The 144,179-nt window shown below is 46.1% G+C and overlaps 2 protein-coding genes across 8 annotated transcripts; one reads left to right on the top strand and one right to left on the bottom strand.

The window, feature by feature from the left end:
- The first annotated feature begins 13,469 nt into the window (after positions 1-13,469).
- ECRG4 (ECRG4 augurin precursor) lies at positions 13,470-24,147 on the top strand. Of its 4 annotated transcripts, none has more exons than XM_058534359.1 (4): positions 13,470-13,727; positions 18,395-18,442; positions 20,270-20,427; positions 23,778-24,147. In XM_058534359.1, exons 1-4 carry the CDS (start codon positions 13,646-13,648, stop codon positions 23,937-23,939), a joined length of 450 nt encoding a protein of 149 aa, XP_058390342.1. In that variant the 5' UTR covers positions 13,470-13,645; the 3' UTR covers positions 23,940-24,147. The 4 variants fall into 4 exon arrangements, with proteins under 4 accessions (XP_058390342.1, XP_058390343.1, XP_058390344.1 ...); XM_058534360.1 differs by lacking the exon at positions 13,470-13,727 and adding an exon at positions 13,837-14,353; XM_058534361.1 differs by lacking the exon at positions 13,470-13,727 and adding an exon at positions 14,738-14,911.
- A 14,157-nt stretch (positions 24,148-38,304) lies between these two features.
- Positions 38,305-135,092, bottom strand: UXS1 (UDP-glucuronate decarboxylase 1). 4 transcript variants are annotated; one of them, XM_058534355.1, is made up of 15 exons: positions 134,975-135,092; positions 108,238-108,265; positions 106,871-106,934; positions 105,642-105,685; positions 100,051-100,111; positions 88,905-89,085; positions 71,615-71,719; positions 68,404-68,463; positions 65,230-65,351; positions 56,606-56,725; positions 50,170-50,213; positions 46,266-46,326; positions 43,799-43,856; positions 41,751-41,854; positions 38,305-38,947 (listed from the first exon to the last, which is right to left on the bottom strand). In XM_058534355.1, exons 1-15 carry the CDS (start codon positions 135,066-135,068, stop codon positions 38,816-38,818), a joined length of 1,278 nt encoding a protein of 425 aa, XP_058390338.1. In that variant the 5' UTR covers positions 135,069-135,092; the 3' UTR covers positions 38,305-38,815. The 4 variants fall into 4 exon arrangements, with proteins under 4 accessions (XP_058390338.1, XP_058390339.1, XP_058390340.1 ...); XM_058534356.1 differs by having other exon boundaries at positions 106,871-106,919; XM_058534357.1 differs by lacking the exon at positions 134,975-135,092 and adding an exon at positions 134,075-134,311.
- Positions 135,093-144,179: the final 9,087 nt, after the last annotated feature.

The following is a 144,179-nucleotide window of genomic DNA, read 5'->3' as shown; positions in this document are numbered from 1 at the left end:
AAGTGCATTAATGTTAAAGTTATACAAAGACCCCAGCCATTCAACGAGGAGCCTTGTTGCTTCTTATTAACGGAAATGGATTCTCTTACTTTACCCCATCATATTCCAGCATTGTTGGCTGTACGTATTCAGAGTATCTGAACCCTCCCGATGCCAGCCTCTATGGGTATAAGACAGGAAATGCAAAGTGGTTTTGGCCCAAGCATAAAAATGTGAACTATAACAGAGAATGCTCTGTGGGAAGGCCACTCTAATTTTTACACTGTTTCAGGCTAGGTGTGGAATTGTGAGTAGCCTGTCTCTGCAGAAAGTGTGGTCACTTTTGGTCTTAAGTGTCAAAGTCCTATTGAACTAATTAAAGCAAGGACATGAATTTATTGGAAAGATTGTGGTGTGTCTTACAGGCTCAGGAAGTTCATGGACCCGGCAGAATCTACCCCATGAGATCTGTAGGGCGCCTATGTCTCCTCCGTGTTCCTTCTCCACAACTTCATTCTTCTTCCTTCCTGCAGACTGCTTTCTCAGCATGATGGCTGACACAGCTACCAACAGTTCCTGGGCTTCCCCTGGCACAGCTTTGGCCACATTGAGACATGCTGCCCCTGACACAGGTCCAAGTGTCCCAGGGAAAGGACTTAGATCAGCTGTCCATCTCCGAGGTCAACCAAGTGAGGCCTGAGAGCAGGTCACCTAAGAGTGGGACACACATGTTTGGAACAGGGGAAGAAAATTCTTGATAGAAGCAGATAGAAAGGGGAATACTAGTGGGCGAGTGCTGGGCAGACAAGATGACTCTTCACTACCTGGGCAAGGTGGGCATTTGTCCTAGTCTGGGCCATGAATCCACATCCGGTTGGTCACAGACTTTCTATGGTCTTTTATCAATATCATTTTAATAAGGTCATCATTTAATTGCTTTAAAACAAAAACAGCAAGCAATGTTCTAACCCATCTACAACTTTCTCCAGTCATGGAAAGAGAAACAGTATTTTGTGGGCTTGGTTATGTGGTTTCCCACCACCTTCCAAAGCAAAGACGTGGTAAGATGCATAATGAAACTAGATGGTATATTTGTTGAGGGCAGGGAGTGTGTTCTGTTCGTCTTGGATGCCCCAGCCTGTGTTAGAGCAGTGCCTTGCGCACACAGGCACTCTCTAAGTGCTTACTAAACTAAATTTTTGGAAAAAAATGTTCTACCAAGATTGAGAGCAAGAAATAATAAATAACCGGCATGGACCCAGTGTCGATGGTAGAAATGTGAACAAGCGGTTAAACACTGGAATTAACAAAGTACCACCATAAAGTAATGGCCTGGAGTTCACTCTGCTGAGGGACCAGAGCGCCTAGACAGGCAGGGGCCTGTTAGCATCTCTCGTGGGGTCTGGTCACTGAAAGACTTTCTATGCGAGTCCAGAAGCCGCGAGCATGCCCAGTGGCCTGGGCAGCAGCAGGAGGCTGGAATGTGTTTGTGGTTTGACTTGCTGTGTGTCTCTTGGAACTTTACTGCATTCCTTCGGTTTGGAGTTCTCATGGCTTTACATTAAACTGCACATTATCACAAAAAATAATTTTAAAATGTACCAAGATTGCTACAAAGGTATGATGTTACTCTTATGCCAAAATTTACCATATCCTGGAAACTATAAGTGCCTGTTATGTGTGTTGTATAGTTCCACACGTGTAAGAATACCTCATCAGTACTGAGACGTGGCGTTCTGCACTTGGCTGAGTCACCCCTGGAGACTTTCCCCTCTGCGTCTAGCCCGCCCCGCTCCGTGTCCCTCCACAGCACCCGTGCAAGCCCCCGTCCTCCACTCTTCTGCTAACACTTTCCCTCTGTTGCTTTTCTTTCCTCCTGGGCTTATTACTCCCTCTTTTCTCTACAGGTTTTCTCAAACTTTCTCCTGCCTCTCTTCCCTGCTCTTCTTCTTTGTATCTGCTTCCCAGGACTCTGCCTCATGGGTGTCCCTCAGGGGCCCTGAGCTGAGGCATTGCTGAGCTCTGCGGTGACACTCAGGTTAGAAAAGGATGCTTTTTGGGCTGCCTATTTCTGCATAACCAACCACCCAAACGTGGCGGTGTCAACGATGACAACATGGGGTTATTTCTCACAATTTCCGTGAGCAGGCGGCTCAGCAAGGCGATTCTGCTGCTGGTCTGCCCTGGACTCAGTCATGGGGCTGCATTCATCTGGGCGCTTAGCTGGAGCAGACACATCCACTCTGCCTCTACCCAAATGGGCCCTCTCTGGCAGGGCAGCCAGACTTCTTCCACGGCAGCTGACTTCCAAGAGAGAAGAGAGGGACACTGCCAGTTCTCTTAAGGCCTGGGCTGCACTGTGTTCTTATTGATAGAGGTTGGCAAACTTCTTCTGTAGTGGACCCGCTAGTCCGTGTGTTAGCTTTGAGGGCCAGATGTCTCTGTCGCAATTACTCAACCCTGCCATTGTAGCGTGAAAGTAGCCATAGACAATACTGTACATAAATGAAGGAACCTGGCTGTGCTCCAATAAAACTTTATTTACAGAAACAGGCAGTGGGCCGGATTTGACCTGCCGGCCGTAGTTTGTTAATCCAAGCCATTGGTCACAACGGTCCCAAGGCCAGCCCAGATTTAAAGGGAGGAATGGCATGCACATACAGGAAGGAGAGGACCCAATGGTGACCATCTCGGAGACCAGCCAGCACAGTGTAGGCCCAGGGTCTCAAGGGCAAGTTGGTGAAGGGCAGAAAGGTTGGCAGAGCCCATCACGACAATGAAGGATAAGCACATGTTTAGAAACTTGCTGCGTTCATGAAGACAGTGTTGGGATAGAGGGAGAGCTGGCTTTTCGGCTTCTACAGTAGCTTAGCTCTGAGGAAAGGAAAGGCACCTCCACAGAGCCAACATCTGCAGGGGCAGCATCTGCCAGCGAGTCAGGACCTGTGGGCCTCGCGGCTCATCACACTCTTAAAACGTCCAGAGAACGCCTTTCACCTGCCCACGGTGTGCTGCTGGTGATGGTGGCATTCTTTTTCTTTCTACAGCAATCAAAACCAAGAAGACCGAAACGCAAGTGTTCTCCTCTTCTGTATTCCTTTATGAATTTATATCAGTATTGCTAACATTAGTGGAGCCAGTCATATTGAAGGAGAAGGTGGAGGAAAGGAGCATACAAACAGGAAATGCAAAATGTGACCTGCTGTGGCTGCCCTGGGCCCGGAGCAGGGGTGCTGTAGTTGGTGGGGCATGGAAGACGGTGAGTCCTTGAAACACAGAATACTTTGTGCCTGTCTTTCTGTCCTAGGCGTGCAGTAAAGTAGACAGTAGTGAAGAGGCAAGGGTTGGCTCTATAAACCATAGTTAACATCTAAAGAGCAGGGGTTAGTGTTGGTGATAGAACATTCACAGAGGGTGGGGACGGGTGCTCACCAGGAGACATGAGGCCTCTGTTAACAGGGCTATCAGTTCAGCCCGACAACAACCCTGGAGTGAAATCAGGACCCTCCTGGGGGCCATGCCCAGTAATCCTCAGAGGAAAATCCCAGGAGGTAAACCGGGAAGGCCACAGAGAATGGGGAAGAAAGGAAGTCATCCTGAAAGGGCAGCCTGATATGGCCTCAGGGGTATCAGCCAGACTAGAACTGGCAAAGGAGGAGCTGGCTGATGCAAATGACAGAGCTAAGAAGGGTATGTTAGGCTCGTGGGTTGTGGGAGAGGCTGACCCCAGAAAGCGCTGATAGATAAGAGATAACGGGCAGCAGCCCAACTAGGGAAGAACTTTCTACTGATTCCAGTAATGGGAACGGCTTCTCCATGAGCGGTGAGTCCCTGAGAGCAGAAGTATTCTCGCAGAGGGATGGGTGGACTTCTGCACTCAGGAGGCTTAACCACAGGACTTGTAAGAGCTCATTAGGCTCACTCACTTTCCTTCCAGGAGTTGATGCTCTTTTCTGTGAAATGGCTCCCCGCTAAACCGTGAGCCCCTGGAAGGCAGGGACTCCCGGCTTTTGTGTTCCTAGTGCCTCTGCACTTTTCACTGTTCACCACACACCCTTCACATCTGGTGAAGGAACAGATGGCCTCCCACATCCTCATTATCACTGTGGAGGTTAAGAAATGTAGCTAAAAACACACCGCCATACAACCCACCATTGCCTGCCAGGGATTTACCGAAAAGAAACAAAAACACGTCCACACAAAGACGTGTACGAAAATGTTCATAGCAGCTCTATTTCTAAGGGCCAAAACATGGAAACAACACAAATATACACCAACTGGTGAAGAGATGCATACATATATTATGTTATATCCACACAATGCAATCATCAACAAAACTCTCTAATAAAAAGGAACAGACTACTGATGACACACAACAGCACAAAGCAAAAACCATCGTGCTAAGTGCAAGAAGCCAGACATGAAAGAGTGTGGACTGTATGATTCCATTTATATAAAATTCCAGAAAACGCAAAGCTATAGTGGTAGAAAGCAGGTCAGTGGTTGCCAGAGGCCAGAGGGCAGGGAGAGGGGAATGACTACAAAAGGGGAGGAGGGAACATTTGGGGTGATGGAAATACTCTGTGTCATGATTGTATGGTGGTTATGCATCTGCATATATTTGTCAAACTCTTTGAATTACATACTTTAAATATGTGCAGTTTATCGTACTTCAACTATACCTCAATAAAGTCATTAGAGAATATAGATGTTATTAGACTGAGTTTTCAGGCTTGAGACAGTTAGGAAAAGTAGGAAAAAATTATAGTTAAGTTAACTCAGCAGATTGCACGACAGGCAGCGGGGCTCCAATAAGTTCTTCATGGCTTGGGGCGCAGGGCTATATTTTCAGTGACTGGCGCCCAGGACCTATCTGGACAGAAGGAAGAAGGATAACTGTGCTCACCCACCGTGGTCGCGGGGGCCCGTCACGTGGCTGTGCCCTGTGACTGCTGTCACCCTGGCCTGGGGGCAGGAGCTCCCCTGCTCTCCAGACCCTCAAAGGAGAGACAGGACTAATGGAAAGGGCCACTGGGGAGCCAGGCTGCGTGGCGCAGCGGTTAAGTGCACGCACTCCGCAGCTGGCGGCCCGGGTTCGGATCCCGGGCGCTCACCGACGCACCGCTTCTCCGGCCATGCTGAGACCGCGTCCCACATACAGCAACTAGAAGGATGTGCAGCTATGACATACAACTATCTACTGGGGCTTTGGGGGGAAAAAAAGGAGGAGGATTGGCAATAGATGTTAGCTCAGAGCCGGTCTTCCTCAGCAAAAAGAGGAGGATTAGCACGGATGTTAGCTCAGGGCTGATCTTCCTCACACACACACAAAAAAAGAAAGAAAAGGCCACTGGGAACCACCCCTCTGACAAACCTTCCACCCCTAGACCTGGAGCCTCTCCAGCAACCAGGGCTGCTCCACCCAGTCCTGCACCTCCGGGCAGCTCTCCAGGTGAGGTTCTCCGGGGAGGCGGTCAACAATGACTCAGGAGTATGAAGGGTCTGAAAAATGGCTTAAAAAGACGTGCCCACCCCCAACCCCCGCAACACACACACACGGGGGAGAAAAAATAGAGTGAAGACGAAATCTCACAAAGCAAATACCTAAACTATTTCAACTGATATGCCAAGATGATAGGAACGGCATTTGTAACCATCAAAGGAGAAAGGAAATTTCCTGCGTAATATCTCAGGTGAGACAAGATTCTTGAGCAGAATCTGAAGATGAAGAGACAGGTTTTGGCAGAGAGGAATGACCTCACCCCTGAACCACGAGTTTGAAATAATGAGCTCCACGTGAAGGTGCTTTATAAACTATCAATCACTTATATAAACCTTCTGCATTCTTATTCCTAACAGCTGAGAAATCTAATTACAGTCTGCAGCTCCTTGTCACTTGAATGTTTCTGTACGGCCTTCCCAACCAGGTCCCCCCCTGAGAGCCAGAGGGGACCTCACCTTTGTCGTGGACAGCGTCCAGCAGTCTCTGGGGAATCCAAGGATGTGAAGGACCAGAGGAATGTAAGAGCACTGGGCCCGGGTCAGAAAATCGAGACGCTGGTGAAAACCGCTGATGGGTAATTCACAACCTTGGACCCCAGGTTCCTTATCTGTAAAATGGAGGTGCTATTCCTGCTCATGCTGCAGGACATGGGGGGCATCAAACTGGAAATCATAAAGTACCGGTTAAGCGACAGGCTTTCCATGACCTGGGTAGCCGTTTGTACCTAACAGTTGCCTGTACCACCAGGGAGTGGGGAAAACGCCTGTGGGTGATGTTGCCATTTTCCCCCTCTGTGAACAGAGGCTATTTTACTGTGATTACCTTATAAAAACTATTTTTATTTAAACAGAGCGTCTTGGTGATACAATGCCTTAACAGAAGGTGTGCATCTCTGACGTTGGGAGGGGAGCTCCCTGCTGAGGAGGGCTAGGCTGAACTACATTTCCCTCTGTATTTACACGGCTAGCTTAAAATTCTGTGCTTGGGAATGAACAGCATAAATAGATAATGAACAACACCAATAAAAAAGGAAATTAACAACAACAACAACAACAGTCTGGGGGAGCTCTGTGGATTGTGTGGGTGTGGTCTGTACTTGACTGTTGACACTCTAATTATTTGGGCCCAAATAGAACTCAGTGGGGCTCTGTCAACGATGCTCCACGGTCCACAGGAGCAACGCCACTACAAGCTCCCTGTCCGCCTCTTCGAGATCCCAGATACCTGTCAAAGTGGGGGGACTGTTGGAGTCCTTCACACAGCAAGAACTCACCAGGTGCCACTGGCGCCTGTCGGCTCCTTTGGCTCCATCCGCCCCATCTGTGCCGACAGTAGCTTGGCCTTGCCCAGTGCTGGCTGGTGAGAGTGTGGCCTGTGTACCTCAGGACCTGCTCCGCCAGCAGGCCCCTGGTGCTGGTACCTGTCACCTCTGGAGCTGCCGGCTCCCGCTAGAAAACCTGCTAGAAAACCATAGGTGGTTGAGCTGCTGTTCTGGGTTTTGAATTAAGAACCCACTGTGGTCCTCCGCCCCACAGGGCAAAGGAATTCAGGAAATGTGCGTGCAGGGTTGTTCTAACGTGGGGAGCTGCGGTCCCCTCAACCGTAGCAGTCTGGTCTGTGTCTTGGGGGTCTTCTCAGCTTTCAGGATCTTTTTGGTTAAAATGCTACAAATTCAAGGAATGAAGAGACTGGAAACTGGCCTCACTCAACATCTTAATCTGTTTTAATAACATTATCTATTTCACCAGAGGCCCCTTAGGGACATGAAGGCCATTTCTTCAAGACTCTGGCTGTCTCCAGGCCCCCTAGCCGGGGATGTATGCCCACTCACACTAAGGGCCACATGTGTCTGTGGGGTCCTGGGCACAGCACTAAGGGGCCACGTGTGTCTGTCTGTGGGGTCCTGGACACAGCACTAACGGGCCACGTGTGTCTGTGGGGTCCTGGGCACAGCACTAAGGGGCCACGTGTGTCTGTGGGGTCCTGGACACAGCACTAATGGGCCACGTGTGTCTGTGGGGTCCTGGACACAGCACTAAGGGGCCACGTGTGTCTGTGGGGTCCTGCGCACAGCACTAAGGGGCTACGTGTGTCTGTGGGGTCCTGGGCACAGCACTAAGGGGCCATGTGAGTCTGCGGGGTCCTGGGCACAGCACTAAGGGTCACACCTGCCTGCAGAGCCCTGGGCACCTCTCAGGAGCCCTGCTCACGGAGGCTTTCAGGGAGCCAGAGCTGTGCATAATAAGGACTTTGTGCCTCTCACTATTTTTTTAGACTGAAAGGAAACTTTCCTGCTTTCCCCGCCTTTGGCTTCAGTTAGTTATTTGAAATGGCAAAAGTTATTAAAATTCCAACATGGATATGTGCTTAACAAACAGAAAAGGACTTTTGAGGACCCACCACTGTGCATGAAAATTAACCCAGTGATTGCCAGTCCTGAGGTGTAGACAGTTTCCACAGCTGGCATTTGGCAGGGTTTTCCCTCTGCAGTGGTCCTTCCTTATTCCTATGACCAGGCTGCTGCTATGAGCTCTTGTTACGTCTCACGTATACTTTTCTAATATCAAACTTAAAGTAAAAAACAGACATGCGGAGTGATCTTATTTATACAAAATCTGTGTAACCACAGATTCACTTTTAGATGGCAACATTTATTCATTCATCAAATATTTACTGAGTATTTGGTCCTATGGCGTAATGAAAAAAGAGAACAAACAAACTGAAGAGCTCAAGAGCTTAAAATCCGATGGAGAAAAGAGAAATAAGTACACAAAGAAATTCAAGGCAAATTGGGGAAACGTTCGAGGAGAACATAAGGATTGCAGGAATGCAAAAGGAAGTACTCTCCTGACCCGAAAGAGGGAAGCAGGAGAGGCCTCTTGGAGGAGGTGGCATCTGAACTTGGCCTTGAAACATCGGTGAGTGTGGTGGATTAAAGATGGTCACAAATTCTTTGACATTCTCCCATCCAGAAATGGGATCTTTGTCCTTCCCCTTGACCGCCAGCGGGTTCTGTGTCTGCTTCAATCAATAGAATACATTGCCATCGATTTGTGTCGATTTCCAGGCCAAGACCCTAAAGTCCTGGCAGCTTCTTCTTCTTGTTGTTTGGAACAGCTGATCTTGGAATACTTTCTGGGAGCCCTGAGCCTCCCTGTAGGACCTACCCTGAGACCCTCCCACCTAAGAGGCCACATGTAAGCACTCCAGTTGACAATCTCAGCTGACCCCAGCCTTTCCAGCTAACCCCCTACGGCACCAGACTGCCAGCAGACTTCTCTGGGCCTCTCCAGTGCAGCCCATCTGCCAGCTGAGCACTGTGGAGGGAGCTCCAGAGCACCGTGTGGGACAGAAGAACGCCCAGCTGAGGCCTGCAGTGACAGGCAACTGGGACAGCAGGGCTTTGACTAGCAGAGAGGAGGGCCCGCTGGCATCCCAGAGAGTGGAGTGTTGTGGGCGAAGCCATGAGGCTGCGGAGGTACGGAGAATATAGTCAAGAGTCGGGTTTGGTGGAAATTGGGGAGCCTGCAGGAAGTATAAGGGAAAAAATAACTATTATACATATTTAAGGGCTAAATAGAGAGTCTGCAGGTCATGTGTATATTGTATATTCCATAGCCAATAGAACGCCACTAAGATTCTACATTTTTTTAGCTTTTTCTTATGAAAATTTGTAAATACACACAGAGAATAGTATAATGATCCTCTGTACACTTCAATTGGAGCTCAAGCAATGTATAAGGGTCTCCTGGCAAAAGAATTATCAATATTTGCCAGTCCTTTTTCCTGAAATATTTTAAGGCAAATCCCAAACATCATATCATTTTACTCATAAATATTCCGGTTTGCAGTTCTAACAGATAAGGGCTTAAAAATGGAACTGTAAAACCATTTTTACACCTAAAAAAATTAACAATCTTAATATGAAACCCAGTCCATGATCAAATTTTCCTTATCAAATGTCCCTTATTGTTGCCTTATTCTTGGTTTGTTGGAGTCAGAGTCAAGCTGGGTCCAACACTGCACTCTGAGGCCTCTTGTAATCAGAGGCAGTTCCACGCCAGACCCTGCCCTCTTTCTCACGGTATTTGTCCTATAGAACACCCCCAGTGTGCATTAGGCTCATGGCACCCTCACCGGGTCTGTCACTTAGCCTGCTCTTCTAGCACCGTATTTCCTGAACTAGAAGTGAGAGAGAGAGGGCCACTTAGGTCTGTAGCATTGTGAGGTGGGGGCGCCATGTCAGGGCTGTATTTGAGAAGGTCTATCTGATAATGTATGATAATGATGTGTGGGGTGGACTGGAACTCATCCAAAAGGAAGGTTCCTGAGTGCCGGGACTAGGCTGGAGGGTGAGGAGGGGAAGGCACACACAGTGTCACACAGGTGTCAGAGCACTGTGAATGCAGCGGCGTTTTGGTAAGGAACACCACTCCTAGCATTTATTGGGGGCTTACTGCATCCCAGGCTCTGCACATGTGGTCTCTGATCTCAACGTGCTAGGAAGTATTTCCTCCATTTTACAGAAGCAGGCCTAGACAGGACACGTGGTTTACTTACATGGTTAGTACATAACACAGAAAGAACTGGAAGCCAAAGTCTGTATGCTTAGCTACTATGGCAAATCGCAGAAATGGAGCCCCTGGGGGCTGCTATGGTAAATGGGGGAGAAAATGTACATTGTGGGGTGAGTGAGGCCAGGCAAAGACCAAGGAAATTCGGTGAGTTTAGTGGAGAGCCAAGGGAGCTGAGGGTCTCAGGGTGCACTCAGCACTGCTTACATCAGCAGCCCCTAGAAACTTCTTTTTTTAAAAAATGCAGACTTGGGCCCCACCCAAGACTGACTAGATCAGAATTCCAGGGAGTGTGGCCCAGGAATGTGCATTACCAAACACTTGAGGATTTTTAGACTAAGAGAAACACTGGAATGAAGAATGCTTTAGCAGAGCCAGAAAGAAGAGCTGTGCACTTGAGGGGGATGATGAATTTAAGTAAACAGGGACAAAGGGACTTTTCACAGTGCTTCCTGTGTAGTTAGTGTTTTATGAGCAAACCTTGTTGAACAAATAAACAAATGGAAAGGAACTTAGATATCAAGGGCTGACAGAGCGTCTGCAGCCAGAGCATCTGAGTTTAGCAGCCCCTGTGAAGGCAGAGTGAGTGGCCCCTGCTACCTACCACTCATTGCTTACTACCTTATGGGCAACATGGGACTCACGTCACACCTTTGAACCTCTTACTGAAAGAAGTGACAGTAATGGCCATGGGTGCCTGATCAAAGTAGCCTTTCCTCCCCGGCCTCCTCTACAGTTGAACACTTCCATGTTTATGTGAGAGAGAAAGATACCAGGGAAAACAGTGTGGAGATGTCTCAAAAAATGAAAAATAGAAATACCATATGATCCAGCTAATCTACTTCTGGGTATTTGTCCACAGAATATGAAAACACTAATTTGAAAAGATCTATGCACCCCTATGTTCATTGCAGCATTATTCACAATAGCCAAGACTTGGATACACCCCAGGTGCCCATCAACAGATGAAGGCATAAAGAAGATGTGGTATGTATATACGATGGAATACCACTCAGCCATAAAAAAGACAAAATTGTGCCATTTGCAACAACATGGATGGACCTTGAAGGTATTATGCTAAGTGAAATAACTCAGTAGAGAAAGGCAAACACCATATGATTTCACTCATATGTGGAAGATAAACAAACATACGGACAAAGAGAACAGATTAGTGTTTACCAGAGGGGAAGAGGGTGGATAGAGGGCAAAAGGGGTAAAAGGGCACATATGTGCAGTGATGGATAAAAACTAGACTATTGGTGGTAAACACGATGCAGTCTATGCAGAGCTGAAATATAATAATGTACATCTGAAATTTACACAATGTTGTAAATCAATACGACCTCAATAAAATAACTTTTAAAAAATCCCTGCTGAGTAAAAATCCAAGTAGCGCAAGACTCAGCATGGAGGGAAACGGACGAAAATGAGATGGGTAGACGCTCTGTGCCGGTCTAGTGGGGGTGATAAAGTGTTACTCACAACATGTAAGGCAGACAAGGATACTACAGCCAAAGACATTTCAATATCGTCTAGGTGAAAATGTCCGGCGAGCATTTTGAGAAATAGATATTGATACAGGATTGAACTGAATTGAACTGGATTAAATTGACACTATCATGAATCTTACGCTTTTAACACTTCTTGTTATTAACTAGTGTCCCTATTGGTAACCATAAGTCTTTATGTTATGAGGTTTTTTCTCTTTGAGAAAATGAAAATAAAATATCAATGAAATGTTTTTAAAAGAGGATTGCTTCACACTAGACTATTATGTTCCGTGTCATATGGTGGGGAGGGACGGGGGGGGACGTGCGCCCCTAGAGCGCTGATAACGCGGTTTCTTCATCATCGTGTTGTATACTGGATCTCCGCACTTTTCTGTATTCTGTTGCATTCCAATAAAAACTGTACATGAGGAGGCTGTCTCTATTAATGGCAGAGATGGAGAATTGTGTCATTATTTAGGATGTGTGATGCGCCACGTATCTGGGAACTGTAGAAGCTCCTGGAAACCACTCTTGTTTTGTAAAGCGGGTAGGCATTCAGGGAGACATCGAAGCCCTGTGTAGTTACCAAATGGATCCTTTACAGCAAACGGCCATCACTTGTATCTTCTTGGTTAGAAAGTGCAGACTTAGCTTCAAAAAGAAGACTCACCCTCAGTATACTCTGCTGGCCACTCTTCTCACTGCCCTTCCTGTGGAGGCGGCTGCTGCTCCCCGCCCTGGATGTGGACTGGAGCGGCTTGAGGCGGCCGGCAACTGAGCTCACCTCCATCCTTTCCCTGGGCAGAGGAATCAGGGCCTAATCCTCAGGAAATGTTTTTCTCACCTTATTGGCAATTATTTCAAAACACTTTTCTGCAGGATATTTGATTTGTCTTACCAATTCTACATTAAAACAGTAATCAGGTTTGTTTTTTTTTAATATAGGCTTATAAAAAGTTAGGATTCAATATTTACTTTGTCTTCAAATCCTACAACTGTATGAGCTGATTAAAGCAGATCTTTTTCTCCTCGGAATCTTTGAATCAACAAAAAAATAGAATTGCCACTCTGCGTTTTCAACAGTAAAGGGGAAGGGATGGGTGGGAGGGCGGGAAACGTAGGCCTCCTTCCAAAAGATGGAGAGGGAACCCATCCGGGAGGTGGCTTCTGTCCTTCTGCTGCGTGAACGCAGTTACCAGCCCTGAGTGAGGAGAGGGAATTGCAGTGTCGTATTAGAAGCAGATCCTGTTGGCGTTTTGGGGGAAGGGGGATGATCTCCACAAGCTAAGCGAGAGATTATGATTAGTATCTTTCATGTATGTTCTAAACCAATCCAAACAGAACACTGGTTTTCTATTTGCTTTGGTTTTCTTCCTAATAGTAAACTTCTTGTCCTTGGGCAAAAGTAAATATGTTGCTTTTCTTAGTTGCTTTTTTTCATCCTACCCCCTACTGCACAGTTTCCCCAAGGGTTTATAACCATTTCCCTACAATCACTGATGTACAACACCGTGTTCCAGCTTCTCTCCGGCCCCTTGGGACCCTGTGCAGCTCCAGTCCTTGTGATTCCCTCGGACCCTCTTCACTGTTTCTTCAGCCGCCACCATCTGCCTGTGCCCGCTCAGCAGGAACACACTTCCTTCTCCCTGTCTGTTGGAGAAATCCAACTGCCTTACTTGGAGAGCTAATTATATGGTGAGACAGTAAGCACTTACCCCCGGAAGGTATAAAAAGTGAGAAACCAGATGAAGAAAAGAGGTCATCAGCTGAGTTCAGAGCAGATCTTAGAAGTCAGCCCCTAAAGTTAATTTCAATCGCTAGGCATGTCCTAGATGCGGCGGCGAAGATTAATGAGGTGACCCGCTCCAGGTCGGTTGGGACAAGTCCGTCTCAGTTGTCCTTCACCGCACCACACTGCCTTTCAGAGTCCTCTGTACTTGCCCAGGCCTGGTCCTGGGACGGCACTGGGCCTCGCTTTAGTATCGCCGAAGCGCGCGTGGGGTACGGAGAGCACAGCGCGGCGCATTTGTTCTGCGGACACCTACAGAGCTCACCGCCCCTCATATGAAAGGCTTTTCTGTTGGAGTAGTTGGGGTAAGATGTTTTCCTGGACTGCAGCTCTGAACCCAGACTGTGGAGTCTTTCAAAATACCACAAAACACAACGCTGCCAAAGGCATCTGTAAGTGCTGCGTCGGAATTAAGGAAATTCCAAAGGCCACATTATAAGCCAACGCAGGAGCAAGGCCCTGCGAGGGGAGGGAGCGCGATGGGGAGGCAGGGAGGTATTAGCGCCGAGTGCGAGGAGAACAGCGGGGCAGTAGGCCAGCGAGGCTAGGGCAGGGGGAGAGGCCGAGAGACCCGAGCTGGGATCGGGCGGTCCATCTCCCCCATTCCTTCCCGTGGCCTGGAGCCTTTTCTCTCCTGGTGCCTCCAGCCCCTCTCTGGACTCGCTTGTCCTCGCCGGCCGCGCTGCGCCCGGCCCCCGGCGGTCCTCGGTGGCCCCAGCATCGCTAGCATCCGTGGCCTTGGCATTTCGGAGCAGCGCTCCGTGGAGCTTAGCGCGGCCGCTTGGCCCGTGGCCCGTTGGCTCGGCGCCCGCCCGGCGGTCCCGCCCCGGCAGGGACGCAGGGAGCACCCGCCCGCCGGCGCCCCTCTCTCCCGCGCCCAGTCCTCCCGCGCAGCGGCTCGCGGTGCGCGCGTTTCCCTCCTGCCCACCCGGTGCAGCCATGGCCGCCTCCTCTGCGCGGCCCGCCGTCCTGGCCATGAGCGCACTGGCGCTGCTCCTGCTGCTGTGCCTGGGCCCAGGTAAGTGGGGAGATGCCGGGGCGCTGGGGAGGGAGATCGGTGACAGGTTGGGGGCGTAGGGACCCATCCCGAGCCCGGGCAAGGGCCAAGGGGTGATAGGGCTCTTGGGCTTTGCACTTGCGCGAGTGGAAAGTGGCGCGCTTGGGCAGGCAGACTTGAGTACCCGGGTCAAGGGCAGGGTCTCAGGTATGCGTGATAACCTGGGGAAAGAATGAGGGCTGAAGGTCCGAGGGAGGGGCAAGAAGTGTTTCAGGCCTAAGAAAGAGGCAACGGGATCATGGGAGCTTTACACGGTGCTGCCCTCCGGGACTGAGGAAGCCAGAAGGCAGCTTCACTGAGAATCGCGTCCAGGCAGTTCTCTTCTAGGCACTTCCCAGCTGGGCCAAGCTCCTGCAAAGCTGGAGCAGGCCTCACATCCCAGATAGGGGAGACGCTCTTGAAGGAGAAATGCTTAACCTTGTCTGCTTCATGGAGCCCTCAGAGAAGCGGTTGAAAATCCCGGGTTTGTTCCCTATGAAATGTGCACGTTCACACGCACACCCGAAATGAAGCAGTTTGGTGAGTGTGCAGACCCCCCTTAAGAAGGGCCATCTGAGAGAGTGTGTTTTGTCCTGACAGTACTACCTTCCGCGTGTTTGATCCTTTCTGGTTCGCTAGTGGCCTCGCGCATGCATGAGCGCCTTTGAGGCTCACAACTCTGAGAGGCAGGTGTTGGGACCCCAGATCTACTGCTCAGGGTACTGGGGCTGGAAGGCGTGAGGCGACTTGCCCAAGTCCCTGAGACAGGTGCTTTCCCACGACAAAGCAGCTGGGCGCTGTCTAAGGGAAATGGAAGACTCTCTCGACGGCTCAGCTTCTGTATTTTGCTTATTCAAAACAGGTATGGCAAACCGAACTCCTGGTGGAGGGAAGGGAGGAGGCAGCAGTGGGAGCCCTGAGGTTGGAGCCCCGGGGCCGCTAGAACAGCAGGGTACCCGCTCCGCAGAGGAGGATTACCGTCGTCCTAAATTACAACCCCAGTGCGGCTGACCAGTACTCTCCCGTTACACGGTTTATCTGCCTCTCCCTTTGTTCCTCCCGTGTTAAGAAGCACATCCGAATGAAGCGAGTGAGCATTGGCTATAAGCCATTCCTTTAAAATACACGACTTGTATTTTATTTCGGTCATACCAAGGATGTAGGGATAGGAGTCAGTTAAAATATTATCACGACTGAGTTGCAATGTGAAAGTTCTTATGATGTAAAATGAAGATCTTGATATCTGTAGAAAGTCCCAAGGGTGGCTCTTTATGACACTCAAAAACATTTAATGGAGAAGATGATCATTGCCCCTTCTTGATCAATTTATTAATAGCACCTTCAAAGGGGCATCCTCCAATTCTGAATCTGCTGAGAGATCTAATGCCAGGTAAGCAGATTTGATAAATTCAGGAGTGCCTATTATTGCAGCTCAGACATAGTGACTGGTGATGTTGGGGTCAAAAAATCCATACTACGGCAAAAGAATCGCAGCTATTCATTTGTTCTTTATTCCTGTCTTCAAACCAATTTAGCTTGGTATCCAATTATATGTATTAATATTTATAGTTCAATGTGTAGTAATCGGCACAGTGGCAACATCAATCATTCATAATTTAGGACTTCTCCATGCTTTTCAGTTGTATAGCTGAATTTGGCGAGGCTTTCGTTTCTGGAGTCGTAGTGACACACATTTGCAAAAGCCTAAACCCGATGTCTATTTCAACATCAGGCCACGTTCTGCTCATTAACTATTAAGCGCTTTTCAGAAGGCAGACATACAGAGGAGCAATACTTTGTTCTATATGTGCCAGCTCGTGAGGTATTAGAGATCGACAAATGTTAAGATATTAATGAACGCTAATACTAGTGCCAAGGAACGTGGTATCTGTCTGCTTTGGCAAATGTAGTCATAGATTTCTTCACTGACTCTTGAGGTTGGAAGGGAAGTACAGCCTTTAAGAGTGGTCCCACCCCATCTGATTAATACTCCCCTCCACCGTAGCCTCGTCAGGTGCTCATCTCCACTTACTTCGGCTCAGACGCTTCTAGCAGCTCTTGATGGGGAACCTCTTGGTACGACTTATTTCCTCTTTGGGTGGCCGCGCAGGGTTGGAAACGTTATGTCATGCCCTAATCTATGGCCCGGGGGCAATTTAGAGCCTTAGCTCTCCTCCCAGAAGCTTCATTTCTGTAGGTTAAACATCTAAATTCCTTTAATTTTTTCTCATATAACACATATTTGGGTCCTTTGCTCCCTGGGTTTTTTCTCTGACCACAACTCAAGTTTTCTGTGACTTTCTGAAAGTAAGATGTAATCTGAACCAAATAGTAGAGGGGTGGTCTGCTCAGAGGAGTGACGGAACAGAGGAGACAATTAATTCCTTTCTGCAAGATGCTATCCTTTTATTAATGCAGCCTAGCATTGCAATTGTTTTTTAAACAACCACACCACTGTAGCCTGACATGAGCACAGACAGTGAAAACTACTAAATTCTCTGATAGGCTGCTGCACACTCTGCTAATACCATAGCCCACTGTCCTACAGACACCCAGCCCTCCTACGGAAGACGGAGAGCAACACCACTTGTGGCCACCAGTCCTTCAGGGTGGTCCCTAGAGATTCTTCCCAAACCAGGTTCCCTGGCTGGCACACCTGTTCTAAAGGCAGTCGCACTCAAATTCAAACGCCTATAGGGGGCTACTAGGTGAAGTGGCTGTTTATGGACCATGGGGTGTGCTGAGTGCCTTGGGCCCAGAGGCATTCAAATTCAAGTTATGTAAACACTGGGCATGCTGATAAAATGCACTTGCAGGTAAAGTTCAGCTGTGGGCAACCAGTTTGTGACCTTTGGCTACGAATGTGTTTTTTTTCCTCCTGCTACATAGTAAATTCTTTAGGCAGAGGTTCTTAGTCTTATTTGGGTCCCAGACACTTTTGAAGGTCTGGCAAAAGCTATGGGTCCTATTCCCAGAAAACTGTATCTTTGCAGATGCAAATACAGGCCTTAGGCCTGTCCATGGATAGGGAGGTTAAGGATCTGCCTGGGAAGGTGGGCACCACCACCTCAGGGGGCGTCTCCATCCTGGAGCCAGACTGCAGCTCCTTAGACCTGAGGATGCTCTGCTCACTAGTTATGAGGCCGGGCTTTTTTCCCGGGGGCTTTGGCTCCCCCTTCACGGGACAGGCCTTAAGCCTGCACGCAGCACTTAAGCGTCAGAGGCTTCCATAGGTCCTCAAACCAGCACGCCAGGCAGAGGGGGGTGTTCTTTCAAGCCAGACATGTTATTTTCTATTAAAATGATTGGGCTGATTGGAAACACTTTGAGAACTGAATAGAAATAACAGCAAATGGTAGAAATAATGCCTGATTATAAGATGATCAGGGCAAGCTATAACACTGGGCTGACGTTTTAGAGAACTAAGGTATGTTCCTTGGCTGTGGCAGCAAAACTCCCATTTCTGCCTGCCTCTGTCCTCACATGGCTGCCTTCTCTGCATCCTCTCCTCTGCTTATAAGGACACGTCATTGGGTTTAGAGCCCACCCTAAATCGATACGATACCACCTGAGATCCTTAACTAATTACATCTGTAAAGACCCTATTTCCAAATAAGTTCACATTGAGAGGTTCCGGGTGGATATGAATTTTGGGGGGGACACTATTCAAGCCACTATATCATGAAAAGTGAAAATCCGCAGCAAGGTGCTGATGACAGATGGCTGGCCCTCATACTAAGACATAAGGGCTGAAAGAATTGTGTCACTTTTCCTGGAGAATAGCTCAAATTGTAATGTCCTTGGTCAGCCATGGTCATTGTCACCAGTTTTAGCCATGGGCAGCCTGCGTTGTTTTTCGTGCACAACAGAGAATGCAACAAGCATTAAATACTGAAATACTACCAAGTTGCCAAATCAAGATGTGGGCATGCAGGGATTTTTTTTCCAGCTCTGATTTTTGTGCTTGAGAAATTAACGGGCACAGTGCAACTCTGAGACCGATTTCTGTTTTCATTCCTTTAGGTGGCATAAGTGGAAATAAACTCAAGCTGATGCTTCAAAAACGGGAAGGTAAATATCCCCCCAATGGATAAGGGTTGCATTCTTGACTGAAATGAAATGGCAGTGTTGAATGTGCTCACTGGAGTCTTGTATTTGGAAAATCAGAAGTATTTACTGCTTAAAAGGTTAGCAGATCGGAAGGGCTTGTTCTGTGTGTATGTAGTGTGGTATTTCATTAGATAAATATTATTGCCATTAAATGTTTGAAGGTTGTTTTTCTGAAAGCTGCCAGTGTGGACTCAAAAATAAAAGGAACAGGGGCCGGCCCGGTGGCGCAAGCGGTTAGGTGCGTGCGCTCCGCTGCGGCGGCCCGGGGTTCGCTGGTTCGGATCCCGGGCGCGCACCGACGCACTGCTTGGTAAGCCATGCTGTGGCGGCGTCCCATATAAAGTGGAGGAAGATGGGCACGGATGTTAGCCCAGGGCCGTCTTCCTCAGCAAAAAAAGAGGAGGATTGGCGGATGTTAGCTCAGGGCTGATCTCCTCACAAAAAAAAAAATAAAAAAAAAAATAAAAAAAAATAAAAGGAACAGTGCTACAGTGTTAATTGAATGCTGTTTATTTTAGAATGGTGATACCCTTTAGAAAACGGATCTAAATTTAGAGCATATCCTTTACAGCACATAAACCTCAATTGGTGTGGTGTGCACAGTATTGTTGGGGTACTCTATATCCAGTTAACTACTGGGGGGAGGGTTAAGCAGAAAAACCTGCTACTGACACCTGTTGTGAAAAATACTCCTAAGATTAATGTGGTAGATAGCAGCAAAATGTAGAAATAGAACAGTCTGGGAGCCACACAGTATGAGTTCTGGGCCCACTGTAATCGGATCAATGGGACCAGTTGTGTGGTCTCGTGAAAGCCCTTTTCCCTCTGGGAACATTCATCTTCACCTGTAAAATTAAGAAGTTACCGATCCCTCACGAGGAAGTGTGACCATATTTCTGATGTGAACATTTAATCACTTGTTCTTGCCCCCTGGTGAATGGGGGATTCTGGAAGGCTGAAGTCTGCTCCTCAACATGGGGCCCCCCTGGGGCTTATTCACATACTTCCCAGTTGGCCCCTCAGAAATCCCCCACAGGGATTGTGTGCTGAGCAGTCCAGTGTCACAGATGAGGAGACGGAGGCTCAAAGCCGGACAGCAGGGGCCAGCCCAGTGGCACGGCTGCTCTCCGAGCACATCCTGCAGAAGTAGTGCCTTTTACACGGTGCAGACCACCACGGAAAGGCGTTAGAGGAAGCTGCGTTAAAGCAGGGTAGGTACCTGTCGAGACCCAGTCAAATCGCCAGTGATCAGACAGGGAGGCCCAGTGAGTGGCCCAAGGTGGCACTGTGTGTTCCCGCCACCTGCTGGGGGAACTGGCCATCCCACTGGGCTGGGCCTGGTCTCGGCGCGCTCAGGGCTCGTGGTTCCAGTTCCTTTCCCTCGCTGGTCTCCTACGCAAGCACAGCGCTCTCCTGTTTGCGTATGCAGTCAATACACACCAGTGTGGCACTCGACGTCCAGTTGTTCTCTGAATGCAGAGCCCAAGGGGTGAGCCACGAGCCCCTGGGCATGGGGAGTGGCTGCAGAGGCTGAGCTGAGCTTCGTTTCTACGTGCCCTGGAAGGTGAAGGTGAGCCCCTGGGCTTTTGTGTGGCTCTACCCAAACAGGAGAGCTTACCAACGAGGAGCGTGAAGACCGGTGATGAGGGGCCGTGTAGGAATGAAGTTGAGAGTAAAACCATCCTAGGCATGGTGGGATTGGGGGAGTGGGATATATGATAGTGATTCACCCCAATAAGAAAAGAAATCATTCTTTGTACTTTGGGGGTGGGGAATTAATCATTTCAGCACCTGCTCCAACTAAGACTAAAGTGGCTGTGGACGAGAGCAAAGCTAAGGAATTCTTGAGCAGCCTGAAGCGCCAGAAACGGCAGCTCTGGGACCGGACTCGGCCGGAGGTCCAACAGTGGTACCAGCAGTTCCTCTACATGGGCTTCGATGAAGCGGTGGGTATGCATTCCTGCCGGAGGCCTGGCTTCCTGCAGAGCAGTGTGGTGGGGACAGAGGCACGGCGGGGGGAAATAGGGCTCCGGAAGTATGAGCCCCCATTCCATGCCAAGTGCTACCCAGGCACTGGATCATATTACCATTGGTATAAAGACATCAGCTGGAATTTTCTGTCACACCGCGGTCAAATGAGAATCTGTCCCAACATGTTTGGGAAGCAGAATTCCAGAGAAGTCACTGCCCAGAATGGCTGGGACTTAGATTCATTGAGAATCTGATTCTCCTAGGAAGTCTTTTAACTTATCTGTACAGTTTTGCCTGGGTGTCCTTAAAATAACTCATAACCTCCCAAAAAACATTTTCGGTTTTACCTCAAAAAATGTCAGAAACAACAAGATTGGTGCAAAGACCCATGAGGATAATGGAAAGAGATGAAAAGTGACTTTTAAAGAGAGACGGGTCTTTGCCGATGCTTGTGGGAAAATTTGTCAATGCATTTGCAGGAAAAGTGGTTCAGTTCATGTGTCCAGGTGGCGTGAGTGGTCGTATTCACCGCATTAAGGAAAGAGAATGTTCATAATCACAGACCCCCAACTGAGGAAGAGGTCCAGGTGAGACAGCAGCAAAGTTCAGGTCGTTGATTCTGCTGCACGGAAGTAAGTCTGCAGAGTGACAGCAGGGCTGGGAGAAGCGCCGAATGTCAGCCTGGGCATGGAGAACACTCCGCCTGCCAGCCCAGCCAGGAGCAGATGAAGGGCAGCATCTCCAAATGGGCAGCTGGAAGTGTTTCTCCAAGCAGGCCCCGGATTCATACTGCAAATACAGGGGGTATACAGTGTACTGCAGCAGGTGAAAACAAATTAAACTCTTTAGAGACATCATTGTTAATGGCTACATAAAATGCAGTCAGGTAGCTGGATCAGCATTTCCTTCCCATTCCCAACATTGGACTTATTGGTGGTTCCCTAATTATCTTTTGACTACTCAAATATAATTTTTTCACTGTGCAAATAGCTAAACACTTAGAGGATTCTAGTACTTACATGAATTAACACTCACAACAACCCAGAAGGCAGCTATGTACTATTACTTGCATCTCTGTGTGTGGTTTGCTCCTTACTTAGGAGTACATTCTGCCCAGTGGAGTTACTGGGGCAAAAGGTAGAATCACATTTGAGGGTCTTTAAGTTTGGTCAAATTGCATATTCCCATAAGTTGTGTATGAGAGCACCAATTTTCTCACATCTTCAGCAGCATCTGATATTCTCATTGAAAACTTGAAACAAAATAAGTTTACTTATTTGATAGATGAAAATGCTGTATCATCTTTTAGTAATTTGCTTTTCTTTGATTACCAGTATTTGCAGTTCATGGAAATGGGGTATTAAGAGTTTAACATGGGGAAATGGCTAAATAAGGACTGACGACAAAACCAGAGTAAAGGTGAGGATCAAACAAGATTATAATAACTAAATATGCCTAGAAAAGACTAGAAGGAAATACATCAAAATGTCACTAGTGGTCATCTTTGGCAATGGCAATATGATGCCCCTTTTTCTTTGTCTGCCTCCCACATATATAAATTTTTTAAATGAGTGTGCATTATTTCTGTAGTCATGAAACATTTAAAAAAGCTATTGAAAAAATATATTTTAAGCCAAAACCTCAAACAAGATTATAAAATGAGAAAAACCAAGGAACAAGATTACTTCATTATGGGAAAATTCGCAGTATTGCAAGAAAAGCAAGTGTTCTCCTTTTCAAGGCAGAGGCTGAGGGAGGGCTCAGAAGATGCTGGAGCCCCCAGGCCAAGCACATGGAGATGAGGAGTTGGTTGTGCTCTTCAGCATGGCACAGTTTGGGCCACTGCTCACCCAGAGTGGACTGCCACAGAGAAGACTGTTGCGGGCAAGGCCGGGGGCCCCAGCCTCACGGAGTTCTCCATCTCAGTGTTCACTGGCAGTCTTATCAAAATAAAAGTAGACTCCTGAGACCCAACCACCAGGAAATTCGATCCAGGAGGTGTGAAGTGGTGCCTGAGAATCTGCATTTTACAGCATCCCTAGAGACTGGGATGCAAGGGTGCACTAGCCGACTTCGAGAATAATTGGCCCCAAAGCCCAAACTTTCATACAGGCTCCAGCCTCCCCAGGCCACCTTTCTCTGCTCTTGCCTTTTTGCCCTCACACTAAGTCTCTCACCAAGTCCTGAGCATCGACACATGCGGGTCCCAATCCAATTCATCCTGCACCTTCACCATCACCAACGCAAAATTAGTCTCTCCTTTAAAAAATGGATTAGGGCCGGCTCGGTGGTGTAGTGGTTAAGTTCACATCCTCCGCCTCAGCGCCCTAGGGTTCGTGGGTTCGGATCCCAGGCGTGGACCTACACACCGCTCATCAAGCCATGTTGTGGTAGCGTCCCACATACAAAATAGAGGAAGATGGACACAGGTGTTAGGGCCAACTTTCCTCAACAAAAAGAGGAAGATTGGCAACAGATGTTGGCTCAGGGCCAATCTTCCTCACCCCCCCCCCCCCCCCAAAAAAAAAAGATTCATAGCAAAAACCAGTTGCCCAAGTTGTGAACTTGAACGTCTTTCCACATTTCTCACTCATCTTCAGCCCTTCTCCTTTCCTTTTAGTTTTATTAACTGCAACTGTCTATTTTCGTGTGTCTCAGGAGCTGTAGGCTTCTTGAAGGCAGGGACTCTGTCTTAGTTGTTGTAGGGGGCATTCCAGTGCCCAGCACAGGGCCCGACATGTTATGCCCATTTAATGTGTTTGTGGAATGAGTAAGTGTACCTGGGCATGCTCTCACCAACACCACAGGTATAAAAGTCACCTTCAGGAGTATCCCAAATACCCTGGCCCGTGGCGGTAATATGCCAGTGCAGTGGATGATTTAACTCAGCCAACATTTATTAAGCATCTACTGTGTGCACTGAAGTGGGCCAGGCACAGGAACGGGACGGGACGAGGAGGCAGAGTCTGCCACAATGAGACATATGGTGCCTGGGGTCGGGCCAAGTTGTTTCTGTATTTGGCAGGTTGTTTTATCTACCAAAAAAGGGGAAAATGTTTACGTCTAGGGTATATTTAGAACTCATATGACAGAAGTCTTCATGGCTATGAGTGTGTAGTGCTTTGGGGAAAATAGTTGCATCAGTATTCGTTAGCTGGCCGTGTTGACCTCTGAGCACAGGAATACTCTAACTCAGAGTTATTCTTAGCATAAGCGTTGTTAATCATTGAAGAAAAACCACCACAGAGAAAAGCCAGAGGCCAGCTGTGGTCTGGGGGGGGCGTCCTTAAGTCCAGTCTCTATAGTCGTCTCTCTTTTCCTCCAGAAATTTGAAGATGATGTCACCTATTGGCTGAACAGAGATCGGAATGGACACGACTACTACGACGATTACCACCAGCATCACTATGATGAAGATGCTGCGATCGGTCCCCGGAGCCCCCAAAGCTTCAGGCACGGGGCCAGCGTCAACTACGACGACTACTAACCGTTAGGGACCACGCGGTGTACAAGGAACCTCTTCGTCATGCCGTGCGCCATTTGGTTTCCGTTGTGCTTTATTTCAGCAGTTCTTTTCTACCCACTTTCTGTGACCAGAAAGGAAGTTAAAACAATATAAATGCCTTTTGATATTTCATGCAAGTGCCTAAAAATGCATTTCATTTAAAAACAGAAATAAAAGCATTTTGTTAAAAAGAAAAGTCTCTGATTCATTAGGATGAAAATTAAACTGGTGACGGTTTTCATTCCCTGATGTTTCTGAAGTTGAAGTGTCATCTGTAAGGCACCTCTGCATTCTCATCCGGAGTGGGAGCTTCCGAGAATCCTCACCAGCACCCCGTGCAGACCCTGGGGCTGAGCCAGGGGTTTTCAGGTTGTTAAAACCCAGTCCACAATAAATGCAAGATACAAAACCGGCAAGAAAACTTACTTGAAAATTATTTAAGTTTCCAGAACTAGGCTTTCTGGGTTCCAGCCCTGGAGCTAGAGCTGTTTAATGTGATCGTCCAGGAAACGAAGGGTAATAGAGAAAACCCTGACGTCTGGTTGATTTCAGAGGCTCACTTATCTTAAAAAACTAAATCTTGTCCAATGAATTCAAGAAAGATTTAAGAATATACTTCACATCATATTTAAACCAGCTGAGAGGATGGAAGAAAGAGAAGAGCGGTGTTGGGGTGGGGAGAGCGGGGCGGAAGAAGGGGGGAAGCAGAAGGGGAGGTGAGCAAAGGATCCAGTGTCACTGAGGGGCGGGAGTGTGGTCGCAGCCTGCGCGATGCCTGCAGAGCTGCAGAGGGGTGGGAGGGACCACTCACAATGGCTCTTACACTTTTCTAGGTCACAGACCCCTCTGACAGCCTAACGGAAGCTCTTTTGTTCTTTCTCAGGAAAATGATACATAATTTTGCATATAGTCTCTGAAACACATCCCCATGCACAAACTGTAGGTTAACAGAAAAACCCTGGGCTCAGTAGGAAGTACTGGCTTCAGCAGGGCAGCGTTTATGTATAATCATAACATCTGCATATAAAGGTAATTTCCTATCTTCCTTTGGAATCTTTGCAACTTTTAAAAATTTGTGGTAAAATATACATAAAATTTACCATTTTAACAATTTTTAGGTATACAGTTCAGTGGCATTAAGTATGTGCACACTGTTGGTGCAACCATCACCAACATCCACCTCCAGGATGTTTTCATCCTCCCAAACTGAACCCCATACCCATCAAACACTAACCTCCCCGTCTTCCTTCCCCAGTCCCTGGCAACCACCATGCTACTTTCTGTTTCTATGAATTTGACTTCTCTAGGGACCTCATATATGTGGGATCATTACAGTATTTGGCCTTCTGTGTTTGGCTTATCTCACTTAGCATAACGTCCTCAAGGTTCATCCATGTTGTAGCAAGTGTCAGAATTCCTTCCTTTTTAAGGCTGAATAATATTCCATTGCATGTTTACACCACATTTTATTTATCCATTCATCCATCCATGTACACTCGAGTTGCTTCCACCTTTTGGCTATTGTGCATAATGCTGCTATGAACATGGGTGTGCAAAACTCTCTTCATGTCCCTACCTTCAATTTTTGGGGGTCTATACCCCGAAGTAGAATTACTGGATCACATAGTGATTCTGTTTAAATTTTTGAGGAACCCTCATACATGTTTTCCATAGTGGCTGCACTATTTTACCTTCCCACCTTTAAAACGTTTTAATTTTTTTTTTTGCTGAGGAAGATTCACCCTGAGCTAACATCTGTGCCAGTCTTCCTCTATTTTCTATGAGGGTCACCGCCCCAGCATGCCCTCCAACGAGTGGTGTAGGTCCACGACTGGGAACCGAACCCGGGCCGCTGAAGTGGAGCGCATCAAACTCAACCAATAGGCTACAGGGCTCGCCCACCCGACCCTTAAAACTTTTAGTTCTTTTTCTTGACTACTACTGGGCTGGCTCAAACCCCAGTGCGATGTTAAAGAGGAGGGAGGGAGGGAAGGGTGATGGAGAGGACATCTTTGCTACATTCCTAATCTTAAAGGGAGTGCTTTCCATGTTTCTCCATCAACTACGTTTTCTGGATTTTTTTTGTAGACGCCTTTTATCAAGTTAAGGAAATTTCTATTCTTTTAAAAATACGCTAAGAATTTTTTTAATGTCATACATGAACGGTGAATTCTATATTCTTTATGTATTGAAATAATATAACTTTTCCTTTTTAATATGTTAATGTGGTGAATTCTATTAATAAAATTCTAATATTAATTAATTGAATGCCTAGAGTAAACCTAACTTGATCATGCTTTTTTTACTCATTGTTGGATCTGGTTGGGTAATATTTGTTCAGAATTTTTGCATCCATGTTCATGAGTGTTTTCTTTTCCATTTTCTGTGTAAGAATGAATTATCTGTTTTCTGAAGGTTCAGTAGCCATTAGAGAAAGCCCTTTGGATGTGGTGTTTTTGTCATGGTAACATGTTTGACTATTCACTGCATTTCTCTTACAATCAAAAGATTATTCTGACTTTGTGCTACTCCTTGACCTGTTTTGCTAAGTTCTACCCTTCTACGTGGTCATCATTTCAACGTTTTGAAGCGTGTTTCGAGTTGTTCTTAATATCCTCGTATTTGTTTTTCTCTGTAGCATCTGTGGTTAGGTTCTTTTTTTCATTCCATTTTATTCATCCCTTTGAAAAAAATGAATCTTGTCTTTTCCAACATGCAGTTTTTGCTTTGCTGATCTCTTCTATGTTTCTCTATTTCATGAATTTTTGTTCCTTTAATTTCCTTCCTTCGGCATCTGTGGGTCTTTGACTTACATTAGATCTTAGCTCCATTTTGAGCCTTCTTATTATTTTAAAGGCAAGCACTAAATACTGTTTCCTTCCAAGTATCATATCCCATGAGCTTGATGTGAAAAGTTGCATGCTGAAATCTTCTATTTTCAATTACAATTTCTCCTTTGACCCAGGAGTTAATTACGTTATTAAGTTTCCAGGTGAATGGATTTTTCCAGTTACCTTATTGGCTTTGTTTTCTAACTTAATTGCATTGTGGTAAAAAGAAAACGTGGTCTGTCGGCTCGCAATCCTTTGAAGTATACTGAGGCCAGCTTCAGGTCCGAGTGTGCATCAGCCTCAGCAAGTGTTCCACATGTGCTTGAAAGGAATGTGTCTTTTCCAGACATCAGATGCAGTCAAGTCCATTAGCGCGAGCTCCACAATTATACTGTTCAACATTTTCTATTTTCTTACTTTTTGGTCTATTCAATCTACCGATTAGTGGTGTGTTAAAATCTATTATGATGGATTTGACAAATTTTTCCTTTAATTCTGTCAGTGTGGCTTTATCTGAGCAAATTCACGTGATACACACAAATTTAGACTCAATAGATCTTCCCAGTGAATGGAATCATTTACCATTATGCAGCAAATTTTCTTATTTCTAGTAATGCTTTCTGCCTGAATTCTCCTTTGATATTAACATGACTATCCTTGCCTCCTTTTGGTTACTATTTTCCTGGTCTCTCTCTCCCATGGTTTGGCCTTTTACCTTTGTGTGTGCCTTAAGTGTGTCTTTTGTAGAGTATACAGCTGAAATTTGTTTTGCTTTTAAAATATGGTCTAACTATGACAGCTTTAACAGGAGAATTTAGTCCACTTATACTTACTGTGATTAGTGATTTGGTTTTTCTCCTAACGTCCCATTTCAACTGTTCCTGTCTCTTTCTCTTTCCTCCACTTGGACCATTTCGTTTTCCTTCGCTTATTGATTCTTTTCCCTTTACTTCCTTTGCAGGCATACACTGGGCCTATTTTATTAGTGTTTACCTCATTTAATACACATTTAACAACAGTTACAGGTAATCAATAGCCACAGTCTTCTCCTGGACAATATAAGGACCTCGTGATGCTTTATTCTCTAATCTACCCTGCCAATTTATAAGCTATCATAACTTGGCATTTTAAGTCTAGCCTGCTCTATTTTCCCCATAGATGATCTTTGTTTCATATATAGTCATTGGTTTGTTTATATTGTCACATATTTATCTTGGCTCACTATTTCTCCTGCAACTCAGACCACGCATCAGAGGTCATTTTCCTTTGGTTTGAATTACATCCTTCAGAATCCATTTAGCGAGGGTCATTGGTGGTAAACTCGCAAGCTTGGCACTTTCCCTTATTTTACTTGGTATAGAATTTTCAGTTGAGTTATTTAATCAGCACTTTGAAGATATTATCATCTGGTCTTACAGTCTCCACTGTTGATGTTAAAAATTTCACTATTCATCTGTCATTCCTCTGTGGGTGATACTGTCCTCTCCAGCTGTCTTATAACCAACTCATCTTTGTTATCTCTCCCTATGTCTATGTCAAGACATATTTATACTGCTAGGGGTTTGTTGGGCTTCTTAATCTGAGGGTCGCTGTTTTTCAACAAATTTGGAAAATTCTCACCATTATTTCTTTGAATGTTGCTTCTTCCCCATTCTATTATTTCTTTCTGGAACTTTACTCAAGAGTATAAATTTCAATTATATTTTCCCTTTTTCAAATATGGTTAGTTATGTCTCTTGTTATCTGCTTAGATTTTCATTTCTCCTTTATTTCTTCAAATGTATTAAACTTCTTTTAGAGTCTTTGCTATTTCCAGTATCTGAAGAAGGCTTTGCAGATCTATTTCTGCCTGCCATCCATTGTTTCTCACTCATGGTGTCTTGTCTCCTTGATTTCATGTCATTTCTGTTACCTGCTCATTTTCTTTGGAACTTGGCTTTGTTAAGAACTATTTGAATCTTGAGTTACGTTGAATTCTCCCAGGCAGCATCTGCATTTCCTTTTGCTGGTGGTCTAGGGTGCAGGGAAGGGAGGAGGAGTTACCACACTGGAACCACTGTGGGTTAAATTCTCACTGTAGGTGGATTTATGGACCACACAAGGACACTTTGTGGTTACTATTCTCAGGTTACTCAGGTTATCTAACCTGCCATACTACTAGAAACAGAACTCCTATATGGTCATTTATTTCAAATCAGATGTTCACCTTTTTTGTGCATCCAGGAATCTAAGAATAATGCTTTTAAGTATATAAAATAAAATACATAGGATTACAAATGAAACCAATTATACTGAACAAGTTACCAACATTTTAAAAGACAAATTTGTGATATAGCAATAAATGTGCCTCTTCATGCTAAAAATAAGATCTGGTGACAGGTATACAATCACTGTAATTTCCAAGTAGTGAAAGTATTTTGAAACATTCATAACAACTGTAACGTGATGACAAACCTGATCTGTATGTATGACCAAGTCCCAGGTGAGAGCTAATACTATTGCAGTTTGTTGCCGACACCTATAATTGAAGAAAAGCCTAAATTTGAGTTAGGGGTTAGTAAAAACAAATAATGTGATACTTTTCCCCATTCAAGGTCATGGAACTCCTTATTTAAGGGATTTCCAGTCCACTTCCTATAACATATCTGGAGTAAAAATTTCCATTATTCTGCTGTTAAAGGTGAAGGTACCTGATGAGTCCTAGGAGGTCTGGCCCTTCCTATCTCTTCAGCTGCCTCTTGTCCTCACTCTCCCTTGCTCTGTGCTTCAGCCACTGCAGGCTTTCAATCCCTTCCGCATGCCATTCTACTCCCTCCTTCCGGAAGGTTCTCTCCCCCCTTTTTGCCTCATGAACTCCCAGACTCCCTTCAGCACTCATTGTCGCCACTTCCCCCTCTCCAATTCTAGGCCAGCTTCCTCTCATCGGCTCTGACATAGCACTGTGATACAGCACCTTCCTTGGGAAAATTATCACACAGGTGATTATTTGACAAACATTTTTCTCCCTGCTAGACTATAACCCCTGACAGAGATCACAACTGTCTCTGCTATTACATCCTCAGAGCCTGGCACGGGGCCTGGCAGAGTCAGTGCTCTTTCATATATGTTCAATGGAGCCTGACTGCACTCTGGAAGGGAAAAATTGACCCAGGCTCATTTTCACATATGAGCAAATGGCCGGAGGGGTTGAGGGACAGACATCTCCTTGGATACAAAGTGAGTAAGGAACAGAACAGGAATTATAACTCAAATTTGGGGGTCCTTCCCACACCACGTTCTTCTTCTTCTTCCCCAGGACAAGAAACATGCTATGTTAGCTTATCCACGCCCCCCACTCTCTTCATAGCCGAGGCCACCCTCTCCCTCCAAAATATGCCTCATGGGCCTAAAGTTTCCTGAGCCTGTGCTCAGCCTGGAAATGGCAGACTAATGTGTTCTCCCATGCGACCACTGCACTGGCCTAGCTGCCTTCTGAGCAGGAGCTCACCGTGACCAAGGGTGAGAATCTGAGGCCAGGTCAGGTGGGAAGCTTGGTCAAGCTTGGTCAGAGGCCCTTGGCCAAGGGCTTGCCAAATCATATCACCTCATCCTCTGAGAGTCCCTTTTTAAATCAAGAAACACTGTCTTTGTGGATCAGAATTACTCTCCAGGATTTTACAAACCAACCATTTTCATAAAAGCTGATTCTTCAACAAAGGACAAAAAAATCCCACGGTAAAAAGATATTGACCAAGAGCTAAAGATTGCAAATGGGAGAACCCAGACATTGTTCTCCTCTCCTCCCCCTCTGTCTTTCTAAAGATAAGACTCTGAGTAGAGGACATCTGTGGGAGGGTAACTAGATCATCCAGGGGAACCAAGGCTGGGGATGTCACGCCTGGAGCAACCCGATTGCTCATCTTCAAGCACTGGAAGGGCTATCAAGAGAAAGAAGTCTTCGTCTTGCTCTTGGAGACCCCCAAGGGCACAACCAGAACCCATGAGTGGCTGCTTAGTAAAGCCACTTTTTGCTCAAAATTCTAAAAACGGAATGGGCTGCTTCACAAAGCTAAGTGCTTCCAGCAGGGTCAATGAACATTTGTCAAGATTGTTTATACAAATTTCTGCATTTGAAGATTAAAGTTTCTTCAAGTTTGAGGCCACAGGATACCCAATGGTGATTTTATGTATAACAACTCACTTCTCCACTCCCGCTGAGCCTTTGTGAAGAGATCTAGCACTTAATTCCTCCAAAACTTGACAACTTGACTAAACTTTTCTCTCTGATAAAACTAACAGTGTATATACATAAGGAGGGCAGGTGAGACTAGATACCGGAGGAAATGTTAGAGCCAAAAGGGATTCACGCCCCTTAGGCTAAAACCAATAAACTGAAGTTCAACGAAGTCTTGCTTACAACCAGGCCAATACTTTTCCAGTAGTTTAGTGATTTCTTCTGCTTCTCAAGTCACACTGTAGCCATCAGGGAAAAACAGGTAAGAACACCCATGGAACTGGGATTTATAAAGAGCTGTGTTTTTCCATTGGAAATACATTTCTTCTCTTGTAAATAAACGCCTAACACACCAAATACAAGATGGCTCGAGGAGAGGGCAGAGAAACACACCATGCAATGGCACTGCTGTCACTACCAGGGTTAAAATGAAACTGCGAAGCAGCCTGTGTGAGAGCCAGATGCAGCAGCTATGAAAAAAGTGTAGAATAGACTCTGTTAGGAATGATGTGTGGTGTGCACCTGATGTAATTGAGAATTGTTGTTTTTTTGTTGCTGTTGTTAATTGAGCTTTCTCATCCCATTCTCTTCTGATTTCCAGTTTCTTTTCATTTTGCTGAGAAACTTTGTGAAAATAAACCAGAAAATGTGAAATGGAGCTTGGCAAGCATTCGTTATTGAAAAAGCACAAATGCTGATAGGAACGCTGCTGCACAGGTCCTTACTGCACTGACGACAGAAGCACTGTACCTCCTGCCATTTGATCGGTGAAGCTAGGAATGAAGACTCTGATTAATCGTCCCGCCATGCACGACCTTCCCAGTTGGCCAGCTGGCTCAGACATGGTTCTGTTCTGGAAAGTAATAAACACCATTATCATTTCCTCCTCACATCTGTATATTATATCACTGCAACCTACTACCTTTCAAAGTAGGAAAAGCAGATGTTATGATCTTTACCCATATCTCTTGTTTTGTATTTTCAATAACAAGTTTTTATTTCATTAATGTTACGAAACTCCATTTTTAGTGATTATTATTGATTCTTATTTAATCCTTTTCAAAGCCTATTAAATTTTCCTCACTTTATTTAAAAATAATCTTTCAAATTCAAGTTTCGTCAGAAAGATAGCATAGGGTATCAAGCACAGATCATGATATAGCTAGAATATTTAACATGATTTGATTTTTCAGAATCATTTGATAAAATCATGAGATTTTTTCTTTTCTTTAGGTTGTTAAAATGGCGGATTGACTAAGATTTCCAAATACTGAACCAGCCTTGTAATCCCTGGAATAAACTCCACTTCATCATGGTGCATAGTTCTTATATTGTTGAATTCAATTTGCTAAAATTTTATTTAAAAAATTTGCTCCTACCTTCATGAGGGATATTGGTCTGTAGTTCTTTTTTATGCTGTCTTTGTCTGGTTTTGATGTCAGGGTAATACTGGTTTCATAAAATGAACTAGAAAGTGTCCCTTTCTCTTCTAGTTTCTGGAAGAGATTGTGTAGAATTAATGCGAATTCTTTAAGTGTTTGGTAGAATTCTCCAAGGAATCCTTCTGGACCTGAAGATTTCTTTTTCAGGAGGTTTTAAATTATGAATTCAATTTCTTATACAGCTATACAAATTACAGATTTCATATTGGGTAACTTGTGGTAGTTTGTACTTGTCCAGGAATTGGTCTATTTCATCTAAATTGTCAAATTTGTGTACAGAGTTGTACTTAACATTCATTATAATCCTTTTGATGTCTCTAAGTGTTATTCCTTGGTTCATTCCTAATGTTGTCTTCTCTGTTTTGTCAGTCTTGCTAGAAGTTTGTGAATTTTATTGATATTTTCAAAGTCTTATAGACAGCATATAGTTGGGTCATTAAAAAAAAAAAAACTACCCTGTTAATCTGTCTCTTAATTGGTGTCATTAGACCATTTACATTTAATGTAATTATTATGTTAAGGCTTAAATCTGTCATTTTGCTTTTTGTTTTCTGCTTGTTTCTTTCCCCCTGCTTTGCTGTGGGTTACACACTTTTTTTAGAATTCTATTTGTGCATTTGAGTATATCTCTTTGTATAGCTTTTTTTAGTGGCTACTCTAGGTATCACATTATACATACATATAACGTATAAAATCCTACTAGTGTCAACTTTTACTAGTTTGACTGAAGGGTGGAAACCTGACCTCCTTTACCTTCCAACATTTATAATATAGTTGTCTTATTCATTTCCTTTACACACACTGAAAACCACAAGTGTCATAATTTTTGCTCCAACCACTAATTTAGAAAACTCAAGAGGAGAAAGAAAGGCTATTACGTTTACCCATATTTTTGCTCTTTTCATGCTTATTCTTCCTCCCTAATGTCCCAAGCTTCCATCTTTTATCATTTCTTTTATATGAGAATGTCTTGATTTCCCCATTTCTGAACAATATCTTCACTGGATATAGAATTCCGAATTGACAGTTTTCTTTCAGCACTTGAAAAATGTGCCACCTATTTCTGACCTCCACGGTGTCTGGTGAGAAACTCGCTGCCACTCGAACCATTCTGTCCCTAGAGGCCATGTGTCATTTCCCTTTGGCTGCATTGGAGATTCTTTTCCTTTGGATTTAGTTTTCAGTTTGACTATTCTGTGTCTTGACGGGGATTTCTTTGGGTTTATCTTATTTGGTGTTCACTCAGCATTTTGAATCTGTGGGTTTATGTTGTTTTGCCAAATTTAGAAAATCGTCAGCCATTTTTTCTTGGAATATTTCTTCCGCTCCATCCTCTTTCTCCTCTCTTGGAACTTTAATGACATGACAGATTTTTTGTTCTAGTTTCACACATCTCCAAAGCTCTGCTCATTTTCTTTTTCAGTCTATTCTCTCCCTGTCGTTCAGACTGGGTAATTTCTACTATTTTATCTTCACATTCATGGATTCTTTCCTTTGTCCTCCCCACTCTATTGTTGAATTCACTCTGAGCCTTTTCTTTTGGTTATTTTTTAGTTCTAAAAGTTCCATTTAGTTCTTTACCTCTCTTCTTTGCAGAGATCTATTTTTTTCATGTTTCAAGTATGTTTATAACTGCTCATTGAAGTATTTTTATGATGCTTGCCTTAAAATATTTGTCAGATAATTCTAACATCTGTCATCTCAGTGTTGGCATCTGTCGTCTTTTCTCATTCAGTTTGAGATCTTCTTGGTTCTTCGTGTGATCAGTGATTTTTGACTGAAACATGGTCGTTTTGAGTGTTCTACTATAAAACTCTGGGTCTTACTTAAATCTTCTCTTTTAGCAGGCTTCCTGTGACACCACTCCAGTGAGTGAGAGGAGCACCACCACCTCTTCACTGCCAGGAGCAGGTGGAAGTCCAGGCCTCCCACATGGTCTCTTCTGACACCACAGAGACTAAGTCATTACCACCCACCAGTGATGCAAGTCCCAGCTTAGGCCTAGTCCCCAGCTGCCACTAGGCCTTCTCTGATACCACGGGAGAGGAGTGGGAAGGAGGTGAAGGTGTTTTGTTACAGCCAGGCAAGGGTGGAACTCCAGGCCCCACCTCATCTTTGCTGGTGGGAATGGGGGTGGGGCTGCAGTTTTTTCATGTGATATTTGGTGGCAGTAGAGCCATTATTGTTTAGAAGGTTTGTTTTACTACACTGTCTCTTTCCTGGTATGTTGGCTACAGTGAACGGGTTTTTGTTGGGGCTTTTTTATGGCTGTGCTCTTTGGCATTTCTGGGTTGCTGGCTTCTCCAGCTCCAAGTCTGGGCTCTATAAGACAGAAAGAACACCCAAGGAACTCACTACTTGTATTAGTTTGCCTGGGCTGCCATAACAAAATACTCGAGACTGGGAGGCTTCAATAGAAATGTATTTTCTCACATTCTAGAGGCTGAAAGTCCAAAATCAATGTATTGTCCAGTTTGGTTTCTCCTGAGGCCTCTCTCCTTGGCTTGCAGATGACCACCTATTAGCTATGTCTTCCTATGGTCTTTTCTCTGCACATTCACATGTATGCTGTCTAAATTTCCTCTGATCAGATTGGATTAGGACCCACCCTGAAGACCCCATTTCTAACTTTAATAACCTCTTGTAAAGACTTCCTCTCCAAATAAGGTTATATTCTGAGGTCCTGGGGGTTAAGAGTTCAACACATAAGTTTTGGGGGGACACAATTCAGCCTATAACCACAGTATCCTTCCCTCAGATCCTGAGGTCCCTAGTCTGTCTGCCTTTTCCTATCCACTTTCAGAGTCTTGTTTGTTTTATATATAATGTCTAGAATTTTAAATTGTACTTAGTGGAAAGAATAGGGAAAGTATGTTTACTCCATCTTCTTGGAAATGAAAGTCTCTTCTTTGTATTTTTATCTAGTTTCTTTAAAAAGTGACCTCCCATGGTTGGTAAATGGTAAAGCCAGCTATTTTGACTCTCACATCCTGGGTCTTTATACCACATTACATTAGTTTTACCTCAAATAAAATGTATAAAAAAACCAGAAACACAAAATGCAAAAGTGTACCAAAATAATAAGACTTAAAAAACATTAAGGTTCTTGAACAAATCCTTTAACTGACACGCAAGGAGCTTGGATGTCACCACTCCATCCCAACTGCTAAAAAGCAGAAAAAACTGAAAATCAAGAACTCTTTTCAGATCCATCAGAGAAGTGAGCTCACAGGGCAAACTGCTGTCCCCCAAATGGGAGAGATCAACAGGCGAATACAGAGAATCACAACTTACCAGAGCAGCAGCCTCCTAGAGAACAAGTGCCCGGGGAAGGAAAATCTGAACCATAATTGATGAATTGCTGGAGGCACAGCGTAGACAAGTCTGAGTTAAAACATCCAAGGGGAGCCAGTCATGGGGGCGGGGGGCACAACACTGTGAGTTTTATCTCCAGGAGGTCAGCCTGGCTCTCATAATGAAGAGCAGAGGAAAACCTCCTCATGCTTCTGGCATCAGGAGGGGAAAAAGAGCCATTCTGAAATACGTCAGAGTGTTCTGTTCTTCCTCACAAGACCTGCCCTCTGGAGAAACTAGTTAACCAGTCAGACCTGCTGGGTTTACATCAGAGCCCAATCGACCTGGGAAAGGGAAATAACAATGGCAGCCCCTAGATGTTGTCCCACCTAGAGGGAGATAAAGAAGTTAAGATTCTTGATGACGCGATCCCTACTTTTGCCCTACCCACAGCACAGCTGTCAATAAGGATGACCCTTGTTCCTCAACGTGGCTAAGGTAGAGTTAAAGGACATAGCAAAGAATTTGTAATACAGAGAAAACCAGTGGGTTAATCTTGGTAATCAGAACAGGGCCCTGCTGAGATCTTTGAAGCAATGTGCATCCCCACCCTGGACACTGTGGTAGCACCTCTCAGGGCAAGGCAATTTTTCAATTCCCTATCAAAGGTAACAATCAACCAAAGAAAAATTCTGGGTAAAGCACACAAATAATTTTAACATGCAAATTGAAACGTTAAAACTCTGCCCCAGGAAATCACTGAGGACTTCCCAGATTTCCCACCAGTCTCTCTTATGAGACAAAATTGTAACTCACTGTCACGGACAGACCAGCATTTCACTCAGCACAACTTCTAGGTTGAGAATGAAGTCAAGCTCACACATAACTAAGAACCAATAACCAGAGTGGCTGCCCACCCAGTGCCAGGGCTGTGACTCAAGACTCCAAGGCTCATGTACTGGCCACGATGCTGTGAGATCCCACCTGGGGCCAGTGGACTGGGCTCAGTATGCAAGAGAGCAGAGCTGAAATCCAGTAGTTCTGACTCTGTCAAGTGCACCTTGCTTGAGCCCACTGACAGTCACTGAAGTAAGAGGAGTCGTACCTGCCTTGTCCCTGTAAGCAACAGCAGTGGCGACCGGATGAGGGGCCATCCCAAAACTCAGGGGCTCCACCACCCACCCACCCGCTCACCCTTCTCCAGGCTCCCTCAACACCGCCGTCCTCTCTCTCTGTGACATTCCTATGCTTAATCCAAAACTCACGCCACTTTCCTGGATGTTATGTCTTATCTTGGGGTGAATTAGACATAATCCCTCTTCCCCTTCCTCATTTCCATATTTTATGAAAATCATGGGGAAGAAAGTCAAAAGAATGAATCCCACAGATATTTGCAAGTCAAAAAGTAAGAGAGTTCTGAACCCCGGGGGTTTTGGGATACTTCCGAACTGCACTGCACGGCTTAGCTCCACAAAACTACCCCCGTGTCTATGCTCTTTCTTAATGTCTGCAGTCACCACTAGTAGTTCCCAAACAAGCTTCTCAGCTCTGTTCATCCCTGCTCAGTAAGTGGTGCATCACTTAGTTTAGGCCAAAATAATGACAATGAGAAATAAGAAACCATCCCAGAGTCCTCTCTCTCTCACACTACATCCAACCTAACACCAACCCTCAGTTCCAGAGTCTTTTGGAGAATTTAGCAAGACATATAAAACAAAACCACAGCTTCCTGGGCCTGGACCCAGAGATACTGACTGGAAAATCATGTCCAGTTAAAAAAACCTCTCAAAGTGAATTTGAAGGACAGGCAAGTCTAGTTTACCCTGGTTAGCGATGGAAGCAAGCGTTCCGCCCAACTGCTAGATGCTTTATGCCCTTGCTGCTGGTTCAGGTTTTGTCGCTATCTTGCAGAGCCAACTGACTTGGAAAATGTGTTGCTTTAACTTACTGCATCGTTCTCCCGTTTGTTATAAAAGCAATAAAAGACTCCTAACACTAAACCTTGAGAGAATTCTTAACGAAAGTGAAAGCTCTCCAAGTTTTCACTCAATGAGTCTGGTTCACAGATCACTATGACAAATGGCACTTCTTTCTCTCATTTGGGCTGTGCTGCCGGAAGGACACACGATGATTCTAAGCCTGGGTAAGACCTGAAACTCGCTCCACACAGCAGTCAATACCATGTGCACAGATTCAGCTCAAGTAGCATGTAAATGTTTTCAATATCCACTCATCAAATCACAATATTGTAACAACCTGGATGTTTTCAGAATTTTCTTTTAAATTAAGTTCTCCAATATTTTTCTTAGCAATCCAACAATGAACCATGCAAAGCAGAAAGCCAACCTTTAACACTGAAGGTGAGTTTCAATATTTTATTAAAATAGCATATTTAACCACTGTTAACCAAGAATACGTTAACTTTGTCTCCCCCCCAACCCAGAATATGCAGCACGACACAGTAGTGATTTCAAATGTCCTTGATCATGATAACCAACAGAAATATTTCAAAGTCAAGTTTGCGACTAAAAACTAGACCTTGGAAAAATTCTGAATTAAAAGAAACATAAAGCTCTCAAACAGAATTCTTTTAATCGCCCGAAGGATAAATGCCGGTAGGCCATCCACCTGACAATACTGGTAGGTTGTTTTGTTATTTTTCCTTTATGCATAGTATAATGTCTCCTTTACAAGTACCCACTTTTATAAATAAAATCGGCATTTTTCACCCCATTTAATGTTCCTTTTCAGCTTCACAAAGAAACCAGTAAATAAAACTGTCAACGACAGTCACGACATATGCTCTCACAGCAAGATAAAAAACTTGAAAATACGCAGAGATGCATCTACACTATCTTACATAAAAAGACAGATTTAAAAAGTGCAAGGCAAAATTTGCAGTTTTTTGAGGGGAGTTTTTAGGCACATCCATTTCTTTAAAGCAAGCTTCAGAATGAAATTCCAGTTTGTTCTTCATGACACCTGTTTAAGTCTTTCTTTAAAAAAATAAAAAATAATAAAAAATAATACATCCCATCAAGTGTGCACAGGGAGTCTCTTGTCCCAGGAGGTGAGGTTTCAGCCAAGGCGCGTCCGTCCTTTTTTTATTCTTGCGGGCTTTGGTTTGGGGATGTACTGATTATTTGCCTGGTACTCGAGTTCTTTCCGGAAGTAATGAATTGCTTTGTTTAGCCCTTCTTCCAGCGGGACCTATGGGAGGAGAAAGTGGGAATGAGAGGCAGGGTCACTGTTGGGAGAAGCAGCAGACTGGCCCGGGCCTTGCAGGAGGGAGGTGCCAATTTGTGGTCGGGGCTCTCGGAGGGACTCAGAGCACCACACGTGGGTCCCTCGGCCACTTGGCCAACCAGGAGAAGCCAGAGGTCCTTCCACAGCTGCCTTCAGAGCGTGCTGTGCAGTCTGACACATTTCACTCCTAACTGACATAAAACGAGCTCTAACCCCCCAAAGGCCCCAAACCTCCTCCTGCTGGTTGGCATCTACTCCAGTTTGAATCAATCCCTGAGATCACGTTAGAAATAACGCACACACACACCTTCATTTCAGGAGAAGTCTACCACGGAGCGAAGATGCTTGGGAAGCATCTGTGCCCGATCCATATGCCTCATTCGCCCACATGACATTTGCCCTTTGCACTTTCATGCCCAGTGACCCAAGAGGCTGAGTCTGAAAGGGATCCCTGACAACACCACGGAAGCAATCTTGATTTGGAGCTGCCCTGCAGCAAACAGGAAACAAATGAAATCGGCTGCCATGAGAACAAGGACGAGTGTGGAGGGAGGCATTGCCAAGGGACCCCCAAAACCTCAGGGGAGAGGGCTGTATGTTACCTTGACTGTGGCGACTGTTTCACAGGTATAAAAATACGTCAAAACTTATCAAATTGCACATTTCAAATAGAGGCAGTTTGCTGTATGCCAACTGTACCTCAACAAAGCTGTTAAAAACAGACACGTGGGAAAATGACTAAAAGCTTCTTTGGACAAGAGCCCTCAAAAATGTCCTAGCAATTAAAACTACTAGTAGAAAGGGAAATTAGTGGTAGATTCCCCATATTCTAAAAATGTTAGAATATTATACATTTAAACTCCGGACAAATAAAAATACCCACTGTAGACATACTTCACATACTGTAGAAGCAGGAGCTATTACGTGGTGAATGTGTATTTAACTTTTTTCAAAATACTTCAGTTAAAACATAGGTTCTACTTACACAGGGACCAAGGGCACATGCTTTCCAAACATGAAGACCTCTGCCTGCTGTGACTCATGCCGTACATCTGGGATCGTGACATTAGGTTTTGTTAACCTAATGATCCTATATTTATTTCATTCAACAAAGTTCAGTGGCCTTCAGCAGATCACTCAGACTTGTGGGTCATAGCACAAAATAAGGAGTGGCTGGAGTTCTCACCTCCCTTAGGGTCACCATGCTCCGTCTCCACTGACTCAGCTCTCTGAAGGGAGCAGTTCGACACGCCACCCCAGAACAGGCCACTTTGGTACACTGATTATCCTGAGCTGTAGGCACTTGAAAAACAGCCAATGCAGGAAAGGCTTTCTCTAAACTCCCCTTATCTGCCTAAAGACAGACACTCCAAAAGGAACTCAAGTGTCATTAAGTCCCCTCCCTGGGAACTGCATCACCCATGAGGACTGACTCGTCACAAGAGAGGAGACTAGACATTGACATCAGAGAAAGTGTGTCACAATCATATCTCCATCCAGTCTTCTAAGGGCCCACTCATCTTTCCTAAAAATCATTTACTCTCCTCTCAGAGGCCTATGTGCCCCACTCCTCTTTTCCTGTTAAGATGGTATTTAAGCCTGAATTCTAAGCCACCCCTTTGAGTGACTGGTTTTTCCCTGGGTGACTCCCATAGATACATGTTAATAAACTTCTGTTTGTTCTTCTCCTGTTAATCTGTTTTTTATTACATGGGCATCTCAGCAAAGAACACAGAAGGGTAGAGGGAAAATTACTTTTCCTTCCCTACCTTCAGTACTACATACATTTTCTAAAGCGTAAACAGCCCTCGGCCGTGCCCCCACCTCTCTGGGCCTGTGACCTAACGTGGAGGCAGCCACAACCCGCAGAGCCACACCCAGGACGGTCCTCCATTTATCGAGCACTCACTGTGAGGCAGGCTCTGCGGCAGCTGCTGTGGGTACTGTACACAAGCCCAACACGTCTGCCCTCAGTGAGGTCACATTCTAGCAGGGCCCATGGGGGTAAGCAAAGAAGCAAAGAGGGAAGGCAGAGACATGACATAAGGTAAATGGGGTGAGCCTGCTCCTGTGGGTGTGGCTGCCCAGGAAGGCCCCTCTAAGGAGATGGCCTCTGAACTGAGGCCTGAAGGATAAGAAAGCAGCAGCCACGCACAGCCCCAGGGGACAGGCGGCTCTGGAATCTAGGCAGCCCTGGAGGACACAGGGCCCGGGAGGACAAGCATTCTAGACAGAGGGATAAGAACCTTCTTGCAGGCCACAGTAAGTCGGACAGTCTGAGAGCAAAGGGAAGGCGTGGAGGTCCACTTGTTTCCTCGCCTTCCGTCTTTCTCACGTCTAAGCGGGTGTTGTACCTGCGCAGGAGCTGGTGTGGACCTGCTCACTCAGTTCACACAGCAACCTGGCCCAACCCCGCACGTCCAAAGACACTCTAGGCCGAGGAGACACAGGCAGGTCAACACAGGCCCAGAGCACATGCTGCCATCCCCTCAACGCTGCTTCCAGGGAGTAAGCTGTGTGCGTGTGGGATTTTACGAAAACAGAGCCCCCAGGAGGCCCAAGCCACTTTCCCCGTAACAGAGAATGAGACACATGATATGAGACTCTGTGTAATGACCTGGAGAAAACCCTGTGTCTGGTCTTCCCAGATGCCCAAGCCCGCCTCACTCTGCTGGGGGCCACCCAACAACGGCCAGCACCCACAGGGACACGGATGTGGCACGTGGAGACCTTTCCCTGCGAGGCCACGTAACTCGCCCACACTTACCACGGGCTCCCACCCCAACATCAGCTTCGCTTTTTTGATGTCTGGTTTCCTTTTCTGTGGGTCATCCTGAGCTTCAGAGAGAAACTGAATTTCACTTCTGCTACCTGAGTTGTTAAAAAAAAAAAAGTAAGAGAGAATCACAAACCACTAGAAATGTGACTTTTACTGTACACCTCAAAGTAAAATCCCACCTGTGCAGCGAGTAAGGGTGCAGACTGCATAACACATCTCTCACAAGTCACCTAGCAACGTGAGGGACTGTACTTCTGGCCCGTCAAGAACTTGGTGAGGAGCAGGTTCCTCTGCCTCTAGAGGCCTGAGCTACCCCGAGTGAAACAGGAGGGTCTGCCCCACACTGCTGGCTCCAAGGCAGACCACCCACCATCAGCTGACACAGCATATGTGCCCACCAAGTCCGACGCCAAAGTACATGAAAACAGCAAATGTGGTGTGTGGTGTATGGTGGTCGGTGACACTGATGTCCCCAACGAGCCACACCTGGGGCAGTCATGCCTTGGAGTAATTAGCTCGCCTTCAACTGTTTAACCAGTAGAGTGCAGGGGAATGACCAGTAACAGGCCAGCGCCTTACAGAAACCTGGTCACTTATGTGCCTGCAGCATCGAGTCCTGAGGCAACACCTAAAATGTCCAGTTATCCTGGAGACACCACATGCAGAAGGACAGGGAAGCCTGGCTTGTCCAGCATTCTAGCTGGATCCAGACCCTGCTGGCCAGTAGAATGAAACCACACCAGTGACCGTCAGCTGGAAGAAACTCCTAGGGAAGGCCAGCCTTCATGGAAGAATCTTGAGCAGATCCAACAGTGGCTGTTTTCAGCCACTGCGGTGTGGCGGTGGTGTGTTACACAGCCATTCACAGAAACACGGTGGTCATACTGTGGCCCACTCAGGCTTTAGACCAGCGCTTCTCAATCTCGAATATGCACATCGCTTGTGAAAATGCAGATTCTGATCCAGGAGACGTGGGTGGGTGTGAGTCTGCATCTCTAACAAGGGCCTGGATGATGCTGAGGATGCTGGCCCAAGGGCTCCACTCTGGGCAGAGAGGTTTTCCATGGCCTAGATGCCACACCAGCTGTTATCTAAGCATGTCCCTTCCTCACTTGGGAAGGGACAGACAGATTCAGAAGGGAAAAGCTGGGGCATGGCCCTGAATGGGGGCTGCTGGAGCCACGAGAGGCTGCCGTTTACGTCTGCAGAAGACCACCCCTCTCCTGTCCAACTGTCCAGAGCTCATCAGAACAGTGCTGGCGGATGACAGCTCAATGCCAGGAAGGCCAACCCTGAAGAATCAACTGAGCCAAGTGTAGCATCTGGACAGCCACTCCAGGACGTCCTACATGACGTACACCCCCAGTCTAGCCAACCACACTCCAATCCGGTTGTGTTTTGACTCAAATTTCTCCATCAACCCCGTAAAACAGACACTCCCCAAGAGCCAGACTTCCCAGAGTGCCAGTAGGCCTGATGACGTGACCGAGGGCTCCCCCAACAGGCCTGCAACCCAGGGGCTGGCTGAAAATACACAAACTTCTTGTGGCTTAAGAGCAGATCCTTGACTGGGGCTACTCCCCATGTCTACACTGCCCACAATGTTTCACGGCCAGGTTGGCCAGAACTGTAAATAGAACTTAAAACTCGCCAACAGATTCCGTCAGAAACATACAAGCCGGCCTCTCTCTCTCTGCTCTCTGAAATTTCATGCTCCTCACTGCCAGTGTTTGGAAACAATGGTCACCTGTGCAGAAGGACCTACCACAACCACATCCCAAGCCCTCATCCCACTCCACACAGACCTGCAATTACAACTGTGCACAAAGCCAGCCTCCTTTCCCACCTCTTCAGCTTTATCTTCCCATTACTTAATTAAAGAATTAGAAAACAATCAAGTGTTCCCGATAAAGTTCTGCTTTTTATCTATCCAGTTCAATTAGCTTGTATAAATTACCCACTTTCTAGTCAAGGTGTTATTAACTGATAGGGTAAGTGCAGCCGGTTTCACTCAGGAAGGTGTTTGTCCTACTTACCAACAAGGTTTTTAATTAACTGAGCAAACTCGAGGATTGTGTGTTCTTCTGGGTTCCCCTAAAGAAGAAAGGGTTTCTGGTTATAAGCGTAATTGAAACAGCAGCCACCTCACCACCCAAACCACATGCGTGTCTTCAGAGACGTTCGTGGGCGTCTCAGGAAGTCTCCAGACTCCTGCCTCTTCACGTCCCACATCATCAAGATGACGATTACTCAGTCTGGCCAAGTGCTCAACTCACCTGTCTCTGCCTCTGTCCTCCAGACTCATGGTTGACAAGAACTCCCTCCGGCTAACTCAAGATTATCTAACGTGGACACACATGCGCTAGCTGAGCTACCAGGACAGACAATTTCTGTATCTAACGTCACTGTAAGTGCAGTGTCACTTTGCATAAAAATTTGTTCTGCAAATTTTATTTTAGCTCTCCTAAGACAATATATTTCCCTCTGGGTGCTCTATGTCAACAGCTTAAGTAATAAAAGACTCGCAAACGCACACTTGAAACCATAACAGGAATGAAAGGTACTCGAAGATGAGGGCTCTGGGCAAGCCAGAGAGAAAGACTCAGTTTGGTTTATAAAGTACGCTTACTTTTTGGGGGGCTCTAAGGGAAACCATTTTCTCCTTGTCTCCCTCCCATCACACAATACAGCAACCACCGCCCCCCTTCCCTTCCCAATCCTGTTACTCTTATTTGCCACCCTACTCCTGATCGTAAGAAACAACCATAAAGTTTGGCAATTACATATCCTAAATACCCTTCATCCCCAATTTACTAGTTTGGTCTGAAGCTAGAAGATAAGAGAGGCACGCAGGGACCTTGGGCCTCATTATGGGTACAAAGAAAGGACTGACTAGCAATGTGGAGTGATGGGAATTTGGGATAAGGTGGCAGTCTTTATCAAGGCTACTGGCAGACACACTCTTCAGACTTTAGAAAAGACAGGTTTCTACAAGAGATGGGTGTTCCCAAATGTCCCTGTGCAAAGGCCCCCAAAAAGAGGAAAGAAGGAACATGGTATCTAAAGAAAAGAGTGTGGATGCTCAAAGGGATCACAGACAACACGCACATTTGGAAGGGCATGTAGGGAAAATGCAGGGGTCAGGGCGGCAGGGCCTTTACAAGCGTCAGGCCAGCAAATGCTCAGAAGACACGTCTTATTCTGTTTTTAATTGCATTTTTCTTCAAAAGTGGAAGCAGTGCGGGCTCGATGCTTGCAGCCACCAGTATCCACGAACCGGCCAACAGCCCACAAGGGGGCGACCGCTCCAGGGCCCACCCCTTCCTATCTGGTAAGAACTCCCTCCCAACTCAGTGAACAATGAATGCTATGGAACATGCTTAAGACTGCTGGTTACAAAGAAAAGTACAAGAAAGTTTTTTGAGCGATGTGGTTTCCAAGAAATAAGCAGGCAGGGCCACACCCATCTGAGGGATCTAAAACGTAGTAGGAAGCAGAAGAGGTGGTCTGGGAGAAGCCCCTGAAATAGCCCCAAGGCTTTGTCCAGGTGAGGCAGTGAGGTGGCTCCCTAACGAGCCCCTTCGCTACCACCAACAGAAGCAGAACATCGTGAATGCTGGGCAGTCTACACTGGACACTTCATGTTTTAAACGAGATGGAATGAAAGCATTCAGAACACAGTGACTGGAAGGTAGGAGGACTCCAGCATGACATGAACTCTGGCTGAAAGAGCTGGAGAGGAGAAGACTCGGGGGTATGACCTCAACCTTTAAATCCTTGGAAAGCGGCCATATTGCAGAGGCATCTGACTAGCTGTGAATGGTCCTCCAGGCGGAGAAGTTAAGGCCAGCGGGCAGGTGTACAGAGAACGAGATTTTAGTTCTAAACATAAAGAAAAACTTCCTGTCAGCCAGAACATGACAGCATGAACTGCTTTGAGGGGAAGCAAGTTCACCAGCAGCAAAAGTGCTTAAGGTTGAAGAGAGACTGCGCAAAGCAACCTTCTAACGCTTCCAACAGCGAGATTCTGGGACTGCAGCGAGCAACGGAGGAGGGAAGGTGGTCTGCACAGCTGAACTACAGACGTGATCAACATGTGGGACACTTTCTTGACAACCTCCATCTTCTGAAAACTCACTATATCAAGTCTTAGAAAGATTATCTATACATTAAATGATGGAGAAAGGAATGCACACAAAAAATGTCCATCTACTACCACCACAAAGCTCCACCAATTTTCAGACCTGGGCCCTTCAGGTGGATGAAGCTGGTTTAGTGCCAATTACATCGCACATCCACACCGTCCAGATGTTGTACTTCTCTGTAACTCTTACTTTGTTTTGCTTTGTGTTCTTCTCTAGTATTCACATTCAGCAAGCAACAAACATGCATGTCCTAAGGGTGCTGATGGCAAATAAAGCCCAGCCTGGTGCTTCTCGTGGTTTCACGGAAGAATGGAACTCTGACCTGTTCTGGAGAGATGGAAGGGGAGGCTGCACTCACCAGGTTGACCGGGCTGCTGACGTTGCTGTTCATGAGAGCCACGAGGCCATTCACGAGGTCGCTAGAAAAGAAGAGACGGCCAGGTCAGGCGCCGCCTGCTGAAGAGTGCTGGTGCCGAGCATCAGGCACGTCACCTCCCAGAGAAAAAGCCCAGCCCAACGGAAAACTGAACGTCAACACAAAACCCTGCACACAAGAGGGGGCTGGGAATGCTGAAGCATTAACGGATGAAATGAAATGACATGTGGGATGTGCTTTCAGTGTGTGGGGCAGAGATGGTTAGACAGGATGCAAACTGAGCAATGGGGTTGAGCTCTCAACTCTGTGTGTTTCTGAAACCCTTTAACAACTAAAAAATAAATTAAAATAGGCACACACCCAAAAGAGATGGCATTTATACAACTTTCTGATGCAAGTCCATGTATAATGTGAACCCAGGTAGTTGGCACGTACCAAAGCAGATGATTTTTAAAAAAATAAGATCCACTGTAATGCAAGAACTCCAATATGTAACCCCCATACTGGCAAATCACAGACAAAGCAAACCTGAGTGGTGAACTAAACGGGAATGTGGCTCCCTACTCCCTCAACCTTCGGTCCACCACCCCCAAGGGAACACCTCATATGACACTGTCAGGGACATCTGGATGTTTCAAATGGATCGTGATCGACGGGGCCATGAAGGTGAAGAGAAGTAAGCAAACTGTCGCTTACCAAGGTTTGGTGCTTATTTTCAGAAGCTTTAAAGTGTGGCTCTGTTAAAAAAAAGTTACTTCGTAAAAATGACACCTCACTGCTAGACACAAAGACTTCTCTAAGTCTATTTTCATCAGCTGTATTTCTTAGAAGACTTTTGAAATTCTCTTCTGGTGACCCAAATGAAGTCTATTTTGAAACTTCTCCCTCCTCCTCCATCATTACTAGCAAGGAGCAGGTTACTATCGTAAACTTCCAAAAGAAAACCTCAGTTTTTGCTTTCCTTTTCGTCGAAAAAAAATTTTTTGGTGGGGTATTTATGTGCACAAACTATGTGCTGAGTTTTTGCTTACAACAAATGTTTTATACGAACAAGCCTGAAGTCATTCTAGTCTCACAGATCAAGCACAAATGCAAATATCTGCTGACTTTGGATGACTTCTCTTTTCTAGGAACTGGCAAAAAGTCACTTCATCACTATGGCAGTAATTACTACACCACAACACGTTCTCTTATGGCATACGTCTCTGCGTATTCATAAGAAGACATTAAAAGCTGCCATCCAGTAGCATCCACAATCGTTTTTAATACTGAATTGGGAGGGGGGTCCATATTAGGCTGGAAGACGACTGACTCTTATACAGTCATCCTCATTGGGGGAGGTAAGGGGGGCAGGCCACGCATTTTTTATGTAATAAACCGGCAACTTTTAAGGTCAAAATTGCACAAACCACACTCATTTAACCTGCAGCTCTTTAAAAGTGTCATTTTGACAAAGTGACTTTTTAAATTATGTGGATGAGGACGCACCCTGACCATGAACATAGCAAACACGGTCATGCCAAGATGTCGATGGGTATGATCACCTAGACCTCAGAAACCATGAAATGCCGCCTTAAGGCAACCATGGATTTTGGAAACAGTTAATTTTGTACAATAACCAGAGAATCAGCCATTGTGCATTTTTAACTGTGAAGTAAAAGATTCTCAGTTTCCAAAAAATAGCTTATTAAAAATAGCAGCACTTGGGTAAGATACCGATCTCAGCTGAGTCTTGCCCACCTAAAGGTGGCAGTGGAAAGCCCTCTCCTGGGTCTGGTAAGTCACGGGAGGCTCTTTTCCTCAGCCCCTAACCTGAGACTTGAGCGAATATCTCCAGAGCGGGGGAGGAAACGATGATGCCATCTCATGAGGAAAGTGTTTCTGAAAGGGTTACCAACAACACTTCTAGTGAAACGACTTAAGTCTTCTTTCCAAGCTGGCTGCTGGCATGAGATGATGACCATGCGCGTGAACCGGGCCCAGGCAGCAGGGCATGTTCTGCCCTGAGCTGATGGAAGGCAGCACATGCATCACTGAAGTCTTAAAATACTTCAGTCTCTAGCTAAAAGATGTATTTGAGGCTGTTTTAAAATGAATTTTGGGGGCTGGCCCGCAGGCGCAAGCGGTTAAGTGCGTGCACTCTGCTGCGGTGGCCCGGGGTTCGCCGGTTCGGATCCCAGGCATGCACCGACACACTGCTTGTCGAGCCATGCTGTGGCAGCGTCCCATATAAAGCAGAGGAAGATGGGCACGGATGTTAGCCCAGGGCGTCTTCTTCAGAAAAAATAGGAGGAGTGGCATCAGATGTTAGCTCAAGGCTGATCTTCCTCACAAAATAAAATAAAATAAAATGAATTTTGTATCTGATGCCTTTGAAGTGATGGGAATAGTGAGAAGAATGGGCTCTGATTTCCCTTTACTGTGCAGTCTCACTAGTATTTCATGTGGTGTTATAGCTGGAGTAATCTTGGGGGCATGGATGAAGCTGGAGGAAATTCAGTGTAACTGAAGACTGCAAGACTCCCTCCAGAAAGCACATAGACTGGGAGGGGAGGGAGCGAAGGAGGTGGGATGAAAACACATTATCATGGAAAGATGGCACGCAATACACTGAGGTCTGATCAACACGGCCGATGCAGAAACGTGCACGCAGTCTCCTCTGAGCATGTGCTGCCTGGGTAAGTGCTCTGAGATGACAGCAATCCTGAGGGAGGGCCAGCTGCCGTTTCCTGGTTAAATCCCTTCTTTAGAACGTTTGGGCAACAAAGTGGGCCCGTTATTTTATGCTCCCAGGCATTCTGCCCTGCTTGGCAAGATACTAGTGGGTGAGGAGAAAAGACACTGACCGTTATATGTTTATTCATAGCTTTCTTTTGGACTAAGTATGAAAATTCACAAACGCTTCCTGGAAAAATCTACAGTGGTTTTATTTATTTATTTTTCACTAATAGCTCCATTTCTGAAAGAGACGTCCACCCTGGACCCTCACACGATCAGACACAGTCTATGTGACTGCTGCGGCTGAGGTGGGCTGGGGGGCTGCCCAGACCTGCACCCCTACTGCCACCACTTCACCCTGACAGCACCCCTGGGATGGTCTCAAGACACCAGGAATAGCATTTTCCAACTGATTGGCATTATAGGGTATCTGCATTGAAAAGTGAAAATATATGGTGTCAAAATACAGAACTGGATTTTACAATGATTTCAGATACCAGAAACTTACACAAAATTCACAGTAACTGTGTCATGTGAGAAAATATTTTGGTATATATAACTGCCTACCTGGCAACACTTCTCTCAGAACCCAAACTGCATTTTAAAATTTGTCGTCAACTGAACTGACCAACAAAAAACTAGATTTGAGGAATACCAAGAAAACAATAAAAATCACCATCTGAGACTACTCAACAAAGTTCTTAAACATATTCTTACCTGCATTCAGTTTCAGCACAAAATTTGACAACATTAGGACACTCTCTCTTATCTTTCCCTCTATGAGGACAATCTCATCTACCCTAGAAAGCTCTGTTTAAAATGGGTCAGATCTTGGAATAAGTAGGTTTGTTGGGTGACTAAGGCCAAACCTTAAATTGACCTGAACCGAAACCACCACCCTCAGAGCTGGGCAAGTTTGCCTACGCACCACTAGGTGGCAGTAAAAGAGCAGCACATGAGTCAAAAGTCAAGGATGTGCACGTAAAACTTCAACGATTGCAAAAAGAGAATGGCAAGAGCTTTCTCATCTGAAAATTAAAATGAACTTTTAACCAAGCCATGTAGTTACAGTTGCGAGAATAATTAATGTCTGTTGGATCTGCACCACCCCTGCTGGAACGGTCGCTAGGGTGGGCGGAGCTTGGCACAGGGAGCCCGGGGGTCTTACCTGACGTACTGGAAGGCCCTTGTCTGCGACCCAGATCCATACACCTAGGAGGAAACCAACAGTTAGGGCTCCTGAGAAAACCACACCGCAACCAGAGGGCAGCTTCCTTAAATCTCCAGGGGCACAGATTGACCCCAAAACTGATGCTGCAGGGCCAGCGACGCTCCAACTCACATTTCCTACTTCAAATTTAAGTCCTAACAGTGAGCAGGCAGCAGAAATACTTCATGTGTGCATGAGTACATGTGTAAAGTCTTTCCTCAAAAGACAGCAAAGGAAGGACTCAGCCTCCATTAGAGTCTCATGATGTGTCTGGCGTTTCATCAGGTTCTGGGGACAGAGATCTCCGAGTCCAGCACGGTGACAGACCCACACACAAATACCGGTCAGCGCATCTACCCGGGGCCCTCCACCCTGGCTCCCCGTCAGAACAGCCGGGCGCTCCGCCAGGCCGGCCCACAGAACCTCTGGGAATGAGGCAGGCAGGCATCTCGGCATTCTTACAGCCAGTTTCCCGGGTGATTCTAGTGTGTGGCCAAGGTTGAGAAGCACCCAGGAGACTCTGGATAGGAGACACTGGTGGCGGGAGGAAGGGAGGGGCCTCAGCCTCCATTTGTGTCCACTATGTTTCTGCATCTCCCCCTCTGCGCTGGCGTTCTCTTCTCCACCCGCTACACATCCTCTCGTGGGCTGTCTGCCTGGCAAAGCGCTACTCATCTCTCAGGGACCAGCTCAGATGCTGCCTCCCGGTGATGCCTCCTCTGGCTCATCCCAAGGACAGAATGGACTGCTCTGCCCTTTGTGCTCCGTGGTCCTTCCCTCACCTTTTAGACTCACTACTCCTGCCAGTTCCTCCCAGCTGATGGCTCCCTGGGACAGGAGTCATGTCTGACTCATCTTTGCTACTGCAGCCAGCACAACCCAAGTGCTCGATGCACATGTGCTCAACAATAACCTGGTGAATTCTGCCAGTTTATACCACTTAATTAGAACGAAGAGACTGAAAGAGAAGGCTCCCTGAGAGACTCCCTGACCCTACAGTCAGAGAACGAAAGAGCCATGGTGTGTTTGCTTGCTGGCTTGCTGGCTTGCAGTGGAAAGAAGGTAGCTCGGAGAGGGGACTGCCTCCTGGAACAGCCGGATTTCCAAGCCCAATTATAACAACACCGGGGCCTCCTCCCGTCGGCCACCAGACAGCAAGGAAGAGCCAGGAGGCCAAGAACTCTGCAGATGCCAGCTCCACTGACCTCACTTCCCAACCAGCTTCCCAGGGTTCAGCCCACCAGATCTGAGAGGGAAAAGGGAAGGAGCAGGTATGGGAGAAGGCACACCTCACAGGTCCCCAGTGCCTTTTTCTGTCCTTATTAAGCAGGTTTAAATGGCAGTTTTTTTTTTTTAGCGGTTAAGTGCACGCGCTCCGCTACTGGCGGCCCGGGTTCGGATCCCGGGCGTGCACCGACGCACCGCTTCTCCGGCCATGCTGAGGCCGCGTCCCACACACAGCAACTAGAAGGATGTGCAGCTATGACATACAACTATCTACTGGGGCTTTGGGGGCGAGGGGGATTGGCAATAGATGTTAGCTCAGAGCTGGCCTTCCCCAGCAAAAAGAGGAGGATTGGCATGGATGTCAGCCCATTAAATGGCAGTTTTTATCTCGATAAGCGTTTATATACGCCAGTGTTGTAGGTGCATCAGATCTATCTGTTTCGGTTATGTTCTCAGGTGGAAGGCCCCACATTAGAAAAGGCTAGGGGAGTACTGATTTTTGTAGATTTCTGTTTTATAGACATAGCAGCAGCAGCACATCTCTGTAAAGGAAACTGAGGAGAGGCGGGGTGGGCCTCTGAAAAGCAGACTGGCCCTTCCTTGGCAGTTCTGTCTGACCCCAATTCTCTGGCCTCGCTAACCCACATGATACATTTGGCAGAGTCAGAATGGAAACAACGGGCCTGATTAAGCAGGAGAGAGGTTCCACCCATTACTGCATCGCCAGTCCCTCATCTTGGAAATCCAGCCTCCACCTCAGTCCCGTAGGTGTTAACACTTATATGTATACATATTTTTTACAACTTTATTTTAAAGATGAGGTCACAGAAGCTCAGAGCACTACAGTGACCTGCACCCATTAGAGTAAAACCTATCCTGACTCCAAGTTCCAGATTCCTTTTCCTACCCCACTGCATCGACAATTTCAGATTTGCCGGCAGTTTCCGCAGGGTACTATGGCTCGAAAGCTGGCACTGGGGCATTCTCCAATCTCACTGTAATGTGAATATCAGATTTAGGCAAGACTCGTCAATCCGAGTTACAGTACCCCTTACTGGGTAGGTTTGTGGGTGTGCAGCTAGTCCTCTGTTCGTTTGCATCCACCTGCCGTTCTTGGGTTTGCCCGGTCAAAGCTGAGGGTACACAGACACACTTCTGCCTACTTTCTTTGCATTTCCCACCGCACTCGGGGTCACTGTGACAGTCAGCCCACTGCTGCGTTCTGGCGCATTCCTGAAAAGCCCACTGCACGTGCAGAGCAGCAACAAGCTGGATGAAGGCTTGGTCTTCAGTCTGATTACCCTTCTGAGCCGTGATGTACCACCCACGCACAGAGGAACACACAGAGGCAGCTTCCTGGCCCACCCAAATGCGCTGGAAGTTACCGTGATTGAGGGCACCATGCGCTGGCTGAGCCTGAGACGATGGGAAAGGTTAAAAGGGGCCGCCAGGGTTAGGATTCTCAAGAATCACACCAAACACCTTCTCAACGAAAGGAAGAAGGGCACTGTGATGGAGACACTTAGTAGCTTGAATGTGACCTAATTCCAAAGGGAGTTTTAGAGCTACAGAGTGGCAAGGCCAAAAAAAGCTCCTGAAGGTTGAAAAAACCTGTGGCTGTTGTGTGTTTCCCCCAGCTGCCTCATTCAAAGCGCCCTCCTGGAGCGGGGGTCACGACCAGGAGGCCGGGCTGTCTGCAGGCACACCTCCCTCCCTGGCTCCATCGCCACAAGGCTCGGGAGGCCTGGAGCTTGGCTGCAGGCACCACAGTCATCAAGAGAGCTCAGCCCGCTCCCTCAAGGTCCAGTGACAAAAGCCCCTCAGCAGCACCCCTCCCGCTGAGGTCTCACTGGATATCCATGTGGCATCTGGGCCTCGGCAGCAAGTCCTCGTTACTGGAGGAGGCACTGCGCCTGGCTGCAGCAGGAATGCGTGGATCCTGGGGACCCCCAGGGTACAACTCTCCTGGTTCCTGCTGACGACGCAGCCTTGAAGATGTATGTGCTCCAGTGCCCGCCCTGAGATAAGATGCGATGTGAGCGGTGTCCCTGCACCCTCCCTCCAGCATCCTTCTCAAGTCCTGCTGAATATGTTTCTATAGTACATCATACTGTTCCATCTATATTTTGGTTTAAATCAGCCTCCCTATATCATCAACACAGTACTTTGCAATATGAGGACTTATAACTCGTGTGTAATTTTCACTCTGTGTGCTCAATGTGAAAAAGCAGAGTAAAAAAAGGGGTTGTGTGTGTGAGAAGACGCTATGCCCTGCTCCCAATACACTCTCCCTGACCTCCGGAATGCATGTGGAACCCCTGTGCACACCCCTCTCCCATGATACCTCGTCTACAGACCTGGCCCAAAGTAGGTGTGTAACAAAAGCCAGAACATTCAAAACGCAGGGAGCACACTGACAGGGAGAGCTCTGCACAGCCCCCCGCTGCCTTGTTTTCCTCTAAGAGAAGCCAGGGGGACTTGCAGCAGGTTTGGCTTCATTTCACAGAATGGGCGAGACGCAAGGAGATCCAGGTCCCTACTCAGGTGTGGCTAACTGAGGGCTGTGTGCAGGTCAAAGCGGCGTGCGTCTAGGAATTACCAAAAGGGAGAGGCAGGCTGGTGGGCGGACAGGCAGCTGGGGGCGTGGGGAGCACCACAGGGAGGTACAAGCTAGGGGGAGCGCTGTGGGGGAGCACCACACCACGCCCAATGCTATGCCTCCCGGGTCCAGGATGCTGTTTGTCGCCCCAAGTCAGGAATCACTTAGGATACACATGTGGGTATGAAGGGTAAAGAAACGCCAACTTTGGACAGGTCTCAGAAGTATGATTTCTTCAAAATTTCGCTTTGGAAAAATAGCAAAGCTTTTAAAATGATACAGACCCAGATTCAAATCCCAGTCCTGCCACGTCTGGGCTGTCCTGAAAAAACTCATGTCAGTAAAGTTGAGATCGAGACAAACTGAGAGAAATCACAGTAAGGTGGCAAAAAAGGAGTTAACCCTACTGTGAACGTGTGTATGCACGCGTGTGCGTACACGTGTTGTGACTCAAGTGTGAACTCAAGTCTCTTCAAGATCAACTTAATACGCTAGCTCCACCTGAACCACACTCATCTACCTTCTAAATCTTCTAAACTGGAACGCAATATTTTCTGAGCTTCTATGTGATTCAACTTAGAATACAGCTTCTGTGCATGACTCACAGAACTTAGCTTATACTCCCCGAGCTATCCCAACAGGCATCCGATACGGCAGTGACTCAAGACGCTAGGACATGCCCGAAGAATGAACTGTGCCGACGGATAAGATAACAAAGGCCTTCAGAAAAAGCAGCTGGAAGCTAAGTGATTTCATTCACCCAGCTTGGAAAAGGGAAGACAAGACACCGAGCTGTTCCCAACCACCACTGAAGACGTCTTTAGTCTCAGAAATGACTTGGAAATATAGCAGAAAGGGAACAAGATGGACACACCTCCTTATTCTCCTTCCTTAATAAACAGTGTTCCCAAAGCTTGGCTGGAGTGAGAGAATCATGATGTATGACCCCCTCCCGGGAATTCTCCAGAGCACCAAGCGACAGAAGCAAGAGATGCTATCTCAGTTGGACAGAAGAGGATGAAAAGTCAGCAACTTCATCAAACCACTGAAGGGAAACAGAATTCTGTGCGACGAGAGGTAGCAGATCCATTCCGAAAGGCGTCCCCAAGGACTCTGCCTCCTGCCACCAGAGGCGTCTGCAGGAGACGAAGTGCCGAGGGTTTGGACCGACTGCAGTCCTGGACGGCACCAGCCCTCTTTCTGCCTCCGTCACTGGCACAGAAGCTGGTGGAGCAGGCAGACAACACGAGCTATGGCCCTCTGTCCATAACGGGTGCGTTCCTGAGGCAGGCCGGGCACTTGCTCTTGGGTTGGGGCACTTGGGGCCTGGCTGCTGCCCAGGAGACAATAAATCAAGAAGCTGTTTCTCGGAAGGCCTTCAGCAGCTTACTCTGCACACAAAGCAGCTCTGATCTCACGGTGTGAACAGAGTTACGGAATGCGGCGGCTCAAAGGCTCCGGAGTGTCCCTGAAGTGAGGAGCTCTCAAGAGAGCAGCTGGACGAGGGTCCCAGGGCACAGGCACCTCAGAACCAAACAGCGGCCAGAGGGCACAGGGACGAAGAGTCAGCTTCACCTCGCAGCAACGCCACAACTGCTAGCTTCCAGAACAAGTCACTGGGCCACTTGTGCTCATCACAGAGGAAAGCAGCTACCATATACCACTCGTTAATTCCACCAGCATTTAACACAAGCTGCCAGGAGCCAGGGACTCAGCTGATAAGCAAAGCATCCTGCAGAATGTTCAGAATAACAGAACACTCATCTATTCTGGACACCCACCAAACACTGACTTTAAAGGAGCAGAGGCCACACAGTGGACAAATAGAGAGGCAGAGGCAGACAGGCAAGAAAAGAACTAGGAAAGGCAGAGGAGAGAAGCGAGAAGAGGAGAGCACTGGTGATTTGGCAGAACAGAAGAGAACCAACAAAACTTCATCAGCAACCCCCCCAGAGCCGGTGAGAGGGTGGTGGGGATGCGTGGAACAAGCAGCCCACTGTGACCCACACAGGGTGTGTGAGGGCAGTGAGCGGCTAGGCCTCACCCTCACCACACGCTCGAACCACTGACCCTAGACCCCCGGAGGGCTCGGAGCTCCAGAAGCCTCCCCGGGGTGAGAGCAACTGGCAGAGGGAGTGCCTCTCAGCATTGCCGAGAAAACTGCCAAGACCCCACCAGACACAGCTCCACTTCTTGGCAACCCGAGGGGCACTGAGTACAGATACACGACTGGGCACAGCCAGTGGGCAAAGAAAACGTCCAGAAAGGTCTTTGCAGGCAGGCAGGGGCAGGCAGACAGACCCTGACACCTGGGCAACGTGGACGAAGCCTGCCGCCCACGGCTCTAGGATGTCGTGGGCTCAGGGAGCAAGGTGCCCTGCACCCCACCACAGTCATTCCTCTTCCGCATTCACTCCCGGCACCCCCTCTCCTTCGCTAAGGGCAGCAGGACACACTTAACAGAAAGTGGCAACCTCGGGAATGCTACTCCCTGAATCACGACGCAGCCTCCTTCACCGCGTGCTGGCAGACTCCCGAGTCCTCTGCGCCTGCTGAGGCTGCACGTACCGTAAGCGGCTCCCCCTGCAGCGCCTGCAGGATGAAGTTGCTGACGACCCGCCCGTCGTTCATGTGCATGCGCGGCCCAAAGGTGTTGAAGATCCTCGCCACGCGCACCTCGACGCCTTCCTGGAACAGAGAGGAGGGAAGAAAGATGGGCTTCACCCTGCAGCCCGCATTTATGCTTTCCCATTTCTGGTCCCTGCACAGAAAGCAAGTCAGAAAACATTCTGCTTTTCATTCTAGGATGGAAATGGCTTTTCTGTTCTGATTATATAATGTGTTCATTGTAAACCAATTTGGAGACTACAGAGAGTTATACCAAACTCAGATGTGTCCCAGATCTCACCACCACAAGGCCACCGGCATTAACATTCTGGTAGAAAACCTGCGAGACTGTTAAACAGTGCAAGAGGAAAAAATACATTTATATAAATTTTTTTCCCAGTAAATAAATAGCTATTTTCCTAACTAGGACCATGCTATGCATACTCTTTTATAATTTTTTTCACATAATATTTTGGGCAAATTTATCACTCAAATTTGTCAATGAACATTTAATATCTGGTTTGAAGAAAAACAAGAGAGCACCTTACCTTGGGAAAGCAGGGACAGATAAGCATTCCTAAAGAGCAACATCATACCTACACCCCCAATCTGCTCTAGTGAAAACTAAAGACAATGCAGCATCCAGTACAGGCTATCAGCCAAACGGCGTGGAAGACGCATACGAACATCGTGTACAACAGCCATCTCTACGCGGTGGGATTATAGACGTTCATTTTCTTCTGTGTATTTTTTTCAATGTTTCTATTTTTATTACAATAAACATGTATTACTTTTATAATCAGGAAAAAGCATGTTTTCAAATACATAATCAGGAAAATATATTTTTTAAACTCCAAAAGCACTCTCCAAACTATCTTATTTAATTATTAATTTCACAGACTGCTTTTCCGTGGATAAAAAAGTTAAATGTTTTTATCACACTCTGGATTAGTGGACTTGCACAGCATGTGTGTTTCTCATTTGTTTGATCCATTAAATCACAGACGTGCATTTTCTGGGTGTCTGAGGGCAGGTAGGATGTTGGTGCGAAGACCTGGGGCTCATGTGCCCTCCAGCTCCACAGCCTACTGAGCAGGCCTGCCACTGACCTCTCTCAGCCCCAGAACAACTGGGATTGGAACAGTGCCTCCCTTACGGGGCTTTTATACAAATTAAGCCAACCCCTGTGAAACCCTCAGCATAGGCCCAGCGGCCTTGAGCATTAAGCTGCTACTGCTGCCACTACCAGTCCAAACAGCTCTTTTCTAATTCTGCCATCTGAGATCTGGCACAGGCTAGGAATCTAATGGACCCTTAGCTAACGGGGCTTATTCAGCACAGAAATGTCCCCACCAGCACAGTGAGTAAAAGGCGCTGAGCTGCATGCCCCAGGCCCACGTCAGGCCTCCCAGGGGCTGGAGCCACCCCGCCGGCCCCCTCTGCCCCAGTGTGCCAGACAAGCAGGCGCAGTTTCTACACACCCTGAGAGAGGAAACGGCTGGGAAGCAGGGAACCAGCACACAGTTAACGTCTAGAAACCAGAGTGCTATACTTCTGCTAACTTTACATTATGATGCTTCCACATGAGCTCTTCAGAGTCTCAGGACTAAGATATGAGCTATTACTCTAGGCCCAGGAATAAATCAACCCTTTTCTCTACTGAACTGACCAGAGAATATTTTTTTAAAAAGGTGAGGGGAACAGAGCCATTGATCCTAATGGAAAATAACTCAAAAGTATTCACTTGCATTTGATTGTTAAGACAAGGAAACAATCAGAAGTGGATCAATATGGCTTTTTCTAGAAGAGACTGGAAAAACCTCAGCAAATTTACAGTAGTCAAACCCATGTGCCTGGCAGAGGAAGCTCAGAGTGGGCTATGCAAAGGTTGCAATGAATCAAACACTTTTATCCTCCTGACCTTCCTTTTCTTCAGGAACAACGTTCCAGAACACGACCTCACTAAAAGCTGGCTTCTGCAAACATCCCCGGCCAGCAAGTACACAGGCCTGCTTGTCTTGCTTTCCATTTGGATCGTAACCTCAGGCGACACAGGACGAGCCTCTGGACAGGTGCAGCCACCAATTTAGCCACGACACTTTTCCAAGAACTCCAGCTCTCCAGCTGGTTTCACCCCAACAAGACCAGCTCCATGTTAAGCCTAAACTCCTCAAATGAAATAAACATAAACCCAAGACTCACTCAATGAAGACCTGCTCTCCTCTCGTGCGCTGGGGTCTTCTGGAGCTTGTGTGTCGCTTCTCTCTTTCTAGGGTGTCAGGACACAGAGGCTCCCCCCATCCAGCACGCACAGTCCGTCAGCACCTGACACTCATCCCCTGGGACCTGCGGGGGCCCTGGCGGGAGGGTGGACGGTCACCCACGTGCACACCTTGGAGGAAGGATACTTACTTCCCACCTCAGACCTGAGGAAAGGGCCAGGGTCTGCCCAAAGCCTGCTTCCCAGGCTGAACCCCAGGAGTCCCTCCAGGCCACACGCCTCTTTTAAGGGAGACCCTCCTCTGAAGGACTAACAAACACTCAAACTCCTGTCTCATTTTCAACGCTCCGTCTGCCAGTAACAGAGGCCCACCAACTACCACTCGGGTGCCCCGAGCTTCACCATGGCGAGAGATACGGGGCCCAGACCCACGTGCGCGCACACACGTGGCAGTGATTCAGAAAAGGAACTGAGTAGCTCTTAAGCACGGCTGGGCTTCACCTCGTGGCCGTGGTTTTGCCCAGTGTGGGGAACCATGACTCATTCACTTAGGACTCCAAGCATCCAAGAAGTTTCTGTCAGGGATTAGGACAACTCCTGGAAGTTTACGTCACATCAGCATAAAATCAGTAGACACTTAAGAGAGGACAATGCTCGGGGCGCCACACGGGCGAGCGCACGTCAGCACAGGCGGGTGAGTGGCACGCAGACTCTTTAATAACTGGGTTTTGGAAACAGTGATCAGGCTGCAATAACACACAACCCCAGCTGGGAAGGCTGCCATCGGAATGCCTCCCTCCTCCATTTCCAGTAGCCGAGAGGGCTGAGGGTCTGGGTAGACAGGCTTGGATGACTGGTGAGTGGTGATCCAGGCGGCACAACGAAGGGACAGGGATTCCCCTCCCCAAGGATCTCCAAGGACAGAAATGTTGCCAGCAGGAATAAATGGGCCCCCTCTAAAGCTCTCTTATCAACTGCAATCCAAGCCACTGAACACACAGTATGATTACGATCACTGTCTTCACTGACGGAAGGTGCCAGGGGACGGAGCAGAGAAGTACTGCATAGGGAGCGGGGCTGACCAGGAGGCGATCGTCACCTCTCCACTGTGGAGAGCCTGTCCTGAAGGAGGCACCCAGGGCATATTCACCTGCAGGGGACGGGACAGAGAAATAACAAGAAGTGCTCCCAGGTACGGCAGCCCAATTCTGCGAGGCCTCCTTAGCCTTCCTCATGCCCCTGAGAGAAGTACACACACACACAGCCCTAAAGCAACAGGGTCATGAGGCCCTGGAGGTGAACCACGTAGTTCCCCTGTGGCCTCTCATAAATGCACCTTGATGGGACCTGCTCCCTACCTGGGGATAAGACCATGGCCACTACAGAACGCAGAGCTCACCTGCTGAGCAAGATTCTCGAAGGAGCTGGACCGTTGCAGTTCTCACTCAGGGGTAGCAGAGGGACAAGGCCACGTAAGGTCAGGGGATAGTGGGTACACGTCTGCCTGCAATCTCTCAACAGCCCTGCTCCAGTCTTAACGATGGGTCCTGAGCTCGCTATGCAGCAGGCTATGCCAACGCTCACCGCCCAGGCCAGAAGGAACAAGTGTCACTGCTAATTTCCAGGTGGGGCAAGTGGGGCATGGAGAGCTGGCACCAGCGAGCAGGCGGCAGAGCCAGGAAACAAAGCCCACTGGGCCGGGCCCGGCCATGGGGGTCTTGACCCCTAGGGTGTGAATCCTACCTGTCGAACATCTGACTTCTTCTAGCTGCTTGCTGAATGCTTTTTTGTGAACTAAAGTATCATGTACATACAAACAATTTAATTTTTTAAAAATATTGTGATGTTAGAAAATAAAATAAAACCATACCCTCGAGGCCACTGCACTAGATGAGTTTTCTTTCTATTTGCCAGTCTACGGTTTCAGGACTTGTGGTCTCTTTTGGGGACCCAGCCCAGTGCGGGGGCACAGACCCTGGAGAGTCTGCCTCACAAGGGGCCATGAGCTCAAACGCACACCAAGCACTGACCACAGTGCACCAGACAAGTCCCCATTCTGATAAATCCACCACCTCCAAGTGCACGTGGAAAGTGCAATGGAATTCCTCTCTGACACGTTCCAAGTATTCATGTAAGATGCAGTGCCCTTTGATCCCAACTTTCATCTCCTTCCATCCCCTGGAAGAAACCTCAGGGTGCAAGGGTGTGTTCTGACATGTGCCTGTGAAGTAGATTTTTATGGCAAATCAAATTCTACTTTGAGTACATTAAGATATTTCATTCAGTAAAATAAAGAAACTCAGAAAAGAATCCTTTGGAAAAGGGAAACTCTTCTGTAAAGAGATTATTCCAACCTCTATTTATCTTGTTTATATTCTCAGTCCTTATGTATTAGGATTATTCAGAATAAGACACATCTACATACCATATGGGGTCTTGACAAAAAAATGACGATTTATACTTAAGAGTGTCATTACGTATAAAAAATAAGAATTTAAGTTATAAAAATAATTAATTAAAAATATGCTAGAGGCGCACTATTCCACCTGGTTTATCCTTCTTTCTGGTCATTTTCTTTTCATTTGTCTCCACGCAGCATAAATCATTAACACCTCAAGTTTTGAATTTTCTCCTAAAAGTCGCTATCTTGAAAGGCTGCACATTTAGAACTGTGAACTGACGACGTCACACTGCAGCTCCTTGCTGATGAACCTCATTGCTCTGAGGAACAGCTGGTAACTCTGGAGCACTGCCACGTGAGCTGCTTGTCCTGGGCATTGTCACCTGACTGCACACGATGTCCTTGGACTGGGAGCTGCAGCTTCTCTCCCTCAGCCAAGCTTTCTCAGCAGCAATGGCCCACGAGGACGGCAGGGAGGGGGGAAGGAGCACGGCCTGCGGGCAGCCAGCTGTGGGTTCAAGCTCCACTTCCAGGTCTGGGTGCTGAAAGCAAGTTTTGGAGTGCGCTCTCCCATCTGTACAACGGGCTACCCAGCCCCACCTCAACAGGGCGGCAGGAATGAGGTGAGACTGAACAGACCGAGCCCCAACACAGGCTGAGCCCTAACAGAGGCCAGCCCACTGCAGCCCGCAGCCCCTGTTCCCTGCAACACCCACTGCAGGAGACAGCGGCACATCTGGGCGGCACATCCACGGGCGCCCGCAGAGCTGTGCTGAGCACTCGGGGTCTGGGAGGGCCCCTCCACGGACGGATGAGGAACGAGAAGCAGCAGAGCTGGAGTCCTGAAAATCTGTCATGCTGGAGTCTCAGCCCCAAAGAGGTTCTGACTTGTCCCAGACCAGGCCACACCTCGAGGGACCACCCCTGAGCCCCCCAGACCAGGCCATGCCCAGAGGCCAACCCAAGGAGGGCAGGAGGTGTTGACCCGCCCTTGCTGGCAGCTAATATAAAATCCTGAGTAAAAGAATCGTGCTAATGTCTTAAATGTTCACACCCTTCACAATCTGCACAGAGTGGTTTTCACTTTGTTCTCCCCTATGTTTATCTCTGGATGGGCCTGGGGTAACAATCTGTCTTCCTTTTTGCTCTTCTGTGTTTTCTTACTGTCTGTTCCTGGCCAAGCATCCTGCCGTAGCAGGAGCACCAACATCTCCCAGCTGCTCCTGTGGGCAGAGGCAGGGCGGCCCCATCTCCTCCTCCTCAGCACTGATCCAGACACATGAGGGAGAGCGAGCTCAAGGACGAGTTTTAGAGCCCAGCAGGGCCACAGTCTTGGACCCCTGCTGTGGGCTCTCCCCACAAGGGAGCGCAGCACTTACAACAAGAATAACAGGGGATGAGGTGGGAAGCTCACGCGTGCCTTCCTCACAGGCCTCTCAGAGCTCAGGCGTGGCCACGGGAACCCCCACTCAGCACTCTTGGCCACGGTGTCCCTGCATCGGGAGGCCACAACTCCCACAGCGGCAGAGCCACCAGAACCAGACAGGACGCTGCCACCTGTAAGGCCAGAGGCACGCCACTCCCGACCTAAGGGCCACCCAGTAGGAGCGGGCGGGGGGTATGGGGAAAGGCAGCTATGTCATACCTGCTCAGGAGTCCCGACATGCGGTCAGGGGCAGGCCCTCCTCAGTGCTATTTGCAGATGACACACAACGGCAACACTCCCCTGGGCAGACGCGAGTCCTTGGGCAGGGGTGCTAAACCATGCGGCACGCCTGGACGAATCTACAGATTACTCAGCGCTATGGGTCGGCCTAGACCCCAAGCTTCACAAAAAGCGCCTGAGCCTACCTTCCACAGGGCAATTCTGAAACCCGGTATCATGACGGAGAGTAACCCATGCACTGCTCCTGCAGCAGAACCCATGGTGCCCCAGTGAGAATCACGCTGTCAACTTGACCACAGACGTGACTTCTCCGTCCACACAACACTCGTCGGTGGGGGCCTCCCAGGTGTGAAACACACGCCAGACGTTCCACAGTGGAGGCATCATTCAGGCGAGCAACAGTCCTTCACAAGGACGGATCTGCTGCGCAGGAACACAGCCTAACAGGGCTCTTGTCAGGACACCTAGGGACAGACCAGCTGTACACACAAGAGGGGCTTCTAACGGGTACATTACGGTTTTCGGGGCAATATCACCTATGCTGTTCAATTCCCAAGACCTGTGTGAGCAGAAATATCAATACTGACACTTCCAGAGTTATCCAGGCACTGCATTCCTAAGCTCAGAGCCGGACGACATGTATGCGTCCACAGTTAGTGTGTGTGTGATGAGCACCCTGGCTAGCGTCCAGGTGCAGACTACAGTTCCTGGCACACAGTCAGTGCTCAATCAATGCCAGTTACATTATTACTAAATACTATAATTATCATGGACCCATACCTTAAAGTAATATGTATACTTATGCTCATTTAATAAAAACTAAAAGTTCAATAGAAATGTCCTATTTGCCCACCAGCTTTCCCTACATAAAAATTCACTAGGAAATTCTACCACACCCTGAAAGGAAAACAAACAGCTGAGACTCACCGTACCCTTCCAACCTACTAAGAACAAAACGCACTTACACACCCCTCATGCACTCAAGTTAGTTTCCTGAAGTACCAACATACACACAGGTGGCTCTATGTATCTGGGACCATCTTAAATTTGAAGGTCAAGATATTCTGGGCTCAAAAATGATAAAAGTATGTCATTTCTAAAACTGTTCAATGTTTCATAAAATAAATGGATAACATGAGCCAACTGCCCAAAGTAGCTTAGAAAGCAATTAGTTCTGCTTCTGGTCAAGAAATAAGGCAGAAAGGCCTAAATCCTATATCAGCACAAGGTTATTTTGTTGGTCTTTAACGTTGGTATTTCATTAAAAATATAGTGAGAAAAAAGCCCCTGACAACTCTTCTCCAAAAAAAGGGGGAGAGGTGGCGCACCCAGACAGGCCTCTGCCCTCGAACAAAGCTGCTGCCCCCTGAGCTCCCAGCACACCTACAGGCTGACCCCCCGCCTGAGAATGCTACCCCCAGGGAGAGACGTCCACGTCTCTAAGTCCTAAGAGCACGGCCACCCACACCTGTCCACAGCCTGTCCTGCAACAACACTCCTCTCCACGCTGGTTTACCTGCATGTCTCCCCCCAACAGAGGCATGTCCATGAGGATCTCCAAGAGCTGGGCCAGCCACAACAGGACAGTCACTGAGAAACGGAAGGACCAGCTGGGCCCTGGCCTGGCCCCTCGGGGTCCCTGTCTGGACATCTCATTGGCTCCTGCACAGCCTTCAGGAGGGCAGGACAATGCTGTGACCAATGGTCACGTCGCCAAGGCACACGGGGGTAGAGCCACTAGGGGAACCTAGACCCTCCGCCTCTCGGTCCGTGGGCTCCTGCTACAGTGTGTGGGGGCAGCCCTGTAACATGAAACGTGTACTGTGGGAAAAGCCCTCAGCACTACAACGAATAATTAAGACAGCAGGTAACAATAGTAATGAATATACATAACAGTTCCTAAAGAGGTTCAAATTAAAGCAATAAGGAATTCATCTTTATGCCTATTAGATCACTGAAAAGTAGAAAAAATAAATAAAAGTCCACTGATTTGGAGGCTTCAGGAAATCTGAGGCACTTATAAAATAACTGCTGGTGGGCAACAAGGCAATAAGAAGCTTCTGTTCACAGCCACACAATAGTATTCCAACCTAGGAATTTATCCCCCAGAAACCACTTTTTAAAAAGGAGAAACATGGGAAAAGCTGTTGATAGTACCACCCATTTACAGCAGTGTGCACCCGGGCTTCCCCGACACACACCCCCAGGCACAGTTACTCAGGGCATTTCATTCTTCACAGTTGAGGGAACAGACGCTCTGTGCGTCTACACGGCAAGCCCAGAGCTTGGGTCAGTACCTGCTTCATGTAGGCATAGCACATGGTCTCTGCAACACGCTTGCCTTCGTCGTAGCAGGCTCGGGGTCCCACTGGATTCACATGGCCCCAGTAGCCCTCACTCTGAGGGTGGACTTCAGGATCTACGGGGGAAATGAGACTGTGTTTTCATCCTTCCTTTTCTCAAGTTCCTGTGCCTCACGGACGACGAATACTTATGATGCAAAGGGAGCTTTGGCAAGACCAAGGCAGACATTTACAAACGGAGATATATGTATCAGAGGGAACTTCAGGCTCCACAGTCCCTTCTCTAGGTTCCAGTGAGACGTGGTGTTCTCAGCTCCCACATTAAGTAATGAGAGTACTTGACAGGAAAAATAAATTCATTAGAAGATCAAAGTCTCTCAACGTTAAGTCTCCCCTCTTGCCTATAAAGTATTCTCAACTTTTAGATTATTATACAAACTGTAATTAAATATAATCTATGTAAAGAGATAGACAGTTTTTTATATTTATAAAACACATAATTATAGTAAAGCCGGTATTTATTGAAAACATTTTAAGAGCATCTCTGTGGAACATGATGACTTTCACACGTGCTGCCCCAGAACAAACCTGAGAACCTCGAGGACACAGGCCGGAGGCCTGTCTGCCGGAGGTGGAGGGACGGATGTGCAACGCAAGTGGCCACCTGTGCCGTCAGCATGCATTTCTATTTCCCGCTTCCCGTGTTGCTGTGTGTCAGTCAGCCACACTTTAAGATGTACCAGGGGAACAGACTATTTAAAGAAACCTAATAACAAATTCTTTTTTAACACAAGCATATTTTTGGAATGTGAAGTAATACCTAACTTATCTGGTACACCAGGAATTTTATACAACCACGGTATAAAACGTATAAATCTTTGCAAGAAATCGAGACGAGGCGCAGGAACTCTACGTTACAAATTCATTTCTTGCTTACTTTGTAGCCGAAGTCTGACTTCAGCTCAGGGGTACAACGGCACCTGTGTAGGGACAGGGACACGAACACACACAGGCCTAAGCCTGCCGTCCCCCTTCAGGAGGTTGGCGCCCCCCAGGGCGCGGCAGGGGCACGGTGCAGGTTCAGACCTCTCTGTCTGCTGCTGTGGTTCAAAATTCCCGTATGAAGGGCACATTTTTACTGAATGATGAGAAAAAAGGTCTCAGGCAAATACTCGCTGAGAGAAGAAAACCAATGACCTAAATTCACTGATGGGACAGACGACTGACAGCAGGCCTTCCTGGGGATCTCTGACAAGGGCTGGGCAAGCTGGACGAGACAGAGAAGGGTGGGCACACCCACCGCCCCTCAAATGGCACCGTCTTGGCTGAGATGCCCAGGATGCCCATGGGTCATGACACAGCTTTCAACAGTCCCCTCACAAAATCACTTTGAAAAAATAAGTGAGGGGCCTGCCCAGTGGTGCAAGCGGTTAAGTGCACGTGCTCCACTGCGGCGGCCCGGGGTTCGCCAGTTCGGATCCCAGGCGCGCCCCGACGCACTGCTTGTTGAGCCATGCGCCATGCTGTGGTGGCGTCCCACATAAAGTGGAGGAAGATGGGCACAGATGTTAGCTCAGGGCAAGTCTTCCTCAGAAAAAAAGAGGAGGATTGGCATCAGATGTTAGCTTAGGGCTGATCTTCCTCACAAAAAAAAAAAAAAAAAAAAGAAGAAAAAATAAGTGAAAAAAAAATCACTTTGTTAGGACAAAAGTAAAAGTCTAAAGTGAAAACTGATTTCAAATTCGTCTCCCCTTTTCAGCATTTTTTGAGGCTAAGAGACCAAGCATGCACTCCACAAACCGTCCCCAGACATCAGAGCAGATCAACTGGTGAATTCTGTGAGTTACACCCTAACGTTGTTTAAGAACCCTGAAGAACACAACACACTGTGAAATATGCAGATACCAAAGGAGGGGGAGGAGGAAGAAGGGTGCTTGTGGAAAAGGAGCGCTGTGCCCTTTTGGACAGATAACACGAACACCTTTTCACTGGAGACACATTTGAAGGATTCAGCCTGTTGGACTATATCAACACCATTCCTTCCACATTACATGAGGCCCGTCGAGGAAGCAAAGTGAATCCTCCAGCATCGGAGAGAGGAGAACTTGCTGACCCTTTGTAGAATCTTTACGTGGAAGGACAGGGAGGGGGAATGCAGGAGTCTGCTCAAGGGCCTATTCCACAGCAACGGGGTGAACAGGTGGGAGGTGGACACTTCTGCCCTCTGAACTACCTAGGATTTCAAAGAAGTGGATGCTGCTCCACCTTTCCAGAGGGATTACAAATTTACAAAATTTTTTTGTAATTTTTTGTAATTCTTTTCTGCATTTAGGAGAATTTCTGTTTCTGTGATTTTTTTCATTTGGTTGCCTTACTTTAAAAAGAAAACATTTCTTAACATTTTGCCCTCTCACTTCCTCATTTCTCCCGTCCACAACAATAACGTGAATGAAGCAGAAAACTACAACATGTCAGAGCCTGGCTTCTGCTGCATCAAGCAGGCAGTTCTCCACAGCCCTGCACCTAGCTGGTTTGGGGCCGAATGGAAATCCACGTGAACTGAAAATCAAGCCCTCATCCCACGCCTGTCGCTCCCTCCCTAACGGGCCCGGAGAGGGATGCGAAGCACTGCAGGTTGCAAAACAGGCTCACAAGTTTTCTGGCACTGCCTACTTAAGATTTTTCCAGAAATCATTACACGGCAGGTGAGGCAATCAGCGCGAGTCTCTGCACTAAGCAACCACCGAGTTCTTGGTGGGTCAGGCAGGCGGCACGCATTGCTCACGCTGAAGAATAACATGTGCCAGCTAAACTGGCAAAAAAATCCCTAATGAGTGATTTCTGGGGTACTTTCAGAACAGAATGGCCAAAACAAGTCTGTGGATTGTAAATGGTGGGACCTTACTGGGAAGGTGAAATGATAACAGTCTCTGGGGGTGTGCTCCAGCAGGAGCCAAAGGAGTTCGTCCCACCCAGGGGAGGGAGCCTGGAGACCACCACGGCTGAGACGGGCAGCCTCTTCACTGTCGCGCCCTGGGATGGGAAGAGCAGGCTGGGCCTTAGAAACGGAATCCAGGACTCATTTCTTATTTCTTCTTCACCTAAGACAGGATGCAAACAGTCCCGTGGGGCCGGAGCATGCGTCCCCCGTGGGAGCCCCCCGCTCACCTCCATACACCTCTGAGGTGGAGGCCAGCAGCAGACGGGCGCCGACTCGTTTTGCCAGCCCTAAGAAAGCAAAGACAGGATACGAGAAACTGTCAACTTCAGGCAAACGAGGAAAACACAGACGCACATGCACATTTTCGTGTCAACGTAAGGAATTTTTGTATGAATGATATCTGATCATCCACGCATCTTCAATTATCCACTCTTATTGCAACTACCTTGGAACAAAATAAAAACAAAAACAGTAAGAAAAACATAAATGAACCCTCAGAAGCACAGTATTTAGTTGGATACTTATAAGTGTAAGCAGGGCCAATGCAGAGTCTGTTGGTTTGAGAAGGTGTGATTGGAGGAGTTTCATAAAGACTCCTCTGCCTCAGCACATCACCCAGTATTTATTGGGTGGCTTCACCCTGGGAGGCAGAAGGCAAGGCCCTTCACACCTGAACTGCCACTATTCCCCACAAGCAGTCCACCTGCCACTTCCTCAGTGTGCACCCTGCCATCTTCCAACTGTGCCTGAGCCAGACTCCCTGGCTGGGCACCTCTGCCTCCTCCTCCTGCCTCCTTTAAGCTTCAGCTTAAACAGCACCTTCTCCAAAGCAGCTTGCCACATTCCTCTGTCCTGCTCTGAATCCTCTCCTGCATTTACCCTCGCGTGTGGACATGGACTAGAACATCGTTATCTACGGTGGTCACGTAAGTATGGAAAATCCTCCAAACACTCTTCGCAGAGTCCCAAGGTATAGAGTTCATCAGAGGCTCTGAGAAGCCCAGCACAAAAGAAATCAATTGCCCTTTACTTAACCCAGTGCTTCCTTCCCCAACAACTCCACCACGGAGCCTTTGTGCACAGACACCATCAGGGGAAGGGCCAGCCGTACCACACACCCCTCAGTGCCCAGCACTGCACATGGGGCAGAGGTCCAATGTGGTGCCCGTGAAGTGCTGCGAGGAGGAAGAGGTGAGGTGGGCACACACAACCTTCAGGCACTGCCGGGGAAGGCGGGCGAGACGGAAGTGGGTGTGAGTGTGCAGGAGCATCTGGGGGAGGCAAGAAGACGCACGTCAAGAGCAAGAGCCGGGGGTTGCTGAAAGGTAATGATGTGGAGATAACCTGTGCAAGCGCCACCATGTGCTTGAGGAAGAAAATGCTAAAAGGGGTGTAGTATGATGTGGAATTTACAGGCTGCCAACATCACGGGCCCATCACAGGCACTGCAATTTCACCCCGCAGAAGTCTGCAAGATGGAGCAGCATACCACACTACTGCCCAGCGACAACAGTAGCAATGAAGAATTCCGAAGTCTTTTTTAAAATTAAACTTGTAATTTGAGATAATTGTCAACTCAAATGCAGTTGTAAGAAGTCATACAGAGAGATCCCATGAACCCTTTACCCAGTTTCTCCCAACAGTAAAAACTGGCAAAACTACAGTACAACATCACAACCAGGATCGTGACAACAGACCGTCAAGACACAGAACATCCCATCGCTGCAAGGATCCCTCCTGGGTGAAGCCAGGGCAGCTCACCCACACTGGCCTGGCGCCCGGGGGTTTATGCTGAGACTGGACAAAGAGGCTGCATCACGAAGAAGTCAAGCACAGGACCGGGGAGGTGGGAGCCACAGAGAGGGCAGGGCCCACCAGGAAGGAGCCAGGCAAAGTTCGGTGCACCTTGTCTCAAGAGCAAGATGACTAATGGCGGCTCCTTTCAGTTGGGAACGCGAAGCCCCTCTGGGTCTCTTTCTGGCCTACCAATTGCCTCCCGTCTCCCCCTAGCTTTTGTCCATGTCATTCCCGGAAGACCCTTACCATTCCTTCAGGACCCCCAGGTCCAAGCTCACTCGCGGTTCAGGCCCAGCTCAGGATCACTGAACTCTAACAGCACGTCACTGGCAACTCTCTTCTGGAAACTTCCCTCTCCTCCTCAGTATCACTGATGCCTGTGCCCATATTTCGCCTCCCCTATGAGACACTAAGTTCCCTGGCAGAAGAGCCTGATTACAACCCTTATCTGAATTCCCTCCACAGCGGACAGGACAGTGCCTGGGGCTCAGCGGCCGCATTGCCTAAACAGGTGGAATGAATGACATCTCTTTAAACATCATGTGCTTGGCGGCTTTCCCTCCATGGCATCTAGTTCTGGTATGAAGGAGGGGGCTAGGGAGGCAGAGAGAGAGTGGGGAGGGACAGGAGCCTGCGGTGGCAAGAATGGGGAACAGCTTCTACCACACCACACCTCTAAGCAGAAGTGGGGGACTCTGTTCTGTCCAGCGACCACGGCAGGGGTCGGGACAAAGAGGAGGACAAATGCCCTTGCAGATTACAATGGATGTAACTTCACGCAGGGCTTGATCCGCCAACATGTTTAGTTTCAGAGACCTGAAAACCCATCTCTGCTGCCCTTTCCGTCCTGTCTCTGTGCTTCACTCAAATTAAAATTTAGCACTGTACTTCCCAAATCCATTTATAGAACCTGTTTTAAATGTTCCTATAATTAAATTCACTTTTTACTTGACATTTTAAAAAGTGGTTCCCTTCCTCCACTTTGCAATTAATCAAAGTCCCCAGTTTTTTAAGCCTGTGCCAAACTTAAGTGTGCCTCTAATTTCAAGCATTAATATGTGCTTATCATCCACAGCTATAAATCTAAGGCCTGCTGTTTGTGAAGACACAAGTGTGGCCACCTTTACCGGGGCTCACTCTTGCATCCTTCATCTTTCACTTCTAAGGTGAATTCTGAGGTTCAGTTCAGAGCCAGGTACTCAGTCCCGGCAACCATAAGGACCGCTCTCCACCCACTCTTTCCAAGAGTGCTACTGAAATCCCGTGTGTGCGCGTGCGCGTGTGTGTGCACGCGTGTGCAGTCCACTCCAACCCAATCTCAGATGAGACGCCAGTGCCTCCTTCCAGCCCAGAGCCACATGCGCCACGTGCCAGAGGGGAAAGTGGAGGAAGGCTGGGTGGTCACTTGAAAGCACAGGTCGTCACTCCCAGGGGATTTAACTGAGGCAATGCAGGCTGGTTACTACAATGACTGTCTCCTCTAGACAAATTCAAGTCAAGCCACATTGAAACAGCACGGGCAGGGGGTGAGGGAGGGTGTGAAGACCAAGATCAAACTCTAAGAGAACAGACAACTACCTACGCCAGAGTCGTCTGAATATGCCCAACAACAGCCACGAAAGCAGGAAGGGCAGAACTTACCCAGCATGTTTAGCGTCCCGATCGTGTTGGTCTTCAGCGTCTTGATGGGGTTGTACATGTAGTTTGGAGGGGAGGCCGGAGAGGCCAGATGGTATATCTGGTCAACTAAAGGAGACAAAACGGAAATATGTTATTTCCAAGAAAAACTCTAGAATTATTCTGAACTCCCAAGAAGCAGACTGTATAATAAAGGTGTTCATGTGTCTTTCACTGAAATTCTAGTTGTTGCATTATTCTTCACAGAAACTAATTTACATTTGCAATTAGAAGACTTTAAACAAAAATAGCAAGTCTAATTATCTGGAACAAAGACATGTGCTAGGCCAGTTATGTGGGCCTGTTCTCCTCTAATTAGAGTCAATCTGATTACTGAGTTGATTGTTTTCTGAGAAGATCTATCCCAGATAAAGCATCCAAATCAGAAGGAAGACTGGTTTTTCAGACATAGAATTAGACATGAATATCTAAATTAAACAAGGTTTTTAATTTGTAAAACAAATATGACAACATAAACGCACAAATGTAGGGGAGAAAATAAATTAGCCTTTTGCTTCATTTTGTCTGCATTCTGTAGACACAAAACCAGAGCCCGAGAAGACGGTCAGGCCGGGTGGTTTTCAAAGCCATGGACGGCTAAACAATTTACACTCCACACACCTCCCCTGGTGCACAGGCCTTCACTTGAACATCACCAACCACAGCGCTCACTCTCAGGTCTGGTAAGACCCGCCACACAGCAGAGGCCCTTTGGGAACCAACGTCTCCCTGTGAAACAGCCGTGACGGATAAGCACGTGTGAGGAAGGCCATCCCCGCAGACGACGTCTGTGCCACACCGTCCCAGGACAGGCGAAAGAAAACACGACCACCACGGCGGAGGCGAGGATGCTGCCCCAACGAATGCTCCTTGCACGGGGTGTTGGCCTCCATGCGAGAGCACCCGCAGGGACCCCTCTGCTCCCCACCCCACTTGGCTCCCCCGGCCTCCCACCCTCTTCCCAACCAGGGACCACTGCTCTCCTCTGAGGTAACGGCACATCAGGGGCGAGGTTTCAGAGAGGACGGGCAAAACAGGCACTTGAAACAACAGTCCTCATAACCTTCTCAGAAAACACCCCCACCACCAAGTGCCTGACCTCCTCACCCACTCCACACCTGTCACCCCCCAGGAGTGTGGGAATCACTGCAATGCCTTCTGGGATCAGGGCTGTTGCCTGACTCTCCCACCCAGGGTTGAGGCTGGATGACAGTTCATCATCTTCAGACAAGGCAGAAGTGGCGGCTGCACAGGAGAGCACTGTATTCTAGGCCGTGAGCTTGGACTCCACTTAATTCACCCTAACGACCACAGTGCTTTCAGGCTCAAAAGCATCTGGGAGACTGGGGCCACGTGAGCCATCAAGACCAGGAAAAGGGGAAGCTAGATGGTTCTAAGGAGACTGAATCTTTGGGAAGGCTGCTAGGTATCGCACAGGCTCATGGAATAACCTGGTGACTATATTTTTTCCTAGACCAGGACCACACGTCAAGAGAGGTAAGAACAACACGTGAAAGGCTGCGGGTCCCATCTTTGGGATATTTATTTGTAAGGCCTCTTTGCCAAGACTACTCCAGCAAACTCCTGATGTAATAAAAAAAAAAAAGTCTTCCTGTTTTATGCAATGCAATCCCTGTTTTTCGCAGAAATAGAAAAAATTCATTCTAAAATCTCAAGGGACCCCGAATAGCCAAAAAAATTTCTAAAAAGAGGAACAAAAAAAACTCACACATCCTGATTTCAAGACATATTACAAAGCTACAATAATCAAAACAGTGTGGTACTGGCATAAAGACTGACACAAAGATCAACAGAATAGAACAGAATGCCCAGAAATAAAGCCTCACATGTATACGGTCAAATGATCTTCAACAAGGGTGCCAAACCACTCAATGGAGAGCAGGTGTTGGGAAAACTGGATGTCCACATGCAAAAAAGAATGAAGTTGGACCCTTATCTCACACCGTACACAAAAATTAACTCAAAATGGATTAAAGACCTAAATGTAAGACCCAAAACTACAAAACTCCTAGAAGAAAACATAGGGGAAAAGCTACATGACATTGGATTTGGCACAGATTTCTCGGACATAACACCAAAAACACAGGCAACAAAGGCAAAAATAGACAAATGGGACTACACTGAATTTCAAAACTTTTGTGCTAACCTCAAAGGACACAATCAATAGAGTAAAAAGGCAACATATGAAATAAGAGAAAATATTTGCAAATCATATGTGTAATAAGGGGTTAATATCCATAATACATAAAGAACTCCTACACATCAACCACAAAAAAATCAAATAACCCAATTAAAAATGGCAAAGCACTTGAACAGACATTTCTCCAAAGACGATATATAAATGGTCAACAAACATGAAAAGATACTCAACATCACTAATCATCAGAGAAATGCAAACAAAACTACAATGAGATCACCTCATGCATATCAGGATGGCTACTACTAAAAGAAAAATTAAAAATAAACAATAAAATAACAAGTGTTGGGGAGGATGTGGAGAAACTGGAACCCTTGTGCACAGTTGGTGGGAATGTAAAATGGTGCAGCCACTACGGAAAACAATATGACAGTACCTCAAAATATTAAAAATAGAATTACCATATGGTCCACAAATTCCACTTCCGGGTATATACCCAAAAGAATTGACAGGAGGGCCTTGATGAGATATTTGCACGTCCACGTCCACAGCAGCACTATACACAATAGCCAAAAGGTGGAAACAACCCAAGTGTCCATCAACAGATGAAAAGACAAACAAAATATGGTATACACATACAGTGGAATATTATTCAGCCTTAAAAAGGAGGAAAATCCTGTCACATGCTACAACATGGATGAACTTTGAGGACATTATTCTAAGTAAAATAAGTCAGTCACAAAAAGATAAATACTGAATAGTCAAATTCATAGAGACAGAAAGTAGAATGATGGGCGCCAGGGGCTAGTGGGGGAAGGAATGGGAGTTAGTGTTCAATGAGTAAAGAGTTTCAGTTTTGCAAGATGAAAAAGTTCTGGAGATCTGTTTTACAACAATGTGAATATACTTAACACTACTGAACTATACCACTTAAAAATGGTTGTTGGTAAAAAAAAAACAAACAAAAGAAAGGTGCTTATGAGAGGGAAAAGCAGAGGAAAAAAGTATTCGTGAAAAGGAATCAAATTCTCTATCAAAGCTGAAGTCAGAATGAATGGTGTTGGTTTATGTATTTGTTCTCCTTTTGTCAACCCTGGGAATATAAAGGCTAAAAATCAGGCTCCTGAGCCACTACAGACCATTCGAGGTTCTCCATCAATCCTTCCTCTGCATCAGTTACCCAGTGAAGCTTTTGAAGGAAAGATTCCTGGGCCCCTGGCGTCCCCACACAGACTCTCCAGGTGGGGAGCCACTCTGGACCTTTATATATACGTTTTTAAAAGCCTCCTTTGAAAACTATTGGGTCAATTAAAAATAGAACCTAAGCTATTGAAAGAATAATTTTTCTTCAAGAAAACATAAAACCTTGTTAAATTGTTTATAGTCTGTCAATATGCCAATTCATGGAAGGGATTTATCTAAATAAGAGGAAAATCCTGTGACTGCTTTCCAACAACCACACGTTTGTCTGAGTTGATAAATAGCTAAAAATAAACAGCAAAGAAAAATTCTATTGTGCTAACTATAAGTTAATAAGACAGTTCTCACAAAAATCCCATCATTCTTAGGCTGCTTCACCTTTTCCAGCTTACAAATGTGACTAGGAAGAGCACGGGTCATTCCCACACACCTGCTTAAAAGTACGCAGGTGTAAGCAGCAGCCCTTCGACTCCATACGGGGTACCCAACGTCCTCACACGCCTGCTGCCGCTCTCGTAAGCACGGTGCCAGATCAGATCCGAAGCCTGGACAGCGCTGCGGAGCTGAGCGCCGGAGAGCACGCTCCTCCTGCCTCGCTGGCTCTCTGCTCACAGACGGGGCACCACATGCGCTCGAAGACAGCGTCAACCACAGCGTACGGGCTGTGATCTCAGAACAAATCATTCAGCACTACGTTTACTCCTGAGGTGACAACATGTGCAGGGGAAGGAGGAGAAACTTCGTTCAAGATGAAGGAAAGCAGAGCGTGTTGCGAGTGTGGAGCCCTGCCGCCCCGCGTCAGCAGCACACGCTCACCCCGCTGCCTGCACGGCGCGTCACAGCCACTGCCGCCCCTCGGCCAGCCTCCAGATCCGCGTCCTCACTCAGGATCAGCTCACCGAGCACAGGAAGGAAGCCTTTTCCTTCCTTCTGATCTCCACACAGCTCTGCCCTCTAAAGGGAGGGCAGCCCCTGACACCCAACCAAGTGGGCTCGCCTCCTGGTGAGTTAAACAGGACTCTACGCCAGTGGAAGTTGTCTCACAAAGTAAAGTGTATTTGCGGCAAACAGGAGGCCATGAGGAATCATCTCCAAAGTCACAGGGCCCCAAACAAAGGAAAGCAGGAACTTTTATTTGGTTGGGGAATGAATATTCAAAAGGGAAAGGCTAGTATTCGCTTGCACAGGCTCAGCTGGAGGACATGCTTCCACATAATGAGGCCTAAGCTCCTCCTGGAAAGGTCTTTGTATTAAAAATAAGGCAAAGGTCATGGGCATAGCTCTTGTGAGGCTTGGTCAATTTCAGGATGGCTGGTGGTTACATCTCCCTTGAGTGCCTTGCTTCGTCAGTTTCGGGACGGCTGGTGGTTACACCTCCTTAACACACAAAAGGACAAGAAGCAACTTGGAAAAACAGTTAATTGCTTCCAAACCCACCTTTGAGTTTCTTGAGGCACCTAGTCAGTGACACCCCCAGTCACCATGGGCACCCACACACGCCGGGTCCTGCCCAGGCTGGCTAGGCAGGCCTGAAACCCACGACTGAAACAAACACCCCCACACGGGGCTATGGCCTGCCAGAATGGGAAGGGTGCTGAACAAAGTCAGCTGAGTGAAGAGAGGAGCCACACCTGGCACTTTCTCATCCAAAGGCTATTGCATCTGGTTTGTTGCTTTTGCACAGCTGACAGTTTAACCCAACTACTGCTCCCCCTTCATCGAACCTGGAGAGGCGAAGGTCTGCCCTGCAAAGCTACCGTCTCATAAGGTTTAAGTCCAGCACTGCTGCGTCCTAAGAACGCTGTGAAAATCAGTGTTTTCAACGGCCCCTCTTTCCTATGAGAAGGTGCTTTCTGTAACATTCACAACAGAACGCCAGGTCCTGTCCTAAAAAGGACATAGCACCAGAGTCTGTGGACTAATTAATCTGGTGAGGAATTATGAGGATGAGAGCAGGGGGAACTTGAGAACAAGCATAACTCATCAGCAATGAGAAGTGCTATGAAAACCCTACGGAATATTAATAACACAGCAGCAAAGTTAACCCCCACAGCCCAGGAACAAAGCCCTCCCAACATGTCAACCACAGTACAAAGTATACCCAAAATGAGCATGATATGCAAAAATCTAACTGGGGATGGAGAGGAGAAGAGAAAAGGAGAAAGAAAGGCAGGCCCATTCATTTGCTGGATACGTGCCTCTCAACACTGCCCGCCAACCGACCCTCCCGTGACCCCATCCCATTTACAAGGGCTGTGTGCTGTAATCACAGCTAAAAAAACAGCAGCCTTAAAAAATGAGCCTAAAAGAGCTCAAATTAATAATCAAAGAAGGGAAACAGTACAGCAAACCAATGTTTTCCTTTTTCCACATAATTTCCTAAAGTAGGTTCAAAACAGCATTCCTGGCAGAATGCAGGCGTGTTATTTTTACGTTGGGAAGAGCATGGGTGAGGGTAGGGTAGCTGAGGCATGCTCAGCCCTACTGTGAATTCTGAAACCCACCAGCCTAACCACACGTGAACTTCCTACAGGCTGTAATGAATTTCACTGTCCCTGAAATCCACAAAAATGATACATAGATACAGAAGAAAAAACTGTCGAAATCCAACTCTTGGGATAATCCAAATTATTGTTCAGAATCCAAAGAAATCATGTGTTACCTCCTACCAAAGGGGAAATCCACATAAAAACTCACTGAATGTGTCCATCTCCCCCTTGATTTTTTTTACTGAAGTTCCGAGTGCAGCCTGTGTGAGACCTCCTCCGTGTGCCAGGGCCAGCCTTAGTAAACTGATGAGACACCAATTAGGATTCACACCCAGAAACTTTGGAAAAAATAAAAAATAAAACAAAGGGTTGGTTCTTGCTGTGAACGTGCATGATTATTTAGTATATGGTGAAATCCCATCATAAAGACACTTGGCTACACATTTTCTTTTTCTTCATTCGGGTCAGAGGCCTGGCATAAATAGTGCACGAGAGGTCACTGTGCGACATGGAAGGCATGGGCTGCCCCTCAGCCCTAACACCAGTATTCATGATGGAAGACAAGACTAACGACACAGAACTTTTCCAAGTGTAAAGACCAAATTTTTCTTCGCACAAGTAACAAAAAGAGTGGGATTTTGCCTGGATTTCATATCAAATAATATTGACAATGCAAAGGGAAGACTGCACGTGCCAGAGGTCTGGCTCAGGCCCAGGATCAAAAGTTCCAATCCGCACAGCTGCTTGTCAATTTCCTACAGGCTGGCAGCACCCCCCCCCCCCGACCCAGACTCTCCCCCACCATGCAGGGGCTCACCATGCTAACACCACGGCAAGAGCACCAACAGCACCTGAGCTGCACAGTAGGAACTCCCAGGCTTCAAGTTAAACAGACCAAGATCCGCAGCCTCTGCATTTTGTGTTCACGTTTGCAACACAAACTGAAGGTGAGAAATTTCTAAATTATAATTCAACACAAGTATTCTAATCAGGGCAGCACTCCTCAAATGTCTACATAAACGTGGACCCAATGCGCTTGGCAAACACCGTTCCCATCCCACCTTTCACGGTCGATTCCAGTGTCTGGGTGCTAAGGGCCCAGCCTCTCCCATTCTCCCTCTCCTGGAGTTGCCCTCCTGGCCTTGCACAGGATTGCTGCACCTGCGTAAAAGGTGGGTAACAGAAAGGGCTCCATGCACTGGTTTCCTCGCCTATAAAATAAAGATAGTAACTGCCTACTTCACATGAATGTTTGAAAGAATTAAATTTGTTAATCATAGACAATGATGAGAACAGTGCTTGGAACACAGCAGGCGTTAGCTATTGCCCTTTTCTGCTTTCATTTTCCTGGACTCCTCTATACAGGGTCTACAGGTTCCAGGAGCCAGCTCCCATGACACAATGGCATTTCTGCCTTTTTCTGTCCTCACAGAAATGCTGGTCTCAAGATTCCCGTTTATGCAGATGGTGGCCAAGTAAACTGGGACAGCTTTTTGGGAAGGCACATGCTGCATGCAGCAGGAGCCTGGACATGTGTCCTAAGATAATGACAACATGACTTAGATGTGTATACTGGGTGGCTATCTCAAGCAAGCAAGGTTTATGATGTCCCCATGTTGCAGACAACCTAAATATCCAACATAGGAATAATGAAACTATACTGTATTCATACGATGTGGAAATGCTAATAAAATAATGTTGAGGGAAAAAATGTGTCTTTGTAAAGAGATCGGGCATAGCCACATAACAGAATACTAAGTAGCTGCCAATAATAATAACAATAATAATAATAAAGTAGCTCTCTATGCATAACACAGAAAGATCACCAGGATATAAAAAGAAAAACATAATATCGCAGAGCAATATAGAATATGCTGCTTTCTCTGCAATGAGGGAAAATTATGAATACCTATTTATATTAAATATATATGCACTTATATATAAAGAAACTACAGAGGAACACAAATTGTTAACAGCAGTTTCCTGAGGAGAGTTAGGAACTGGGAAGATAGGAGATAGAGGTAAGAGGAAGACTTTCTACACTCTATCTTTTTAATTTTTTTTTAAAAAGTTTGAACCATATAAACATATTGCCTATTAAGCATGTTTTTAATTTAAAAATCACATTTAGACAAATGATTGGATGTTAACATGAACACACTATTTCTGGATGGCAGGATTAAGGATAATTTCCTTTTTTTTAAATACTTTGCCAAATTTTCTTTAACATGTATGTACTTGTTTTATCAACAGGAAAGAATAGTCTTTTGAAAAGAGAGGAAAAAAATTAAGATTGTCTTCCATCTCATTCTTGATCAAATAAACAAGAAATCTAATTCTTTCATTTAGTTCAAAATATTTTTTAATTTCTCTTGAGATTTCTTCTTTGACCCATCTGCTAATTGGAAGTACGTTGTTTAACCTCCAAATATTTTGTGGTTTCCAGCTATCTTTCTGTTATTGATTTCTAGTTTTAATTCCATTGTGGTCTGAAAGTATACTTTATGTAATTTCCATTCAAATTTATTTATATTCTACTAATAAACTTAAAAGTCTGGTAAAGTGTATTTTATGGCCCAGCATATGGTCTATCTTGGTGAATGTTCTACGTGAGCTTGAGGAGAATGTGTTTTCTGCTGTTCTTGGATGAAGTAGTCTACAGATGTCCATTATACCCCGTTGAATGGTAGTGGTGGTGAGTTCAACCACGTCCTCACTGATTTTCTGCCTGCTGATCTGTCCATTTCTGACAGAGGAGTGTTGAAGTCTCCACCTGTAATAGTGGATCTGTTCCTCCTTCCAGTTCTACTAGTTTTTGCCTCACGTATTTCTGACACTCTGTTGTTAAATGCATACACATTAAGGACTGTTACGTCCTCTGGGAGAACTGACCTCTTTATCAGTTTGCAACATCACTCGTTTTTTTTTTTTTTGTGAGGAAGATCAGCCCTGAGCTAACATCTATTGCCAATCCTCCTCCTTTTTTTCCCTTTTCCCCCCCAAAGCCCCAGTAGATAACTGTATGTCACAGCTGCACATCTTTCTAGTTGCTGTATGTGGGACGCTGCCTCAGCATGGCCGGACAAGCGGTGCATCGGTGCACGCCCGGGATCCGAACCTGGGCCACCAGTAGCAGAGCGTATGCACTTAACCGCTAAGCCACAGGGTCGGCCCCCTGCAATGTCATTCTTTATCCCTGATAACTCTCCTCGCTCTGAAGTCTAGTCTGTCTGAAATTAATACACCTACGCCAGCTTTCTCTTGATTAGTATTAGCATGGTATGTCTTCCTCTATCCCTTTACTTTTAATCGATCTGTATTTTTATATATAAAGTACAGGTTTCTTGTAGAAAATAAATAGTTAGGTCTTGTTTTTTTTAACTACTACGACAGTCTCTGTTTTTTAATTGATGTATTTAGACCATTCATATTTAAAGTGATTATCAATATACTTGGATCTACTGTATTTGTAACTATTTTCTATTCATTTCCCTTATTCTTTTCTCTGTCTTCCACTCTTTTTCTGCCTTCTCTCATTTTAATTGAGTGTTGTATATGATCCCATTTTCTCTCCTCTTTTAGCACATGAATTATCTAAAAAAAAGTCTTTAGCGGTTGTCTTAGAATGTGTAATATTCATTTACAACAAATACACACCCACTTTCAAATAACACTATACTGCTTCATAGGTAGCAAGGTACCTTATATCAGAGTATTCTCAATTCTTCCACTTGTCTAACACTGCTGTCATTCATTTCATTTATCCATAAGCAGTAATCACTCAATATTGTTGCTATTATTATTTTGAAAAACTGTTATCTGTTAGATTAAGAATAACAAAAATAAAACTTTTTATTTTACCATCACTTATTCCTTCTCTAACATTCTTCTTTTCTTTACGTAGATCTGAGTTTCTGACCTACATCATTTTCCTACTTTCTAAAGAACTTTTAACACTTCTTGCAAGGCACATCTGCAGAGGACAAATTCCCTCGACTTTTGTTTGTCTGGGAAGTCTTTATTTCTCCTTCACTTTTGAAGGATAACTTTACTAGATCTAGAGATTGTAGGTTGGGGTGTTTTTTCTTTCAACTATTTAAATATTTCACTCCACTCTCTTCTTGTTTGCATGGTTTCTGAAGAGAAGTCTGATATAATCCTTATCCTTGTCCTTCTATTGATAAAGTGTGTTCCCCCCCACAGCTTCTTTCAAGGTTTAAATTTATCTTTATCTTTACCTGTTTATCTTTAATTTTCCACAATTTGAATATAATAAACACAATTTGCCTAGGTGTAGATTTTGGGGGTTATTTATCCTGCTTGGTGTTCTCTGAGCTTCCTTGATCTGTGGTTTGGTGCCTGTCATTAATTTTGAAAAGTTCTCAGCTATTATGACTTCATATATTTCTTCTGTTCCTTTCTCTCTGTCCTCTCCTTCTGGTATTCTCATTATGCATATGTCACATCTTTTGTCATTGTCCCACAGTTCTTGGATATTGTTTTATTCTTTTCTGTTTACGGAGTGTTTACTGACATATCTCCCAGCTCACTGATCCTTTCCTAAGCTTTGTCCCCTGTACTGATGAGCCCATCAAAGGCATTCTTCATTTGTCACGTTTTTTATTTTGGGCATTTCCTTTTGATTCTTAAGAGTTTTCATCTCTCTGCTTTCATTACCCCTCTGTTCTTGCATAGAATCCACTTTTTCCATTAGAGTCTTTAACATATTAATCATAGTTATTTTAAATTGTCAGTCTGGTAATTCCAAAATCTCTGCCATATCTTGTCTCATTCTGATGTTTGCTTTGTCTCTTTAGGCTGTGTTCTTTGTCTTTCAGCACGCCTTATCATTTTTTGTTGAAAGGCAGTTATGATGTATCAAGTAAAAGGAACTGAGATAAATAGGCCTTTAGTGTGAGGTTTCATGTTTATGTGGCTAGGAGTTAGGCTGTGTTTACTGTGTTGGAGCTGCAGGTGTCAGAGGCTAAAATTTCCTTTAGCATCTTTGTCTTGGTCTCCCCTGTTGTCTTTAGGCTTCCCTAGAGATTCCTTCTTAAGTAGGGCCTGAGCCCTGCAGTTCTTTCAGCTGTAATTGTTATCATGCAGGATCTCTACTGACAGGGTGGTAAAGTGTTGTGGGGGAGGAGAGGAAGCATTCTGTAGTTCAATGACTAGGTCTCAGTCTTTCAGTGAGCCTCAATTGGGTCTTTCCCTCCCTCATGTCAGTCAGGCTCCGGGAAAAGTTTTCCTCGAGGGCAGGCCTTTGTTAGGGACCAGAATGCTCTGGCATATTTCAGAATGGTTTCTCTCCACCACCCTGTCTTGACATGAGTACAGCCATGTTTGGCCATTCCATTGACCTATAGCCACCAGCACACAAAGAAATATAAAGCTGCTTTCTCTGTGGTGGGAACTGGCCATTCTCCCATGGAGAGAGTTGCAAGTTGTAACATTTCAAGGCTCTCTGGGCATCATAGCACGGGACGGACTGGCCATCTGTGCCAGGCTGGGACAATAATTAGAAAAACCAATGCACGTACACAACTGCTGGGCTGGGATGATAGCCAGGGGGCTCAGTGCACGTACACCACTGATAACCATTTGTGCATGGAAACACTAAATGCTTGCTCTGCAAACTCTGTAACTGCTTACTCTAGAAATTACTGATGCTATAAAAACTGCTGAAAACTGAGGCCTGGTGAAAGTTCCACCTGTGGAACGGACGCCTTGCCCAGGACATGTGATTCCCAAAGCCCAGCCATGTCAAGTGAAGGGACTCTCCTGCCAGTGGGGCGTGGATGTTGTGAATAACCGATCTTATGTGTTCTCTTTTCGGTCAACCTGGTGTTTCTCTTTCTGGTTGATTTGTGTCATTTCCCTTCAGTCGATGTGGATGTTTTCCCTTTCCAGTCGATCTGATGTTTTTCCCTCTCGTTATATGACCTATTCGAGTCTGCTGCTATCTCAGCCGATGTGGATGTTTTCCCTTTCTAGTCGAGCTGATGTTTTTCCCTCTTAATATTTGACCTATTCGGATCTGTTTGTGGACTATTGCCTCTACTTTCCTCTATATAATAAAATATACCTTCAGTCTATTTGTTTGGAGTGGAAGATTTCTTTTACATCTCTGATTGAATCCCCTGAACCTCTCATAACACACCCCCTGCTGGAAACAAGAGGAGACTCTTCTCTGATCTTCACTGTGAGAACCTAGTGGGGCTCCTGGAGGTGAAACTCACAGAAGTGTGCCTCCACCCACCCAAGCTGGAACCCTGGAGCTTCTAACTCTCAAGCCTGTGCACACTGTCTCCAGCAGTGAGTCACTTATCTGTTCAGTGTTCCCACCAGCCTCCAGCAGAGGCTTCTGCCCTGGAAGCTGTGATTCTCTGTGCGCACCTGTGTCTCTAGTTCTCAGGGTGGCAGTTTGCTCTGTGACCTCAACTCTCTGACCGAGCTAAGACGAACTGCTGATTTTCAGCTGTTTCCTTGTGAGGATGGGAGTGATGCTTTCCAAGTTGCTTACGTGACAAACCAGAAACCTTCGGTCCACACTCCCACTGTGAAGTCGTTATTCTCTCTTACACCTGACCTACTGCGTGAACATCCCACTGAATGAGTACTTCTGCCTCCCTTCAGTAGCAGCCCATTGGTTCTGAAAAGTCCTCCACGGTCACTGCTTGTGTCCTGTGCTTCCCCAATCCTCACCTCCAAGAGCACACAGGCTCTCTCTTGAGACATCCTCGCTCACCTCACAGCGCTCCCAGGGCCGAGCACTCACTCTCGAGCCCTCCAGGCTGGACAAGGAGTTCACTCACACTACAGCTCCATTTTCACCATCTTGATGGCCGGTATCTCCCTCACAAAACCCAATCACACTCTGCTAACGCGGAACCCTAGCTTCTCAGAAACCTCCCAGTGTCCTAAATAGATGGTTTGGAAGAATAATTAAGTTTACTCCTTTCAGAGGTAACTATTTTGCAGGGTAGCTTCAACATCCAAAACTTAAACGCCTTGGTTGGTAAAATCCAGAGTTCTCTTAAAGCAATATAAAATCAGATTAAGTTATTCCAATGAGTACTTACAACTCCTTTCAAAGCAACAATGTTCTTTCTCTACAATCTAACCCAGACAATGCAGAGGCCTCTCTCGTAACCCCTGTGACAAAGCTCCTCTTGCCTTGATCATTTTTGTAATTCATTACCACATGGCAGTCCCTGAATTCTACAGAACCCCATCTCGATCCTGATCCTGAGAATACTGCAGTCACAGTCACCTTTCCAATTCTACCCCACTCTTAATCCAGACAATCATTTCCCACTGGAAATGTGAAATTAGAGTAACATAGCTAATGTCTTTGCTTCCGAAACATAATGGTTATACTTTGAAAATAAGAAGAGGGGGACATTTGTGCTGAAGGAAAATTAATGACACTCTGCTGTGATGCTGCCACAGTAAGTGACACCATCGTTCCCTCACGAAAATCCACACAACTTGTCAGCCCCAGAAAAACAAACAAACCAAAATAAATCCCAAAAAGCGCTTTTCAAAGCTCAAGAACATTCCTGCTATGGTGTAAATATCAGATCAACTCAACTTTCTTTTATTAGGAAAAAGGCACTAAAAAATAGAGTTACGTATTAAATTTTGGGTATGCTCTTAATCAGACAAAGGAGGAAAATAAGTTATCACATCAAGAGGACATATGACCTTGTTCATTGCTGCTGAAAGACTGGACTACATCCCACACCAAAAGGTAACCCCCTGAGGGTAAGCACAGGCCATAAACTTCAATCAGAGGAAAACCCAGACTGCAGTGTAAGTGCAACATGACAGGCCTGCAAGTGCAAGGCCATGATGTGTCACTCAGGGGGCCTAAATTAGGCCATCCTTTGAGTGACAGTGCAACACCAAGGAAAAGGGAGGCGCACACCAAACTGGGTTCACCTGGTTAATTTCATGCTGCATCTGATTTAAGGGGGAAGGAGGGATTATTACCTTTGAATAGCACAACTGCACTCACAGGGGGTGAAATGATGCCCTTCTTCACACCAGGAGTTCAGAGTCAGGTGGCCATTGTGGGGGAAGAAAGAGTGAAGACATGGGGGGAAGGGTGGGGGCAGGGGGATTACCAAGTACGTGGAAGAACTAATGCCAAGGTTGTGAATGCCCTTGAAGGAGAAAGTGAAAAATAGCCTTTAAACTATTGAGGTGGAGAAATGTGTTAGGTTCTCCCAACATAAGCACCACTTGAGGGAACTCACTACTCTGAGCAAAGAACAAAAAGTGTTAATCACGTATTGTGTGACTCCACTTAGCATGTGTGTGTGCACGTGTATGTGTGTGTGTGTGTGTCCTCCACAGAGACTATTGCCAGAAGCAAGAGAAATGGCCTAGAATAGCTTTGGTGTCAAAGCTCAGAGTCAAAGCAGATAATTTACTTACCAACACACCATTTTTACTACGTTTTGGTTTCTTAGTAGTACTGAAATTATGTAATCAATGATTTTATTCAACAAATGTTTACTGCCATGTGCAAAAAAGAGGAAAGGGTAATAATAATAACAGCTATTATTTGGGGAGCACTTACTATGGGCCAGCCACTGTGCTAAGCCTCTGTTGCAGTTTTCTACTGATGCTCTAACAAATTGAGAGACTTAAAAATATCCACTTATAATCTCACAGGTCTGCAGGTCAGAAGTCAGGGCATGGTATGGGTCAGCTGGTTCTCTGCTCTGACTCTCACAGGCTGAAATCAAGGTGTCAGCAGGGCTGCCTTCCTGTCATCAGAGGATGATTCAGGTTGTTGGCAAAATTCAGTTCCATGAGGCTACAGCCCTGAGGTCCCTGTCTCCTTGTTGGCTGTCGGCTGGGAGCTTCTCGAGGTTGACTGTATGCTCTGGTTCACAGCCCCCTTCAAAGCCAGCAGCGGTGGGTCAAGTCCTTCTCACACTTCAAACCTCTCTGACTTTCCTATTGCCTACTGCCTGTCTCTTCGAAGCACCTCTTCTACCAAATCTGACTGGCTTTTCCACTTTCTTCTGCTGCTTTTAAGGGCTCATGTGGTTATGTGGGCCACCTACATAATCAAAGGCAATCTCCACATCTTACAGCCAGCTGATTCAGAACCTTAATTCCATCAGCAGAGTCCTTTCACAGAAGGACCTAGATTCCCACACCTCTACAGCCCTGCCTACCAGAGCCCTGTCACACACATCACCTCAACCAACCCTCACAGCAACCCTGTGATGAACTGCAAGTGGAAAGGGAACCAATTTATCTATTATCTAAATTATGTGTTTCACCTTAGAAAAACTATGGCCTAACCCCCAAATAAATCCCAGATAGATAACTGAATGTTTATTTTATTTTATTCTATTTTGTTTTTGTGAGGAAGATCAGCCCTGAGCTAACATCCATGCCAATCCTCCTCTTTTTGCTGAGGAAGACTGGCCCTGGGCTAACATCCGTGCCCATCTTCCTCCACTTTATATGGGACGCCTCCACAGCATGGCTTGTCAAGCAGTGCCTTGGTGAGCGCCTGGGATCCGAACCCGGGCCACCAGCAGCGGAACGCGCGCACTTAACTGCTACGCCATGGGGCCGGCCCCAATAATTAAATGTTTAAAATGAAGCAAAAAACACCATGGCTGAATATTTAGCTATTCTTGGGATGGTTATAGCATAAAAGAAACAGAATAGCAGAGGAGAAGTAAACGATATTATAATTATAAAATTTCATTGAAATTAAAAAAGCAAAAGGCAGATTGAGGGGGGTAATGCTAAATACACCCAGATGATTAACATCTCTAATATGAAGAGCTCATACTAAAAGAAAATTTTAAAAAAAAGTAAAAGAAACTATTTAGATTTCCTCTGTGAACTAACATGTTAGAAAGTCTAACCTTTTCAGTAACCAAAGAAATGTACGTTGAACATGGGTTTTCTATCAAATTAGTAAAATATTTTTGTTAGTTAAGATAACGCTCAATGGTACTAAAGTATTAGTGAAACAGGCCCCACCAAACAATGAAGGAGACATATCAGTACTTGGCACAATTCATATTTGGATTCTTTATTGAGGAAATAAAATTCAGGCAAAAATATCTGTAATAAAACACTGGAGAACTTTAAATAAGGATAAGATTCAATAAATCATGGTATATCCATGTAATAATACGCTCAGCAACTACCCTGTCTTCAAGATACTTTTCACTGACATGGGAAAATGTTCATGATTTGATAATAATGGGAAAGCAGGACACTATACCCACGCAGGTGGAGGGGCTTTGGAGTCAGCAACCTGAGGATGAATTCTGGCTCGGCCGCTTAACAGCCCTGTATAACTTTGGGCAGGCCACAACCTGATTCTAGTTTTCCACATATACATATATAAGCGAGGAAGAGACCACTTACCTCTCAAGACTACGATCAGCTTCAAATGAGAATGAACGTGAAGTTTGTGTGATGCTAAGAGACCTGCTAACCAAGCACCTGGGGGCAGCTCTCAGTACACCCTAGACAATCTGGGAAAAAGACTACCTAAGTTTCCTGTGGCCGCTGTAACTATAGTACCACAAACTAAGTGGACTAAAACAACAGAAATTTATTCTCCCACAGTTCTAGGAAAAAAAGTCAGAAAACAAGGTGTTGGCCAGGCCACACTTCCTCCAAAGGCTCTGGAGGAGAATCCTTCTTTGCCTTTTTAGGCATTCCTTGGCATGGGGCTACGCCACTCCAATCTCTGACTTGGTCTTCACACAGTCCTCTCTTCTTCTCCCCATGTGTCTATGTCTTCTCCATTCTGTCTCTTATAGGGACACTTGCCCACCCGGGTAATCCAGATGGACCTCATCCCAAGATCCTTAACTTAATCACATCTGTAAAGACTCTTTTTCCACATAAGGTCACATTCACAGGTTCCAGGGGTTAAGACGTAAACATATCTTTCTGGGGATCACCACCCAACTCACTAAAGCCCCCAAACCCTAATTCCTTTGAAGTGGCAAAGTTACTAGAGGGCTTTAAACTCTCATACGTGGAATTTCATTATTAAATCAGCATTCTACACCAGCTAACTTCCTACAGGAAGCTGGAAGTCATTTCACAGAGTGGGGCCAGCAGAAGACTTGTTAGAAATAGGGCTGATGTGTACCACACAAGCCCTGCTTCAACAGACTACAAAGTTCAAAACCAAGGTGCCACATAATAGTGAGGTCAGACATTCACAACATCATAACCATTCTTTATCACAGAAACCAGGATAGTGCCTTGTGCACGCTAAGACCATTTCAAAAACAAGACAACACAAATTCAGTGTGGCCAAGTGAGAGGGCTTAACCTCGGGGGCAGATGCTCAGTGAGCCTGCCCACCAGGCTCTAAATGGTAACCACGGGAGGTTTCACTCACCTTCAATGTAGAGGGGCTCCACCACGTCGTGGTTAATCAGCTCGAAGTTCTCATGGCCAATCCAGTGCTCCACATTTCTCTTCCTGCCCGTGAAGAAGTTGTCCACCACAGTCACCTCGTGGCCATCCATCATGAGCTTGTCAGTGAGATGGGAACCCACAAACCCCGCTCCTCCAGTTATCTGCATCAGGACAGTCATAAAGCATCCCCAGAAAAAAGCACAAGAGAACAGTGACAACCGACTTCAAGGAGCTGTGCCTTTGGTCCAGCCACAACTTAAAACTTGGGAACAGGGGAAGGAAGACGTAAAGGTTTTAAAGCAGCATCTTTACTCTTACTCCTGAGCAAGAAGTCATACTATCTGTAAACTTGTAAGCCGCCTAAAATTTAAACTACCGCCCAGTAAATAATACAGAGAAACAGTAGTTACAAGTTTCAAAATGTCTTCTTTGATAGAGAATTTTACATTATTAAAAGGTTCTTGTTTTATAATGGACAGGATGTTGAACATCACTTACATGGTTCTAATACTACTACAAAGTTTTAGAATTACTTTTTTAAAAAAGTGGTTAGCAACATGCAGAGAATTGGTGAACTACCAAAAAAAGTATGTGATATTTAAATTGGTCTCAAAAACCTCATGAAAAACTGTTCTCTCTTAAACTGTTCATAGGAACAAATTAATAAGCAATAGATACAGTCTACAGCCCAAAGCCCTAAGTGATTAAGTCCCACGGTTGGGTTTACCCCTGAGCAGGAGTGCAAACACTACATAGTGCCAACAACCCAGCCAAACTGCGACATGACACAGCCACGCGGAGGCTCTTGAGGGGCAGCAGTTCAGCAACAATGGGCTTCTAAAACTGAAACCACGACAAACGTGAAAAGTCAATTACGATTGAAAAAAATTTTTTAAACTAATAAAAAGACTTTATTCAAATTAAATGGTGTAAGTGGAGGGGACTAGATAAAGCGTATTTCAATCGGGGAGGTAGTAGTGAAAATAATAAACTCAGAAAACAGACGTGATGTGAAACTACATTCTCTGTCCTATTCTGTTCTGTTCTCCACTCCGCCTTCTCCTCCATCAGAATTCTCCGTCACCTTGCCCCCCTGTTCCAAACTGAAAGAATTAACAGTAGAAAAAATACCAATTCTTTCTAAATGAAAAGCACATAAACTCCTAGGTCATGGTTTTAAAACGTTTACCATGAGGTCCTCTGTTCAAATAAAACCTGACACAGAATTCCAGTGTTATCACAGTGAGAGCAAAGCTGCCCCGGGTGAAGGAGGCAGACGTGGGGCAGCAGGAGGGTTAATGGCAGCCCCGAGAAGAACCACTCATCAACCACCAACCAGATGTTTACATACACGCCGACGAAAACATAGATACAATGGTTTAGAACGTGAATGGTCAAAAAGTTCCAATACTCAACAACCTTCAATCAGCCACATTCATTCTTTACTGAGAGCACCACCGTCTAAATGCCCTTTGCTTTAGAGATAAGAAACTGACACCCAGAGGAACTGAGTTTTTGACCAAGATCCCCATATCATCAGTAAAGACCTACAGAATAAGCCCACAGTCTTCCTGATCGCAAATTCTCTGTACTACCTGTCATTTGTCTGGTTCATGTTTTATCTTTAGCACTCCTACATTTTACCTGCAGACCTGAACAATGATTTGAAAAAAGAATTTTCTGGAAAAATAACTGAATTTCAAATCTGGCTCACCACTAGTGATTAATTCACGGGGTGAGATTTCATTTAATTTTACCTTCGTTTTATTCATTTTCCCAAGTTTTCTAGTTTTTAAATCAGAAAAATTACATTTTTAAAAGAAATTTAACCCCTTTCAATGTAACTTTATATCTATATGCAAATATTTCTTAAAATAAGATGTTCTGTGGCATGCTAACTTAATCTCTGCACCTAAAATAACTGCGTGACAGCTCAGAGCGAGCAGAAATGCAGTGTATTAAATTATACACAATTGCCTCCAACATTGCACTAGTTTTGGTAGTGACATAAAATTGTTGGAAGCACCTCAGCCTTGTTTAAAATGGATTTGAATTGTTTTTCTTGAATAATTCCTTTCTATCTAAAATACTTAAGGATTTATGTAACATAGCTGGATGGTGATAAAATGTTTCTAATCAATTTCAGTCCATTAAGCAAGTATTTCAAAGAGAAACAAAACTGGCAGAAGCTTACCACTTAGGAAGTTTCCTCAGAAAAACTAATCACCAAACCCAAGCACACCCTCTGAATAACAAGGAGCTAATACCCAAAAGATAGTGGGAAGACAAGCCATAAGACCTCTTAGGCTGAAATGGATTTGGCCTCACACCTGAGCGCTTAGCCTCTGCGTGGCCCTGCGGTTTCCGAGCTCCTCTCAGGGGGCTTGTCCGTCTGGCTCCTGTGGGAGCTGACAGGCAGCTAAAGCGGTCCAGTTCAAGGTCAGCCTTCAAACTCATGCTGCTCAGCAACTCAGCAAAAAGAAGTCTTTTCGAACAAACTTCTTCTTTGTGCTAAGGCTTCAACATTACTGAAAAAGCTTTAAGTTTCAGCAACAATATGCCAGACTTGAGCACCAAGTGACTCCAAAGTGTGGCTTACCCTATGAGATGGCAGATGAATGAAAAACACCAAGTCCATTTGTTGTGGTTATGTGTAAAGTGAAAGAAATTCTGTGACACAGCATCAACAGGAAGATCATCCCACATGGAAACAACCCTTACAAGACTGTGCCGGGTTCATATATTAGTGTAGAACATCAGATTTTCTGATCACTGACAGTGGCATCAGAAAGATTACAACAATTACCTTTTCTCTGCTGCTGAAGTCACTGATATATTTCTCAATTCATGCTTAAATGCCTACACATTTTTGATGTAATAAAAGTAACCCAAAAAGATGGGTACAAGTATACCAGACTTTAGAGTCTGCTCAGGGTGAGATTTATGTAAACTATCAAAAAAGGCAAGAGATCTTCTATAGCTTCTAGAAGAAAACAGGATTATGTGGGGGAAAGTTTAATGTTGATTCAAGAGCACGACTTGGGTGTTTGGGACGCATGGTCCTACAAACTAGATGATGAGTAAAATAAAAAACCACCTGTGTGCTAACCATTTATATACCAAGGGCACAGATAAAAAATTTCTTACAGAACGCCAGTGTGAAGTGCTCCACAGACCTGTTCCCCAGCAAAACAAACATAACTGGTGAAAATTAATTCAAAAACATCAACAATTCAAAGTCTCTGGAAATTGTCCTAAGGGTATACAACAAATGAAGAAACGTTTATTCAAGAAAATCTATTAAAATTCAATAAGAACAGTGAGTCTGTGACAGTTGAGCCATGGCCCATTCCCTTCTTCCACTCTCTACTCTCACAGTTCAGAGTGCCCAAGAGTGTTAGGTGTGGCCAAAAAAATGGAGCTCCCAGTCAAGAGATATGGTATCTCACCAGGAAGGGTAGGCCACCTGCACTTCTCATCCCCTCCAGCTATGAGTTTTAGAGGCTAAAATCCCTGATGCGTGAGTTCCCTTCCTCCATCCAGTTCCCACTCAGAGGGCAGAAACTCTACCCCAGGCATGGCAGGCTGTGAATAATGGGACTTTGGTGACCCTTGCCCCAGCGTGCTCCAAGGGTGGCGATTCCAAGCTGAGAGACAAGGCAAGGAGATCAGGGGCTACTGCTTCTGCCCAGCTCCCTGCTTGTAAGCAGGGGTGTCACTCCCTCCTCCAGCTCCAGTGGCTCAGAGATTTTCCCCACGGGACAGAGGCAGTCAAAAAAAACCGAGTTCCAAAGCTTTCCCGGAAGGAATTGACTTTATTTGAAAGAGAAAGTGGGGAAGTTCAAGCATAAAGGTGCCCTCAAAAACAATGGAGATTTAAGTGGTAAGAAATAAAAAGGAGGCTGAGATCTGAACAAACCTCAAAGACTGGCCTCAAAATCTACCTCTGCAAAAGGCCCAGAATTTAACTGGATCAGACTGGGGAGCAACTTATAACACAAAGCACTGATGAAGGAATAGTTCACTCAGCTGACAATTACTGGAGCCTAACAGCTGGTGTGATACAAGGCAGACAGCTTAACAGAGACATTTGGAAAAGAGACAGTCAACAAGACCCCTCCTAGAACCAGTGTCACCCCAGGTGGCTATGTCCACGCCCACGGCTGCAGCCTCTGAGAAGCAGCCTCCAGAGCTTCACACTCCAGGGGAAACAGATGCCACCAAAACAGACCAGCCAAGTCGCCAAACAAACAAACAAGCAAACAAAAATAAACAAGTCTCAGGGGGAGGCAAGAACAGTATCCAGAGTTGCTACAATATACTACCTAAAATGTCCAATTTTCTCCAAAAAATTTCTAGGTATGCAAAGAAACAGGAATGTGTCCATACACAGAATAACCAAGAAACAATATCTGCCTGTGTGAGGGTCTAGATGTTGGATTTAACAGACTTCAAAGGAGCCATCATAAATATGTTCAAAGAACTGCAGGAAACCATGCTTAAAGAGGTAAATAGCGACTAGAAGGAGAAAAATTATAAAATAGAAACAAATGGCAATTCTGGAGGTGAAAAGTATAGTAACCAAAAAGAAAAATTCACAGGAGATTCAACAACTGATTGGATCTGACAGAAGAAACATCAGCAAATTTGAAGATAGATTGAGAGGGCTTATGCAATCCGAAGAACAGAGAGAAAAAATAAAGCAAAGTGAACAGAGCCTCAGACAAATGAGACACTAATAAACACACCAACATGCATGTATGCATGTAATTGAAGTACCAGAGAAGAGAAAAAAATATTCAAAGAAATAATAAAAAAAAACTCCCCCAAACTGATGAAACACATTAATCCACAATTCAAGAAACTCAACAAACTCTAAGCAGGATAAATGTAAGCACAAATAGATGTACACAGACACATACTAAAAATGCTGAAAATCAGAGGCAAAGAAAAGTTCTGAAAGTGGTTGTACTGGGTTGAATACTGTCCTGCAAAACGTACGTCCTTCTTGGACACTCAGAACGTGACCTTATTTGGAAACAGGGCCATTGCAGATGTAATTAGTTAAGATAGGTCATACTGGAGTAGGGGGACCCTGAGTCCAGCATGACAGACACACAGGGAGAACACCACGTGATGACAGAGGCAAAGACCGGAGTGACGCAGCTACGAGGCAAGCCACTCAAGGATTACTGGCAACGCCAGGAGCCAAGAAGAGAAAGGCACAGAGCAGACTCTCCCCTGGAGCCTGCAGAGACAGCACGGCCCTGGCGACACCTGGATTTCAGACTTCTAGCTCCCAGAACCGGGAGACATTAAATTTCTGTTGTTCTAAGCTACAAAGTTGGTGATAACTGTTACAGTAGCCCTAGGAAACTAAACAGGAGAAAAAGAAGATGACTCCTCAGGTACAAGGGAACCCCAGTGTGATTAATCGCTGACTTATTGTAACAAATAACAGAGAAAGAAAGCAGTGGGATAACACATTTACAGTGCAGAAAGAAACCGTCCACCAAAAATCTTATACACAACCAAAAATAACTTTTAAAAATAAAAAACAGACAAAAAATGAGAGAATTCATTGCTGGCAGACCTGCCATACAAGAAATACTAAAGGACATTCTTCAGGCTGACAGCAAATGATCCCAGACAGTAACTTAATCCACAGAGGAAAAAAGCGGGGGGAATAAATAAAGTAATTAGGTAATTATAAAGACAATATAATTGTATTTTCTCCTATCTACTCAATTGATTTAAAGACCAAATTGTATAGCACAACAATGTGAACATATTTAAAGCCACAGAACTATACATTTAAAAATGGTTAAAATAATAAATTTTGTTATGTATATTTTACCATACAAAAAAAAGTCAACTGTATAAAATGTGTATAATTATATTATTTGTCCTGTAAAATATGGAAATATAATACATTTGCCAAGAATAGTACAAAGAAGGTAGGTAGGAGCAAAGTTCTATTGCAATAAGGAAATGACACCAAAAGTCAACTGAAACCCTCAGAAACAAATGAAGAAAACCAAACAGTGTAATAAAAAGATTAATGTATAAATTCTATAAATATATCCTTGCTCTCTTTTATGCACTCAACTTATTTAAAAGACATAAAATTACATAAAGCAATAATTGTAACAATGTTTTGTTGGGCTTGTAACATGGATGAAGCAATACATAAAACAGACAGAAATAATATCACAAGAAGAGGGAAAGGCAACAGAACCATACAAGAGTGACAACGTTACACATTGCTACATCTCACTGGAACACAGCATAACTCTGAAGTAGGGTATCATAAGTCAGGACGTCTACAGTAAGGACTAGAGCAAGGTAAGGACTAGAGCAATCAGGAACAAAATAAATTTTTAAAATATAGTAATAAATCATTAAAGAAATTCAAATGTTGGACAAGGAAAGATTTACTTCATGCAAAAAAAAAAAAAACAAAAAATCCAATAATGGAGGAATAGAAGAACAAAGAAGATATGAGGCATATAGAAAACACAAAGTAAAATGGCAGATATAAAGCCAACTATGTCAGATAACATTACATTAAATGTGAATGGATTAAACAATCACTGAAAAGGCAGAGATTGTCAAACTGGAAAAGAAACAAAACAAAACAAGATCCAACGATAGTGTCTAAAGGGGACACACTGTAGACTCAAAGATACAATGTGTTAAACATAAAAAGATATAAAATATAGCACAGAACCAACAATTAGAAAACTGGAGTGGCTATAATAATATCTTTAAAATAAAAAATGTTAAGAGATAAAGAGGGGCATTTTATAATGATAAAAGTGTCAATCCATCAAGTGGATAACAATGACAAACATTTATGCACCTAACAACAGAGACCCACAATATATGAAGCAAAAGTTAAAAGAATTAGGGGCCAGCCCAGTGGCATAGTGGTTGGGTTCGCATGCTCCACTTTGGCGGCCCAGGGTTCACAGCTTTGGGTCCCAGGCACAGACGTACACACTGCTCATCAAGCCATCCTGTGGCAGTGTCCCATATACAAAAAGTAGAGTAAGACTGGCACAGATGTTAGCTTAGAGACCATCTTCCTCAAGCAAAAAGAGGAAGATTGGCAACAGATGTTAACTCAGGGCCAATCTTCCTCACACACACACAAAAAAAGTTAAAAGAACTGAAGGGAGAAATAGAGAATTCAACAACAATAATTGGATGTATCAATATCCCACTCTCAATAATGGATAGAACTATGAAGAAGATTAACAAGGAAATGGAAGACCTGAAAAACAGTATAAACCAGCTAGAACTGTAACAGAGAACACTCTACTCAACAACAGCATAATACATATACCTTTTAAGACTATATGAAATATTCTCCAGGATAGACCATATGCTAGGCCATAAAACAAGCCTCAATAAATTTAAAAGGATTTGAATCATACAAAGTATGTTCTCTGGCTACAATGGAATGAAATTAGATATTAATAACAAAGAAATTTGAGAAATTCACAAGTATGTAGAAATTAAACAACACACTCCCAAATAACTAATGAATAAAAGAATAAATTACAAGAGAAATTAGAAAACACTTTGAAATGAATGACAATGAAGAAATAGCATACCAAAACTTAGGGTATGCCGCTAAAGCAGTGAAATTCCTAGAAAGATACAAACTACCAAAACTCAAGAAAATAGAGATTGAGTTAGTAAGCTAAACAAAATTTTTTAACAAAGAAAAGCCTAAGCCCAGATGGATTCTGTGGTGAATATCACAAAACATTTAAAAAATACCTAATCTTCACCAATTCTTCTCCCCAAAACAGGAGAGTGGGAATACTTCCCCACTTATCCTATGAGGCCAGTATTACCCTGATACCAAACCAGAAAAAGACATTGTAAGAAAGGAAAATCAAAGACCAATATCTCTTATGAAGATAGACACAAAAATCCTCAACAAAATACTAGCAAATCAAATCCAGCAATAAATAAAAAAGAATTACACATGGTAACCAATTGGGATTTATCCCTGGTAAGCAAGTAAACTGAACAAACTCGAGGTAGAAGGGAACTTCCTCAACCGATAAAAGACATCTCTGAGAACCCACAGCTACCGTCACACGTAACAGTGGACAACTGAAAGCTTTCTCCTCAGACCAGGAACAGGACAAGGATGTCCGCTCTTCCCACTTCTATTCAACACTGTGTCAGAGGTTATAGCCAGGACAATTAGGAAGGAGGTGAAATAAAAGGTATCCACACTGAAAAAGCAGACGTTAAACCACCTATAATTGCAGATGACATGATCTCGTACATAGAAACACCTGAGGAATCCACTTAGAACTATTAGAACTAACCAACGAGTTCAGCAATGCTGCAGGACATAAGAAAATACAAAAACCAACTGCATGTCTATTTATTTGCAATACACAAAAATGAAACAAAACATTTCCCTTTAAGCTAGCATCAAAAATGGATAAAACACCTTAGAATAAATTTAACAAAAGAACTGTAAAACTTGTATTCTGAAAACTATAAAAAAAATGTTAAAAGAAACTAGTAAAGACCTAAACAAATGGAAAGACACACCCCATGTTCAAGGATTGGAAGACAATATCGTTGAGATGACAATACTGTCCAAATTGATCTACTGATTCAATGCAATCTCTATCACTGTCTCAGCTGGCTTCTTTGGAGAAATTGACAAGCTGACCCTAAAATTCACGAGGAACTATAAGGGATCCAGAATAGTCAAAACTATCTTGAAAAAGAACAAAGTTTGAGTACTCACACTTCCCAATTTCAAAACTTCCTACAAAGCTACAGTAATTAAGTGTGGTACTTGCATACGAATAAACAGAAAACAATGGAATAGAAATGAGAATCTAGAAATAAATATTTACATTTATGGTCAGCTGATTTTCAACAAGGGCGCCAAGACAATTCAATGGGGCATGATTATTCTTGTCAGCCAACGGTGCTGGACAACTGGATAGCCACATTCAAAAGGATGAAAGCCCCCTATCTAACATCATATACAAAAGTTAACTCAAAATGAATCATAGACCTACACATAAGAACTAAAACTATAAAATTCTTAAGAAAAAACATGGTAAATCATTGTGACCTTGGATTAGGCAACGAATTCTTAAATATGACACCAAAGTACAAGGAACTAAAGAAAAAAAATAGACTTCATCAACATTAAAAACTTTTGTGCTTCAAAGAACACCATCAAGAAAGTGAAAAGACAAACCACAGAATGGGAGAAAATATTTGCAAATCATATACATGATAAAAAACTTGTGCCTAGAATAGGCAAAGAGCTCATATAACACAATAATGAAAAGAAAAATAACCCAATTAAAAAAATGGGCTTAGTATCTGAATAGACATTTCTTCACAGAAGATAAAGAAATGACCAATAAGCACCTGAAAAGATGCTCAACATCATTAGCCATCAGGGAAACTCAAATCAAAACCACAGTGAGATACCACTTCACACCCACCAGGGGGGCTACCAACAAAAAGAGAGATAATAACAAGTGTTGGTGAGGATGTGGAGAATTTGGAACCCTCATACACTGCTGATGGGAATGTAAAATGGTACAGTTGCTATGGCAAACAGTCTGGCAGTTCCTCAAAAGGTTAAACACAGAGCTGCCATATGATCCATACGATAAATGGATAAATAAAATGTGGTCTATCCATACAACGGAATATTACTTGGTAATAAAAAGATAAGAAGTACTGGGGGCTGGCCCAGTGGCGTAGTGCTTAGGTTCGCACGCTCTGCTTCGGCAGCTCAGGGTTTCTGGATTCAGATCCCGTGCACAGACCAACGCACTGCTTGTCAAGCCACGCTGTGGCGGCATCCCATATAAAGTAGAGGAAGATGGGCACAGATGTTAGCCCAGGGCAAATCTTCCTTAGCAAAAAGAGGAGGATAGGCAACAGATATTAGCTCAGGACTAATCTTCCTCACACACACATAAAAAACATTAGTACTGATACACGCTACAATATGAATGAATCTTAAAAACACGCTAAGTGAAAGAAACCAATCACAAAAGGACAAATATTGCATTATTCCACCTATATGAAATATCCAGAATCGGCAAATCTCTACAGACAAAAACAGGTGAGTGGTAACCTAGGGCTTGGGATGTGGAGGGGCTTGGGGGAAAATGGAGAGTGACTGCTAATAGGTATGGGGTTTCTTTTTGGAGTGATGAAAATGTTCAAAAATTTGTGATGATCGCACAACTGTGTGAATGTACTAAACACTAATGAATTGTATACTTTAGAGGGTGAATTGTATGGTATGTAAATTACATCTCAATAAAGCTGTTATTTTTAAAAAATGCAATGGTGTCAATCTCTTTGGACACACTTTGCTGCACAATGGTTAAATGGGATTCTTTCACCAGTGAATACATACTGATGTTTAACACAGAGACCACTAGCCAAGGAAGCCCCCAGTGGATCACCAATGCGGTCTGTGAACCAGAAAAGGTTTTAAAAACCACTGCTCTGGAAAAGTTTCACATTTCCTCAAAAAGTTATACAGAGGCTTACCACAGGACCTAGTAATTCCTCTCCTAGGTACATACCCAAAAGAACTGAAAACCTGTGTCCACAGAAAATCTTGCACACATATGTTCATAGCAGCGTTATTCACAATAGCCTCAAAGCAGAAACAACCCCAAATGTCCATCAACTGATAGGTGGATCAAGAAAACGTGGTACATCCATTCATGAAGGAATGAAGTACTGATTCAGGCTATAGCATGGATGAACCTGTTTAAGAAATCAAGACACTAAAGACTGCATATTATATCATTTCACTCATATGAAATGTTCAAACAGGCAAACCCATAGAGACAGAAAGTAGTTTTAGTGGTTGCCACGAGCTGGAGGAAGGGGAAATGACTGCTAATACAGGGCTTTTTTGAGGGTGATGAAAATATTCTGGAATTAGAATGTGGTGCTGTTACACAACTTTGTAAACATGCTATAAACCACTGAATTGTATAATCTATAAGGGGGATTTTAATGGTATGTGAATTATACCTCTATTTAAAAAGCAATTTTCTTGATATTACAAATATTAATTAGATGTGCAAACTTACCAAAATTCTTTTACGGTCCTTTTCTGATAAAAATTTTACTGGCGGGTATTTCTGGGTGAGGCTGTATAACACGAAGAGATTACAAAAGAAAAAGTCAAACATCTCACGTGAGCATTTTCTCCACCTCCCATCAGGACAAATACCAACCCCTGGAACTGTTACCGTCTGCTCCTTCTCTCCGCTCCGAGTGAGCGCTGCAGGGACCGAGCCACCACTGGCTCATCCGAACTCAAGAAACACCTAACCTCCTCCTGGTTTAGAATCAAGCTAGGGATGTGACTGAGATTCCACCCTGAGAAGGGAAAACTGAAGAAGGTATAGGCGACCAGCAGCCAAAGCCAATCACAAATAAGGGAGGGGCAGGATTCTCAAGATGCTACGTCAGGGTCTGGAGCAAGAAAGCAGCTGCCTGAAGTCACTGACCCAACGTAGGAGACTGTGCCTTGCAAAAGTAAGAAAAGAAGATATGAACTAAGCCTGTTCCCCTATTCGGGGCAGTTTCGCAATTCCAGTACGCCCTTCCCAACCGGCATCCCCGGGCAAAATGACTGGGCACCAGCGCTCTGTCTCTCAGAGTCGGCTCTGGACCAGTCTCAGGTCTCACTTTATCTTTCAATGCCTCCTGCCCCTGGTAAAGGGGCCATGGTCCCCAAGATGACAGAAGATGACAGGTCGTCAGACAGAAGCCCTTGAAGCAGGTGCTTCTCATCTCCAGAAAGAGTGGAAGATGCTTAAACGGGAGCTTGGAGCAGGAGGGCTTCTTTTACAAAGCAGATGAATTCCTCTACTGAGAACTTCCCGATTCTCACAAAGCCAAGCTCCCCTTGCAGACTACAAAAACAGCCAGGCAGGCGGGAGAGTCCGAGGGAATGGGTGAGAATCCTGACCTTCTCCCTTGTTAGTTCTGTGACCCCGGAGCAAAACCCCAAGCGCTCTGTGCACCTCAGGGCTTCAGGCTCTGTCAAGGGGTAACATGAGCGCCTCCCCAGGAGGGCTGCGCAGCAACTGTCTCTAGCACAGGCCCCCATGGTAAGTGCTTACTGGTAAGTGCTTTACATTGCGTGGAGCAGGGGAAGTTCTGCCTTCAGTCAGAGCAAAATTGGAGAACTCGAGGGAGCCTGACAGATGCCCTGTTTGCAAAGTGACACTTTTTGTCATTCTGAGGACTTCCTTGATTACTCAGCTGGAGGATGGCAAAGTATACCTCAGCACTGGCTGTGTGCACCCCGCACAGCTGCCCCAATTTCCCCTTTCCTCTCTGAGCACCTCACATCCACCGCTCTGGCCTCAATCCCGAGTCTGCACCCAGCCACAGGGCATAACCGAAACGTCTCTTCCTTGCAGCCCGACCCTTTCCCCACCTGCCCACTGCTGCCCACAAGGCCCACGTCTCTTCCAAGCTGTGGCAGAAAACGCTGCCACCGTCTCTGGCTCGTCACCTTCCTTCACTCACTGTGGAGGTTCACGCTCTCCCGACTGGCTGGTTTTAGAGACAATGTCACTAAATGGATCACAGCTGAGTACTTGAAAAGTGGAGGGAGGAAGAGGGACTCGGCAAGGAGCAGAGGCACGGGACTAAGACGTGGGCATCCCAGGAGGGAGCATGCCAGTTGGCCACTGAAACAAACTTTAATCCAACTTATTAGCTTAAAATAGCACCTGTCTGAGAGGTTACAATGAAATTTGATATGCTACTTACACCAGGAAAAATACAGCAAACGGTTTTCTTACAACAAATACAGTTAAAAGAAAAAAAACTAAAGCAAAAACATAATTGCCTGACACAGTTACATGTGCAGAATGGACTAACAAATCTACTTCTACTGTGTGCTAAATCTTTAATTTAAAAAACATACAGATTTCATATGTATGATCAAGTTATTAAACTTTACAAAAACCAGCTGATGCCCCTCATCCCTTCCCCCGAGACCTCAGGCGCACGACACTGCAGGAGTGAGCGGGGAAAGCTCCTCCAGGGTCCTCCCCTCACGCCTCTCCCTGTCCACCTTCCTGGAGTCCTGGGCGACAGAGCTCGGGGACTGGCGTGACTGCGCGAGTCGGTGCTGGCTGGGCCTCGCCTTCAACAGGCCGCTCAGCCCTTCCGGGCGGGCCCTCCTGCACTCAGGCAGCACTGGGCAGAGTGGGCAAGGGAGAGGCACAGGCTTCTCTGAAGGCCTGAAGGGGGTGAAAATCCTACCCAGCGTATTGGCTCATCCACATCTTCATTTATTCGGGAGCTCGACTGAGCACCTATGCTCTGCCCCGCACCGGGGACACAGCAGCAAACAGGCCTGCAGCAAGCCTGCATTCTGCACTTCTGAGTGTGCGAGAGAAGCAAACAACGGAGGCAGTATGAATTGAACAACGGATCTTTTTTTTGTGTGTGTGAGGAAGATCAGCCCTGAGCTAACATCCAATGCCAATCCTCCTCTTTTTTTTTGGCTGAGGAAGACTGGCCCTGGGCTCACATCCATGCCCATCTACATCTACTTTATATGGGATGCCACCACAGCATGGCTTGACAAGTGGTGCGTCGGTGCGTGCCTGGGATCCGAACCAGCGAACCCCGGGCCTCTGCAGTGGAGCGCGTGCATTTAACCGCTGCACCACTGGGCCGGCCCCAATAGATCTTTTCTTACCTCCCAAAATTAATCCTTTAGTAATTACTTTACGCCATTCCAGGCTCTAACCTTACTGTTTAATAGGAGAGCCAGCAAGAAGTACTTTTACTTAGAATTGAAATGACCATCATTACTTGCTATCTATTTAAAGGAATGAAGATGAAATTAAACAAATGGCATGTAATCAAACTATTAAGAAATAGGGGTGTGGCAGGGAAGAGGAAAAAGCCCCCATAATCCACTTACTCAGGTTTCTAGAATGGCACTGTCCCCATTTCTTTCCCTATATAAATATTATCTTTACCTTTGGAAAATACCATTATTTCTTGGGGGCCACTTTGCCCACAAGCGACAAGCACATCGAGACATCACATTTCCAGTTACGTTCTTATCTTGCCAGTGTCAAGATGGCTGTCTGATCACTCTTATCACATAATCTGTCGGGAAAAATAAAACTAGACAGAGCTCTACCTGTTTCCACTACAAACTCATGTCCGTACCCGACTTTCTAACTAAAATAATAACTCAGGCTCCTCTGTCACCTGATTTCTCCCCGACATGAAGGACAGAACCATTTTAGAATGAGTAACTAGCAAAGCAGCAAATGCTTAACCTCTGCACCTATTTTAAAGGTAACTCTCAGTCTGACAAGAATGAGTTACTGCTAAATTCTTTAACATTATATTCATACTTGTGCTTCTCTTTCTGATTTAAAAAGCACAAAGAACATCACAAAAGTATCAAAGAGAATCATATAATCCTCATATTTCAAGAGATCTTGTGTGTGAGCCATTGCCTTACAGGGAAGTTATCTAATTGATTCACTTTTCTTTTCACAAATAAATTAATATTATTATTCTCTAAAGAAAATGATTGCCAGTGGACAGATTTTTTTTTTCTTTGACTAACATAAAGTCTGTGGTGGGTTACTTCCCAGCATAAACAATTTTTTTTAAGCTTTAATTAAAATCTCCCAAATTATGCCAGTCTTATTGAAGTCAGAATTTCTGGCTCCTAGCCAATGAAATGTTACAAGCAGTGTAATTTCAGCACCAAATCATGGCAAGAATAATTTAAAGCACAAAAAACAACCTTATATTACTAACTGAATCTGTTAAAAATACTAAGAACTTTTACTCCAGTAACAGTTAACATTAAGAGTTTGCATGACTACATAAAAACTGTTGAGGACAAGAAGAAAGTGAATGAACACGTTTCAACTGATGAACTTTCTCCATCCTTTTTTCTCTTTGCTCATTTAGTGAAAACACCAAAATCAAAAAAAAAAAAAAAAAAACTGCATTCCATCTCTTCCCTTCTATTCTGGACTTGATAAAAGGCTCATACAACGCTGATGTACATCATCCAAACTCATCCCAGGAAAAGAAAAAAAATTACATAAACGTTAATGAATGTTTTCATTTTTCTTTTTTAAACTTCTAAAGATCCAGTTTTTACTCCAGACACAATGTTTTCCAAATACACTCAAGGAAAATGTTCCAGTGCCCGAAGCGCAATTTAGAGTGAGAATGTGTGGAACAGAGCCACGACTGGAGTGGGGAACCACCAAGACAGAGGCTGACGAGGAATTTTCTTCAGAATCTGATTCACATAAAAGTTTCCACCATATTATACAATTCTTCCCTCCCAGCCACTTTACCTGGACTCAATTCTGAAAACTTCCTGATGTGGTTTGGTGCAAAAGCAAACAAATGACCAAACGTGACACATCACAGGCTCCATATCCATAATTTCTTACAGTACTTACATAGGGATCTAGGTTTTAGGCCCTCCAGATTGTTTTTGTGTTTTAGAAACAATTCTCTTAGACTAATAAATATATGCTAGAAACACGTGACTGCCCTGCACAGAAATTAAAAGAAGATAAGGAACTGAGAAATTCACAGGGTTTAGAAAAGGAAGATTTCAACAGACCTAGCTCTTTTCTTCTTCCGATGTTCTGATCGTGTCAGTATCATACTCAAATGGGGAAAAACAACCACATTTATGTGGACATTTATTTAGGTCATTATAGTCTGTAGAACCAAACTGACAGAGGATATAAGAGGAAGGACTTTTAACATAAGATCTGTCATTGGGCTTTAGGAAGGACTTTGGAAAAATAAATTAATTAAGATAAATAAATATTTTTTTCTGGAGCGAATCCATAGCTTTCATCAAAAATAGATCTTGGGCCGGCCCCGTGGCTTAGCGGTTAAGTACGCGCACTCCGCTACTGGCAGCCCGGGTTCGGATCCCGGGTGCGCACCAAGGCACCGCTTCTCCGGCCATGCTGAGGCCGCGTCCCACATACAGCAACTAGAAGGATGCGCAACTATGACATACAGCTATCTACTGGGGCCTTGGGGGAAAAAATGAGGAGTGTTGGCAATAGATGTTAGCTCAGAGCCGGTCTTCCTCAGCAAAAAGAGGAGGATTAGCACAGATGTTAGCTCAGGGCTGATCTTCCTCACAAAAAAAAAAAAAAAATAGTTCTTAATGACAAAAGAACAAAAAAACAAAAGATTTAAAAACACTGCATCCAGGGGCCGGACCCGTGGCATAGCAGTTAAGTGCGCATGCTCTGCTGCTGGCGGCCCGGGTTCAGATCCCGGGCGCGCACCAACATACCGCTTGTCAGGCCATGCTATGGCAGCGTCCCACATAAAGTGGAGGAGGATGGGCATGGATGTTAGCCCAGGGCCAGTCTTCCTCAGCAAAAAGAGGAGGATTGGTAGATGTTAGCTCAGAGCTGATCTTCCTTCCAAAAACAAAACAAAAAAAAAACAAAAAAAACAACACTGCATCCAAATTTTAGAGAAAAATTTACCTTCTCATGGAAAAGTTCTTGTCTTAAGAATGCCTTATATATTTCACAGTTGGGATGAACTTGATATTAGATATTGACCTTCTAAAGTCAATAGTAAGAGATAAGCGTTTTCCTAAAGTCAAAACACAAAGTACACGTACCTTTTTTCCAAATCTCTGATTTTCTCTCTTAGTGGTTCAACAATCTAAAACAAAAATAACCAAAATCAGTTTTAAAGCAAAAACACAATCTTCTACCACTTTCACCCCACTCTAATGTTCCAAATAGGCATGAAATAATGCAAAACAGATTTTAATTACTTCTACAATTCACTTTCAGTTTGAAATTAAGTTATTTTGGTATGAAATATTAACTATGAAAAGTTAATTTTTCATAATTATGAAAAAATATGAAATTAAGCATGAAATTAACCTTGTCAATCACAATTCTAGAATGCGATTTGGAACTCTTACGCCACAGATGCCTGGATCCCTGAGAAAATTAACCTTTCTTCTTTCCTACCTTACTATGAGCAATGTTAAAGGTGGTTCAGGCTCATAAAAACAGGCAGATCAACACCATTGGTTTTTTTCCCAAGAACTAAAGAATCTCCTAGGTGGTGCCCACAAAAGTTTATCACCATGTTTCTACATATTATCTCCATGTTATCAGCACCAGCACGTGAATTACAGGCTGTGAGTCAACCCACATGCATGTGTGTTGACACCATGAGCTCAGACAGAAGGACAAGAGCAATCCAAGGGCCTCCCCATAACTCTAGCATGTGGCTTCCAATCAAAATGAAGAACTCCCCATCCCCCACCACAGCCCACGTGACAACAGTCCATCTATAGCTATATTTATTTGACGAAAACATAAGCAATTATTTTAAAATAGAAGGTGTATCATGACCCAGAGGAGCTGGCTTCCAGTGAGTAGGTGTGTGACTTCCCCGTCTGTGCACACACACACTCTTTATGTTCCTTCAGTCCTAGCATCTGAGTGGGGTCCTTTCCCTCTCAGCATCTGCTCAGGTGAGCGCACGCTGGCACTTGCCTCCATCCCTGGTAAAGGTAATCAATTCCCTTTCTCTAAGTAATTCTGGAAAGGCTCATTAGAAAAGTCACGTAAAAGTTTAAATCCATTTCACTTTTAGGTTAGAATCTGTTTTAATACATCACACCCTTACAAAATGGACAAATGCTGACAGAGATGCATCCACAGTCTAATAAACAGAAAGTCTCCTCTTAAATAAGGGAATAATTTGAGAGATGGTTTCAAAATCACAGATCAGCATCAAGCTGCCACAATAAAGATACCAGCACAAGCAAAGGAACTGAAGTTGACAAACACAGAAAAAATAGAAGCAAAATATGGAAAAGAGACTAACCTCTTCAATCTTGCTTTCAATTTTTAGTTCATCATGTTCCTGGATAGACCTGTTGAGAAGAAAGCTACAAAACTGAGACCAGGTGAAAGGCTTTAGGACTTCAAGATTTATCTCTAACAAATCACAACATAAACCAAAGGCTACAGACCATCCCCTCTCCTTCCCAAGCATCGGGCGTGTGTAGCAGTTCCCTCCAGAAGCGGGTGCTCCACAGGACCACCAGACAACCGGGGAGAGGAGAGCTCCTCAGATCCATCTCACCGGCTCACTACTTAAGGGTCGTTTCTATTAAACTAAAACAATCCCACTTCCACGTTACACCCAACATGGGATTTTAAATTAGAAGCAGGAAGTGTGTCTATAGGAGTACAAGTCTGTCTGCTGAGCTTTCGGGGGATTTAATACAAAACGGAGTTTTTCCAAGTCAAAAAAACAGAGCTCCTTTAAACGGGATCTGAGCACCCCACCAAGCCACACACAGAAGCCTTTGTCAGGAGACACACACACACCCCGCTGGTAGGAATCAGGTCAACATGCCCCACCGGCCTTGCAAAACCAAGTCCATGCACAAAGCCTGCTGGGGGCACAGCGACCCTCTCCCCTGCGGCCTCGTGCAGCAGCATTAAACTTCCAAATCCAACCCAATCACCACAGTCGTGATTGTTCTTATTTTATTTTCACTACCAGGAAATACAAAGTGGAGCAAACTTTTCTTTAAACGTAAAACTGGACTAACACCACCATGTTTGTTTTTTCAATGAATGCTTATTACTTTTTTATTTCTTTTTTTTAGAATATTAACACAAGGATTTTACTTTTACAAGTGTCTCTCCTGCGCTATTAAGCAGCATAGATAATGCACACTCAGGCCGGAAGGCTCCTCGGGCCTACCCCAAGGCAGACAGGCACCTCAGCATCCACTGGCCTGCTCCCCGCGGCCGGGCGGCCACGGCTTCCCTCACACAGCTCCCCTTGCAAAAGCCTTTGGAAACCTGCACCCCTTTGTGCTTGCTCAAGCCACCCAGAGTGCCATTTACACCTTAGTGGGGTGAAGGCCAGGGTCAGTCCTCTATTGTCCACAAAAGGAGGGAAGGGACCCTGAGGTGGGCAACACAGAGGAGCCGACCATTGCTGCTTCAAGATATGTCTTTACATCTGGGCTTTACTTGGGTAAATGCTAAAATCAGCTCCATTCCTCAAGAACATTCCTAGGAGGAAAGACACACCCAGATGTGTGAACAGCAAAACGCTCAGTTTCATTTTTAAAATATTCTTCAGTTAACACATGACATCAATGGTGCATATGTAACTACTGAAATGTGTCTATAAAACCCAACCACGATATCCAAGTTATCAAAAACAATTACCTCATATTAACGAAGTTGCCCCAAACAGCTGTAAGGGAAAGAAGAAAAGTCAATATTTAAGTTCATGACATTCAAGGATTCCAACTAATACAATTTTAATTTTTAACCAATATTTAAAGTTCACTAAGAAAACTAAATTACAGCTCATGAAGACAATAAAACGCACACTTTTAAAGTATTAAGTCCTACTAATAAATAAGTGAGACACGATGCTATATAGCCCTCTAAATTTGGAACATCTCTTTTGAGGTTTGGCATTCAACTGGATGTGTGTTGATAAAGAGCATGCCCCCAACCTTTGTTTGAGGAAAAGCCAGTTACAAGAATCAAAGGACTGCGTGCCTGAAAGAGATCCCAGGGTTCAGTCCAACCTCTTCCCCTCTTCCTTTCAATCTCGATGAAACCAAAACCCAGAGAAGTTCAGTCACGGCCTAATATCGAGGCTTAACTTCAGCTGGAATCCAACCTTTCTCAGCACTATCACATCTCCCTTGTCTTACGGCTTCTTGTCTGCTGTCGGCCTCCTTGATCACAGACACCTGGACGGCGGGTTATCATGCATACAGCTGGCGTTCAATAAATGTGTATGGGGCCGGCCCCGTGGCTTAGCAGTTAAGTGCGCTCGCTCCACTGCTGGCGGCCCGGGTTCAGATCCCCGGCGCACACCGACGCACCGCTTCTCCGGCCATGCTGAGGCCGCGTCCCACATACAGCAACTAGAAGGACGTGCAGCTATGACATACAACTATCTACTGGGGCTTTGGGGGGAAAAAAAAAAATAAATAAAATTAAAATATCCGTTTAAAAAAAAAAATAAACGTGTATGAATCAGCCCAGCTGCAACAGTGAAGTTTTACCATGGATGACCGTAAAAACCTAATACTAGACCATGAGCAGCCACTTTTAAGTGACTGAACAGAGGGTTACTTCATAAAGAAACCTTTGTTGCGAATGAAGGTCCTAACGTTTTATACACATTCCTATTTGGCCCTTAGGTAGTCACTCTCCAAATGCTGAACACCTCCTAAGGGCCAGGTGCCCCTGAAGCTGGGTACCTGAGGGTTACTGTAAATATTCAATAAGAACATGATTACCAGGGCCAGCCCGGTGGTGTAGCGGTTAAGTGCGCATGCTCTGCTTCGGCAGCCTGGGGTTCACAGGTTTGGATCCTGGGCAAGCACCAACACACCACTTCCCATGTAAAGCAGAGGAAGATGGGCACGGACATTAGCCCAGGGCCAACCTTCCTCAGCAAAAAGAGGAGGACTGGCATCGGATGTTAGCTCAGAGCTGATCTTCCTCACGCACACAAAAAAAGAACACGATTACCCTTCAACCTTGTTCCCAAAACAGACACTGATGAAAAGAGGTTAATCTTGTTAATTTGCTGTTTTCCTCTTTAACCTGAGGAGTGACTCAGGGATCACAAGGATTTATGAGCTTGTTTTACAGAAGAAAAAGAATGCCTTCAAGGAAGTTGTGATCAACAGATAACCAACCCCCACCTGCTGCTGAGGCCCAGAAGTCAGATTGCCCAAGGGCTTATCCGGAGTGAAAGACATGGATTTCCCCTTTGTTGCTCTGAAGCTCCTCCTCCCACGCCACTTGGCTCTATAAACCCCCAGCTTTCTTCTCTTGTTGAGGGCGATTTGAGAGAACCCATCCTCCCGCCTTCTCATTTTGGCCAGTTCGAATAAACCTCTCTCCATCTCCAAGCACCAACCTCTCAGTGATTGGTTTACTGCACATCAGACACATGAACTTGAGATTAAGAGGTTCAGTATCACTCTCAGGTGCTTCCAGGTGCTGGGGAAAGACAGAGTGCAAATACAAACACCCTCCTGTCCCAGGGCTGGCGATTTTGTGAGCTTGGGAAGGCCCTGCGGTTAGGATCTACTCCTAGGCATCTTCTCATTGCCATCCTCTGGTACACAGTAGAGGTTTAATTAATGTTTATTGACTAGGACTCAGTCTCCAAAATTTCACCCCCAGCAAGAAATTCCCGTTAAGAAGGTATGATTCCATAAAAGCATAACCCTCTTCAAAGAGAGGAGGAAACTATGATAGAGAAGATAGCAATAAATAAATAAAATTGGCAAGTAAGCAAGAAACGGGAGAAGTTAAAATAAAGCCTTACTATATTCATTAGTCATTAAAGAAACATAAAGAAAGTTTATACCTTTGCACCAGGAGATCTTACTTTTGAGTACTAGCCTCAGGAAATAAGCATATACACAGGAAAGCTGCCTTCACGAATCACGGCCTTATTTATAACAAAAGAAAAAACGACAGAGGAATAAACCAAAATATCCTACAACTGGGGAGCTGCTATATAAATTATGATGTAGCCATTCCATGAAATCAGAAGGCCATTAAATGTGACTATGAAACTATGTTGTAGCATGATAATGCAGTTATGAGAGTTCTAGATGAAAAACATGTATGTGAGGTGTGACTCCTGCTACTAAAAAATACATATAAAAAAAGACTGCATGAAAATGCCAAAATACTGAGTTTAAATGGTGACCTAAGTAATTATTCTTCTTTGTATTCATGTGCTTAGCTTGCTGTTTAAAAAGGAGAAAAAAGATATTTAAACCCTTGCTAAACTCCTGTTCTCGGTCTCTTCCTAGACAATGTGTGAACATCTGGGTCAGTCCTCGGCTCACACACCAGGCGTTGTCGCCACCAAAACAGACCTTGAAGATCAGTGATGACCCACGAGCTGTCAAACCCCACGGGCCCTTTTCTTTACTGTGCATCTCAAATAAACACCTTGTCTCATTTTGGCTTTAGGATGATGTTGCTCCTCAAAACACCCCAGGAAGCGCCATTCTATGCTATGGAATGGTGCAGAAAGGAATTATCCATTCCTTAAGGTGCCTTCTGGGTGGTTAGTGCCTTCTGACAACCTTGTCAAATCATTCCACAGTTATTAGTTTATTCAGTTTTTTCCTTTTTAATTTCTTTTTTTTTTTGTGAGGAAGATCGGCCCTAAGCTAACATCCATGCCAATCCTCCTCTTTTTGCTGAGGAAGACTGGCCCTGGGCTAACATCGGTGCCCATCTTCCTCCACTTTATATGGGACGCCGCCACAGCATGGCCTGACAAGCGGTGCGTCAGTGCGCGCCCGGGATCCGAACCTGGGCCGCCAGCAGCGGAGCGCACACACTTAACCGCTAAGCCACGGGGCCCGTCCCCTTAACTTCGTCTGAGTCAGTTTAGAACGTCTATTTTGGAGACATTTCTCAATCCTTCTGTCATCAGTTAGACCATTTCAAACCATGTAAGGCTGCCTCCCCTCCTGGACACCTTGTTCCTCCTTAAAGACACCACAGTCCCGACTCTTCTCTCCTCTCCCACTGGCCCAGCTTAAGCATGGCTCCCGTGGGAAGTGGGTGAGGCCCTGGGATCTGCCCCAGGACATGAACCCAGAGCCACAGCTTCACCACCCCTTATAAAGGGATAATAGCAGCCATAGGTGGATAATGCCCAAATCTATTTCTGTGGCTCAGGCCTCTTCGACTGGCCCTCCGCACCTGGAACTGGACCGTCCTCCCCAACTGCCTGCTCTTTCCGGTTCACACAGAGCTTCAAGAGCCCCCTCTACTCCTCACCAGTCAGACCTCCACAGCAGCCCCTTCCACAGGACTCTCCACCCTCCCTAAACCACTGCCATCCCAACCCATCAGCCCCCACTGCAGGTGGTCTCCTGGCCAGAAGCACACTCATACCTCACCTGAGCACTCCATTCTCGAGCAAGCCTCCTCCCCCTCCCCCTCACTCCAGGCGATGCTGTAGCCTCTGTGTTGCCACACCACCCACTACACACTACTTTTTTAATTGGCGGTTTACAGGCGGGTCTCCCTGCAAGATCAGGTGTTCTCTTATTCACATTTGCAGCACCAAGCACACGAGGGCCAGGCACCAAAATTAGCTGAATGGAGGTCAAGGAAGTTTTTCACTTTCTTACATTTATCCCTTGCTTAGTACTTTTTATCTTCAGAAGTGTTAACACCAATTACTCTTTAAAATGTTTTTATGTCAAGTGTTTTGGGCTTCCTTTTAAATTCTCAAAAGCTCTGCCTGCTCTGCTTTGGAGAGTGAAAAGGACTGAGCAGCCAGCATGGACGAGACACTCCCGGCAGGTAGGGAAGGCCCTGCACCCCCGCGGACTCATTCCAGGGGGGAACACAGCGATTTCCAATGGTTACGGGGCCCTGCTCCCAGTGTTCTGTGTAGAGCAGCCTGGAATGCTACAGGGCATGGAGTTTAAAAGTTAAACATTATTTAAAATTAATGTTGCTTTTAGAATTTTGCAACCTGCTTAATTTGACCCACCTTACTCAAACAGATAGCTAGGCATTACTAATAGATGTACTCTACAAATATTGGAACTAAACTAAACTAAATTAAATCTATTACCTATAATACAAGGACTCAATATTAAGAAAAGTATGAAAAAAAAAAGATAACCAATCACCGTTACTGACAAAGGGCATAAAACCAAATTCCTTTACACAGCTTTCAAGATATTTTAATTTTTAATATAAATTTTAAAAATACTTTGTATGAAAACTGAGGCACACCAATTTTACAATTCTCATTATGTCTGTATCTAGACTTCATGCTATGCAGGGAAACCCAGTTCAAGAAAATCACAGAGAAATTTTCATTTAGGGCAAAAAATTGAGTTATTTTAAAGGGTATGATTAAAAATGACTGTCCTCTAACAAAGAAAAAATTAAAACGCTAACCTAACACTGTCATAGTCTCTACTAGTCTAACTTGGCTTTGTAAATATTAATCAGCTATTACTTGAGATAAATCCTCTTAGAACACAATTTCTCAATCTGAAGTCGGTGGCTCTCCATGGATTCACGAATGAGTTTCGGGAAGTTCAGAGGGAGAAAAATCCTTGCAAGTCCATGCAATACCGTGTGTTCATAGCTTTCAAAAATCCTCCAAATAATTCAAGACTCCAAATAAATGAAGAACCACCCATTCACAATCCATAAAAGCCTGGAATTTTAAGAGGCGCATTTGTTTTAGAATGGGGATAAATTCAGTCCCTGGATGCTAGGGCACAGACAAAGTGCAGGATAAATTCAGTCCCTGGATGCCAGGGCACAGACAAAGCGCAGATTCTTTACCAGGAATCCTCCTACCCTATTTTATGTACTGTTATCATACTGGATCAGGCAAAACCACCATTTCCATTCACACCTCTGCATTTTATTCAATGGCCACATTACGCTTTAGCATGTTCCTATCGGGCATTCTGACCACCACTTTAACGTGAAAGCACATGCACTTTTATCCTAAGTCACAGGAAGAAGCATGAAGTAACTCCCTTCCCTCTTCACGGGCACACACCTATGTAAGCAGGTATATAAGGCATGCCTGCAGGCAAGTACAAACAAGACATCCCACAAACCAGTGTGCCGGCGGCTCACCAACTCGGCTGGTGACAGGAGACAGTGCTGACCCCTGGGGAAACCCGAGTAGGATTTGCCTTGTTTTTCCCATGTTTCCTAAAATCCTCCCTGCTCATCCACCAGCCATCCATCCAGCAAAGTTGGTGCCTGCAGGTGCACAGAGAGGTAAGACCCTATGCACAACATTTCTCGCATCTGGTAGGCAACGTGTGCGTGACGTACAGGGAGGACCAAGAGAAAAGGCCCAGAGACGGAGTCCCAGAGGGGGCGAGGCCCAGCTGACAAGCAGCAGGAGGGTCCACCTGGGACCACAGGAGGAAACAGCTTGACCCCACTCGTGCAGGAGAGGGTGGAGCACTGGGCACCTGCAAGACCCTGGGGAACTTGCCCAGATCATAGACCCAGTCCTTCAGGACAGGGCAGAGGGAGAAATGGCACGCCCACAGACAGCTGTAGCAGATGCAGGGCTCTGCTCAAAAATGTGGACATTTACTTATCGAGCCTCTGCTACAGCCAAGCAACATGAGAGGTCGAGCAGCAAAGGCTCCTAATCCCTGGTGCCCTGTAGACTGAAAAGGCTCTCCAGGACCTAACAAGGACTGAGAATGGGTCGGGGCTGGAGCAGTGGACTCTGCATTCTCTAGTCTCAATGGATAAAATCCAGGTTTCCCAGGGTCTGCAAGGCACGAATGGTCTGCAATTAAGACCTCCTGAATCAGAATCTCTGTGCAGGGATTAGGCATCGTATTTTTCAAGTGTCCAGGTGACTCTGGCCGCTGGAGATGAGATCTGATGACTGTCACAGCCATGCCTCACCTGTTGTCCATCTCTCTGTTCTTATAGGCCAGGCTCAAGCCACACCTGTGCCACGTAATTTTTCCAATTTGCCAAGCCTGCTCCTGCATCAGGGCCTTTGCACTTCTCCCAAACAGCCTCTTCATCTGCCTCCCTCCCTCTGTTCATCCAGGTCTCAGCTCAAAGACTACCTTATCAAAGAGCTCTTCTGACAGTCTATCTGTAACAGCACCCCCACCGCCTCCATCCCCACTCCTCTTCCCTCCCTACCCACACTTAGCCTGCTTTCTTTTTCTTCACAGCATTTATCACCAGCTAATGTATCCACTTATCTGTGAATCTATGTTTTCTGTCTGATTCCCTCCAAGAAAATGTAAGCCCCAAGATGGCAGACGTTTTCTGTTTTGTTCACTGCTGTTATTTATGGCATTGAGGCACAGGCATATAATACGTGCTCACAGACACCTGCTGAACGAATGCACGAACGCCACCTCTCCCGATGACTGGAGTCGCTGCTCCAGGGCAGGAGCTGGCACACATTTCTGTAAAGGGACAGACAGTAAACATTCAGGCCTTGCGGGCCGTACAATCTCCAAAGCAACCACTCAGGTCCACCAGCACAGGGCAAACAGTCAGAGTGGATTCGGAAAAGCACAGCTGTGCTCCCACACAACTTTATTCAAGGACGCTGAAATCTGAACTTCGTGTTATGAAATGGCATTCTTCTTTTGACTTTTTCCCAACTATTTAAAAATAATTAAAACTTCCTTAGCTTGCGGGTGGGCTGGATTTGGCCCTGGGATCACAGTTGGTCAGTCCCTGCTCTAAGAGACACCAGAGTGAGGCGGCGATCCCAGCCCAGGGAGCTCTTGTCCTTGGAGGGAAAAGAACCCACAGCCACCATAGACCACACACACCAGAGAAGCCAAGGCTGCAGTCTCCCCAGTCCTGGGGGCCCAGGGGGAGAGCCAGGTCACGGAACTGTGCAGGGGAGCAGGGACGTCTACTGGGCTCTGACGGAGCTGCCCTTGGAGGAAAGGGGAGGAGGCAACGCCAGCAGAGGTACATGGGGACCCAAGATGAGGCTGCAGGGTCGGGATGGGCCATGAGGGCTATTTTCTTAACAAGCTCCCCAGGGGATTCTGTTAATGAACAAACACGGACACCACTGTTTTACCTTTTGTAGCATTCCAAGACAGCTGGGCTCTGGTTGGTAGGTAACAGCAATCATTCAAAGGGTGACGAAGGGCAGCCTGTGTATTAGCAGCATAGGAAGCGGGGGGGGGGGGGGTGAAGGGCAGAGGGGCAAGGGAGAAGGTGGGAAGAGTAAAGAATGCGGAGGCAGGTCTCGAGATGGGCGGTATATCTGGGTGAGGTCGGAGAGGTCAGGGCAGGGTCGTGACATGGATGAGGTCACAAGATAAGAACACCAGAGGTGGGGGCTGGCCCAGTGGCACAGCGGTTAAGTGTGCGCACCGCTGCAGCGGCCCGGGGTTCGCCAGTCCGGATCCTGGTCACACACCGACGCATCGCTTGTCAGGCCATGCTGTGGCGGCGTCCCATATAAAATGGAGGAAGATGGGCACGGATGTTAGCCCAGGGCCGATCTTCCTCAGCAAAAAGAGGAGGATTGGCATCAGATGTTAGCTCAGGGCTAATCTTCCTCACACACCCCCACACCCACACCCCCACACCCACACAAACACCAGAGGTGGAGGGCAGCTGGGTGAGGGGATAACCGTAGAGATCCGCATGTGGTCAGTTCAAGACACCCTAGAGTGACCCAGGTGAAAGATGTCTAACAGGCAAGTCGGAAGGGAGGCCCAGGCTGGGAAGGCCAGCGTCAGCCGGAGGTGCAGGTGGGGACCCCTGAGGCTAGCAGGGCGAAGGTTCATTAAAACGTGGCACTGACCTCTGCATCCAGCCCCGTGGAGGCCACAGCCCTGAGGATCTCATGATAAGGCCAAGGCACATGACCATGAGTGCAGCAATGTGATATCGCTGCCATCTACCCCAGACGGGCCTTCCGCACTCTGCTATTTCCAACCACAAGGTCATCTTACTACCTTCACTTCACAGCCCAAGACCAGAGCCAAAAGGCATATTGTGTGACTTGCTCCAGGTGACATGGCTAACGACCAGCCACAGCTGTGCCAACACTTCTAAGTGTGAGTGCCTCACTCCGAGGCCTGTGTGGCCTGTCCGGGCTCCAGAGTTACCCCCATCTCCACAGAAAAAAAGGCATCTTGATTTTTTTCCAAACTTGTCCTCTAAGCTAATCCTCTACCCTCGGATGCCCTGGGTGTGACGTGCTCAAACCAAAACTGAGTAACATTAACCTCATGAAATCCTTGTGTTTGTGGGGGGTGGGGGGTGACAAAGCCTATTAGAATGTTGAAGATGCTCTGCATTTCAGAGAGGAAAGAGCAGTTCCAACCTTCCACTTGCTCAGGTCAAGAACACTTTAGTTTAGAGAAGTATTCAAAATAGAAACCCCATACACACACACGGCACCTTGAGCTCATCTAAAAGGAGTACTATTTGCAGAGAAATTTCCAGTAACACTAAAGTATGATGCTGCTGCATGCATTCTGCTGTGACTCTGTTTACTGTTCCTCTCAAGGTTTTCTGAGCGTGTTAATTACAACAAAACGCCTCCTCTGAGCTATGACTTGGTTTGTCTGCCAAGCACTCACTGCAGAGCTGTACAGTGTCATTGGGCTTTCTACACAAACGGAGACCCTCCCTGTTGGCACTTTTAAAACCTGTCCAAAAATTCTTGGACAGGCCTCCCAACAGGAAGTGGGGTGTCTGTGTCCCTCCCTTGAAGCCGGTGGACTTGTGACTGCTCTGACCCCAGGGGAGAGCAGAAGTGACACCATGTGACTTTTGGAGCTGGTCATAAACAGCGTGTACTTCCACCTCGTTTGCTGGGACACTGGCTCGTGGAGCCCTGGGCCTGTGGAAGAAGTCTGACCACCCCGAGCTCAGACAGGTCACTCACAGGGCCTCTAATAGCCAGTCCTGGCCAAGCCATCCTCAGGGGCCAGACGTGCCCACAAGGAAGCCACCTGGAAGAGGATCCTCCAGCCTCAGCTGTGAGTCATCCAACTGAAGTCCCAGACGTCACAGAGAGCAGCTGTCCCCACTCAAACTCCTGACCCACGGAACCATAAGCACAATAAACGGTGCTGTTCTCTACCACTAAGTTTTGAAGTAGTTGGTTAAGCAGCAAAACATAACCAGAACCACAGAACAGACAGGTATGTCCCCACCCCTTTATCTCCTGATGTTCAGATGTTTCCAGGGCAGCCCTCAAATCACCCCGGATACAGAGCCAAGCGCCTCCCTACCCGATGCATTCCCTACCAAGTGCACGTGCAGCCTCCCTCCGTTACAGGCAAAGCTCTGCACAGACTCGCCACTGGGGTGCAAGTGGGGGTCAAAGCCGAAGTCCTGGGGACATCCTCCCACCGCAGCCACCCATGCCGCCTGCCCCATCTAAACAAAACACGACACACACCTGGGAAAGACGCCCCCTTGCTCACCTCCCACAAACCCCAACAATTCTAGGACTGGAAGAGCAAATATTTGACTCCCCTTGGGGAAAGTTTGAGAATGTACACTGAAATGTTTTTCCAAGCAGATAAGAATATGCGTGATTCTTGTAATAAGAAAAGCATTAAAAGATGTGTTTAAATGGATCAGAAGGTTCAAATTAGCAGATATTTTTCTGTTTTTAATTCTCCAAACAAGAAAGGGGACGTGCAGAAGTGAGGGAGTGTCCCAGCCTCTATTCCCACTAAAGGAATCAGGTGCCAAAAGGCCAGGCAGCAATGATACATCAAAGAGCAGCAAGCCATCCCTGAAAGGGGACCCCCGGCTACTCCCTGAGCTGAAGGAGCCCAAGCCCAAACCCTGAATCCCGCCCAGCCGCCCAGGCCTGTGTCTGTCCTAAGTAGTTACACAGGACGAAAACTCTCCCAGATAAAAAGGCTGGGCGGGGTGCCGAGCAGCCCCAGCGGCGGACCTCCCTGGAACACCAGCCCTGCTCCAGGCCCTGCCCAGGCCAGCACCCCGGCCGAGCAGGGCACAGCAGTCCTTTCTGCTCCCAGCCTGCAGCCCCTTCAGCCCCAGCTGCAAGTCCCCAACTTCAGCTACAATCACGTTTCCAGGACACACCTCCCCACAGGCTGACCTCATAAAATCACACCAACATGCCGATGGGAAACCTTTTTGTCCCAAGATGTTCCTTTTTTTAAAAAGTGGTTAAAAATGCAAGAAACTGTGGGCTTTGTAGATGACATCTGGCTCTTTAAAGAATCTACGTGCAAAAATGTCACTATTAAGTGAGAAGGGCAACTTAGAAAATACAAGTAGGAGAATCGATTTTTGCTTTTTAAAACTATACACGTTTAAAACTACACGCATGTATATTTATTCATAGAAGCAAGTCTATGAGGTAAGAGCTTTCTATAATTCTGTGTTATTTTAATTTCTGCAACTCACAGGAAGAAAGTTTGAAATATGACACTTTTTAGCATCCTCTGTGAGGATGCTGGTGTGGTGCTGTCTAGTTCAGGCAGGGCTGGATCATGGTAGCACGGCTTGCAAAGGATAGGGTGACCTATTAAAATCCCCCAAACTGCTAAGTTAGAAAAGCCTGAAACCCAAAACCACTTAACTATGATCTCAAGGAAATCTACTGCTGTTTTAAAAGCCTGGACAAGCAAACTCTCTTCCACAGGGACCCTCTGCAGGTGGACAGGACAAACGGCTGCTTAGACCCGAGCTACACAAAGTGTGTCCCGGAGCAGCCGCATCCGGGAACTTAATGGAAATACAGATTCTCAGGCCCCACCCCGGGCTCCCCAGTCAGAAACTCCAGGGTGGGGCCCAGCCACCTGGGTTTTAACAAGTGCTCCAGGTGACACCGATTCGCCCACAATCTGACAACCTCTGCAGGAGACAGCCTACCTTTGTTCCTCTCCCAAGCGCAAATCCTCCTACACGTGCCACCTTTCGTTAAGACAACAGAGTGAGACAATGTCAAAATAAGCCCTCTCCGGACACTCCCGCCGCGGTAGGCCCGATTCTAGACGTCCCCTCTTCCTCTTCACTGCCTTCCCTTCCTTCCCGCGGCTGGCAGACCACTAGGACTCTTCCTTCAACGTGTCCCCGTCCCTCCCTGTGCCGGCCCCTCCTCCAGGCTCTGGCCACTGCACGACCGGATGACCTCCGTCGCTGTCCTCCCGTTTCTGCGGCCTCCACGGGGCACTTCTCCCTTCTCACCAGGTGACTTGTCCTGAAAGCTGTTGTTCTTGTCATTTTCCTGCTCAAGATTTCCAAGTTCTCCAAACTATTTTGATGGCCCATTCCAATGATCAAAAAATCTTGAGCACGCGCCCCACATATGTGTGTATGTACCACTGCGTTATATTCATCATAACACTTAACAAAAGCAGAAAATTCAAAAGGATGAGGTAAAAAGCATATATACATATAGACATTCTGGAATGTCTATATGAAGGCCCCATGTAGAGGGTCCCATGGGCCCACCTCCCCAACCCTAATGCCAGCCCCACAGGATGCCTTCCACTGGCCCCCATCCCCAGCCCCTCCCCCAGTCCACCTGGTTCCACTCCTCCAGCACCTGCCGCAAGCCAGGCAGCATAGTTCTGAGCGCACTCAGCCCTCCCCAGCCGTCCTAGCTCACGGGATGCCTTGGAGCTTCTTATATCATCTTGGTGCTTCATGATTATGGAATCACGGTGGTGCTGAGATCAAGCATGCTCAGCACTGTGTTCCCATGAGCTCCACTGGACACACTTAGGAGCAGGGACTCCATATTATATTTGCTCTGCACAATGCAGCCCTGGCATAATCATGGCATCCAACTCTCTGTCCTCCTAAGGGTGTCCAATGCGCCCTCCTTGGCTTCCCCATGCACCAGACGCAGGAGTGCATCAGGCCCTTCCCAAATGCAGGCCAATCCCAAGCCTCTCTCTGCCCATGCTCCTGGGCAGGACACCTGAGGGACCCCTCCTGACACCCCCCAGCCTAATCTCCCACTGTCTCCCCACTGCAACACCGAACCCCTCTGTCTGAGTGCACTGCACTTGCTCCAACTTCAAACCCTGGCCCTGCTCTTTCCCTTTTCACAAAGGCCCTTCCCCTCCACCTCTCCCAGTGGGCCAGCTCTGCCATCTTTCCAAACCCTGTGTGGGCCTTGCCATCCCCTCAGAGGCCCTCTCTGACCCTTTCTCGGTACCACTGCAGAGCCTTACACCAGCATCTGTCTCTGGCCCCACACCAAGGTCAGGGGCCCGGTCCTGTTTATCCTGTACACTGCTCTGCAAGATGCATACTGTAGCAGAGTGAAGATTAACACAAAATTTCAACACAATTAACTCCAAAAATCCAAGACAGTCTTTAAGGTAAAGCTCTAAAATTCTACCCTTGTGCACTGTTGGTGGGAATGTAAACTGGTGTAGCCACTATGGAAAACAGTATGGAGGATCCCCAAAAAATTAAAAATAGAAATACCATATGATCCAGCAATCCCACTTTTGGGTATTTACCCAAAGCAAATGAAAACACTAACTTGAAAGATATCTGCACTCCCATGTTCACGGCAGCATTATTTACAGTAGCCAAGACATGGAAACAACCTAAGTGTCCACCAATGGACAAACGTATAAAGAAGTTGTGGTGTAGATATATACAGTGGAATACTACTCAGCCATAAAAAAAAGAAAACGAGCAAACCCTGCCATTTGTGACAACATGGGTGGACCGTCAGGGCATTATGCTAAGTGAAATAAGTCAGACAGAGAAAGACAAATACTGTATAGTCTCACTTACATACGGAATCTAAAAAAAACTCATAGAAAAAGAGATCAGATTTGTGGTTACCAGAGGCAAGGCGGGGGTGGGAGAGGGGGGATTGGAGTCAAGTGGTCAAAAGGTACAAACTTCCGGTTACAAGATAAATAAGTCCTAGGGATGCAGTGTACAGCATGGTGACTATATTAACACTGCTCTGTGATACATATGAAAGTTGTTAAGAGTAAATCCTAAGAATTCTCATCACAAGGAAAACAAATTTCTTTTTCTTTTTCTGCTTTCTCTTTCTGTTGTATCTATATGAGCTGATGGATGCTAACTAAACTTACTGTGGGAATCATTTCATAATATACGTAAGTCAAACCATTATGCTGTATACCTTAAACTTATACAGTGATGTATGTCAATTATATCTCAATAAAACTGGAAAAAAAATTCTAAATATTGAGTTACATCCTTAAGGGGCTTCACTCTTATTCAAGAAAGCTGTAAGAATAACAGTTTGAAGGAAAAGAATTCTCCCATTGAAGCCCTCAGCCATGCAAAGCCTTCCTTTAATTTAAATGAAGACAAGCCGGGCCGGCCCAGTGGCGCAGGCGGTTAAGTACGTGCGCTCCGCTACCGCAGCCCGAGGTGCACCCGGGGTTCAATGGTTCAGATCCCCGGCACGCACCAACGCACCGCTTGTCAAGCCATGCTGTGGTGGCGTCCCATATAAAGTGGAGGAAGATGGGCATGGATGTTAGCCCAGGGCCAGTCTCCCTCAGCAAAAAGAGGAGGATTGGCAGATGTTAGCGCAGGGCTGATCTTCCTCACAAAAAATAAATAAATAAATGAGGACAAGCTATGATATACACCTACCGCTGAGTTCTATGCAACCATTTAGATGAATGAGGTAGATCTCTGCACTGAGATTTTTCTCCATACATTAAGGAAAAAAGCAAATCACAGAAAACTCAACAGTATAAAACCACTTACATTTTAAAAGCACCTAAATATATTTTATGAACACAGACTGCAAAGGAAACTATCTAGATGATTCATATAGTACTAAACTGTGAACCAGTAACCCATGGAAAGCAAAACAGGGTTAGCTGGAAGCAGAAAGAGGAAGGAGAAGGGTCTTCCAAATGCTTCCATATCGTTTGGATGTTAAAATTACGAATTAAAACTAAGCCTCAAAAAGATACATAAATATCAATACCGTTTGCACCTTACTATCCGAACTGTAACCTATCCTTAACCACCTAACACCTTAGTTTCCAGATTCTCCAACTCAACTCAGGACTCAGAGACAACAATCTATCAAAAGAAAGCTACTTGTACAATTTCCCTTATGTCATAACAATTACGTGACTACTTCCTACAGCTGAAATTAAGATACATTCTATCTGCAAATCTTCACGTGAGAAAGTCACTCCTGCCTCTCTGCAGCAGGACACCAATAAATTTGTAAACATGTTCCACTCAAACATACTCTCAAGGATGTAGTGCACAGTATTACTATTTAATAAGTAAACGTTCAAAAACCCCTTAACCTGAAATACTAGACAATAGCATCATTTTGGAGAAGGGGGTAGAAAGACAGAAAGAAAACTGTTAGACCACTCTTGATCTCCAGAAAGCAAACATGCACTTGGCTTCTTCAAATCACTAGACACCAAGACAAACCACAACAAGTGGACTCGCCTTTCTCCCCTCCGCTCCTCCCCTCCAACTTCACAAATACCAATAGATGTCCGGCGTGAACATCCACATTATTTCTTTTGCTTTTTTTCCACTTAGATGGAGGCTCAACCTAAGGAAATGTGGCAATATTCTTCTCTCGAACAACAGCAAATGAAATAGACTTCCCCGAGACTATCAAACGAATGTATCTCGTTAGTTTTCTAATGGAAAGAAGCAACAGATTCATTAAAGAAAAGGAGAGCAACACAGGGGGGGAACTTTCCTAGCCCATCCCAGCACCAGCCAGGAGGGCCGCCTGGGGGGAGGGATTAAAGGAGCCCAGACGGCCTTTTCACGGGTGCACACTGAAACTGACCCTGTGCCCTTCCCCACGGACCAGCCACTTCTCAGTGAAAGCACAAGTCAGGAGAAGGCAGCACATTTCCAGCCTCTCGCAAAGAGCAGGCCACTCAATACACACCTGCTGCCAAGTCGATGATGAATCTGCTGAAAACTGCTGACAGCAACAGCTCTGCTGCAAACACTTCCTTTTCAACCAGCTTTGAATGAACACCACTGATAATAACGGTTGATGAATCTATTTTTAGAATGCCTAAGGCAAAGAAAGCTAGGGGAAAAAAACAAGGTTTAAAGAAAACTAGCTAGGAAGAAAAAGTAAATTCAGACTCCTCACCACAACTTCCAGTGGAGGGAGGAGCTATCCTGTAACCAAACTCAGAATGTGAAGATAGGACGCTACATGTCAAGTTATACTAACTTCTTTTAGAAAGGAGAACGTTATGACTAAGAACGAGATGGGAAAAAACATGTACATATAAGGATTAGTGCAAAAGGCAGAGGAAAAATTTTTCAAAAATGGAACATAGCTTTGGGGTTAATTTTGTGGCTTGCTGTTGAAAAGTTGTTTTGTTAATAACATATGCGCTATTGGATCTTTATTTAGAATGCTAAAGAGAAACTTGACAGAAATAAACTTCACAGAAAATGTACAAAACCTACATGAAAGAAATTATAAAACTTTAGTGAGGGCCAAAAAGAAAGATCCCACTAAATGAAGAGACATCACTGTTTCCGTATGGGAAGACATTTTAATACGCTAAAATTATCAGGATTGTGATTTTATCTTCTTTGCACTTCATTCTCTAGTTTTTCCACATTGAGCACATTATTTTCCTATTTCCAAATTATTTTGTAATTTTTAAATGGGAGCTTTAAAAATCTTAACGGTGGTTTTAAGCCAGCCTTTTCACCTTGTGTTTAAAGGTGTGGAGACGGAAAGAAGGAGCAGGACGACCTAGGACGGCCGCTGGCATGGAAGGTGCGCTCACCTAGACTGAGGGACGCCGCCCACCGGCATGCCACAGCCAACGTGCAGGCCAGGTGTGCCACATTCCAAGTGACCAGGGCCACTGGGTGCTCTGGGCTGATTTCCCAGCGGTGGCGCGGTCATCCACAGAGACAGAACCCTGGGGAATAGCTGTGTCTGTAAGTCACCCTAACACATTGCAAAGATGCCAGCCTTCTACCCACAGCGTTTATCAGGGATGGCAGAGTCCAGGAGAGTGTGAGGAAAGGGGGTGTGGGGGAGATTGGGAGTGAGGGGGGCAATGGGAGGGGGTATGTGCGAGGGGAAAATGGGGTAGCAGGTGAGGGGGTGGGTGGAGAGTGGGGTGTGTGTATGAGGAAGGGGCGAGAGCGAGGGAGGCAGAGAGGGGAGAAGATGGGCGTGGGAGAAGGTAGGGGAGAAGGCGGTGGGGGGCAGGTGGAGGGTGGGGTGTTCCTGCAAGGAGGGGGTGAGAGCCAAGGGGGAGAGATGGGGAGGGGGAAGTGAGTGGAGAGGGTTGCAGGTGAGGTGGGTGTGTGAGGAGGAGGTGAGAGTGTGGGAGGGGAAGGGTGAGAGTGGGTAGGCAGGTGCCTTGGCAGGCCTCTAGGGAGCACTGGCAGTCAGAGGCGAGGGGTGGGGGCATGGCAGGGTGGGACCAGCAGGGCAGGTACGTGTGGCAGGTGCAGGTGAGAGACACTCCCACCTGGAAGGACTGCGGGCCCTGCAGACTCAGCACCCTGGCCTAGACAAGACACTACTGCTGGGCCAGAGGCACGGGCATTCCAAACAACCACGTTGGGGAACCTGGGCTGTGGGGGTTTCAATGCGGACAAGTTGACAACCTGGGCCCTCTGCACTGTCTCCCCATTAGCCACACTGGAGTTGTAAAGAAAGGGGAGAGGGCCCCACTGCAGGGCCAAACAGGAGCACCAGAAGCAGCTTGACTAACCACCAAGAACACAAGTGCAAAGCCCCGGTACCTCCTGTCCCCTCCACCTTGTAGCTCCCAACCAGGGCCGCCTCAAAGTGTAACATTCCTTTCAGGACACATTTCACTAAAAGCCTACACCCAAGCTAAGAAAGGGGGTAGGCGCAGCCTTGGGGTTCCTTCAGGTCCCTCTGCACCACCACAGAATATCACTGTAGCCAGACTAAGAGCTAGGCAGGTCACATACCACTCTGTGCCTCAGTTTCCCCATCTATAAAATGGGAGAGTGCATCACCCCCCTCACGTTTCCCTGCAAGACAGTAGGATTATGAAAGCAGGTCACTCCGCCCACTGCATTCTAGCCCCAGCACGGCAGGGCAGAGGGAGGGGCAGGGCAAGCTGAAGCCTAAGGAGGACCCAGAGAGCCTGGTGGGGGGAGGGGGGTGGGGGAGAGGCTTTCACTGCACTGAGAACCCAGGACAGAAAGTTTGCCTTGTAAATAATTAAGATGCACTGGGAGTAAGAGGAGCAGGACATTCAGAATTAAATTCGTTTTAACATAAGAATGTTAAAGAAACTAAGAGGATGAAAAGAACTAAGACCCTGACTTGGCTACATACAAGTTTTGCTGCGAACCACCGTTGATGAGGACCCCGTATCATTCACAGCTAATGACCATTTCTACAAGACCTGTCATGGGCCCCGTGAAGAGAGTCAGATTAACAGCAGTCTCTCGCTTGATTACAACTGAGCCGTCCCACACCTTCAGTCTCCTGCTGCTGATACAACGCACTGCCTGCTTGCATCTTTAAAAACAAATAAATAAATGGAAGCCAAGTCACCTACATTACGTATGGCAACTGAATTCCAACTTAGAACCAGCATGTTTTGTTTTCAATTTCTGAAAATACCGTAAAAAGTTCAAAGACACTAAGAATAAAACTCCAAAATCTCACCACCTTAACAAAGTTGTGTTCATTTCCCAGGACATTCAGACTCCTGAAAATGACTACTACAAAGGGGTTCAAGTGTTCCCTGTTGTCACTTTACTTCACTTATTTATTTTGGTTACAGCAATAAAAAGCTTAACCAAAAAGTAAAAGAAACTGGTGGATTAACTTGAAATTCACTCCTGCCCTTCGAAATGAGAGACAAGGAAACCCCTGGCCCACCCTCGGAGAAGCACCCACTTGCCTGTTGTCAGTGCCCTTCCCACCTGAGGACAGTCCCTCCATCACACGTTACTTTGTAACACTCACACCTGGATATACCATTTTCTTCCCAGCTGGCTCATCAACTAAAGCTATCATTTCTTTAAAGAAATTCTTTGAATTCCTCACAGTTTTGTTTTTTTTTTACTGAGGAAGACTGGCCCTGAGCTAACATCTATTGCCAATCTTCCTCCTTTTTGTGCTTGAGGAAGATCAGCCCTGAGCTAACATCTGTGTCAATCTTCCTCTATTTTGTACACAGGTCGCTGCCACAGCCTGGCTGATGAGTGGTGCAGGTCCACACCCGGGATCCAAACCCCCAAACCCAGGCTGCCAAAGTGGAGCATGCAGAACTTTAACCACTACGCCACTGGGCTGGCCCCCCTCATGGTATTTTTTAAAAAGGATTATCTACAAGGTATAAGAGAACACAGTATTTCCACTCTGTAAATGGAAAAAATTGAAACAGCAAGGGAAACAACTTGCCCCAAGTTATAGGATGAGCTGAACGAGGGCAAGTGAAACCACCCTTTCCAGAAGACAGCTGACCCTGAACCACCCCTCCCCTCATTTATCCTTCAGGAACTCTGAACACAAAGCAAGAAAAAACTGGAAACAGGCATTAACGTGCGTTCAGTACACACGGAGGTCTGGCAGCCGGCCTTGCCTATCAGACATCTCTTCAAGAAAGCTCTTCAACTTCACGACAGACGCGCTCTTCATCTCTTGGCCTACGCAGCGGTACCACACGCCAGCGTTAAAATTCACCAGCATATCTACAAAACGTAAGGAGATGCACACAGCGGAGTGCAATATTCAGGCTAGACAGGCCACCCCAAAATGCAAAACTGATTTTATCTGGCCCCACCCTAATGTTTGAATATTTAGGGCATGTTCATCAAAATCTCTACCTTCTCACGCTGCATGAATTCTCATCAAACGTTTACTCATCTCACTGAACAAAGTCACTGTCAGGTCAGACTTCAAGTTCTGCCGTTATGGACCCAAAGGACTTCTGCTCCTTGCGCCCTGTCACCTCCATGCCTAAGGTCACAGCGTGCCTCTGCCTTCAACTTCACTCTTTATCCTCTAAGCAGCAGCCCCGGGCCCTCAGGGCATCCGCATTCCTTCACAGCCCCCGGGCTCCTGTATCTCACTGAATGCCCTGACCAGTTTCTTGTGGGGAAACAGGAAAACTGTTGAAAACAAAGATTCCCAGTTCCTATAATCTGTTTCTACCCTCAGAACTCTTCTGACACCAAATGTGTGGGTTTTTTCCACACCAACAACCAATTCTCCAACTCTCTGGATACCAACTAGGCGTCCAACAATTCAATTCTGACACTAACGATGTGGCGTTAGCATGAGACCCCACAGGTTAAGGGCAGGGCCCCACAAGACTGCTTCCCACCTCAGACGCAGATCTCAAGTCCCAGAGGCCCCACCCATATTCTGACAAATTGGCTCTAAATCAGGGGTTCCCACGACCCCCTCCTTGGGTTCAATAATTTGCTAGAATGGCTCAAAACTCAGGAAAGCAGTTCACTTACACTTACTGGTTGATCACAAAGGACACAATTCAGGAACAGAGAAATGGAACAGACGCATAGGGCGACAGGCATGGGGGAGGAATTGGAGCCTCCAAGCCTCGCAGGGTACCACCCTTCTAGCACCTCCTCCTCCTCCTCGTGTTCACCGACTGGGAAGCTCAAATCTCACTGTTCAGGAGTTTTTATATAGCTCAGTCTCCAGCTCCCCCCTCAATCCTCTTCCTGCAGTTGGTGGGAGGGGCTGAAGTGCCAGCTCTCTAAGCTCATGGTTGGTCTTTCTAATGACCAGCCCCATCCTGAGCTATCTAGGGGCCCCACCCTAAGTCACTGCACTGGCATAAACTCAGGCACCCTCAAAAGGGGCCCAGTATGAATAATAAAAGACTCCTATCACTCAGGAAATCCCAAGGGTCTTATGAGCTCTGTGCCAGGAACAGAGACAAAGACCAGATATTATTTTTCCCCTATACCACACCAGGCATGAGAAAACACTTGCAGTTTACTTCATAAAGCACGGTTAACATCCCCAATATATAAAGAGTTCTTAAAAATGGGGGAAAAGACAACCAAAAACTCAATAGAAAAATTGGCAAAAACAAGAACAGTTCTCAAGAAAAGATACATTAATAGCCCTTAAACACTGGAACAGATGGTTAATGACACTCATAATACGAGAAATGCAAATTAAAACAAAGAGATACCACTTTTCAGATCGGTGAAAATGCAAACATCTGTCCACACACTCTTGGGGAGCTGCGAGGAAACAGCCGCCCCTCCATCGCCGGTGGGAGCACGTGTGCAAGTTCATCCCCACAGCAGTGTTTGTAACAGCAAAGTATCCGCCATAACCGAAATGCCTTCCACAGGAGAGGGTCAAACAAACTGAGTGCGCGCACACAGGAGTACCATGCAGCTGGGAAACAAAACAAAGGTGATCCCCACACAATGCTATGGAGCGCTTCCCAGGAAATGCTGAGCAGGAAAAAAAGGAGGCAAAACAGTCTATACAATACGTTACCTTTTGGGTAAAAATGAATAGTTGTGCATGTATACACACAGACTAATGCCTATATTTGCAAAAAGACACGCAGGAATGATAAAACATACTGATAAAAATGGGAACATGGTGGAGAGCTAGAAACTGCAACGAGAGACGTTTGACTTTTGAACCACGTAAATGGTTTACATATTTTAACCATCAGAAAGAAAAGAGCAAACTCTAAAATTGAACACAAAAAGAAAAACATGAACCTAACTTGTACGAGGCATAGAAAAAAATTATTTCAAGTAGCTTTGGAACACAATACTCTAATTGCTCCTTAGGGGGATATATTCTAAGGACCAAAAGAACTACAAAGAAATTCTGAATCCTCTTAAGTTTGTTGTTGGTAGTGGCAGTGATGTAGTAATTCTGCAACTGTTTGTACGGTAGCAGTATAGAGTAAAGGGGTTTTTACTGATGTTAGAAACAAGATTTTCATTGTGGGAAAAATGGAAATAGCAATATGGAATGGGGGGAACTATGGAAGAAACCTGTTAAGATTAATTGGGGGTATCAGTTGGCATAAACTCATGATTGGAAAAAACATGTACATTTCCAGGCTCTGTCCACTGAAAGAGGGGGAAGCAATGACACCTCAGTAGCAATGGGCACAACTAGTGCTCAGACCCTGATTTCTAAACAACGTTCTCCACTGAAAGCAAGCAGGGCTCCTTGGAGAAACGCTGATTCCAGGTTTGGGGCAGGGAAGAACAAGACAAGCCTGGAGCAGCTGGAGATCAAGGAAGTACTCAAAGACTAAAAGAATCCGTGAGTCCACAGCGATTTAAAAAAAGGCGGGGGGGTGTAAATTGATTGGTGGTCCCCCCAAAATATGTCCACATCCTAATTCCTAGAACCTGAATACGACCTTACTTGGAAAAAGGGTCTTTGCAGATGTAACTAAGGATCTCGAGACCAAAAGATCATCCAAGATTATCCAGTTGGGCTCTAAATCCAGTGATAAGTGTCCTTATAGGGGACACAGGGAAGATCTGACAGACAGAAGAGGAGGAGGCAATAGGACCACCCAGTCTCCAAGAATCACCCCACACATTGTGTACTGGGAAATGTTCCTCTAAAAGTGCTGTGATGGCCGTCCCTTCCAGGCATCAAACTCAACATCACCGATGGTGGGACACCCCTGATGTAATGCAACTCAACAAGCTTTATCACAAAAAAATGTTTGACTGAATTTAATCATAAGGAAATAATCAGATAAATCCAGAATGTGGGACATTTTACAGGACAACAGGCCTGGGCTTTTTCAAAAGGTTAACGTCATGAGAAACGAAAAAAGTTAAAAAGTTAGAGACATAACAGCGAGATGCAACATGTAAACTCTGACTGGATCCTAGATTTAAAAACGAAAAGCAGAAAAGGCTAGGGGCCGGCCCAGGGGCACAGCGGTTAAGTGCACACTCCGCTGCAGCAGCCCAGGGTTCGCAGGTTTGGATCCCAGGCGTGGACCAACGCACCACTTGTCAAGCCATGCTGTGGCGGCGTCCCATATAAAGTAGAGGAGGATGGGCACGGATGTTAGCCCAGGGCCAGTCTTCCTCAGCAAAAAGAGGAGGATTGGCATCAAGTGTTAGCTCAGGGCTAGTCCTCCTCACACACACACACAAAAAAACACAACAGAAAAGGCTATAAAAGACATTTATGGTACAACTGGGGAAAATTCAAATATGGACTGCATATTAAATGATACTATTTATGCTAATTTTTAGAGTATGATAATAAGATTATTAGAAGAATGCCTTTACTCTTGAGATATAAAGTATTTAAAGGTTAAGTATTACTATGTCTGCAACTTTCAAATATTTCAACATAAAAAATATATTAAAAACAGAGAAAGAGCAAATGTGGAAAAAAAGAACCAGTGACTGTAGATGGCGGATTATTTGGGTGTTCACCGAACTATACTTTCACTAAGAAGAATACAAAATAGGTATGGAAATTCCTAAAACGCTGAGGGTTCAACACAACTTCCAAGTTGTCCTCCCAAGCCCAACGAGGGAGGGACGCAGAGTCGGGGCTCCTGCTGCCCATGTCTGAGGGGCTCCTGGGAACCGCACTCTGGGAATCCTGATGTTCAGGCTCATCTGGAAACACCACCTACGCTATCGTTTGCCTGATTTTCCCTACTTTTCTCCCTGGAGTCTGCTGGCGGCGAGAGGGCGGGCGTCTCACTCGCTATGTCTCCTCCGGGCAGCAGGCCAGCGAACGTTTACTGAGTGACTTTATGAGGCCACTGCCAGTCACGCGGGGCTGAGGAGACTCAGGTCAAAGCTATCCTAACCCAAGGCCCAACTCAGAGACGCCTGAGTCTGTTATCACACACGCAACGCTGACATGCATAAAACATGCTTTCATATGCTTCTCAGGCTTTAATTTACTGTCTTCTTTTCAGTGGAATAACAGGGACAGGAAAGAAAGGTACCACACAAAAAAATTTTCTGTAACTACATATGGTGAAAGATTTATTGTGATCATTTCACAATACATACAAACATGGAATCACTGTTATACACCTGAAACGAATATCATGTTACCTGTCCATTATATCAATAAAAAAAAGGTACCACAAATAAAATGTCACTACAACAAAATCCATGATACACCAAAAACTAAATAAGTATTACTAGATGTCAGGTTTTCAAGAGCTAAAGGTGAAAAGATAATGGCTCCTAATGTCCACTAAAATGTCAGAAAATAGATTTCTTTTTTGTTCTTGTTGTTTAAGGTATAAACCTAGGTGGACAGGGAAAAGGGACACAAAATGTTGCTGGAGGTAAAAAAAAGACGGATGAGGGCAGAGGAATTACAAGAACCCGAGGAGGGCACTGGGAAAGTCCAGGTTAAACCTAGGAAGGGTGGAGAATGGTCACGCTGGTGCACTTGGAAATGGAGTGACGAGGCAGCGACGACAGGAGGCCTGACTTTCAAATCTGTCCAAACAGCCGCACGACTGCCAGCTCTGCTCCCTGCCCCGGGCAGAAGACGGGCAGCTCCATCTCCGCGGAGGGGAGGATGGGGGTCTGGGACCGGGGAGCCCCTGGCCAACCAGAACGATGCGCAAGGTACTGCTCAGCCCAGCAGCCCTCTCCCCACTGCGCTCCCAGATGGCGGGCAGCCGGGCTCCCCGCCCAGCAGGGGCCTGGGAGAACCATGTCACCACAGCCCGGAGGACAGACCTGGTACTGGGGTCGGGCTCCCCGTGAGTGACACGCCGACAGTCCACGGGCAGCGGGGCTCCAGCGCCCACACCGTCACCCAACCACAGAGGACCCCCGAGGGCACGGCAAGCCAAGGAGAAAGGGGGAAGCCACCTGGAGGAGAGACTCTCCTGTGAGAAGAAAACTGAACAAACAGAACTACCATGAGGAAAACACCACCATGAAACGAAGACCATGTTTTTTCAGTTTTGTAAAATTCGGAGAGCAAAAAAGAACTCTTAAAAATGAAAAATGATAGCAAAAATAAAAAATTGTTTTAAAATCACTAGAAAAGTCAGAATAAAAGATGAGGAAGATTCCAAAAAGTAGAGCAAAACTTTAAAATGAAAGAAAATGGAAAATAAAAGGACTAGACCAGGCAATTCTATATCGGCATAACAGTAATTCCAGAAAGAGAAAACAGAGGGGAGGAAATAACCAAAGAATAATTCAAGAATATTCCCAGAACCAAAGAATAAGAGTTTCTTGATTGTACGGGCTCAAAAGTCCCCAGCACACGGGGTACAGAGGTGCCAAGGCCATGCTGGTGGGGTCCTGAACACTGGGGGCACCAGTCAGGGCACGCTTTGTTAAGCTGTGACAACAAGCAACCAGAAACCCCCAGAGACTTAACACAAAGGTGCCTTCTTCAAGTTTATTCCACTATAGGGGCCTGGGGGGGTCTGGGCTGCCACAGGACCTCTGCACATGCTGTTCCTTCTGGAACACATTCCCTCCTACGTCTCCCTATTAACTCCTTTATATCCTTCAGTTCTCAGCTCAAGCCTCAACTCTTCACTTTCCTTTGTAACCGTCTGTAACTTAACCCTTATTTGGGTGATTAATCCAATTCATGGCCACCTCACCTTCTAGGCCAGTGGGGTCCCCACACCAAGCCACAGCTTCCCAGGAGAAGCTATTAGAAATGCAAATTGTCAGGCCACACCCCAGACCTACTGATCAGAAACTCGAGATGGGAGGCAGCAATCTGTGTTTTGAAAACCCTCCGGGGGATCCTGAAGCACACTCCAGTGTGCTTCACTGCCCGCCATTCCATGAGGGCACAGCCCAGGTGTTTTGCACTCCTTGGCATCCCCTGGCACCAAGTATGGTGACAGACAACAACAGGGACCCCGTAGGACTTCCTGATTGAATGTATGGTGAAAAACCTCCCATGGCTCCCTAGATCCCCTACCTTATTAACTCAAAACCCCTCTGGTCTAACTTTAGAAGCTCCCATAACAACACTGAACCTGCTGCAGACCTGGGTTCTAGCCCCCAGCTCCCTGGCCTTTTCTGGGTTCAAAACATGGCTCTCCATAGCTTATCATCTGTGCGAACATCCGTAAATTTTCCTCATTTCTCTCGGCTTTAATTTCCTCACCTCTAATATGGGAATAATCACATTTCCTATTTCCTAGGATTGCTGCGATAATAAAAGGAGACAGGGAGAGAGACTCATGTCTGCACATATATAGTAAGCACTCTGCAAATTTAGGTATTATTATTATTATTGTCATAACAATAATTATGCAATTTTAAGTGGTCTTTTCCCTTGGGCCTCAGCTCTCTTACTCAAGATTGACCACACACACTTCAGACTAGCTCTTCCTCCCGGCAAAGCACTCACATCCAACACCTATCCCGGCCTGAAGTCGTGCCTAGCAACCAGGCGCCCTGCAGGAGCTGCCTCGGCTCCCCCTCCTGGAGCAGCTGGGCTGTACTACACAGGCTGGGTCTTAACCACACTTGTCTTCCTAAAACTCAACCGACGTCACTTTCCCGAGTCCCCTCTCACCTCGGGAATCAGGTCTTGGTAACTCAACTCGTTAGCAGGTGGTTTCCTTCCAGTATGTGTGTGTCTGGTGGCTAGGATTCAAACGGACCTCACACTGGGAGCTACTGCTGGTCCAATCTTGGTACTTGGTAAGGTATTAATAGCAGCAATTTTTAGAAGGACGGTTTCCGCCTCCGAGAAGACACAGGGTCCACCACCTGCCTGCAAAGCGCCGCTGCTGCCCTGTCTCCGGCAGCAGCTTGAGGAACGACAGAAGCGAGAACCGCACACCCCGAGCGCCGCCCGAGGTCTCCCGCGCTGCGCCGCCGGGCCCGCGGCGCCCGGGACCCCGCGCCGGCAACACTCGGCTCCCCAGGAGTTAAACGCTGAGTAATTTTCCTGCGGAGCAAACAGTCGGAGCCGGGCTCTGCCGACCGCAACAGTATTTTTATCCTACTTCAGCAGCGCGGCGCGCGGCCCCGTGTCCCCAGGGTGTCCCCACGCGGCACGCTCCGGCATCGCCGGCCGGACCCTCTCCGGCTCCCGGACGACGTGGACAGCAGTCCCAGCGTCGGGGCGGGGACGCGGGGCAGCGGGCTGGGGCCGCGGCGCGGGGCCGGCCGAGGACGGCGGTCACGGCGCCCGGGCAAGGGCCCCACGCCGGCCGCGGGTCTCCGCGCCGCGGCCTAAGCGGGCGGCGGTCCGCCACCGAGCTGGCCGGCTGCTCCGCCGCGAGAGTGGAAGAGGGAGGGGTCCGCACCCCGGAAGGGGGTGGGAGCGGGAAGCGCAGGTCCCGCCCGGGGCGGGAAGCAGAGCGCGCGGCAGGGCCGCCCCGGGGCCGCACACCGCCCGCCGCCCCCCGGCCCCGCCGCGGCGCGCGGGAATGAATGGGCTGCCCCGCCGCCGCGGGCGCGCACTCACAGGCGACGTAGGCGAGCAGCGCGATGCCCAGCAGCAGCTTCATCCTCCTGCGGCCGACGGCAGACACGAGGCGCAGCAGCGCCTTGCTCACCATCCCCGGCGGCCGCGCCGGTCCAGGGCCCTACCGCGCGGGGCCCGCCTGCTGCACAAAGCGTGGCGGCGGCGGCCGCCCCGGAGAGCCCCGCCCCCAGCGCGCGCCCCGCCCCCGCGCGCCGGGTTTCCTGCCGGCGGGACTACCGCGCACGCGCGACTCCGCCCCTGCCCCGCCTCCTGCTTCGCCACCCAACGCCCCGCCCCTCCGCCTCCTCTCCCCGCAGGCGCAATTGGCGCCGCTCGCACCTCGGTTTTCGAAGAAGGTGGCTGGGCGGGGGCGCCGGGGCGGCGGCGCGGCGCGGCGCATGCGCGTCCCGCGTGTTGTGCCCCGAGCGCGGCGGGGCTGTGTACCGGGAAGGTGCGTCCCCAGCCCCGAGGGCGGGGCCGCGGTCGCTGGGTTTCCGAGCCCAGCCCAGCGGGTGGCACGCCCTGGGCGCTCACATACTGCGATGAAAAGAAACATTTATGCTAAATTTGGCCTCGTCTTTGAAGTTCTTTGAACGCCTCCCTCAGAAAGTCGGCTGGTTCTCTGGGCTGTTTTCTTGGCTTTTTCAGTTACAGTAGCGGCAGCGAAAAGGATTAATGGCTAAACGCTGTTCAAGTCGAAACCGGGTGCATTTTTTTCTCTGCTATGATCGACTGGGATGTCTTTCTTTTAGAAATAAAGAGTTTATTAGTATCATTATAAAAAAGTAATGCCAGTGGTGTAAAGATAGGACGAACTAGGAAAAGGAACAGCTGAAGTCGCACTTTGTCTCTGCCTAGAGAAGAACACTGGACATGTCATCATGTGTGTTTCATTCCAGTCTTTTTGTTGGAATCGTTGTGGAGGTGATTGTGGTAGTGTACTGATTGCGTATGTAGTGCCTGAATTTATTTCTTTGATAAGCATTTATTGATGCCTGGTACAGGCGAGGAAGTGTCTCAAAGGATACATAGATACCAGAAGCTCATCAAATCCATGGGAACCCTGGTCCCCATAGAGGAGAAGAGATGGTACACACAGATCTGTGTGATGCCAAGTCAAGAAAGACCCCAGAAAGTGTTGGGGAGCTGCAGGCTAAAATTACTGATGTTCAGCCACAGCGAGAAATCAGAGCAGTCATCAATGTCTGTGACAGGCCCTTTTGCTATACTTAACAATCTCATACCTTCCTTTAGCCTTGTTAGAAACCTCCAAGAAAAATAAACAACTAACAATAAATCAAAACAGTAATATGTTACATCTTTCAAACTACACAGCACAAATGCTGTGATTCTGTGATTCTAATACAACCTTCCCCCATCCCAGGTCTCCCCATTAACACCTGGAGAATCTTTACTGGGAGGAAACATGCTGAGCAGTTTCGCTAAGGGAAGAGCCACTCTGCTATCTATGCCCACAAATGCAGTGGCCGCCTTGCAAGAAGCCCAGGTCCGTCTCTGAAGTACCCCAGGAGGCTGCCAGGTGACACTTCCTTTGGAGACAGAGAGAACCTGACGTGAGAGCCAGAGCACGCTAGCCTGGAACAAACCGCTTTTTGTCTGAGTCTTAGCCTCCTCATCATTAACATTTTGAGTTTGGGTTAGACCCATGATTTTTGCAGAGAAGTGTCTAGAGCAGGTAGGGCCCTGAGCTCCTCCGATTCCGTAATTCCATGATTCTTAGATGAAAGGTGAGAGCAGAGATGAGAAGAGATTTCGTTGACACTTGCTCTACCGGCAAAATCAAACTGAAGCTGTAAGCAAATTGCAGGCACGTTAGGTTGCAGGTGGGATTTAGTTGATAGGTATCTATCAATTCAAGTAGGCCAGAAATTGTGAAATACATGCTATTTCTGTACAAAACTCCTTAAAACCCAGCATTCCTAGTTGAGCGGTTTTTCTGCCACCATGCGCTATTGCCAACTCCTCCTGCCCCACTGGATTAAGTATATGGAAATGCCATAAGCTGCTACAAAGTAACCGCTCATGTCATTATTACCACCCAGAAGGCTAGTGGTGGCCCAAGACCCTGATTTCCAGCTCAGCCAAAGCCAGAATTGGGGAGTACACAACAGTTAGTGTGCGCCTGGTGGAGGTGAGAAGGCCTGAGGCAAAGGAGGTGCAGAAGAGGCCCTCCAGGCTCATCGGGAAACCGTGGGCTCAGGCAGGTGGGTTCCCTGCGCTCCAGTCCTCCCTTCTGTCTTGTCTTCTTCCAACCAGCCCATCCCTGCTTCTGCAACAGGTTCTGGCCTCACGTCCCCACCCTCACTTTGCCCTTGCTATCAACTACTTCATTCTTTCAATGGCTATATTAACAAGCATTTTACTAGTTACAAGGCAGTGTCCTTGACACTTGGGGTAATTAAAAAATGAATCATAATATGGCTCCCAGAGCGTCCTAACACTGCTAGAATGTTAAAAGCCTAAGAAGAGTGGGAAACGCATTTATTAAACTTCTATCATGTGCCAGAGACTGTTATGTGGATGCTTTCACGTGTCATTTGATTCTGTAACAGCCCCGTGAGTAGGTGGCTGCTGTCTGTAATAGACAAGAAACCGAAGCTCTGAGGGTTTAGTCACTGTCCACATAGCTGTGAGTGAGGGGCTGGCGTTTCAACTCCTGCGGTTCCCCTGCACGAGGACGCTTTTCTGTAGGAGAGGGAAGACGTGTACAGAAACAACTATGATTCATGGCAGAAAGTGCTGAGTGCTGTGAGGCGGGCTCAGACGGATGGCTAAGGAATTGCACAAGAGAGAGAGACATGCTTCCAGGGAGAGTGGTGTGCCAGGTCAGCTAGCACAGGCTCACCAAAGCTGAGTGCTGACAACTCCAGTGGGAGTGTTCATACCATGGAAATGAGCGATTGCTACAAATCAGGGCTTTTTCTTTTAACCAGCACTCCTCTGCTTTCAGGTGAGAACAGTGAGAGGAAGGCTTTGCAGAGCAGGAGCTACGTGAGCTGAATTTGAAAGCATGTGTAAGATTTTTACTTACACACATTGGGCAGGAGCATCCCTCAGGAAATAGCAAAGGCAGGGACACTGGGGAGGGAAAGGACCCCATAGGGAACAGTGGGGATCTTTGTCTGGCTGGAGGAGCAGGGAACAAGAAGAAACGATATAAATAATGTTGGAAAGGAAAGATTCTGAAGACCTCAAGGCTTAGTATAAACCGAGTCAATCATACCTTCAAAAAAGGTGACTGTCTCTGCTGGGTATTTACCAGATGTCTCAGCCTCCATCTGCACTTCTGGTCTCTGGCACAAGGAGTGTGTACACTGCGTCTTCCAGGCTCCCCGGTAAGTTCTGCCAGTAGGAAGCCCTGGTGGAAGCCCAGCGGAAGAAAAGACCTGCTTCTGGCTCTTCCAGCATGGCCGTTGCTAGTGGCTCCTGGAAGATGCTAGCGCTGGCCATAGCCACAGCGAGGGTGGGTGATTCTGGACCCCAGCAGCCCAGAGTGAAGCAGCACCTTTTCAGACATCCATCCCCCAGAATCAAGACCTCTCTTCTGGGCTGACCCAGAGCTGACTGCCCACAGGCATTTGCAGCTTCTGATCTCTGGGTATCACACCTTTCTTCCTTGATCTTCCAGGATCACCCTTCTCCCTTTGCTCTTTTTAACCCTTCCAACAGCTCTGCAAACAAACTTCTATATTAAATTCTGTCTGTTTGAAATACTTAGAATACTTTTCCTGACTAGACCTTGACTGTCACACCTTCTTCTAAGGAATCTGAGAGAGGTCTGGTCTCACGTCTGCTCCTGAGTTGCCTGTCATGAAGCTGCTCCTCGGGGCTGTGCTGTTCTCCTGCTGGTCATAATGCCTGCACTGGCGTCCCTTCCTGGAGGATGCTACTCCCTCCCATTGGTCTCAGGAGAGAGATAGATGGGGGTTCTCTGCCCTGTTGCTTTGTTTCCCACCCCACTGTCGCACCAGAATAAGCGAGTGCACTTATTATTAAGACCTTACCTCAGGCTCAGGGAGACAGGAGGGTTTAATATCATATCAACATAAATAACTTGAAATTGCATGTCTAACATTCCCATTTCTATGTGTCTTTTTAAAACTAGACTCTTTTTTTTAGAACAGTTTCAGATTTGCAGGAAAAATGAGACAATACAGAGAGTCTGCATATACCCACATCCATTCCCCCGTTATTAACATCTTGCGTTATATAGGACTTATATCACTTCATATCAAGACTTCATATTGGCAACACGGTTTATGACTGTTGATGTCGACTTTGATTGCCTGGCTGAGGTCGTGTTGTCAGGTTTCTCCACTGCACAGTTACACTTTTTTCCCTTTTCCGTTCTGTTCTCTTTGGAAGAAAGTCACTCTGCACGGCTCTCATGTAAGGAGTGGGAAGTTATGCTCCACCTCCTTGAGGGTGTAATATCTATATAAATTATTTGAGATTCTTCATTAAGGGATATTAGTATCTTCTCCCCCATTTATTTACTTATTCAGTCATTTATTTATGTAAGTATGGACTCATAGTCCCTTGGGCATTTGGTGTTTATGACACCACGGACTGAGCACATGTGGTTTGGACCCACACCCCACAGAGCAGAAGGCAATAGTAACCACTGGTGTATTTTCCCTCTTTTTTTTTTTTTCTCTTTCTTTTAAACTTTTTTAACTTGAATACCCTATGATGAGACAGTCTGAAATGAAATATGAGATAGCGCTGGAAGATGAGACCCCAGGTCGGAAGGCACTCAAACAGTGACTGGGGAAGAGCAGAGAACAAGCATGAATAGCACTGTTGCTAATGACACAACCAGACTAAAGCCAGAAGGATGTCCAGCCGCTGAAGTGCATGAAGGTGAAAGGAAAGTCTGAGGCTGGACCACACACACCACTGGAACATGCAACGTGAGAAGCATGAGCCCAGGTATGCTGGAGATTGTAAAGCAAGATTTGGGATGTTTAAATATCCCAGTGCTCGGCGTTAGTGAACTAAAATGGATGGGAATGGGACCTTCAGTCAGACAACTACAGTGTTCTACTCTGGAAACGACAGACTCAGAAGAAAGAGAGTGGCTCCAATACTGAGGCAGGAGGCCGCACAGGCAGTTAGGGGCTATGATGCAAGGCCTGACCGAAGAATATCACAGACTCCTGGGAAAATCTAACATAACCATTATCCAAGTCTATGCTCCAACTACAGGTGCTGAAGAAGACGAAACAAAGTTTTTACACCAGTATCCAAGAAGAAATCGATCATACACCAAAACAAGACATGCTGATAATTATAGGTGACTGGAACACAAAGTAGGAAATAAAGTGGAATCAAATGTCATCAGAAAATTTGTACTAGGGTTCAGAAAGGAAGCAGGAGACCGGCTCGTGGATTTCTGTGAAGCCAACAGTCTGTCCATCGCAAATCCATGCTTCAAGCAACACAGCAGACGACTGTCTACATGGTCATCACCAGATGCCAAGATAGAAATCAGACAGACCACGTAACTGGAAGCAGGAGCTGGAGAAGCTGTGTTCTCTCTGCCAAAACAAGACCAGGAGCAGATTGTGGTGCTGACCGTGAACCATTAACATTGAATATCAGAGTAAAGCTGCAGAAGAGCACTGAAAGAACCGCAGCGCCAGAAATAATGCAAACAACACTCCCGACGAATGTAAAGTCCATGTAAAAACCAGGTTTGCATTGTTAAACCTAATTGACTGAGAACCAGAAGAACTATGGACCGCAACCAGAAATATCATTAAGGAAAATGCGAAAACACAATGCCTGAAGTAAAAAGAAAGAAAAATGCAGGGGCTGGCCTGGTGGCGTAGCGGTTAAGTTCGCGCGTCCCACTTCTGCAGCCCGGGGTTCTCTGGTTCAGATCCTGGGCGCAGACCTACTCACCACTCATCATGCCATGCTGAGGCGGTGTCCCGCGTAGAAGAACTGGAAGGACCTACAGCTAGGATATACGACTATGTACTGGGGCTTTGGGGAGAAAAAAGAAAAAGAGGAAAATTGGCAACAGATGTTAGCTCAGGGCCAATCTTCCTCAAAAAAAGAAAAAAGAAAGAAAGAAAAATCAAGATGGATAACAGAAAAAACACTAAAACTTGTTAAGGACAGAGGAGAAGCAAAAGTAAAAGGTGACAAAAGCAGGGCTAGAATCCTGCACGTGGTTTTTTAGGGACTGTCACGTGGAGATAAAGAGAACTGCTCTAATGGCCAGCGCAAAGAGAAGAGAACAACAAAAAGGAAGAACAAGAGGTCTCTTCCAGAAGATTCAAGAAATCAAAGGGAAATTTAAACCTAGATTAGGAATGTTGAACAACCAACAGGGAAGCACACTATCTGATCAGGAGAAAATAGAGGGAACGTGGAAACAATATATGAAGGTCTACACAGAAGAGAGAAAAGGATGACAGATGCCTTTGAAGAAGGTTCCTACGAGGAAGAACCTGTAATTCTAGCAAGTTGAGTGAAAGTTGCCCTGGAAAAGCTGGGAAGAAATAAGTCACCAGGGGTAGATGGAATATTGATAGAATTATTTCAAGCCACAGAGACTGAATCTGTCAAAATCCTAATAAGAATACGCCAACAAATGTAGAAAACAAAACAATGGCCTACAGACTGGAACACTCAGTATACATCCCCATCCCCAAGAAAGGAGATGCCAGGAGTGTGGTGACCACAGGCCACGGCTCTAACTTCCCAGGCCAGTAAAGTGATGCTCAAGGCGCTGCAGCAAAGGCCTCTACCTCACATGCAGCCAGAAACGCCTGAGGTCCACGCTGGATTTCAGTAAGGGAGAGGCACGCGAGATCTGACTGAGATTGTTCGTTGGCTACTGGAGTGCTCCAAGGAATTTTAGAAGGTTAGTCTATGTTTTGTAGACGACAGTAAAGCCTTTGAGTGGATCATGAAAAGCTGTGGGCTGCTCTGAAAGAAACGGGCGAGCCTCAGCACTTGACTGTCCTGATGTGTGACCTGTACTGTGGACAAGAAGCCCCGTCAGGAGAGAATATGGAGAGACAGATGGTTTCCTTTAGGCAAAGGCGTGAGACAGGGTGCATTTTATCTCCCTTTCTGTTTAATATGACGCAGAACATATCATATGAAAAACTGGGCTAGACTCAGATGAAGGAGGAGCGAAAATTGGTGGAAGAAATATCAACAGTCTAAGATATGGAGATGACACCATCTTCCCGGCAGAAAGCAGCAATGACTTGAAACGACTTCTGACGAAAGTGAAAGAAGAAAATGCCAAAGCAGAACTGCATTTGAACATCAAGAAGAGAAAAATCAGGACTACAGAAGAACTACACAACTTTAACAGACAATGAAGACATTAAAATTGTTAAAGATTTTGTTTACCTTGGTTTAGTCATCAATTCAAATGGAGATTGCAGCGAAGAAATCAAGAGAAGACTGAGACTCGGAAGGGCAGCAATGAAAGAATTAGGAAAGATCATCGAGTGTAAGGAAGTATCATTCGAGACCAAGGCCAAGATTATCCACACCCCCGTATTCCCAGTCACTGTGTACAGCTGTGAAAGAAGACTGACAGGAAACATATTGGTTCATTTGAAACATGGTGTTGGAGGAGAGCTCTACAGATACCCTGGACTGCCAGAAAGACGACACGTGGCTCCTAGAGAAAATTAAGCCTGAACCATCACTGGAGGCAAAGATGATAACACTGAGGCTGTCCTACTTTGGGTGCATCGTGAGAAGGCAGGATTCTCTGGAAAGACAATAATGCTGGGAAAAGTAGAGGCAGCAGGAGAAGAGGAGGACCAAACAGGAGACGGGTTGACTCCATAAAGGAAGCCACGGCCTGCGTCTACAGGAGCTGAGTAGGGCCGTTGAGGACAGGACACTGTGGACAGCACTCATTCGTAGGGTTGCCAGGAGTCGGAGCCAACTTGACAGCACATAAGAGTGGACTCATGGATATTTACTTTATACTTTGAGTGATAGTGCAGTACTACTTTGTTTATTTTATTGCTAAAATTGTTCCAGCTTGACTCACTGGGGGCTCTTTCCATTGTCTCCTGTGCCCCTTTGATATACCCACATCATTGCCGTGGCTTTTTTAAGCACTTCCTCACTTTCTGGCACTACAAGATACTCCAGGCTCAACTCATATATTTCCTCCCCAAGTCCTAGAGTCAGCTGTTTCTCCAAGGAGCCCTGGTTCCTTTTACTGGAGAGTGGTACTGGAAACGAAGATCTGGGGGCTAGATGTGCTAGTATTACTGGGGTGTTGTTGTTTCTAGGCCTTCATAGCTGACAGAGCAAAGAAATATGTGTGTGTACACTAACCTGTGTGTATAGAAATATCAATACATATTTCTACAGGTAATGATATGTATCTATATTAATCTAAACATGAATTCACCCTGATGTCTCTAACTCTAATCCATCACCACGTGGATCCATCTAGACTCCTTCTTTGCTTAGTTGCAACCTCCCACTCCAAGAGTGAGAAATCTGGCTCCCACCATCCGCCATCCATTTACTTAATTGTCTAATTCCGATATTCATGTATAGCAGTGTCACCTAAGAGTTCTTTGTCTGCTTTGCCTCTGGGGATGGCCATGTGCGCAGGCTTCCATCCCTTCCCCCCTACACACACACACATGCACGTGCACACACACGTGCACATGCACACACACAATGCGTGCCTTTCCTCTCCTCTCTCCCCTGCCCTCCCCCTCCACCCCCTAGTCCACCCCAGTCCTAGAATCCCTGTTTATTTCTATGCAATGGAGTTTGTTTACCCTCCTGGAGATCATACCCTAGTGGCTTCACCTTCCTCATCTAAACTTGCTAACAAAAGTATCTTTCTAAGCAAATACAGCTCTGTCCTTAAGAACTAGTCTGGTGTCACCCTTAAAATATCTACCTAAGCCTGCTCTGGCTAAGAGTCTGGGCTTTCATCAATGGACAGTGGAGTGTGACTGTCCTTCCCTGGGCAGCAGCTCCCATCGTCCAGGCAGGTTATCTGGCCGCATCGGCTGGAGTGGAAATGGTCACAGGAGAGGCGCCTGGCGTAGAAGGCTGGTGCAACAGTCCAGGTAGGCAAGAGCAGGAATATGCTAGTAGTCGTGGTGGAAAGGGCATGGCAATACGTTGGAGGATTATTTCAGAAGTGGAACAATAGGAGTTCTAGTTGATT

The sequence above is a fragment of the Diceros bicornis genome, chromosome 40 (genome assembly GCF_020826845.1).
Source record: "Diceros bicornis minor isolate mBicDic1 chromosome 40, mDicBic1.mat.cur, whole genome shotgun sequence".
Classification (NCBI taxonomy): Eukaryota; Metazoa; Chordata; class Mammalia; order Perissodactyla; family Rhinocerotidae; genus Diceros; species Diceros bicornis.
The sequence above is the reverse complement of the archived record's forward strand: the minus strand, read 5'-3'. Positions and strand labels throughout refer to the sequence as shown.

Coding starts and splice junctions, on each gene's coding strand:
- ECRG4 (XM_058534359.1), top strand. CDS start 13,646: ATGTTTTCCTGGACTGCAGCTCTGAACCCAGACTGTGGAGTCTTTCAA. Junction 13,728..18,394: donor CAACGCTGCCAAAGGCATCT/GTAAGTGCTGCG, acceptor TCATTCCTTTAG/GTGGCATAAGTGGAAATAAA. Junction 20,428..23,777: donor ACATGGGCTTCGATGAAGCG/GTGGGTATGCAT, acceptor CTTTTCCTCCAG/AAATTTGAAGATGATGTCAC.
- UXS1 (XM_058534355.1), bottom strand. CDS start 135,068: ATGGTGAGCAAGGCGCTGCTGCGCCTCGTGTCTGCCGTCGGCCGCAGG. Junction 46,327..50,169: donor AGGGCCTTCCAGTACGTCAG/GTAAGACCCCCG, acceptor CTTCTTTTCTAG/CGACCTCGTGAATGGCCTCG. Junction 41,855..43,798: donor GTTAATTAAAAACCTTGTTG/GTAAGTAGGACA, acceptor TTAACAACTCAG/GTAGCAGAAGTGAAATTCAG.